Consider the following 144179-nt stretch of genomic DNA (forward strand, 5'->3'; position numbering starts at 1 on the left):
CCTTATTTACTTGAAAGGGTACGGATTTATGGACCAACACCATAACTCCCCTAGAGTGAGAAGAAAAACAAGAAGCCCAAACCTGGCCTGGCCATCTTCTTTGTATCTTTAGGAGCTCTTCTTTAAGCAGATGAGTCTCTTGAAGGAATACTATAGAGGATTCAAGCTGCTTAATCCTAAAAGTTCAAACAAACCAATATCCCGGAGTAATTCATGTACTCAAACAGTACACTGACTGAACTGCTGTGAAGTAGGGGCCTCATGTGCAGGAGGCCAAAAGGTATCACGTTGGACGGAGCTGCCATGAGCCCTAACAGTCTCTGAAACTGCTTGACAGTGAGTGACTGTCCAGTTTCTGTGGCCGCGACAGCCACCTTCCAGCCCGGAGCCTACCCTTTTTTCCCGACCTCCATGAAGAAATAGCGAGGTCGTGGAAACACCCCTATTCGACCCGTCTCTTCGGCCCCGACTCTTCTTTGTATCTTTAGGAGCTCTTCTTTAAGCAGATGAGTCTCTTGAAGGAATACTATAGAGGATTCAAGCTGCTTAATCCTCGTCATTACTTGCTTAAGTTTAACTGTTTTAATCATACCCCTTACATTCCAAGAAGTAAATTTAAGCTTCTCTATCTGGAACATTTTTATTTCACCTTAAGAAAATTATTCCGCATAACAGTAGTCTATATAGGAAATAGTCACTCGATGTGTAAGTTAACAAAAAGATAAAGATAATAAGGAGGTAGTATACAAAACATTAAAACAAATTAACAGCGCAACAGACTGCCCTGAACACCCCCCTTAGCTGTTATCCCGAACTGAACAGCCTGACAACCCCCCCTCCCTCTTTTATCACCTTGGGATATAGTTATGTACCCGCACCGTTCCAATGTAAACAAGGGAACGGTTAAACCAAACCAAGTGCTTATATAAAAAATAATAATAAAAGAAACCATAAAACAATCAAAAAATGTGTGAATCCCCTGGCTTTTCGTGCGTCTTTTTACTCAAAAAATATAAATATATAAATAATAAATTAGTAAATAGGTTAGCGATCTCTTCAGAAACATAAGAGTCCCCCATAATATGGCGTCGTTAGGAACACACCAAAACAATTAAATGGGGGATCAAATAAATAAAAAATAAAATCAAAACATCAGTGACGCCTCAACCACATACTAGAAATGCACTAGTAATAAAAGTGAGATCCGCCTACCCAGCTGAATTGTTGCACTAAAATTTAAGTATATAAATCTCAGTCACTTCTTGCTAGGACTCAAAGTCTGTCAAGAGACACTTTAGGTTTTCTCCACTTCACCTGAACTTTGTATTCCTTGTATAAACTTTTCAGCATCAACCGGGTCCTCGAATTCACGGGTCTGCCCATCAATTGTCAGGCGCAGCTTGGCTGGGTAGACAATTCCATAATTGACGCTCAGGGATCTCAGCCGTTGTTTAACCCCGTCAAAACGCCGCCTTTGACGATGAAGCTCCGCGGACAAATCAGGGAAGAATCTGACCTCGATATCTCCAAACATGATCTTGCCTTTAATCCTGGCGGCTCGCATCACTCTGACTTTATCTTGAAAATTCAAAAACTTCACTATAAGCACTCTTGGAAGAGATGATCGACCGGGTTGTGAACGACCCGGTAATCTGTGTGCTCTCTCGATGACCGGCGGAGTGGAGAAGGACTCTGGGCCCAACACCTCAGGTAGCCATCTCTCCAAGAAGGCGACCGCATCAGGATTTTCCACTTTTTCGTGAAGATTAACCAGTCTTAGGTTCGATCTCCGAGAGCGGTTTTCAAGGTCATCTAGCTTGTGAGAAAGAAACGCCAGACGCTTAACTACCTCCTCCATCTTGCCTCTCTCCGTATTAACTGTATCTTCCACGTTGCTAATACGTTCTTCGGCCATATCCATGCGCCCCGAGAAGTCCCTTACATCCTTTTTAACATCATGAATAGCGTTAAGAACGCCATCAATTTTTGTAGCAAAGTCACTTCTCATCATGTCCAACTTTTGAATCACATCTAAATTCTGGCCAGTGTTGGTACAGATTTCTTCAGTTAGGGGAGCGCTGCAAGCGTTACCTGTTGTGCTAGCCACACTCCTAGCATCCCACTCGTCATCTTGTTCCCTCAGTGGCAAAGAGTCCGATTTGTGCTTTATTTTCGATTTCTTCGACGGCATTTCGATTCTTAGCTCCCCTTAGAGAGTTAGTGAGATGAATTAAACTTGTACAAACAAAAAGACGGATAATGTAAAGGATTTTTAGCGAATAACGCCAGGAGCTCACAAAAAGACGTGCACTCAGCTCGAAGTCATAACCACGCCCCCAGCTGTTAACTTTTTTAATGTGGCTGACACTCCCTCTGAGTTCAAACAAACCAATATCCCGGAGTAATTCATGTACTCAAACAGTACACTGACTGAACTGCTGTGAAGTAGGGGCCTCATGTGCAGGAGGCCAAAAGGTATCACGTTGGACGGAGCTGCCATGAGCCCTAACAGTCTCTGAAACTGCTTGACAGTGAGTGACTGTCCAGTTTCTGTGGCCGCGACAGCCACCTTCCAGCCCGGAGCCTACCCTTTTTTCCCGACCTCCATGAAGAAATAGCGAGGTCGTGGAAACACCCCTATTCGACCCGTCTCTTCGGCCCCGACTCTCAGTATTACGGCAATGTCGCGGGGATTGATGAGCAGGGGTACAGAGCGATGCCCCAGGTTGAGCAGACGCTTGCGAGCTATCTGTCACCCGGTTCGGCGTCGTCTCTGAAGGTTCCGGCCTTGCCCACAAAACCGTTAAAGACAACATCTACGTTAATGGGCAAGGGCTATGTGGCAGCAGGTCAGGTGGGGGCGTGCCTTCACACTATGGCCATCCTCCAAGCATATCAGGCTGACCTGCTGAGAGATGTAGACGAGGGAGAGGGGATCAAGTCCGACGATATCGCAGAGCTTAGACGGACCGCTGATCTCTCCCTCCGCGCCACCAAAGAGACCACTCGCGCGATTGGGCAGTCTATGGCAGCCTTGGTGGCCGCGGAGAGGCATTTATGGCTGACCCTGTCTCAGATAAGAGAGCGTGACAGGGTCTGCCTACTGGACGCCCTGCTTCAAGCCTCGGGCCTGTTCGGCGGCACAGTCGATACCGTCGTCAACAGGTTCCAGGAGGCACGCAAACAGGCGGCGGCGTTCCAGAGTTTCCTCCCTCGTCACTCTCGTGGGTTATCTGGGCGGGAGATACCCACGCCACAAGCGAGCTCCTCATACCGCGAGGCTCAAAAGCAGAGCATCGCCACTCATGCTCCCCCACGCTCTGAGTCGGGGACTTCCAAAGCAAAATCAGATCTTCGTGAAATTATCGAAGCTAGAAAGTCCTCGACAAAGAGGTCCTGACGCCACAGGTGCAGTGACCATGAGGGTAGCCCCTACTGGGGTAGAGCGGTGTCCACCTCATTATACGGTGCCCGTCTCACCCCAGTGCCCTCTGGAGGCCGGTATGCCAACCCTACCAGTGTTTCAGGGCGCAGCGGTCTCCCGCGAGTCTGACTCCCAGTTATGTCTGCCCGCTAGCGTAGCGGAGCTGGAAAACTGGCCACCCCTTCCGGGGCCTCTTACAACAGAGATCAGTCTCGAGAGACTGATTCCCTTAGTACATTATTTAGCAGCGTGGAAACTGCCAAATGTATCTCAATGGGTCCTGCACACAGTAGAAAGAGGCTATTGTATTCAGTTCGGCCGTCCACCACTGAGGTTCAATGGGGTTACACCGACAGTCGTCGGCCCCCAGCAGGCTCTGGTGATGGAACAAGAAGTGAATACCCTATTAAGGAAGGAGGCCATCGAGGTGGTCCCTCCTCTAGACAGGGAATCAGGGTTTTACAGCTGGTATTTCATAGTTACAAAGAAGGATGGAGGGTTGCGTCCGATCTTAGACTTACGCCAATTAAACCTCTCAGTAATGTCACTGAAGTTCAAAATGCTCACTGTCAAACAGGTTGCAGCTCAAATCAGATCCGAGGACTGGTTTGCCACAATAGATCTCAAAGATTCATACTTCCACATATCCATCCTTCCACAACACAGGAAGTTTCTGAGGTTCGCTTTTGGGGGCAAAGCCTACCAATATTGAGTACTTCCCTTCGGCCTTGCACTCTCACCCCGCACGTTCACGAAATGTGTTGATGCAGCTCTGGTACCCCTCCGTATGCAGGGCATCCGCATTCTGAATTATATCGACGATTGGTTGATTTTAGCTCAGTCAGAGCAGATGGCGGTTCGACATCGAGGTGTCGTTCTCGCCCATATGGGGGAGCTGGGTTTGAGACTGAACGGCAAGAAGAGTGTGCTTTCTCCAGTTCAGAGAACCACCTATCTAGGCATAGTATGGGATTCGACCACGATGCAGGCACGTATGTCTCCTGCTCGGATCGAGTCAATCCTTTCCTCAGTCAAGAGAGTCAGAGACGGCCAGTCACTCACTGTCAAGCAGTTTCAGAGACTGTTAGGGCTCATGGCAGCTGCGTCCAACGTGATACCTTATGGCCTCCTGCACATAAGGCCCCTACAGTGGTGGCTCAAGACCAAGGGGTTTTCCCCGAGGGGAAATCCATTCCGAACTATCAAGGTCATGCGGCGATGCCTTCGTGCCTTAGACATATTGAAGAAACCTTGGTTCTTGAATCAGGGCCCGGTGCTGGGAGCTCTTGGTCGCAGTGTAATGCTAGAGACAGACGCGTCCCTCACTGGTTGGGGTGCGATCATGAGTGGCCACCCTGCCCGCAGTCTGTGGAGCGGTCGCCATCTGACATGGCACATCAATTGTCTAGAAATGCTAGCAATATATCGAGCATTGAGATATTTCCTCCCAGACCTGAGAGGCTGTCATGTGTTAGTGTGCACCGACAACACATTAGTGGTCTCTTATATCAATCACCAGGGAGGTCTGCGTTCACGCCCCTTATACAAGCTGGTACACCAGATCCTCCTGTGGTCCCAGGGCAAACTCCTCTCGTTAAGAGCAGTGTATATTCTTGGGAGATTGAATGTGGGAGCAGACATGCTGTCGAGACAGGGGCCGAGGCCCGGGGAATGGATGATATGGCAGATATTAAGCAAAGCTCAGGTGGACCTCTTCGCGACTCAAGAGACATCGCAATGTCCCCTCTGGTTCTCTCTAGTTCACCCAGCTCCACTGGGACTAGATGCCATGACACAGACTTGGCCGAGGCTTCGTCTGTACGCCTGTCCCCCCATCGCTCTGCTCCCGGGAGTTCTGGCGAGAGTACGCCGAGACGGGGTCCATCTGTTACTAGTAGCCCCGTTCTGGCCGGGCCGGGTATGGTTCGCAGATCTGATCTCTCTCCTCAACGGCTCTCCATGGGAGATTCCGATCAGGACAGATCTACTCTCTCAGGTGCAGGGCAAAATAATCCACCCTCGCCCGGAGCTGTGGAAGTTGTGGGTGTGGCCCCTGAGGGGACACAAGTCATAGCTTCCGGTCTCTCAACTGAGGTTGTTGGGACCCTCCTCCAATCCAGAGCTCCCTCTACGAGGAAACTGTACGCCCTGAGGTGGAAACTCCTCACCTCATGGTGCAGAGACCGCCAGCTTGACCCTGTTAACTGCCCGGTTGGTACAGTTCTGGAGTTTCTACAAGATAGGCTCTCTGCAGGGTTAACTCACTCCACCCTAAAGGTGTACGTGGCGGCCATAGCTGCTTACCACATCCCTTTCGCTGGTCAGTCAGTGGGTAGGCACCCCCTAGTTACACGTTTCCTCCGCGGTGCACTGAGGCTGAGACCTCCAGTACGGTCCCGTATTCCCCCGTGGGATTTGGTTGTGGTATTAGAGGCTCTCTGCAAAGCTCCATTCGAGCCAATTCAAGATATTTCAGATAGACATCTGACCCTTAAGACTGCCCTGTTACTGGCGATTACATCTCTAAAGAGAGTTGGAGACCTTCAGGCCCTCTCGGTGGCCCCTAACTACTTAGACTTTGCCCTGGTATGGCCAAAGCATTCTTATACCCTCGAGCGGGTTATGTTCCTAAAGTTCCCTCTGTTACACCACAACCTATCGTACTGCAGGCCTTCTGTCCTCCTCCCTTTCAGGAGCCAGACCAGGAGAAGCTAAATTGTATGTGTCCAGTGCGAGCACTGGACGCATATGTCCACAGAGCTGCCCTGTGGAGAAAATCTGACCAATTGCTTGTTTGCTACGGTCCTCCTAAAAAGGGTTCCCCTGCCTCTAAGCAGACCCTTAGCCGTTGGATAGTCGAGGCTATCAACGTCTCCTATGAGTCTTCTGGTCTTCCCCTTCCTTTGGGAGCCAAGGCTTACTCTACGCGGGGTATGGCTGCCTCTAAGGCCTTTCTAGCAGGTGTGTCCCTCTTGGACATCTGCAACGCTGCGGGATGGTCCATGCCCTCTACATTTGCCAGATTTTACAATCTTGATATGCGAGCCGCTCCTGGCTCTTCTGTCCTCTTGCCTTAGCTGTGCTCTTCGGATACACACTAGGCAGGGGTTTAGTAGTCTGGCAGCATTGGCACATCGTTCCCCAAAAGCACTCGACCCAGCTCGAGTTCCTGAAGAGGAACGTCCCTAGGTTACGAATGTAACCCTAGTTCCTCGAAGGAACGAGACGTGCGTCGCAGAGCCATACTCCCGGCACCCCTGCCGGCGCTTGCTTCCCTACTCAAAGCTGAAGCCAGCTGCGTGGCATGTGCTTTTATAGCTTCCTGGTCGCTACGTCACCCCGCCTGTGACATCACGCTCTTCCGTTGGACTGATTGCACACAATATTCAGAGTTGTTCTTGCCAAAGGCGTTCCCCAAAAGCGCTCGACGCAGCGTCTCGTTCCTTCGAGGAACTAGGGTTACATTCATAACCTAGGGACGTTTGTTCATAGCACTAAATGTAAGAAGAAGAAAAATACTGTTACATATGCCTTAAACAAGGAAACTGTGAATACAAATTAAACATGAATTTAAACAAAACTTAAAATAAAAAAAGCGATAGAAGACGCTACTGATTCTGTGACATTTAAATTGTTTTTTTGTTTTTTTAAGTGAAGCAAGTGAACATATAAAAACTACTGGATATGCATTTAAAAAAGGAAAGGGAAGGAACAGGGAGTACTGCAATGACGTATTTGTGTGTCTGTTAATTAACCAAGGGACCAATTAATGGTGTTCTCAGTTTGAAAATGTTCTCAAGAGACAAATGCTTCTTCTTGCGAAAGAGAGAGTGTGAATAACACAAAAGAGATAAACATGACATTTTAAATAAAATGTGCAATAATGTTTTTACATAAATTCTTGTAAAAAATATAATTTATTATAATAATAAATATTTAAATTTTTACAGAAACCAGTGTTTTTCATGTAATATCTCAGCTTCTGCTTTTGTATGTTTTTACAGGACAGGAAACATAGTGGTAGAGAAGTGGAGAGTAGAGGTCTGCCAAGGAGCCTGTGTGAAGGAGGAGACATTTCATGAGGCTGACTCATCACATTTCTCTGTGTTTGTTGTTTTTGGCTTTTTCCCCCTCAGAAATATAAACTGTGAGCTGCAATATGAATTAGAGAAAATTTGGTTTTATTAGGATGCATATATAAAAACAAAAAAAAATAAAAATAATAAATAAATCTTAAAAGTTAAGCGTGTCATTTTTTCACCATATAGCAGCATAAAAACAGAATTGAAAAATAATGATTATAAAAACTGGCACAAAGCCACAATCTCCTTAAGTCAATGAATACAGCAGTCATTGCATTGAAGTGGATTAGAAGAAAATAAATATTTTAACAGCAAAACAATTACACACTTCACATTTAAAATGTTCCATTGCTTCACCCTGTAAAAGATTATATGTTTTTTGCTGATGATTTGTTTTTTGTTTTATTCTGAAAAACATAAATATGTACAGTAGGAGTTCTTGGAGAGTCAATGGCATTATAAAGTCTGGAGTTTGTGAGCGTAGCGAGTGAGATCGATGTAGATATTCAGTGTTTGGCCCCACTACACTTGCAGTCCATTTAATGTCTCTGTTCCACCACCCTGCATTCGGCTGATAACACTTACCACACTCCGCTTGTTTCAGTACAAAACAACTTTAATTAAATCAGGCCATGGCCAAGGTTAGGTTCTCTCACATTTCTCAAAGATCCTATGGTTTGAAACACAATTCCTAATGGAGTCTACAGCAATATTACTCTGGAAGGAAGTGCAGCTCATTTCAAAGATATATGGTGTTATAACAACATATTACAGCATCATACAACATCATATGTCACAATATCTGATGTCTTTTATACCCAGTAGACTCGTTATATAAAATAAATAAATAAATTCTTAAGTCTCAAGGAAAATTGATGTTTTGACATGGGACACAGTGGTGTGTTTTAAGTCAAAGTTTATGTTAGTCGAAGAATGAATGAATTGCTTTTCAGTTTATTCTAAATAAAAGATACCACAAAGAGACAGTGCTACCTGACATGAGCAGCTAAACTCAGTGTAACTCGAGGCCAGAGAGATCATCCCCACATAGTATCACCAATGCTTTTATCGCACCCTGACAGCATCAGACTAAATATTGTCAATGTTGTGGGTTCATCCAATAAATCTACACTGACTGAGCCTTAGGGATCAGACTCTCTCTCTCTCTCTCTCTCTCTCTCTCTCTCTCTCTCTCTCTCTCTCTCTCTCTCTCTCTGTCTCTCTCTCTCTCTCTCTCTCTCTCACACACACACACACACACACACACACACACAAACACCTGCTGTTTTGAATCTCATCCTTACAGTTTTTTTGTGTGTGTGTGTGTGTGTGTGTATTTTTTTTATTTTAATTCATGGGCCCATACAAAGCAGAATGTGAAGGAGGTTTCTTAGCCAACAGAAAAATCTGCATGTTAAAAGTTATTAAATGATATCACACCCAAACATTTTTAATACATTAAGCCAGGGCAGTGAGAAACCACTTTGCTTTTCCAATTCACAGCATGCCACACAGTTTTGTTTAAATCCGGGATATACTACTGTACATATATTGCACTTTATATGCTGATGTACTATAAATTATGTACAGAATCACAAGATCTGCAGGATTATTCTGGCATCATTAGATATGGAAAGGGCTTTTACTTTTCTCCCTGTATCCTTTACTGACAAAATCAAAAAAAAAAAAAGAAAAAAGAAAAAAAAAAAATGCAAACAAAATGAACAGTAAGATATAATGGAATGTAAAATAAATACAGAAAAAGAAAAAAGAAATTAACAAAAATGAATTATTATAATTATCTATGATTTAATTGTATATGTTAATTAGTAAAAACTACAACTGTCCATTGTAATTTCATGTCAGATCAGGTCCATTTAATGATTTTAATACTATGGATTTTAATGATATATTAATAAAAGTTGAAATTAACATCAACCAAAATGAACAAATGCTTTAGAATTATTTTCAATTGTTATTTCATGTAGGTAAGTAATGTAGGTAACTACATCCTGTTTGCAAATGGAACAGTAAAATGTTACCAATTATTATTAAGATAACAAAGATGATTAAAGATAAAAATGACTTCCATTCAAAAATCTATTTATCAGATGTATTCATTGTATTTTCTGTTTTTATTGGCTTTGTCTCTGTTATATATGATATTAAATATTCAACAAGAAAGTGGGAGAAAAACAGCATATAACAATATTAAAAAACAGGATGTAACATTTTCATAAGTGTTCTCAGTGCTTTGAACCTCACTGTATTTAGTCTGTCTCCTTTAAAGTAGTATGCTATATTCCAACCCTACTGAAGGCATATGATAGTTTTGTTGAAAGAAAAGACTGGCCCCATCGATGTTTAGTCTTTGGTTAGTTCCACCTCATGCTCCTTTTTCTCAGATTAATGATGAAAATAATCTGTGTTATAACCATTTGGACAGATGTCACGCCAATAAGAGAATGACAGAGATGATCGTGATGACGTGACCATTGGTGACCACACTGACACTGGCAGTGATAAAGACATCAAGGACAATGTCTATGGGAATTTACCTCCAATCAATATGTATGAAGACAGATTTCAGAACTATTTCCTCCATAATAGACAATTGATCTTTCCCTGTCAAATTTAAATGAGTAATCGGACAATAAAGGAAAAAAGACATGTAAATCTATTGTAAAGTCCCAAGAAAGATGAAAGAAAAATACAAACGATGGGCAGATAGAAGAATGAATGAAGGCTAGTTAATTAAAGGATTGATAAAGAGGTCAATTATATTAGGTTAAGGCAACTTTATTGAGCAATGCAACAAAATACATGGTTTAAGTGTAAATGTAAAAAAAAAAAAAAAAAGCTCTGCCCATAATGTCAATCAGGCACTGAGCTTTTACTTAAGCCTGTGTCTGTGGGTCATTGCAGCTATACTAACCCTCGGCTTCACCCATCAGATGTGGCATATTCCACTTTGTCATGCATCACATGTCAGAGGAATAATTCGATCCATCTCCATCCTTCCACTTTCAGTCCTCCATTTCCTCCCTCACTACGATCCTCCATCCTGCACTGATTAATGTTAATTTCATCATAAGTCTTTTTCAGCTCAATAAACTCTCCCTCCCTTCCTAAATCAAATTGTTACTGATCATACTTGAATACTGAGCTACTATCCTGCTCTGTCTGTCATACACCACATGCATTGCTCTGATACCATGAGCTCTGATTTTATTAGACGTCATTATAAGCATTTCGTTTAATTGAACAAAAATTGGTCAATTTTAGCTTTAAAGGAACAGTTCACCCAAAAATTTACATTTGCTGAAAATATACTCATTCTCAGGCCATCCAATATGTAGATGAGTTTGTTTCATCATTGGAACAGATTTGGATATATTTAGCTATACAGCACTGTGGCGAGTGGGGCGGGGCAGAGAGCCGTGGGAACGGAGCGAGGCCGGTGGAGTGATTGGAAATGAGTGACACCTGCTCTACCCACCAGTCTCGAGTCCCACGGAGTAGATGGTTGGATATAAAACAGGAGAGACGACAGTGAAGGACGAGAGAGGACCAGGCCTGGGATTTATTTTGTGTTTTGATTTTGTTTGTGCGCGGCAGTCATCCGTGAGGGGCTGCCACGCTGTTTTGTGTTTATTTTATTATTAATGTATTTTGATCGTATTTTGAAGTGGGCCGCCATGGACGCTCGAGGCGGTGGGCTGGAGTGAGTTGCAGGGGACGGGCGAGCTCGCTGCCGGTGACAAAAAATTGTTGCTCCTGTGTTATATCCTTCGCCACCGTTCGCCAGGGGGCCGGAGCCTTCTGCCATCCCTGATGGAATCGGGAGGAGCAGGGAACTGCCCAAAACCGGAGGAGCCGTTGCCGTCGCCGTCCACCTGGCGGCGGAGGAGTGTCGTGCCATCCGCCAAGGGCCGTCCAGTGCCACCGCCAGGCACCGTGGAGGAGATCACCCAGTTGGTGGAGGGCCAAGCGGCAGTGCATCTGGGAACCTGAATTTTTTTTCTTCTTTTTTTCTCCTCTCTCCCCTCTCTGTCGCTCCTCATCCTTCCAGCTCCTTTTCTCTCGCCTCGTCTGTCCTACCCCCATGTTCCCGCAGGTCACCGTGAGCGGTCCCCTCAGAGGGGGGAGTAGAGCGCAGTCTCGGGAGTACCCCCCGGCCTGCGAGGGGCGATGGGGGTATGTGGCGAGTGGGGCGGGGCCGAGAGCCGTGGGAACTGGGTGAGGCTGGTGGAGTGATTGGAAATTAGCGACACCTGCTCAACCCACCGGTCTCGAGTCCCACGGAGGAGATGGAAGGATATAACACAGGAGCAACGACAGTGACGGACGAGAGAGGACCAGACTTGGGGTTTATTTTGTGTTTTGATTTTGTTTGTGTGCGGCAGTCGTCCGTGAGGGGCTGCCGCACTGTTTTGTGTTTATTTTATTATTCAAGTATTTTGATTGTCCACCGGTTCCCGCCTCCTTCTTCCCGTGATCATGGAGTTTTAATATTGTTACAAGCACTTACTCACCAAAGGATCCTCTGCAGTGAATGGGTGCCATCAAACTGAGAGTCCAAACAGCTGATAAAAGCATCACAATAATTTACAAGTAAACCATATTACTCCAGTCTATCAGTTAACATCTAGCAATGTGAAAAGCTGCATGTTTTTAAGAAACAAATCCATTAAGACGTTTTAACTTTGAATCGCCGCTTCTAGCTGAAATACCAGTCCATAATAACGCTTCCTCCAATGAAAAAGTCCAACCCCTGTAGTCCTTTCGCATCGAAAACCACTGACATATTTGTTTAGAAATTCTGGATAGAGGATAAACAATGGATATGGATATACAAATTCTGTCATTTTCTCACTCACATGTTACTCTAAACCCCGTTACCTTTCCTCTGTGGAACACAAAAGGAAAAGTATTTAAAAAGTTGGATTGGAGCTTTCAAAAAAACAAAGGAACTAAAAACACCACAAAAGCATCATGAAAGCAGTCCATGCAACTTGGTTCTATATTAAGTTTTTTTTCTTGCCACTTTCTCTTGCTTGCTCACTGAAAGGTGTGTATGCCACGTTACTTTATGGTTTAAAATGTATTCTGAAAAGCGCCACAAACGTAAATGGAATTGAATTAAATACTTTGTCATAGTTAAGTGAGTTAAGTGCAGTGGCTAATGAATTAACTGGCAGGAATTCTGATTAGTGTGAGTTTGATGGCAAGCAGGCTTAGAGGAGAATATCAAGCCAGACTAAATACTGGGAGACTAAAAAATACAATTTTGAAAATGTTATCTCAATGTTTTCTTTTAACATGATGCTGTTGGCCAAAGTCTAAATATGCTGACACTCTCATTCTATCTTTTTTTCTCTCATACACACACATACCACCATACACACACTCAAAGTGATGGGCTTGAGTACACAGCATTTATTGATTGAGCTACAAGCACTAATGGAAATGATGCAGAGAATAAAAGGCAGTTCATTAGAATTGCTGTTTGATTAAAGAATAGCTGATCAATGCTCTCTGTGTGTTTATGTGTGTGAGAAAAAATATAGCATGATGTTCAGCTTAGTATTTAAAAAAGTTGTGGTTCAAACTAAATAAAAATAGTTCTCCAAACAGTGTATATGAATATTTCTAGTATATTTCAAGTCTCCTGGAGCCATGCAATTGTTGAATGAAATTTGAGAGCAGTGGAAGTTTAAGAGTTGTAGTATATAACAACTTAAATGTGGATTCATTTTCATATAAATGGCTTTAGAGTAGGTGGAATGTTGTACACAAATTGTGTTATTTTAGTTAACTAAAACAAAAAAAAATTTTTTATTGATGGATCTATTCAAATAAATCTTTTCTAAATCTTAAAAAAAACAGTCAGAAACATTAGTAAATTTCACAAATAGAAACACAAGTAATAGACTGAATTACACAATTTTATTTTATTTACTTTGTAAGTAATTACAAGTTTTTTTTTTTTTTTGTGAACTATCCCTTTAAAGTGTCAGGTAAATGCACAGTTTGGGCAGTTGCTTCCACTCACACTGGAATGGTCACATTTCATGTCTTGGGTGGAAGGAAATTGGTATGTTTAGCAATATCTATTCATACCTCCATTCTAACCCTCGGTTTCCTTCTCTTTTGGCTATAGGGGCATTGGAAAATGCTTGACCACCAGGCTAAGCTGGCTGTCAGAATGGAAACTGCTTGGTGCAGCAAGTCAGTGACTCAGAAAACTTAACTAAGTTTCTCTCTTTCTCTGCCCCATCCCCCTCCTTCCACCCCCTCCATTCTCTATCTCTCTCCTCTCTCGCTCTCACACTGCCTCCTTTTCGTCTCCCTTGAAATTTCTTTGAGAAGATTATCCGCAGGTAAGCTTGTTACTGTGGCGATCCTGCGTCAGCAGCTCTTTCTCTCGCACTGACCACTCTGGAAGTGTGTATTTGTGTGTGTGTGGTAGGAAGAGCAGGTCAGTAAGGATTGGGGGACAGTGTGTGTGCGTGCGTGTATGAGATGAGATGAGGGGTGAAGCAGCTAGCCAGCCTCCACTAACACAGTGTGACGACATCATAAGACAGGGTAAATGACTGTCCGGGTGTTTGAGACAGGGGTTCGGGGAAGGAGTGAAGAAATAGATGGATGGAGGAATGAAGTGGTGGAGGAATAGAGGGATGGACGGGTGATACAAAGCTGTCCCCCAGAGCTCACAGTATGTGGCCCGCTTCATTGCAACCTTCACTGAATGCCTCCACAGCAAGTCTCTCTTACCACACACACACACACACACACACACACACACACACACAAACACACACACAGAGAGAGAGAGAGAGAGAGAGAGAGAGAGAGTGTGGATGAGCTCTAATTCACACAAACTCCTCTCAACAATAAATTAATGGAAGACAGTAAATAAAACAGGACCACTGGACTTTTACCCAGCTCACAGAGACAGATCTTTTTATCTCTTTAATTTACTTTATTTGGAGGTGTGGCGGAGGAAGAGACTAAGGCAGTGCAAAGATTTTGGAAGGGTTCATGTGCTGTATGTTCATGTAATGTTCATTATTATAAAATTAATGTAAAGTAAATCTTAATTTGAAAAAAAAAATCTATATGCTAGTGTTTTGTGATTTAATTTGTCTTAACCTATATTTTATTTAAGCTCATGCACTGAATATTTTGTAATTATTATTTTTTTTTATTACTTATACAATAATGGATGGGATGATTAATTTCAATCTTGGATGGATATAAAATATATATATATATATATATATATATATATATATATATATTAATAAAATAATAAATGTCCCTTCGTAAATAAAATAAAAAAAAATAAACAATGGCTTTGGATGGACAGAAGAGTATGAATGAACTATACACTGATTATCAATTGAAACTCTTTTTAAAATGATTGGTGGGGGTGGGTGGGGGGATCTAATAAAAAAGAATTATAATAATAATAATAATAAGTCAAAAAAAAATATTTCAATTTAGATGAAATAGGATTTCTTTCTTGAAAAATTTAAGATAGAGATAAGATAAAGTTTATTGATTCAGGAATTACCTAACATTGATTAATCTGTTAATTATATAATATAGATAAAACCCCGTTTGCAAGTACCATCGGTAATATATTTGCATGGTGTTTGTTGGTTTGTGTGTGTGTGTGTGTGTGTGTACACAACACACTGTATGTATGTCTTCAGATGCAGAGACTTATGGGTGGCTTTTTCACTTGGCACTCCGATTCAGCTTTGGGATTGCTGCTGCTCTTGGGAAGAGAAGAGAGAGATAAATGGACAGAGAGAAGGATGAAGGGGATCTATTCTTCCTGCGATGGAGGGGAATTCTGCACAAATCTTCCCTTGTTAGGGGGAGAGGGACAGAAAGAAAGAGACGGATAAGAGCTGAGCACTCCCAGGAGGACAAACAGCTTTCTCTTCCTGATCCTGACTACACCTGGATAGCCACAGTCTTTCCAAGCTTCCTGACTTGGTAAAGACAACAGTGAATAAATGATAGCTATGTACTGTACACTGACAGAGTAGTGAATGAAACTTTAAAAAATAAACCAGCGGGAGAGATAATTATTGAAAAGGAACTGGGGGAAAGGAAGGTTTTATAGATTTACACCATGGATAAACAGATGTACCAAGACCAATTTTATAGCAAACCCAAATAGCTTTCTAAATTAGCTATGCAATTAGCTCTCCCTGTAGTTCACCAGTGTTAATGAACAAAAGCCAGATATCTGCTCTTGTGAACCTGAGAGACCCAGGGGACTCACTGACACAGAGGTGAGAAAATAACAGCGGTGGGCTCCTCACTGTACTTGCAGAACAGGGAGTAAAGACACATGCACATGCTGGAACACAGGGGGAGCACAAAGACCACCACAGGGGAGTTAACCTGTGCACTCCACGAGGTGACAATGCCTCTTTCTTGTTTCAGAGATGAATATATTAACAGGTAGAGAAGAGCTGAGGAGTAATATTTGAATAGATAAGCAGATGAGATGCTCTGAAATAAACCGAACATCTGTGTCAGAGTGAACTCTTTTGTCTCCTGGCTAAACTAGGTGTCTCATCAAAGTTGACTTGCTCCACAGGATTTGGGTGTGTGAAATAGGGCGTGAGCGTTTGCTGTTATATTATGGAGATTTTAAGACTTTACATTTCTTTTGCATTATGTTATGCAAAAAGTGTTTTAAAATTTACATTTTATTGATGTTTAGATATGAATAATGCGTCACATTGTTATTGTTTCGTTAACATCTGTGGATAGGAATAGAGATTTATATGTGGCTGTGATAAGTTAGTTGTACTTGAAATAGAAAGTCCCCAGAAGTTAGATTTAAAGAAAACGAAAGGTTACTTTGGTGGCACCCCAAAAGGTAAAACTGATTCTTCTATAATATAAATATGCTTGTGAATAAATATAAAATATAGTATATAAACTACTGTGCCAAAGATTGGGGTCAGTAAGTAGTTTTTGAGAGAAATGAATAGTTTTATTCAGCAAAGACTGATAAAAAGTTATTTAAAAAGTAAAAAAATTAATAAGTACATTTTCAATACTTTGTAAAAAAACACTACACACATAGCTATAGCCTATTAATACAGCTATATACACTATAGCTATAGACCAGTGGTTTTCAACCTGTGGGTCGCGGTGGTATTGCAGGTGGGCCGCCAATTACTATTAAAATAAATAATAATGTCTAAGTCATAACATAGTAACATCATTTCATATGTATAATTAAATTTTAAACTGTACCTAAGTAATAAACCACCAATTTATATTTTTGCTGCATATGCTACAGAACAACAATTCAATGGCTGTCAACATGTTCCCTCCTGACTGCTTGCTCCGCTGACTGTCTTCCCACTGCCGAGCTCTGTCTGGATCTGGTTTTCCCGTTTTGCTGAGCGGTGCCAGCCCGAGATATTTTCTGTTCATTCTAGGGCTGTGCGATTAATAGAAATAGTCATAAAATCACGATTTGAGCGTGAGCGATTTCTAAATGGCTTTATAGCACGATTTTCCGCGGCCCTGACCTCCCGCAGTATGCTATCCGATCCAATCAGAATGCAAACACTTCATTCAAAACTATATAAAAAAAAAACTTACTTGCATAGTAACTGTACACACAAACATAAAATAATTAGCTACATACATGCCAAACTGCACACAGGGGTGAAAAATGTAAAACTCTTTTGTGTCTTTTGGTTGTTCAGATTCCAGTAGAGTGCACAGGAGTACAGTATGTACTGTACTTATACACACACACACACACACACACAATTTAAACAGAACTTCAAGGGTGTAAAAATAATTTATTTCTCAAAACACTGAGTTTTGATTTCTAGTTGAACAAATGATATATAACTGTTTTCACGCATGATCACTGGCTGTAGTTCATCTGTTAATGAGTGAGGCATTGAAATGCCAGTGTTTCCAAAATTAAACAAAACAGCTGTTAGTTTTGAATGATGGGAGTTTTGCAAAAAGTTTGTTTTACAATAGCAATTTAAAGCATGTAATGTGCTTGTAGTTTTGCAGACTTGGTCTAAAGATTATGTATTTGAGTGAATGGTTTCACTGAATAGGCTAAAAGTACCACTTTAGTGTCTTACACATTTTACTGATCCCAAATTTTTAAATGGTAGTGTAATGCACACATATATTATTGATCTGCAATTATGGTTTATTTTAAATAGATAGAAAGTAGAAGTCTGTTGTATTTACCATAGATATTCATATGGTAAATGTACCAGTGTGTGTATGTGTGTGAGCGATCCTCAGCCTTGTTTCTTTTCTTTTTTTATCATGAATGCAACCATGGTCTGAAAAAAAGACAGATGCATTTATGCTGACCGCTACAAATAGATTAATGAGCTAAAGATCTGGGGAATGTTAATTAATTTGATTATACACAGTGGGCCACAGGCCTGTGGTGAAGAGAGAGTGAGGAGGGCTAAAGGAGTGGAGGGATGGAGGGATATTATAATCTGGGATGGGAAGGAAGATGTAATGGAGTTTTGGCAGACTGACCACACCACACCTAATTTATAGCATGCACTGCCACATAGTCAATGCTGTTTTAATTCACCCCCCATACTGAAGCGTCCATCCACCCCATCATTATCCTCTCTCATTAATGGAAATCTAATCATCCACCGCCTATGAACACACACACACACACACACACACACACACACCAGTCCTCTCATTCAACAAAAGCCCATTCCTTAAAGTTTGATTGCATTGTGTGTGTGTGCGTGTGTGTGTGCGCGCATTGTTGTTGTTCTTCAAAGTGTGTTAATCCTAATATTAATGACATTATTTAGGGGTTGCAGTTCTGAACCTGTTTATGACCATAATAAATAAATGACCGTAATAATAAAAAAAAACTCTTTCCACTCCTCCTTTGTTCAATAAATAAAAAGAGATTAAATATTGTTACTTCTAACGTTGTTTTAAGTTTGATTACAGTCCTTTATTGCTCAAAGGGTTTTAGTCTCTTACTGATTACAAATTGCATAAGGAAAGCTACAAATAGTATCATAATCTATTAGATTACAGAAATGTAATCAACTACTTTTTGATTACGTTTAGATTTCTTCTGACCTACAGTAACTAGCTGATCACATATATTTATCTAATATTGATCTAAAATTACAAAGACAAAGAAAATTATTCTCTTCTTTGTTATTAACTACATGAAGTGCATTTAACATCACATTATGTCAGGGTTTCACAAAACGTGGGTTTGTGAAGGAACTGCAGAAGGTTTGAGTTGATAATTAAGCTAATAATTATAAGATTAAATTTAAATCATAAAAATGTACAAATAAAATGAATAATTTTAAAATGACTTGAACACTAAAAATATTTTATTTGTTTACCTGAATATCATGCGACCATTGAAGAACTGTGAGCATGCAAATATTTTGTTAAATTATTGAAATAATAACTTAAAATTGCAAAGTTCTTAAACTAATACTTTAGGTCAAAGGGGTCCAGCTGACAAAAATGTTTGGGAATCCCCAAACTTAATATGCAATGAAAGTCTTTCAGGTTTGAACTTTGGTGATTTATTGATTGATTGATTGATTGATTGATTGGCTATTTTTTTAGCATTCCTCAAAGTTTGAATGGAGTTCACTAGTGCAGTCTGTGTGTGTGTGTGTGTGTGTGTGTGTGTGTGTGGTTATGTTGCAGACAGTGACACACTAAAGGTAGACTGTAACCAAGGTGACAAGGCCAGGCAGGGGCAGCACAGCAACTGTCAGAGCCCTTGCATGTCCTGTAGTGGCAGCACCTAAAAAGCTACCAGTCAATGCACATCTCCAAACAACCTTTCCAACAGTCAGGGGAGATCCAGGTCTTGGTCAGGTGGAATAACAGAATAGGACAAGAGAAGATGATGCATAAAGGGGAAAGCCAGTAGTTTGGCTTTCAAGAGCAATTACATACAGTTCAGCATGGATTTCATTCCTTATATTCACCAAAAGGATCAAAATAAGCCTACTGCTTCTTCTGTTGTCTTTATCAGTCTTATTTACTGTAGTCATCCACTTGCCTGGTCTCATTTCTTCATGGTTTTTCTCCACATTTCTCATGAAGAATTCAATATGATACGCATAAAAACTTTGGAAAGCCTCAGTAAAGAACACTGCTGACAGCTAGTGAAACATTATTTATCTCCTGTCACATCTTAAATGCAGATAAAAGTCACTTTGGCTGAGAATAATAGCCTGTATTCATTGTCTCCTCCTTTTATTTTTCATTTCATTGTTTTTTTATTAAAATGAGACAAAGAGCTCCTTCGCTTCTCTTCAGTCACTTGAAAGGTTGGATTATAATCGTGGCTTTGACAGGAGATGCGTTCTAATGAAGAGACACTCTGGTGACGGACTCTAAATGTGTGAGTGAGGATGAGACGTGCTGTGTTCGTAGCCCTTCAAATACTGTCTCTCCATTTCCTCATGCCTCCATCTGGTGAGATTTAAGAGTCTGAGAGAATTGCCACTCAAGAAATGGCTCAGTATTAAAACGTAACACTTAAACTAACCCACTGAAAATGAAGCATCTCCCACATTTATCCACACCAAAAATGAAAATTCTGTCATTATTTACACGTATGATATTGTATTTATGTCAAACAAAAAAGCAGATGTTAGTCAGAATATCTGAGTTTCCATATTATAAAAGTGAAATACTAGTTCATATGACGGAAGATGTGCAATATAGAGCACAGGTCATGTGGAGCACTTTTATGGTGATAATGTGATAAACTGTGTTTGTTTATAAACAACAATAATTTAGAATTTAATGTTATTTTGTTTAATATTATTTCAAATATTCTTATTTTACATGATTTTAATTATATTTGATTTTATTATATTTAGGTGGTTAATCTTGTATCACATCTTGTGAATTATCAATATTCCATTTCTCAAGTTTGTGCACTACTCGGTGAGGACATGTCTTTGCCATGCTTTCTCGCCCTGTTTGAGCGCTGCACCATCTCTGCACAACTCACAGTAATCGCTCTGTAAGCACTTTATCATAAACGCTTGTTCTTTTGGTCTTTTTCTGCTTTCTTGTTGTTTTGTTGATCTGATCCCCCCCCCCTCCTCTCCCTGTAAAAAAAAAGAAAAATCCTGACACTCATTAAAAAAGAAAAAAAGGCAAAACATCAAGCGGAGAGAAGCAAGCACGTCTCTGCTCAACCTGCGGTCACAAAGCCGTCATCTAGAAGGAGACAAGCTTGTTAGCCACCGCCCCCCACCATCTACCTTTCTCTCACTTTCTTTATACTTTTTTATTCCTCGCATATCATCCCACATGAACATAATCAATTATGGATCAAATATAAGTCAGGCTTTAATTTAGTTCACCGTTACATCTTTCTTTAATTCTTACCCTCTTTAACAGGCTAAAGAACAAAAAGATCTGAAGGAAAAACACTGAGTAAAATTATATTTGTGATTACAAAAAAGGATGCAAGTTACATCTGAGGACATTGGATTTAAAGTCATTCATTCTAATAGCAGATCTAATAGCACACACATGGACACGAAAAAGGGATATATATCCATAGTTTTACCATATAAAATATGGATGTTGGGGCTATCATGAATAGTTGTTCTACAAGCACGACTAAGGTTTATAAATCCAAAATCACAGAGATCGTGTGAGTGTTGTGTATGGTACAATACTTATCTCCCTTTCAGTTCTCCAGCTGTTTTGGAATAGCCGGAGATAACACCATAACGTCAACCCATCTCATTCTCCTGCCATCCCTCCTCCCTCTTTTCATTCATCCTGCTATCCCCTCCATCAGTCTCTCATTCATAATTTATCAAGTAGGCTTTTTTTCTGCAGACACACTCAGAGTGTGGCAGTGCAAATATTCTCTCCTGTTACCCGTTAGCCTCTTCCTACACCAGCAGGAAACAACCATCAATACAGACAGGAAGTAAGAACAAGTACTGACCCTTAAATGACACCTTAGATTCTCTATCTGTCTTCCCTTCTTCTCTTTATTTTCGTTCTTCAAAAACGCACACTTACACAACAAGGTGAATCTGTCACTGAGGATTTTGTTTATTTTGGAAGCTAAAAACGCTCTCCTTCTCTCTGTCTCTCTCTTTACACCCTTCAGAAACACACACACACACACACAACCACAGGTGAGATTGTCCTAAGGTGTCACATATCCCTGAGCTGGATGGTTCTTTTGTACTGCATGTGCACTCGTGGTGTGGTATGATATTTCACATCTTAAAAAAATATATAAAAAATTGCAGGTAATGTAATATTAATGTAATATTACACAGAAGAGTTACTGTTATGTACAAGAGTAAATTTTTAAATATTATGATTTAATACTTTTTTGCTGAGCTTCAAAGAAGTACACGTATTTTCTTGTGCTGACTAAAATACTATAGTAGTATATGTAAAGTTACTGATTATAATTTTAACTGTAGTGTGTTATTTCATATTGCATTAAAAGTGAATATATTGTGAAATTTTCAACATTAAAGGAAGTGTAATATGTTTTTTAATATTATTTCTATTAAAACTGTATTGTATTTAAATATATTTTCTAAATACACATTTTAAATTACAATTTCGTATTTTGCAGACTATAAGTCACACTTTTTTTCATAGTTTGGCTGGTCCTGCGACTTAAAGTCAGGTGCGACTTATTTATCAATATTAATTTGACATTAACCAAGAGAAATGAACCAAGAGAAAACATTACCGTCTACAGCCACGAGAGGGCGCTCTATGCTGCACAGTGCTCCTGTAGTCTACCCCTGAAAAACTTAGGTGCGACTTATAGTCCGAAAAATATGGTAATGCGATTTTACTTTCAGTGTCCAAAAACGTCTCAGGTTATGTATGTAACCATGGTTGCCTGAGATGGGAACGAGACACCATAGACATGTATAGAAAGGCTAGATAGCTTACCGGCGCTGAGAGCCAATGGGACCCGACGACGTCACACGGCGGCCATCTTAGGACAGGACCGCTCATCCAGTTATAACATTAAAGTCTATTGTGCATGTAGTGCTGAAATAACTATATTTTGCTCAATTTTCAACCGATTTTCAAACGGCTTGGTGTGTCATAAACTTCAGGGATGCGGCTATTTAACTGCATACTTGTGAAAAATTATAGCCACGGAGTTTATTAAGAAAATAGTATATTAAGTAGACTAGACAGGTAAAGTACTAGGTATACCCATACACACACACAGTAATGATGTCAATATTTATAAGGTACATGAAACATGAAATAGTGCAATTTAGTTTATTACTAATATTTACATTATTAAATACATGTGTAAATTTATGTATAATATAAATCTGTCTCAAGTTGCCATTCTGTAAAATAAAGAGAAAAGAGATGGGTCTTTGTTTTTTGTTTTTTTACTTAGGTCTAAAGGCACACAATTAGAAAAAACTTACAAAAAAAATATACAAAATATACAAAAAAAAAAAAAAACATTAAGACACAATTGGACACAAAACTCTTTCCATCAATACAATATAATCAATACAGCTCCCTCCCTCTCCTCCTCTCATTTTCCACAAGCGTAATCAGAAGTTCTGTAAACAAAAAACCAACAAAGTAATCCAAATGTAAAGATGTTTTTAAGAAACCAAACCACTTGGAAATCATGTGTAACTCAAAGCTATGTTGAAACGAAAGACTAACCCTGCCTCTCCCACCAATTTACAATTGCTTTGTGACTCACTTACGACCTCTTCACTGCTAGCCAGCAAATAAATACAACCACATCCACAAAATGACATTTAGACAAAAGATTAGGTTGTCAAGAAACGTTGTTGGTCTCAGGAAACATGTTAATAATTGAAAATGTCGACTGTGGTATCACTTTAGAGTAGAGGGCAGGCACGAAACACACAGCTACGCTGCCATGTTAAGCGTTTCTCAAAACGTGAAGCTACAATTTTTACATCATAGCCACGTTAATAAGGTTTGTAATAAACCAAACCGTTTGTAAATCCGTCAAGAATTCAGCAAGTTACGAGCATTTTAGTTGGCGTATGTCACTCACCTTCCGTCCACAGCAGCAGGGAGCAGCAGCGCAGTCTCCTGACCTAAGATGGCCGCCAAGTGACGACACAGCTGACTCCGCCTTGAGCCATCTAGCCTTTCTATACATGTGTATGCGAGACACTGCATCCTCAAGGGACCTTGGCGTAACATGTGTCTGATGCATACATTCAAAACAACAACATGTTGGCCAGCGACAGCCTATGATGTAACTAGCGGACTGCAGAGTAGAGTTTAGGGTAGCAAAGTCACTCAATGCCTCAGCAAAGGAGGAGCTCCACTCAGTCACCAGAAGGAGGGACCCCTGGTCCTGGGATTGCAGAGCTGTACAGGGGACAGCATCCAGGAGGCATGAAGCCGAGAACAGGGCTATCATCCAGTTTGGATCCAGTATCGATAAATGAGGCCATCACCGTAATGAGTCCATAGCAAGGGTTCTGAGTCCAACAGATACACAACAGGCAAGTCTCAAAAACACTGCAAAGAAGGCTATAAGAAGGATTCACAAAACCACCAGCGAACAGATTTGAAATGGATCATACTCACACACCATGAAGTCAAAGTAAGTTAAGGGAAGTCGTGGCCTAATGGTTAGAGAGTCGGACTCCCAATCGAAAGGTTGTGAGTTCGAGTCCCGGGCCGGCAGGAATTGTGGGTGGGGGGAGTGCATGTACAGTGCTCTCTCCACCTTCAATACCACGACTTAGGTGCCCTTGAGCAAGGCATCGAACCCCCAACTGCTCCCCGGGCGCCGCAGCATAAATGGCTGCCCACTGCTCCGGGTGTGTGCTCACAGTGTGTGTGTGTGTTCACTGCTCTGTGTGTGTGCATTTCGGATGGGTAAAATGCAGAGCACAAATTCTGAGTATGGGTCACCATACTTGGCTGAATGTCACTTCACTAAGTAAGAAGAAGTCTCGGGTCTGGACCATCAGAAAGGTAGTTTATATGCTTAGACATAGAACCTAACCAAGAATACATTGTTCCACTAAGAGAGACTGTGATGCAAGCATATGAGGTTCCCACCTAACCATGTCAGGTTAATCGTGGTTACAGGGGAATTAGGAAGGGGAAGATGAGGGCAGATGTTAACCCCACCCACTCAACCCCAAAACCCCCTACCCCACCCCACCCACGAGGGAAGAGAGGATATGTTTCAAGTCTTACTCTGGTCCAGACGTGAGTGTTGAGAATGCCTCACCTGGATCACCTCCCTCAGATCTTGTTTACCTTCCTTTGACTCAGACCTGGACCTTCGTGGAATGAAGGTTCTGAAGGCCGCTGAGCATGCCTTCACCTCCCTAAACTTTTCAAACACCATTTCAACGGAGTTACTGAAAAGCTTTGAAGGCGAAACCAGAGCATCAAAGAGAAAGCCCTTCTTTTTCTTTCAGATATCTGCCAGGTTCACTCACAGATGTCTTTCCATTAAAACCATGGCCACCATCGAACTGCCCATAGCAGTGTGACCTGCTTAGTGGCATGGAGAGCAAGATCCGTGATGTGGTACAGCTCAGCTACCTCTTTAGGGGAAAGGCCCTGACCCTTATCCAGGTCTTTCAGCAGTTCAGCCTGGTACGCCTGAAGCACCGCGTTTGTGTGCAATGAAGCAACAGCCTGACCTGATGTTGCATATGCCCTGCCATTTAAGTGAGATGTAGAAGGGGCTTAGATGGCAAGGAGGGAGCCTTGAAAGAGGATGTCTAACCCACAGAGAGATAGCTAGTTAGCATCTCTTCTATAGGGGGCATCCTCTCATAGACACTTTCACGCATACCCTCAATTTTGGCATAACTCGTATACTGGAACCTATGGATGTGGGACGAAAACGGCCTCTTCCATACCTTCCCAAACTCCATATGGAAGACTCACTTGACCTGGGGGACTATGGTCAGAAAGAGAAAGCTTGTCGAGACGACCCTGCGGCACCACCTTCCTGACCCGCTTCCACTGCAAGTCGAGCCTTGCTATGGCGCGTTCCATGACCTCCAACAGCTGATCATATGCACGTCAGATTGAGAAGGCTCAGTCTCAACTTCTTTTCCCTCCTCATACATCTCCGCTCTTGCTGGGCAGAACCCAGCAGAGCACTAGCCACTGGATCAGATGATGTCAGGGAAATTGCATCATCATCATCCAGCGGCTCACCCTCGTCCGCGGCCGATGAGTGCAAGAGGTAAAAAAGCCCATCTTTAAACTCATTGGCCAGATCCACCTGCGATTCCCACCAGCTTATACTCCTCCATGCCTCGGCAGCAACGGGTCCTGAACCACAGGGAGCAGACGCTGCCCCTCCTTTCTCGAAAAGAGAGACAGATGAGTGGATTTTTTTCATGGAAAAACACTAGCAGTGGATGTAGATTGCCCCCTCTAGGACACTGTGTGCGTGCTTTTCGCCCCAAACAAACGACTCAAAGATTGTGTGTGTCATCAGGTGTCAAATAGTGAGGACACGGATCCACACACATCTTAAACATCTTGCTAGTGCTCACCATGACAAGGATGCAGGATCCATGCTTCAAACAAAAAAGTCACTGAAGTCGAAGAAGGGGATGACTTGTTCTTCCGGCGCCCTTTAATACAGTGGTTGCACCAGTAGTGATGTCATAGGCTTTCGCCGGCCAGCATGTTGTTGTTTTGAATGTATGGTTCAGACATGAGTCACATTAAGATTACTTACAACAGAACAGCAATGCATTTTATGGATGACCGTTTCGTGAACCTAGGAGAGGAGGTAATTCTGACTTTGCTGTGGCAATCTAGTGCTTCTCATCAGCTACTGGAAGTATGTTTTGTTATTAGTTTAAGTATTTGCTATTGAATGTTCAAATGCAGAGTTTTGCGCATCGCTTGTGTGTGTGGTGCACTCGTGCATGTGTGTGTGTGTGTGTGGGAGAGAGAAGGAGAGAGAGAGAGAGACATCACAGTGGAGTCAGCTGTCTTAACCATCCGTGGCTTGTATACTGCAAACACATACGAGCTTCACCACTGTGTCTGTCACGCCACCATGTTCCCCTTTCGGGCTTGAATTGATTGTAAATCTAAGGACACTATTAACTGTCTTTACATTTATTTTGAAAGATGAAGCTCGTGATTATGGAAAGGGGCATAACATTTCCGATGAGTGCTTGCGGTGTTCAGTCAATCACAATGCAGTGGGTCAGTTGGCCAATCAGAGCAGACTGCACTTGTCGGAAGGAGAGACTTTGTAGAAAACGATACGTTTGAGAGAGGCGGGGCATAGAAGACCTACAATGATGTACAGTATTTGAAAAATATAATGTGTTTTTGAACATTAAAGCATGTCAACATATTTTATTACACCAAATACACAAAATAATGATCTTTATAAAAGCATCATATGTTCCCTTTAAAGAATTTAGAATTGAAGATTGTATTTCAGTTTTGAAATAAATCAATTGTTTATCTTGTTGATCATGCTTACAATGTGACTATATTAAAACATAGCACAGCTTCTCATACCTAATTTCTTAGATGATGTACATTGTTTAAACCACAATGATTTTCAGACACATGTTCAAACACAAGGTAACAAACACAAGGCAATACATGTGTATTTATCACTCTGTGCTTCTGTGCTGTGTATCGACCTACTCATTGTCGAAATCATACTCTAGATTTAATACTGTCACATGGATTTGATGTTGATAGTGTTGAAATTATTCAGCCAAGTGATGATATCTCAGATCATTATTTAGTTCTGTGCAAACTTCATATAGCCAAAATTGTAAATTCTACTTCTTGTTACAAGTATGGAAGAACCATCACTTCTACCACAAAAGACTGCTTTTTAAGTTATCTTCCTGATGTATCCAAATTTCCAGCATTTCCAAAACAACTTGATGATGTAACAGAAACTATGGACTCTTTCTTTTCTAGCACTTTAAATGCAGTTGCTCCTTTACGCTTAAGGAAGGTTAAGGAAAACAGTTTGACACCATGGTATAATGAGCATACTCGCACCCTAAAGAGAGCAGCCCGAAAAAATGGAGCGCAGCTGGAGGAAAACAAAACTAGAGGTATTTCGTATTGCTTGGCGGGAAAGTAACCTATCCTACAGAAAAGCATTAAAAACTGGTAGATCCGATTACTTTTCTTCTCTTTTAGAATATACATATTCAATACAGTGGCTAAATTAATGAAAAATAAAGCCTCAACAAGTGTTGACATTTCCCAGCACCACAGCAGTAATGACTTTATGAACTACTTTACTTCTAAAATCGATGCTATTAGAGATAAAATTGCAACCATTCAGCCGTCAGCTACAGTATCACATCAGACAGTGCACTATAGACCCCCTGAGGAAGAGTTCCACTCATTCTCTACTATAGGAGAGGAAGAATTGTATAAACTTGTTAAATCATCTAAACCAACAACATGTATGTTAGACCCTATACCATCTAAGCTCCTAAAAGAGGTGCTTCCAGAAGTCATAGATCCTCTTCTGACTATTATTAATTCCTCATTGTCATTAGGATATGTCCCCAAAACCTTCAAACTGGCTGTTATTAAGCCTCTCATCAAAAAACCACAACTTGACCCCAAAGAACTAGTTAATTATAGACCAATCTCGAATCTCCCTTTTCTGTCCAAGATACTAGAAAAGGTGGTATCCTCACAATTATATTCCTTCTTAGAGAAAAATGGTATATGTGAGGATTTCCAGTCAGGATTTAGACCGTATCATAGTACTGAGACTGCTCTCCTTAGAGTTACAAATGATCTGCTCTTATCATCTGATCGTGGGTGTATCTCTCTATTAGTTTTATTGGATCTTAGTGCTGCGTTTGACACAATTGACCACAACATTCTTTTGCATAGACTTGAACACTTTGTTGGAAGTGCACATCAATGGAAGTGCATTAGCATGGTTTAAATCATACTTATATGACCGCCATCAGTTCGTAGCGTGAATGAAGATGTATCATATCGATCACAAGTGCAGTATGGAGTACCTCAAGGCTCAGTACCAAGGCCGCTACTCTTCACGCTTTATATGTTACCCTTGGGAGATATCATCAGGAAACATGGTGTTAGCTTTCACTGGTATGCTGATGATACTCAGCTCTATATTTCTTTGCGGCCCGGTGAAACACACCAATTTGAAAAACTAATGGAATGCATAGTCGATATAAAAAACTGGATGACGAGTAATTTCTTACTGCTAAATTCTGAAAAACAGACGTGTTAATTATAGGACCTAAAAACTCTGCTTGTAATAACCTAGAACACTGTCTAAGACTTGATGGTTGCTCTGTCAATTCTTCGTCATCAGTTAGGAACCTAGGTGTGCTATTTGATCTCAATCTTTCCTTAGAAAGCCACGTTTCTAGCATTTGTAAAACTGCATTTTTCCATCTCAAAAATATATCTAAATTATGGCCTATGCTCTCAATGTCAAATGCAGAAATGTTAATCCATGCATTTATGACCTCAAGGTTAGATTATTGTAATGCTTTATTGGGTGGTTGTTCTGCACGCTTAGTAAACAAACTACAGCTAGTCCAAAATGCAGCAGTAAGAGTTCTTACTAGAACCAGGAAGTATGACCATATTAGCCCGGTCCTGTCAACACTGCACTGGCTCCCTATCAAACATCGTATAGATTTTAAAATATTGCTTATTACTTATAAAGCCCTGAATGGTTTTTCACCTCAGTATTTGAATGAGCTCGTTTTACATTATAATCCTCTACGTCCGCTACGTTCTCAAAACTCAGGCAATTTGATAATACCTAGAATATCAAAATCAACTGCGGGCGGCATATTGGCACCTAAACTCTGGAATAACCTACCTAACATTGTTCAGGAGGCAGACACACTCTTGCAGTTTAAATCTACAACCCGAATTCCGGAAAAGTTGGGACGTTTTTTAAATTTTAATAAAATGAAAACTAAAGGAATTTCAAATCACATGAGCCAATATTTTATTCACAATAGAACATAGATAAAGTAGCAAATGTTTAAACTGAGAAATTTTACACTTTTATCCACTTAATTAGCTCATTTAAAATTTAATGCCTGCTACAGGTCTCAAAAAAGTTGGCACAGGGGCAACAAATGGCTAAAAAAGCAAGCAGTTTTGAAAAGATTCAGTTGGGAGAACATCTAGTGATTAATTAAGTTAATTGATATCAGGTCTGTAACATGATTAGCTATAAAAGCTTTGTCTTAGAGAAGCAGAGTCTCTCAGAAGTAAAGATGGGCAGAGGCTCTCCAATCTGTGAAAGACTGCGTAAAATTTTTTTTGAAAACTTTAAAAACAATGTTCCTCAACGTCAAATTGCAAAGGCTTTGCAAATCTCATCATCTACAGTGCATAACATCATCAAAAGATTCAGAGAAACTGGAGAAATCTCTGTGCGTAAGGGACAAGGCCGGAGACCTTTATTGGATGCCCGTGGTCTTCGGGCTCTCAGACGACACTGCATCACTCATCGGCATGATTGTGTCAATGACATTACTAAATGGGCCCAGGAATACTTTCAGAAACCACTGTCGGTAAACACAATCCGCCGTGCCATCAGCAGATGCCAACTAAAGCTCTATCATGCAAAAAGGAAGCCATATGTGAACATGGTCCAGAAGCGCCGTCGTGTCCTGTGGGCCAAGGCTCATTTAAAATGGACTATTTCAAAGTGGAATAGTGTTTTATGGTCAGACGAGTCCAAATTTGACATTCTTGTTGGAAATCACGGACGCCGTGTCCTCCGGGCTAAAGAGGAGGGAGACCTTCCAGCATGTTATCAGCGTTCAGTTCAAAAGCCAGCATCTCTGATGGTATGGGGGTGCATAAGTGCATACGGTATGGGCAGCTTGCATGTTTTGGAAGGCTCTGTGAATGCTGAAAGGTATATAAAGGTTTTAGAGCAACATATGCTTCCCTCCAAACAACGTCTATTTCAGGGAAGGCCTTGTTTATTTCAGCAGGACAATGCAAAACCACATACTGCAGCTATAACAACAGCATGGCTTCGTCGTAGAAGAGTCCGGGTGCTAACCTGGCCAGCTTGCAGTCCAGATCTTTCACCTATAGAGAACATTTGGCGCATCATTAAACGAAAAATACGTCAAAGACGACCACGAACTCTTCAGCAGCTGGAAATCTATATAAGGCAAGAATGGGACCAAATTCCAACAGCAAAACTCCAGCAACTCATAGCCTCAATGCCCAGACGTCTTCAAACTGTTTTGAAAAGAAAAGGAGATGCTACACCATGGTAAACATGCCCCGTCCCAACTATTTTGAGACCTGTAGCAGAAATCAAAATTGAAATGAGCTCATTTTGTGCATAAAATTGTAAACTTTCTCAGTTTAAACATTTGCTATGTTATCTATGTTCTATTGTGAATAAAATATTGGCTCATGTGATTTGAAAGTCTTTTAGTTTTCATTTTATTAAAATTTAAAAAACGTCCCAACTTTTCCGGAATTCGGGTTGTAGATTAAAGACCCATCTCTTTAACCTGGTTTACACATAACATACTAATATGCTTTTAATATCCAAATCCTTTAAAGAATTTTTAGGCTGCATTAATTAGGTTAACCGGAACCGGAAACACTTCCCATAACACCCTATGTACTTGCTACATCATTAGAAGAATGGCATCTATGCTAATATTTGTCTGTTTCTCTCTTATTCCGAGGTCACCGTAGCCACCAGATCCAGTCTGTATCCAGATCAGAGGGTCACTGCAGTCACCCGGATCCAGTACGTATCCAGACCAGATGGTGGATCAGCACCTAGAAAGGACCTCTACTGCCCTGAAAGACAGCCGAGACCAGGACAACTAGAGCCCCAGATACAGATCCCCTGTAAAGACCTTGTCTCAGAGGACCACAGGAAACAGATGATTCTTTTGCACAATCTGACTTAGCTGCAGCCTGGAATTGAACTACTGGTTTCGTCTGGTCAGAGGAGAACTGGCCCCCCAACTGAGCCTGGTTTCTCCCAAGGTTTTTTTCTCCATTCAGTCACCGATGGAGTTTGGGTTCCTTGCCGCTGTCGCCTCTGGCTTGCTTAGTTGGGGTCACTTCATCTACAGCGATATCGTTGACTTGATTGCAAATAAATGCACAGACACTATTTAACTGAACAGAGATGACATCACTGAATTCAATGATGAACTGCCTTTAACTATCATTTTGCATTATTGACACACTGTTTTCATAATGAATGTTGTTCAGTTGCTTTGACGCAATGTATTTTGTTTAAAGCGCTATATAAATAAAGGTGACTTGACTATCTGTGTTAGCTAGAGTTTTGTTTTAATTAAGTTTAGTAGCGTGACACACTAAGATTTTTAGTGTGTTACCACTTACGGTACAGCTGCGACAAATCCTATCTTATGCACAGTGGTTGCAACAGGCCCCTGTTCCCCACAGAAGCGGCTAACAGAGCATCATCCCTGTGGGGGTCGTTAAAGAACAATACCAAGAGCTAATGTGTGTGTGGGTCTACGATCTGTGGTGATTACTGCTTTCCGGTGGTTAAAGAGAGAGAGCAAGGGACTAATATTTATTTACCTTGCTCTCAGTCAGTACTGTCAGTACCAGGGGGGAAGGACAGAGGGAGGCTCATCAATTAGCCCTTATGTCCTCAGGGATGAGCGGTGACACAGAGGAGTTGCCATAAATATACATCAAGAGAGAATAATGTATGAATGCTGAGAATGTGTGGTACACAAATACATACACTCTACCGATCAAAGGATTGAGTTCAGTCCTTTTTTTTTTTTAAAGAAATTAATACTTATATTCAGCAATGACACATTGATCTCAAGTGACAGTAAATACATTTATTTTTCATCAAATAATGCAGAACATATATGTGATCAAAAATATTAATCAGCTCAAAAGGTTTCAACATTGATAATACTTGTGACCCTTCACCGCAAAACCAGTAATAAGGGTCAATTTTTTTTAAATTGAGATTTTTACATCTGAAAGTACACATACACACACACACACACACACACACACACACACACACACACACACACACACATATAAATATATATATATATAGAGAGAGAGAGAGAGAGAGAATATATACATACATTTCTTACAGACCCCAAAGTTTGTGTGTTAGTGTACATGTCGGTCTCTCTCCATTTCTTGATTTCTCTATTAAGTAATAAACTGTAATTTTTGTCTATAATTATTAACATTACTTTTAGAGTATTACATTAGATGTGTCATAAAAAATATTGTTTATAAAGTGGAGGCTCGCTCGGGTAAGTGCTGCAATTTGGCCACAGACTCTGGAAGAGTATCAGAATGAGGTTTTTTTAATAACGGAGGAAATCTGTTTTAGTGTAATGATTAACTTTAGGGCAAATCTAGTTCACCAGCTAAACAAGAGTTACAGAGGGTTTTCTCATTGGCAGTATCTCAATTTACTCTCTTTCTCTCTGTACTGTGAGTATCATCCTTTATCTATTTCCCTTTTCTGTCTCTCTGACCTCAACTTGCTGCGGCATCCCAGAGGAGCATTTTCTGGAAGCGAGTTGCATGTCTTTCACCCATAAACGAACGGCTACAAAGATGCTGTCTCAGCATGGGCTGCCCCACAGCAAAAATCTAAATATCAATAACCTCTTATAGCATTAAGGAAAATGCCTAAATCTTACGTTCTCTTTTTTCTCCTCTGTCTTTTTGCCAATATCACTCAACCACTTACACTTGGCATGAGCCCTGCTGGAGATTTTACGTACACATTAGACAGCCGCTCCTCTCTCTCTCTTCTTTTTATCTGTGCAGGTCCATTTATTTGTACATGAAGTGTGGCTGGATAGGCTCTGGTATTGTAGCTTTAGTCTTACAGAGAGAATGAAAACATACCTCTGCCTCTGACATGTTATTATCCCAGTTAATATTGTTTAAAAATCGAAATTGAACACATAAGCCTGGGTTTGATTTTTATAGTGACAATTTCAACTTAGTCCAACAATACAGGTTCAGTTGTACACATGCAAATAAATCATTCATTTAAATATACAGTATATATATATATTATATATATATATTACTCTCTGTATATACATGATTGAAACTGAAAAAGTGATATATATAGTATCATATGTTTTTTATGTTAAAGCCCCCATCCACATTTGAACAATTAATAGCTTACCTGGGTAAGGTGATTGTAAAGCAAACGATACTTCTCATAGTTGCTTCTTGCTGTTTCAGCTGATATTTCCTCCGCACTGGCGCCTGTCATTTCAGAGAATAGTGCAATGACAAATTTATAGAGCATTTGAGGTGTCGCATGCTGGACAGCATCTGTGATAAATGTTCAGTTGATTTATAAAGTGAAATAAAATACTTGCATTGTACAAATTAAAACATGACACATGTTATATTCAGGAATACTTAGGATACAGTACAGTACAATATAAAACACAACCGTGGGTGCTTGAATTTTATTAGATTTTCATAACATTTAATGTTACTACATGTTATTACATTGAAGTAAGATTGTTACCACATTTTGATTATTAATCCCAACATTTTTTTTATTATTATTATTCTAATAAAATGCAGTGATGAATCGCAAGCAATAAGACAGAAGCATGCATCAAGAAAGTAAATCAGGTCTGTTTAGATGTCATATTGAATTTAAGAGAGAGGACATATGTGATCTGATAAGAAAAACTCAGAAGAGATGTATGAGACTGATGAAGAGTAAGAGTAGGAGACCCAGGGTGAATGGTGGTAAAGCTGAATGATTGCTTGGTGTGAATTATTATTGATGATGCAGGCAATGTGAATTATTAACGAGAGAGGAAAAGCATCTCTGAATGTGTCTTTGACATTGGATACTGACAGAGATCGATGCCGGGGCCAGGAGAGAGAGTAGAGGAGAGGATGGACAGCGCAAAAGTGGTGGGTAAATCCTGAACCCTGACATGAGAGGCACAGAGAAAGAGATATCATGTTTTGTCAACCTCCTAAATATTGTTCTGACTCCTGAGCTTTAAAAGTATTTTAAATAAATAAAAAATAACACAGAATTCATTCAATTTATTAAGAAGTTTTAGGGCAGGTTCAGTTACATGGCGTGTGTGTGTGGTTTTTGAATGCAGATCAGCACATCTAAATCTGTTTGTACCAGAGATCTGCCTGTATTTATTTGAGAGCATGTGTGTCTTTGCGTGTATGTCTATGGTTTTGCTATCCAGGTGCACATCTGTCCTCAGGGTCAGAGGGTCAAAGCGAAGGGAAAGATCCTCTGGGACAGTCTGCCACTGCCATTCAGCTATCCTGCCTCTTCTTTCCACCCTTTCCCTCTCTTTTCTGTCCACTCCATCCCCCGCCTGAGGACTGCTGTCATCCGGCGTGACACTAAGAGGGGACAGGGATCGCTTCCAATCACCCTCCATCAGCTTTTATTGCCATGATGACAAGCAGACAGGTTGATGGCGGTAAGCTGTCACCTCAGATTATCTGCACACTGGAAACTGATGCTCTTCTAATGTCCAGAGAACATTAGAAATCCCAAATATATGTGTTCTCTCAATGTCCGTACAAGCCACTGACTAGACAGGAGTGATGTTGTGAAGTAGGACTTTTTCAGAAATAAGGATTTCACTGAAGGTTTTTTTTTTTTTTTTACTACACACACACGTTTGTTATACATATATATCCACTTTTATTGGAAACGAGCAGCTCAGGTATTCTGCTAAACATCTCCTTTTGATCTCCACAGAAGACAGGTCTTCAATTTTTTTTTTTCGAAGATGCAGATAAAATTGCTTTTTCAGTCTTTCTTCTTCAAAAATTTACTAGCTATTTCTGAGTGAAATTTGTTCCTACATTTAATTTTTTCAGTGTACGTATTTAGAACATTATGAGAGTGTTTAAATGTTGACACAATTGAAATTTCAGCTGTACTATCCCTTTAAGGGTCCATTCGCACTGTACAGGGGTGGGGGGGTGGGGTTTAAAAGCTGTCTTCATACAAGATATGATCCACTGAGTGGCCGTATGAAAACCATAAAAGAGCCTTTCTCTATTTGATGTGTCTTTACTGACATGCCCATAAAAATGACCTTATGACATGTTAGGGTTCGACATCCTCCAATAACATGCACTGACACACACACACCAATACACAAAACCCATTGCACAGTGTGTACGTGCAGGGCAGGAGGGTTAATAGTCTGTCTTTCTTTATAGCACATTACAGGCTGGACACTCTGTTAGCAGTGATGTGGAGGTCAATCGTACTTGTCCCCTCACATTACAGCCACAGGGTGACAGAAAGAGACAAACACACTCTCACACTATTAGAGTGGAAGAGTCTGCCCCGTGTCTCCTTCTGATGGGGGAATCACTCACAAGGGGAAACCCTCAACACCAGTTCAGTCACAGGCGTTAGATGTGTCTGTGCTGGATTAGGAGTTACACTGAGAGAGATTGAATTCACAAGACACAGAAAATACTGATGAGCAGCACTTTTTATTTGCTCCTGACATGTCATATTGTCTATGTATACAATAACAGAAAGATAGATTTGGACAATAACAAAAATATATATTTATTTGTATAGTGCTTTTCATAAAAGCAGCTTTATATACTACAGTGCCTTCTTACCCTCTAATGCACCCTCTAATAATATTTTTATATAGTATATCAAGCCTCATGATGTTTATGAAAAAAAATAAAAGAATAATAATAAAAAAAGTAAAAAAAAAAATGTAAACCTGCATGCAAAGCTTAAGCAAACACAAAACATAACAAAACAATTATGTGTGTGTGTGAGTGTGTGTGTGTGTGTGTGATAGAGAGAATGTGGCTGTGAACCTGCAAAAGATTTCAACAAATGACAAACAAAATTGAAGAAAGACCAGAATACATACATACATACATACATAGACAGACAGACAGACAAGTAGATAGATAGACAAACAAATTAACAAGCAAGCAGGAGTGGTTATCATAAACCTAACCTGCAAAAAGATTACCATGAACCAGAAATCACAAAATTAGAGAAGACCAGAAAAAAAAAGTTTGCCCCCTGACAAACTTTTAAGTGTCATTCCAGAACAGCGTTTAGTGTGTCCTAAATAGAGGTTTGCCTCTGTCAATCTGTACACCCAAGAGACTATGAGCATCAAATAGAGTGAGAGAGTTTGACAGTGTGGGGGACAGTTTGACTTCATTCTGTTCAATGATCCCAACATAAGTGACATTGTCAGGCAACGTAACAACTCTTTTCTTACAGAATGTCTGTCTGTAACCATTTGTTTACATACATCATACAGGCAAAGTGACTTTGTATGAGAGAGACAATGAAAAAATTAAAAAATGAGTAATAGAATGTAATCTTCTGATACATCTCATCCTCATGTCATTGGCCTCATCCATAGTGACCTCTGTTTGATTAGAAATCCCTCGCTAAGACCCTGATGGATTGTTCTTAGTTTAGAGGCACTTTGCATATGCACCATTTCCCATGTTTATGATGCATAAAGGCGGAGCCTTCCTTCACTCCCTCCCTTAAGTCAGCCATCAAGCCCCGCCCTCAACCATAAAGCCAAGCTTAATCCCTATCCCCCTTCTCCCGCCTGGCTGCCTCCATCCATAACCATGGAAATCTTACCGTGGCAATGGACTGCTCTATTACATTTGACATGGGGAGTGGGATGCTTGGGAACCATCGCGCCATTGTCTTCCAAAGCCCCCATAAAGAGCATTTAAGGAGCCTGGGCAACACATCTCTCAGTATGAGTTATCCAGCAATGACTAGAAATGCACATGGAGCTACACAGGTGCATGTTCATGGATTTATAGTGGTAACTATCAGATTGACAGGTTTAAATTAAAAGATTTGTTACAATAATCTTGTGATATTGTTTTTTTTTTTTTTTTTGAAAAAATGATTTATTTATTTATTGATTGATTTGAAAACATTTCAGTTCAGAACAAAAGATCTATGATTTTTCAAACAGAAAATAACATCTATAATTTTTACATGACATTTTGCAAACAGGAAAGAGGCACTGAAAATAATCATATTTGTTTGTTTGTCTTTTAAGTATATTATCAAGTAATAACATCAAAATAATATCAATGTAATAGTGTTCCTGTAGCTCAATTAGTAGAGCGTTGCGCTATCAAGCACAAGGTTGGGGGTTTGATTCCTTTGGAACACATGATAGGTAAAAACTGATAGCCTGAAAGCACTGTAAGTCGCTTTGGATAAAAGCGTCTGCTAAATGCATTAATTTATCAAGAATCTTTTAAAGGACATTTTCAAATATGAAAAAAAAAAAAAATTGAAAAGAAATGTCATTAATATTGCTCTTTTATTATTGTTTTATTTATTTATATACTTTTTTATATATACTAGGTGCATCCATAATTAGATTTTCTTATTTAATTATTTTTATTCTTTTTTTTACATAAGAACATATAGAACATAAGGTCTATGATTTTTTTAAATAGAGTAAATGACATCAAGAATTTTTACATGACATTTTGTTTTACAAACAATAAAAAAACTATTCAGTCAACAGTATATATATATAACAAGAATTTTAAAACAAAAATTAAACATACAATGTGCAAATGATTACTAAATTCATGTGGACAATAATCTTCATAAATTATATCTCCTTTTTTAATCTCTACATGAAATATCACAAGTGGAGAACAATTAAGGTTGCAATTAAACTTTTATAGGCAACACGTGAGAATGAAATTAGGGAAGAAGTTGTCCCATTACAATATTTTTTTAGTGTGAATTATTTTTAAATCACTATGCAGTTCACAGGTAAAGCTATAGTTGTCCTAAGGCAAAACTGAGCATATCTGATCAAGGGAAATCTGATGTAATCTATCAAATAAGAAAACAGAAAATAACTGCATCTGATAACTCACTGATATTGATCAATAATAAGGCAGAGAGACAAGGTACGTTACATTCTTGCTTTTATCTCTTTGGCAAGATTCAGAAACTTTTTCTCTTCTTCCATGTCACCTATCCTCTTCATCTCTTTTCTTTTTTTATGCTCTCCCTCTCTCTACCTCTGTATCGACTAGCCATCAAATCTCCCATCCTCACAGCAGGCCATTTCTCCTTGTCTCAGCATTCTACACCTCCCCCTCCATTACAGCTCATAATCTCATCTGAAAAGGCAAATGACCCTATGAGAGAGAGAGTGAGATGGTTGTGACAGGAAGCATGTATGAAAAATAGAGCACATAGCGTGGAGGTACAAAAGGGGAGTAAAGGGGAGCAGATCTTGAATATGCCTGGCTGTGGAGAGGTGAGCAGATGCGAAAAAAGAGTGAAGAATTAGGATGGGGCAGGGAAATTGACCATGATATTATGTAGTAAATGCATTATTTTTGGAAACCACACATTACACTGTTTTATGCACTGAGGAATGAGCAAATATGTGACTTAAAATAACCCTATTTCATGACTATTTGACCTCTTATTGACTCTGATTGCCACTTGGTCACTCTTATGCTAATCTGACATATAGGTATTAGGAGAACTGTGTGAAGAGTTTTGCAAAAGTGACCTAAGTATTGAGAAATGTGTCCTAGCGTCTGTAAAAAACTGTAATTAAAACATTCATTTTCAGATACCAGCCAATTATTTTAATTGGCCTATTTATTTATTCACCTATTTATTTTCCTTTTTTTATTTATTTATTTATTTATGTATTGGAGAATATATAGGACAAGTATTGGTGTCAAAAATGGTGAATATTTTCTGTTGAATTTCTGAATATGTTGTTTAGCTGTTTCAGAATAAGTGGTTAATATAGTGAATCCTGGCTCAATTAATACTTTCATAAAGGCCCCTTAAAAATTTCATTTTGTCCATAGAAAAAAGTAGCTAAATGTAGTTAGCAAGCTAATGTCAGCTAGCAAGCAAAGTTTTTCCTTCTGTCCTGTAATAATATTCAGTGAGCAATGTCTGATAGTATATATTTTAGTAAATACCTGTACTAACTGAGCACCTAAACAGGGTTTTTTTTTTGTTTTTTTTGTTTTTTTAGTTGGAAGGAACCATGGACAAATTAAAGGGTTAGTTCACCCAAAAATGGAAATTCTGTAATTAATTATTCACTCTCATGTCTTTTTCACAGCCGTAAGACCTTCGTTCATCTTCAGAACACAAATTGAGATATTTTAGATTGAATCTGAGAGCTGTCTGTCCCTCCATGGGTAGCAATGCAACTTACAAGTTAAAAACCAAGATAGGTAGAAAATACTATTATGACTTGATGTTAACTTCAGTTTTAAAAAGTCACCTTTATGTGCTTTGTTTGCATAGAAAAAAAAAACTTAATTTATGAAAATATTGATCTGCATTGTGTGTTCACCAGAACATCACAACACATTTGTTGCATGACTGAGCGTAGAGGGACAGAAAGCTCTCGTATTTCATCAAAAATATCTCAATTTGTGTTCTGAAGATGAACACTTTCTTTCAAGAAATGGAACGACGTGAGTAATTAACAACAGAATTTCCATTTTTGGGTGAACTATCCCTTTAAAACTCCACTTATGGATCCAACATGTCATATGATTCAATTGCATCTAGCCAAAAACTGTTAGGCTGTAGTTGGCAGTATTACAGTAAGAAGGATATCGTATTATCTGAGAACAAAATTACCTACTTGATTAAGCATTTTAAGTATTTCAAATACAAAATACTGTCTCTCAAAGTACTTATTTACAAATTACATTTATTTTTTTATTTTTTTGTCCAGCAAAATACAAATAACAAAATTCTTAAAATTAACAAGTTAAATACATATTTTAAATACATTTAATTAAAATACTGCCCATCTCTGAACACACATAAGATGCTGCCTAAGTAGTCAGCTTACTATGGAGAGCACCTGAACTTGTGTGAGCAGCTGAGAGGGAAAAGGAAAGGGGATAGGAACATTACACAGATATTACCTACTCCTTAGCCTCTTGTCCCTTCGTCCCCTGACAGTGAGATCAGCCTGATGTTTGACAGCCCACCAGAGATCACACTGCTCCAATAACAGCGTAATTAATCCTGATGCTCCAACACACACATCCCTGCCTACTACGTGACAGTCCACTTGAGATTACACAGCTTGAATAACAGAGTAATTAATTTTGACCCAAAACACACACACACACACACACACACACACAGGAACATGCACGCAGACGTCCATGCAAAGCACTTGCTCGCTGTTTGGCAGCCCACTTGAGATCCCACGGTTCAATATCATAGTAATTAATCCATCGACCGGAGACACAGTGGGGTGATCAACTGGAATCAAAGATTGTCTTAACCTTTGATCCCCGCGCTTCAGACGCCATCGATAGGGAGGTGGGTGTGCCTGCAGTCCGACCTTCCTCCTTCATCTCCCGCTCTCTTCATCTCTCTCCTGCTCTTACTGCCTGTGACACTCTGATCAATTCCCCATCAAATCTTAATGCAGCGGTTTAACTCAAGTGTGGCATCTTAATTAGGATGCCACACGATAACTGCGCACTGTCAGGGTCATTGACTCTGCCTGCCACCGACCAATGACTCTCATCGACAGGCTGCTAGCCCACCGAACGAGAGCGAGGGAGAGACAGGGCCAGGAATGATGAGACAAGGAGACAAAGAAGTATAAAGCATAGACAGGGATTCAGGATCCAAGAGACAGCCTAATGGAAAGAAGAAAATTGTAGATATCATGCTGGAAGTATATATATATATAAAAAAAAAAAAAAAAAGATGGCTTTGTAGGTCAAAATGTCAACTAAAAATGATAAACCAAGTTGTTCATACTTTGACCAAAAAAAACCGAATGCATTTGCTGATCACATACACCCATATGACTTTCTCTATTCTTGAGAACACAAAAGAAGAAATTTTAAAGAATGTTTTGATTGCAGTTACAATGAATGGAAACAGATGCTTTCAAACTTCAAAAATAATGCAGACTCCCTACAATAGAATTACTAAATATCATAAAAGTTGTCAATATGACTTGTATGGTATATGTTTCCATGCTTCTGAAGCCATGACAGTTTTGTGTGAAGAAATGTACACAAACAATCAGGGTCAGTAAGATTTTTAAATGTTTTTGAAAGTTTCTTATAGCCACTAAGGCAGCATTTATTTAATAAAAAAATACAGAAAATATATAAAAACAAAATCAGGTTAAAATATTATTACAGTTTAAAATAGCTGTTATAGATAGATAGATAGATAGATAGATAGATAGATAGATAGATAGATAGATAGATAGATAGATAGATAGATAGATAGATAGATAGATAGATAGATAGATAGATAGATAGATAGATAGATAGATAGATAGAACGCACATAAATAAGCAAATAAGACAGGAATAAGACAAAAGCCAGAAGGAACCTCAGGGAGATACAAGGATCAATAAAGGAGACACAGTGTGTGGTAAAGAGGACAAAGTGAAGCGTTTGATTTGAAATCTATCTTGCTGTCCACCCCAATGGATCATGAGAGGAATTCTCTTTTCCAGATCAAGCAGTGATTTGCTTACTGCTGGTTTGTGTTGGTGAGCTGGCAGAGAGAGAGAGAGAGAGAGAGAGAGAGAGAGAGAGAGAGAGAGAGAGAGAGTGAAGGATGGATGGATGGATGGAGTGGGAGAGTTTTCTTCTTTTTTATGTGACAAATAAAGAAATCAATAAATCATTGCTGGCTTTGACAAGTGGTGGCAAGGCAGGCCATTTATCATTGAGTATTTATGAAGTTGTTGCCAGTACCCCTGCCCTCCTCCTCCCTCTGAAATATTTAAACATGTGCAGGACAGCACCGGTCTACTGGGCTGCAGCGAGAGGAGCGATAGAGAGAGAAAGAGAGAGTGAAAGAGAGAGAGGTGGTAGATATTCAGGCACGTTAAACAGCCTGCAGCTTTTTCCTCCAGGGCTCCCTAACGCACATTACACACTTCACACACACATGGGCCACTGCCGTCTGAATGCCCCCTTGAGTAGTGCTCAGGTCTTTAAAGGCTGTGGAACGTATTGCTGTGATCCCTCGCTCTCTATTTGACCCCAGGGAAGAAGAGAATAACCACATAGTCAAGAGTGTCAAGCTGAATACCTGGAGGGATGTGTGAGTCTGGTCATCCCTCACTGAAGCCTCTCTCTGAGGTGGAGGGCTTCTAAAAAAATAACTGTATCAGTTAAAGTAGGAGGATAATTCAGAAAGGCCACATATACACACAGAGTTTATTTATTCACTAAGGTGACATACAAAAGTAAAGAACCAAAATAAAAAAGCAGTTGTTACCATGTACCAGGATGCCACTCTTTAGACAGTGACAACCTGGCTGAAGTATCAAACGATAAAATCACAGAAATAAAATAATTTATGTCTTAATTTTGCAGAATTTGATATGCATCTAGTGTGGAGAAAACCCATGTTTAAAGTTCACAACCACAAAATATTAAAATGTTTTATCACTATGCCAATAGGAGTGAAAAGTTTGGGGTTGGTAGGATTTTTATAAATGTTTTTGAAAGGAGCCTTTTATGCTCATCAAGGCTGCATTTATTTGACTAATACAAAACAGTATTGTGAAATATTTTTGCAATTGAACTGTTTTCTATTTTAACATATTTGAAAATATAATTTATACCATGATGGAATTGCTGAATTTTCACCAGTCATTAGTCCAGTCTTAGGTGCAACATTAAATTATTAATGGTGTTCTTTCTTTCTTTCTTTCTTTCTTTCTTTCTTTCTTTCTTTCTTTCTTTCTTTCTTTCTTTCTTTCTTTCAAAAAAACCTTACATAAAACTTTTGAATATGCATATAGCGATAAGTCAACATATTTATTTTTATTTAAGTTAATGCAGAGAAAATACAAACATAGAGCATTCTCTTTTCATAAACATTATTTTTCATTTCCCATTAAACTAACCTCCATGCTGAAGAGAACATATTTAACATAACATTGTTCCATTATCAGAATATATATTTAATCCTATAATATTTGTGTTAAATATATTCTCTGTAGCATGAAGGATTACATAAAATCAGTTTAATAGGAAGTGAAAAAAGGAAAATGTTTATGAATTTCACTCTAAGCATCATTTCTAATGTTGCTGATACTAAGGCGTTGCTGCAGATATTGACCTATTTATGAAATATGAAAACAATTCACAATATAATTAATATTCCTGGGGAAATGAAATTGGGGTTAAATGACCTACTATTAAGGATGAGACTATCTATCGTTGCTCAAAAATGATGTAAATCAATGAGTGACCAAAAGTTAAACACTGAAAGGTAAACTCCAATTAAGAATTATGAATTACCATGTGATGGTGCAGTGTGTTAAATAAGTTCAGTTAAAAGCATCATAATGATCTGTATTTGAAACACTGGTAGATTGCTGATAGTTAATCTTTTATTCATATTCAGGAAATAATTTACTAATTAGTTGTTATCAAAGATAGAGGGTTACCATAGGAACATTTCAAACCATTCAGTTTAGTTGTAGTTAATCCTTATTATCCTTGGTTTATTCAGATTATGGTGTGTAACCAGTTTAGTGTGTGTGTGTGTGTGTGTGTGTGTGTGTGTGTGTGTGTGTGTGTGTGTGTGTGTGTGTGTGTTTATTAATTCAATATTTATTTGCTTGCTTGCTTGCAGTTATTTTTCAGTTATGACCATAATGTCATTGTCATGATGTTTAAAGTGCCCCTGTTATGCAATTTCCAATACTGCCTTTCATGCAGTGTGCAGCTGTATATGAATGTAAACAATCTGCAAAGTTGTAAATCCGAAAATGCACGAGTTATTGTCTCCCAAATAAAGAATCGATTCTGAACATCTTAAATGAGTCATTAGTCATTCGAATCCCACTTCCGTGACAGCTACACGTCACTGGGTAACACATTTGCATAATTCTCAGCTATGTTCTACATTGGCCGGCTGTAAAAACAACTTGACCCCGACCACAAACACATAATTTTACTGATGACTGCATGCTTCTCTATAATCTTAAGAAGTTCAACGCAGATTCACAAAACACTTGATCTAGAAGGATGGCTCAGTACCTTGGACAGCTGGCTCCACTGAATCACAACCTGTAAGTATGATAAATAATAATAAATAATAGATGTTTATATTTTCTATTGAGCGTTCAAAATATGGAACTATGGCAATGGGTGTATCATTCATGACAGGCACTGTACGAGGTAGACCAATCACAATAGACTGGGCCATCTGACCAATCAGAGCAGAGTAGGTTCACAGAAAGGAGGGTTTTAGAGAGACTGAATCTTAGAACTGCTTCAAATGAATTGTTTGAGAATCGTTGGAAAATATATGGTGATATTAAATGGATATTCTGAGAAAACTAAAGTGTTTTTTGACCTTGCATGCATGTAATCCTACTGTAGGAGACTCTAAAACACTATTAGGAACTAAAAATGGCATAATAGGGGCACTTTAAATGTATGTTTAAATAGCTTTAGGAATCATTTAGGAATTATTAACTTAATGTGATCTTGTGATATTAAATACATTTTAAATAGATTTTACATTCACCCTCAAGATTTGTTCAACATGTCAAACTTTCAGCATGTAGCTGCAGTGTTCCAGTGGTATGTCATACAAGGACTAGAGGGCATTTAGAAGCCTCAGATGTTGTTTAAAGGTGAAATAAAGAAATAAAAATAGCAAAAGAGAAATAGAATATAATGAGACCAAAAAAAAGTGCAGCAATGAGGTAAAAATCTCTTTCTATAATCTGTGAGCATATGGAAAATGTTAGCCAAGGGCCTAAATAAAAGCCCTTAAAAGAGCAGAAGCAAAGAGTTCATGGGTGGTGCTGCAGGGGCCCTGGAACGAGCAAGGTGATGTGCAGGATGGGTGGTGATAAAAGATCACATAAGAACAAAAAAGAACAGAAGATGGTGTGAAAAACAAAGACATAAGAGAAGCAGGAAAACAAACTAGGTAAGAGGATGAAATAAAAAGAGTGAGAGCTGGAGGCAATGCTGAGATTTAAACCCATTCTGTCTGAGACTCCATCGGATAACAAGCTGACTAAGCAGAGAGAGAGAGAGAGAGAGAGAGAGAGAGAGAGAGAGAGAGAGAGAGAGAGAGAGAGAGAGAGAGAGAGAGAGAAAGAGAGAGAGAGAGCACTTGCTGTTGCAGATAGAAGAGTAAATTTATATTTGGTTCCATTAACGTTCAGTTAATTTTTTCAGTTAATTTCTTTTTATTTTCTTTATTCGTCGTAGGGATCAACTGCATCCCTAATTTTGTTTTCCTTTGTCTGGTGTTTTTCTGATTCCTCAAGTTGCTTGTATCATTTTCCCAGTCCTGTGTTCCCTTCCCTCAGCGCTGTTGGCCCCTGACCCCTTTTATATCCGGGCCCTTATCTTACCACTTCCATCCTGCCCCAGCTGCCAGCCCCTTGACTCGTTAAGTACTACTTTCACTTTCTCTGTATATACATAAATCATGTGGAAAACTGTAAAATATCATTATATGAATTCCATGAATAGGAAGTTATCAATCATTTCTACTGGGTTGACACCAGGGTCAGAAATTAATCAAGACTTGAGGCAAATACCACATAAAGTGACTCTATAGTCAGTTTCTGTGTTATAAATGGGTACTGTTATGTGTTTAAAAACACCCTCATAAAAGAAAGAAAGAAAGAGCTTCTGAAAATCAACTGTATAGATGAAATAGTTTCATTAATAAAAAAAACAACAACATTAATTTCTTACAGTGGTAGATCTTGACAACAACACAACTCTCAACATGCATTTATGTATGCATGTGTGCATTATGTGTGTGCGTTTGGCGCGCGCACGTGCGTGTGTGGCACAAAAACAGTTCACACGACAGAATGAGATTCAGTTACCAATTATCATGGCAAAAAAAGTTCGTTACTCTGTGCTAATGAAAGACCAACAGTTGATAAAAAAAATGTGTTGTATGTAGACTTCTCTAAGCTGCCAGCTCGCCGTCAGGTAGGCTACTTGTACTTTTTTTAAGAGCAGGAGCCAGAAACTGTATCGTTTCATCTTAGGTCAGAACATCAGCATTATCACGAGCCCCAGTGACGATTTTCAGCGCGCACCGCGTGCGTCCTTGGCGCAAGGCCAGAGCGTTTGAGACATAGCCTATGCGGAAGTTATTTGAATGAGTACCTTGGCGTTTTTCAAATTCACATCTACTAGCCTACGTTTAACCTGTTAACCTGACCCCCCATTATGGGACTCACAGCTGAAAGTGCTCTAACTAACATATAATTGTAATAGTTTCCTACAAAAGATTGCTAATTGTTGATTAAATTAATTAATTAAGTCTATTAGATATTTGGCCTATAAATGTTGCCTATAAAATCACTATGGCGACCATAATTTCTAATTGCTATTGTGTACTACTATTAAAAAAAATAAACCTAAAAAATAGGATCTCTTCAAACAGAGTTTGAAAGATGCTTTCATTATCTTTCAATAATTTCTCTCATTGTTTATTTAGTTTTTCTTGTCTTGATTATAGTCTTTTTATATACTATATTATATACTTATTATAACAACTTTCAATAGTATCACTACTTTTACGACATTTTAACAGCAGGTGAAGGGCTGTTCTTAACCTTTTTATTTGTCAACCATGATTGATTCCGTGTCCTTATTTTTGAAAGCCTGTAAAATAATACAGGGAATGGTTAAGATATACTTCAAATTTAAATAAATAAATAAACAATAAAAAAAAAAAAATAAATAAATAAAAACTCCTGTTTAACTCATGGTTTTGTTTGGGAACAGCGCCCTCATCAGGCCAAGAGTTGGTAATGGAGACAGGGCGGTGTTACCAGTTAACGTACTATAATGAGAACCTGTACAACCAAATCACATTCCCTACACTTTAATAGCAGGAATCTTTAAACAATATATATATTGTGTGTGTGTGTGTGTGTGTGTGTGTGTGTGTGTGTGTGTGTGTGTGTGTGTGTGTGTGTGTGTGTGTGTGTGTGAGAGAGAGATAGAGAGAGCGAGAGAGAGAGGGAGAGCGAGGGAGAGAGAGAGAGAGAGAAGATGTAATAATTAATGCATCAGGGCATTAAGATGCAATATACTTCACTTATACGCTTATTTTTATTTTATTATATTTTATTTTATACATTTTTTTTCTGGCCATCCTGTTGCTGAAACCTTTCTGCTTCCTAGTCATCCTAACCTTTGAGTACTTACACACACACACACATACACACACCCAACATACCTTCCGCCTTGGTTCGTTCTCATTCATGTGATGACAGATAGCCAAATGACTTAGTGTCTACAGATTCCCATCATGAATAAATAAGAGAGAATACACACACAATCTAAATGCATCCTCACTATCAGAAGGAGGGAGATACTTGGTGTCTTGATTCTTTGACACTCACTTTCATGTACATTTTATGGGACTGCTGTGTAAAAACCTGGGATATCCTCTGTGCATTGATATAGTGAGCATAACTGTCTGTCTTCGGAATAAACAAGTTTGGCTTGCTTCGTCTCCTTTGCCTCCACTAACCACAAAGGTCCAGGTAGGCCTACATCTGAGTCTGTTATTGGAGTCGTATATACTGTTGATTATTTCTATGTGATTCATGTACATATATGGAAATGTTATCAAAATTAATCCTGTATAATTTCCCTATTATAATTCTACATTTTTGGAATTACTCATTTCATTGTGCATACCGATTGTATCACGCCATGCTTTATATCTGTGCACCTGTTCATGCATTACTAATGTATTCATGTGTTTATATTTGTGCTCAGGAGACTGTGTGTGTGTGTGTGTGTGTGTGTGTGTGTACTGATTTTTCTGTTTTGTTTGTTTGTATGTTTATTTGTTATTTACTTATTCTTGGGTCTGGACAGCATGACCTCTAAATTATGAAGCAGGCCCCATTCTTTCTCTCAGTGAAAAATAACATCTGTCCTGCAAATGGAGAGCTTAGTGTGTCTGTATGATTTATGGTAAAAGCCTCCAGAGTATGGCATAAAATATGTATATTGAGAAGTCCTAAAACAAAAAATAATAATAAAAAAAATAAAGCAAGACACTGGGGCATGAAAGAAATGAAAGAGCTAGAGTGGCTTGAGATAATATTTAGTTAAAGGCAGGGTAGGTAATACATGTATAAACAACTTTCTTCCAAATTTGTTTAAACTTTCTATATATATCAATGCATAATTAAAATGTAAGTACTCTGATAAAAAGAGTATAAAAATCGAGTGACTCTAGACCGTTTAATCTGTATTAAACACAGCTCATTATTTCCATTTTGGGACGAAACATAGGATTGGCTTAGGCGACTGTCACTCTCTCGCAACCATGGCAACCACCCTTTTGCCACACATGACCTGCCCACTTGCGCGTGCACATTTGATTTGAGGAATTCAACAGGCACGGATCCTAGGAATACCAAAACAATGGCAGAGAAACAGCAAGCAAAATTCACAGTACCGGCCTATGCAGTTAGTGAAGGCAAACCAGGCAAAAAAAAAAGGAAGACAGTAACAGTACAAGAAAAGGCAATGAACAAAAAGTCTTTGGATAAACAAAGAAATAAAACGCGAGTTAATATCGGCGTGGCTTTCCAGCGATGGCGAGAACTGAGGGAACTCAAGGGGCTGAAAAGTGACTCCTTGATGGCTTTATTTCTGCTGGACAGGTAAATCTTTCTTTTTGTATTTTGATCATACATATTTTTTTCATGAAGCATGTGTCATTAGCACACGTAGCTGCGTAATATAGCTAACATAACATTACTTAGCGAGCCGTAGTAGAGGCTTTGGAAGGAGCCCAGAAGGGAGGGGTGGAGTGAATGGAAATAATGAGCTGTCTTTAAAATCATTATAAAAAAGAGAAAGTTTAAACAAATTTGGAAAAAAAGTTTTGTATACATTTTTTTACCTACCCTGCCTTTAACTCCATGCTCTTTAGTAAAGATGTGTTAATGAGAGTTTGATCAATAAGGCAAAATGTGTGGCTTTTCTTGCCCACAATATTTATTTTCAGATTTAAGAAGTTTATTATCCACATTTTTAAAAAGCTTTTTTGAAGCTATTTGTCAAGCTATTTTAAAGTTTTTAACCAGAACATAATTATGCAATTTCCTAATTGTCTTTTAAAATCAGAAGGATAAATTTAGCTTCAGTATATTTAATCTACTTTTTTCCCCATAGCCACATCCTTGTTTATTATTCTTCCTTGTTATATCCCACAACAGGAAAAACTACAACATTTTAACTTCAACTTACTAGAAAATGATTTGAAAAATGAAGAATTGAAGTGATACAGTATGTCACTACTCTAACTGTTCAGCACTTGACTGACAGACCTGAGAACCTGAGACATGAGGTCACTGGCATAAACAAGACTGTGACTTAAGAACTAGCTTGACTAAGCAGTATTTAACCAAGAGGTGACCAATCTTATTTTTTGGATGCAAATTAGACCAATCTTAATTTTTACATAAAGAATTAAAAAAAAAAAAAGTAAAGACTAACTTTTAAGACTAGTCTAAGCAGTTTATGCAACCTGCCACTGATCTTGACTTCACAACAAAATTCTAATCTCTGCCAAACTTTTTTTCCTTGCTGTTTAAAGCATTTTATATAATTGAAGAATACAAAGAATACCACAAACATGTTTTATAATTTAAGTGACTTTTAAATAAACAGTTTACATAACATTTCCCTTTTCATTAGCAAATAATAATCACTAAATTCCAAACTATTCATATTCTTACACTACCATTCAAAAGTTTGGGATTGGTAATTGCGGTTTAATATTTTTGAAGGAAGTTTCATATTCTCACCAAAGCTGAATTTATTTAATCGAAAATACTATAACAAACTGTTACTGTAACAGTGTCAAATATTATTACAATTTAAAACAACTGTTAGCTCTTTTAAATATATATATATATTTGAAATATAATTTATGTAATCCTGTAATGGCAAAGTTACATTTTTTAGCATTACATATTCAATGTAATCAATGTTAAAAAAGGATGATCTGCTTATTTTTTGTAGAAACTGTGATGCATTTAGAAAAGTTAGATATAAATTAGATACAAGGCTACGTTTCTGTGATATTTTGGGGATATCTAAGCTATCCTACACCAACAGTAACAAGACTCAGAAGTGGGAGACTGAAGGCTGATAAAAAATCTTGAGATACAACCAGTTAAATATTTTAATATTTCCAGATGTTATAAATTATTTTTTTTCTCAAAACACCCTTTTTTCAACTGTATTTATTACTGAGTAGATATTCTGATATAGACTCATCTGACTCACCTGTCAGACACTTTTAAAATTATCAGCAAATATGCCATTAAGAAGGTCCAAACACTGGTCTTTTCTGATTACTTTTTATTATTATTATTATTATTATTATTTTCTGAACGTTTTCTCTTACCATCCAAATAATTATTGTTACATCCATCAGTTTTGCAGCAGGAAAAGTTTGAAGACACACTAGTCTGGCCAACAGCAACTGAAGCAATACATTTTCTGTGCCATTTGAATTCAGCAGCGCACAAACTGCATCCAATAGGTAAATCTTCTCCACTACTGAAAAATTTAAACCTAATCCAGAGAGATATGAGTTAATAAACAAATTTAAGAGGACAGCATTTTCAACATATAGCCTATATGCAATCATTATATACATTAAGGAAATGTGTATAAAATAAAAAAAGAAGTTGAAGAAGAGGAAAAGAGGTGGAAACTGTAAACATTAAATAAAGAAGGAAAATCTGATGTCCAAAACTAACCTAAAAAAGTTCCATCCGTTTTTAAGGTTGCACAATATTGATTTGCAGTGTCTTACACAAAAGACAGCAGCATGTGAACTGTCATCAAAAACAAAAATAAATCGGAGTATCATTTAATCAGGAAATACTGTATTAATTAAAACAAAACTTTAAATGATTGAATAATAATTGAACAGACTGTACTCCTGTTACTGTAGCATACCTAAGTGGAGGAACAAAAAGGTGAGAAAAAGTCCTAAGAACAATTTCATATTGAAAGAACTGTGAGTAGAGTAAATGTCCAGCTAGTGTAGTAACTCCAGCTCTTATAAAGTTGAGATGAAGGGGATGTGGGGGGGTTTTAAGAAAGGTTTTGATGGAGTACAGAAAAATAGAAGTTTATAGAATAAGGTTTAAGGTTTATTGTCAGGGGAAGTCTTTTAAGTTTAAATCATGATTGTTTGGTTTATAGCATTACATAAATATATCATTCTCCATAATCATTTATATACATTTATATATCAATATTCATTTATGTTGTACATTTCTGACAGAAAGAGGACATCTAAAATATGTTCTTAATGCATAAACTTTAATATGCATAACAAGCATTGTGTTTAGCCCGTGATTTTGAACTACTGTATGGAGTTTTAAATAATTATTAGATTAACAGTTTAATCTGTGTGTCTGCAAATTATCATTATGTATACTTGAAACAATTCAAAGAAGTAGGCAAAAAATGTGTTTTCAACCTGTAAAACCAGTAAAAGTGTGATGTCCTATATGAACTTAATATCCTTTCAGCTTATTGTTTACTCTGTGTTCTACCTTTCAAATCAAATCTACACTTTTCTACCATAATTAACAATTTGGGTGAGAAAAAAGTTTTTTTTTTACATTCTTTATAAAATTTATATTTAAATATGAGAAAAAAAATTAGTGTTATGTGATGGTTGTCATTTCACCAAAGACAGGGCATCATGAGACAACCTCGAAATTTGATATGATACAGTTATAATGAGTACGTTTTTTTCATGGGGTAAAACATTTTATGCTGTATATGTTTGTACACTGTGTAGGTTAATAAACTGAATAATTAATAAACAATACACTGAATATGCCACATTGCTATTATTGTTAATCACATTTAAACCAATTTACTGTATCATATCACAATGTTTTGTGATCAAATGAACAAATAAGCAAATGTTTAAGTATTAAATATTAAAGTGTTTAAGTATTTCAGGTTCTTCAATGAAAACTTTAACTTAGTTCAGATATCACAAAACTGAAAAATTCTGTCGGTATTTTTAACTAACATGTTGTTGCAAACTTATATGGGTTTCTTTCTTCTGTGAAAAAAAAGAAGATGTTTTGAAAGTTTCTGTTGTTTATTAAAATCAATGAGATGCAAAACTTTCAAGTTCCAAAGAAGATATTAGAACTTTTTTTTCCAAGTCCCCTGAAGTTCCCCGAATACTGACATTTCATAATTTACCATCACATTCCAAACCTGACATTTTCTCACAAAGAGAAATGCTGAAGAATGCACTGGCGTTTCTCATATAAATGATATGAGAGTTGGACTCTGCCAATGCTAAATGGGAATGCAAGATTGTTATAATACAAAAATTGTGCATTATTTATTATATACACAATAAGATTCAAGTATACAGATTTTATGCATTTTAGAACATTCCAGAATACTGTAATAATAACTGAAATTACAGGGAAAAAAGCAATAATAAAGACCATCAAAAGACTTATTGATGGCTGGGTAACCTAAATTGCTAATGCAGTTGAACTTGGTGATGGATTGAAGGTCCACAAAGATTTCTTTAAACTCAACCCTTGAGTCCAGCATGTTGAAGGGAAGGGAAAAAATTGTCTGAATGAGGAATATTGCATTACCTGTTGGAACTAAAATATTTGAAAGACATTTTAATCTTTATATATAAATGTTTTCAAAAGGCACATCTAATTAAATAATAAATAATAATAATAAATTGTAAATAAAATAAACAATAATACAGAAAATATTAATAGTAATACTTAATAATGAAGTTGTAGTATTAGCAGTTATTAAAAGGTAATGAAAAATCAGTGTTATTAGTACAAAAAATTCATGTTTATAAATAATGGAGAAAAAATTATTTAAAAAAAAAAATTGCACAAGAACTGATCCTTGTGGAACACCATAGAGTATGTATTGTTTTCATACTGTAAAATCATATGCTCTGAAGAAAGATAACTTGTAAAGCATTTTAAAACACTGACTGAAAGGTCAATAAGCTTACGTGATAAGTTGTCCACATAATTCACAAGTGATCTAACCATAAAAAACAGCAGTTAAATAGGAAAACAGTAGTTTAAGACAATACACCTGTACCGTAATGTCAGATGTCCTGAACTCCCCCACCGACCACTTTACATTCTTTATCTGTCATGCTGTTGCAAGAGACACATTTTTATCCATTTGGGGCATTGTTGGGCTCTAAAAAGTAATAGTGTATTTTTTCTGTTATATGTAATCAAATAAATGTATTAAATAAATGTGATATGACAATGATCTATCATAATATGAATAAAATCATAAAAGCATTACTCACGAGGCAGATTGGCATTGTTACAGGCATTAGTGGAGCAGCAGAAAATACTGGCAGCTACATTTACAAAGCCTAAACCAATTGATGCAATGGCTGGTAAACTATCCGCCTTCTGCCCCAAACAATATGCTTTGGTCAAAAAGGTCTTTATGATACAAAAAGGTATACAGACACACACACACACACACACACAAAGAAATGGCCACAATAAACATAATGGCTAATGTAATGCATTTGAAATAATACAAGATATTGTTTTCCCCCCAGATAAACTGAAAAATGTGCCGCCCAAATGCAAAGAAAGAAAGCATGGTTTCAGTAACTGTAGTTAGTGCTGAAGCAGCCATGTCAGGGAGATGCTGTGTGTATTAGGCAAAAGCACTTTTAGACTTCTACGCTGTAGGGCATACATAAATATATTTTTTAATTATATTATTAATTGTCTTATTTTGCATTACCTGAGTGAATGAGTGAAGAGGTGAGTCCTAATACATAAAGAGAAATAGGAAGAAAAAATATGGTAGCAGCCACAATGAGATAGTCTAACTGCATATACAGTAGTCTACAAAATAAAAATGAAGTATAGGGTGGGAGCGCTGAAAGCTTATCAAACAAAAATTTTTTTTTACTTATTTACATACGTCATAGCTTCTCTGTGCTTTATGATCTTTCAAATATACCGCTCTGTATGTTTTATGTAAATTACTAATTTACATTAGTACCTAGACTTTGCTGTTGATGCTTTCGACTTCCAGTAAACTGAAAATAACTCTCATGAAAAAATGACAAATACTCTACCATTCAAATGTTTGGGGTCTGTAAGTTTTTTAATGTGAAATAAGCTTCTTTTATTTAGCCAGAAATCTAGTTACATTGCATGTGTGTGTATGTGTGTATATATATATATATATATATATATATATATATATTATTTTATTTTTTTTTCAGGGCAAAGCAGTAGTACTATTTTAAGTAAACATTAGTCTTTATGGTCACATGATCCTTCAGAAATACTTCTAATATGCTTATGTGGCACTCAAGAAACTTAGCTTTTCATTGGCAATGAAAAAAATGGTTGTGCTGCCATTTTGAAACCATTTTATTCAGGATTATTTGATAAATATAAAGTTTAAAATAACAGCGTTTATTTAAAATATAAATATTTTGGAAACAACACTTAGATTTCATTAGATTCACTGTACTGTATATCCGGTTCTAGATATTCTAACACTTTCTAGGACTTGCATGCTACATCTTACCCTTCAAAAACTGTATTAGGTAGTAAATGTTATTTATTATCACACAGAAAAAAAACTAAACAAACAAATACAAAATGCATGTTTTTATTAGGTCAATATTTGATCCATGCATACTGTATGCTTGTATATACTCAAAAATATAGAATTGGAAATAAATAGTGATTACATTTCTGGGTAATAATTCACAGCACCTCCTACAAGATACTGTTGCACAGTAAACATATATAGGTTTATACTTTGTCCAGCGACTTATTGATTTGTCATTAAACATCTCTTCATAACATCTGTTGAAGTGTTTATTTTAAGCAGGCACAATGTACAGATAATGCAACTACAGTCCAGTCCATTATCATGTGCTGCTTAATTCTGTCGGAAGGGAAACTTGAAAACTCTAAATTTTTGTTTAATATACAATTTGCAGGATTAGAAATTGTAAAGAGGTTAATATTGCAGCAGGCTAGAGTATATGGTAAACTTTGACAGTGAATAAATTATAAAGGACAACATAGGCCTGATTGCTATAATATTTTGTCACTGAATTTATGAAATATTCCACACCCCCTTTTTCATTGAGTGAAGAGAACAATAAGACAGAAAACCATTTTAAACCATTCAGATATGGTATTTTACAAAAAAATAATTAAAAGAATATTTCAGCCAAAAATAAACATTTGTTGAAAATATGCTCATCATTCATGTAGGTGAATTTGTTTCTTCATCAGAACAGGTTTGGAAAAATTTAGCATTACATTACTTCCTCACCAATGGATCTTCTGTAGTGAATGGGTGCCGTCAGAATGAGAGTCCAAACAGCTGATTGAAATAAAAAAAGAAAATGTCCATCATTTAATGTCTTGTGAAGCAAAAAGCTGCATGAAACAAATCCATCAAGACATTTTAACTTTAAAACATTGCTTCTGGCCAAATACAAGTCCATTATACACAATAAAGCCATAATACACAATTCTTCTAGTGAAAAAGTCCATCCGCTGTTGTCCTCTCACATCAGACATATTTGTTTAGAACTGTTTTGCATTGCTGTTGCTTGTATACAGTGGGCATATTTCTCTCCTGATTCAGATGAAACTTATTCACTGGTTTGAAGTTAAAAACATCTTTATGAAAGATGTGTTTATTACAAACACACATCATTAATCAATAGTTAACTGATGGACTGGAGTTGTGTGGATTATTTGAACTCTCATTCTGATGGCACCCATTCACTGCAGAAGTGAAGTGAGCAAGTAATGTACAGTGTAATGCTAAATTTCTCTAAATCCGTTCCATTGAAGAAAATACTGATCTACTTATTGGATGAGTACATTGACAGTATATTTTCATTTTTGGGTGAACTACTTCTTAAAGTAATTAAATTATTAAAGCAAGCTTCTACTGTAAATCGCAATTCAAGTTCTTTCCTTTTTCTTTTCTTTTTCAGTGCTTGGCTCTTTCTTGGGGTTTAAAGATACTACGGGAGACATACTGGCATCACAACTGTGTGACTGTAAAACCCCTTTCACTGTTCCACCTGTAAAGACAAGGAATGGTTCAGTACTGGGCCTGGCCCATAAACCCTCAAATAGGAAGACACATCAGGTTATAATAAGACAGACCTTGGATACATCTCAGGGGAAATATTACAGAAAAGTGCAATCAAAAATAAACATTGTGTGTATCTGATAACTTCTTTAATAACATTCGTAGATTACACTTTATCGCCTAACAAAAATATAGTCACATTACCTGAAAATAGAAGGCCAAAACATGTAACAATGTACCATGTCTGTTAAATAGCTACAGTAGCTGTTCTTCAGGACAAATGGGGACCTTCTGGGGACTTTAGAGAAGCCCACACTCCATGGCATCTTTGATTGGCATACCGAAGTACATTTCCCATTTCTCAAACAGAGAATCTGCAAATTACTGATAAGTGCTGTCTCTCTATTGTTGACTGCTGGCTTGGTCAACGAGTCAGGTTGAGGCAGTAGAAAGATGAATCTGGCAGAACCAGTTGGACATGAAGACAAGGCCTTTGGGCTCAGAGTGGAGCTGTAGGATCTGTGACCGTGGCTGGATCAACACGAGCTTTCAGAAGTTCAACAATCTCAGAGTGGGAAGCCTTCATGGCTACTGACAGAGCTGTGTGTGCATCCTATAAGTGATAGAGGGAAAGAAATGAAATGTAAATGATGCTGAAAGACATAATTTGTGTAGATCCTATTGTGATTGTAAATGGACACATAGACTTCGGTGTGAAAAACGTGTAAGTTTGATGTTTTTTCTCTTATATGCATATTTATAGTTCTTTGTGCCCCTTTACAAACAGACCTTTGACTAATTTTTGGCTCACAGTCCAGCTGCAATAAACACACCCAGTTTGATTAAATGATGAACGATGCATTGTTATGACTTCAGCCTGTTGGATGAATAACACTTTTGAGAAACTGATAGATAAAAAACTGACATGAACAGTTAATGGTGCATTAAAGTGTGAAATAGTCAAGATTCAGATATTTTTGCAAATTAGGCAAAACACATCTGAATATTGATAATAAAATATACACTACTGTTTGAAGGTTTGGGGTGAGTAAAATTATTCTTATTTTTATTTTTATCATTTTATTCAGCAAATTACAATGTTATAAACAATATATACTTTTTTTTAAAAATGATTCTCTTTTGTACTTTTTATTCATCAAGGAATCCTGAAAGAAAAAAAATTAATGGTTTCCACAAAAATATTAAGTAGCACAACTGTTTTCAACATTGATAATAATAAGAGATGTTTCTTTAGGCCAAATCAGCAAAATAAAAAGATTCCTAAAGTATTCTACTAAAGTCTGGATTAAAAATGCAGTTTTGCAGTCCCAGGAATAAATTACATTTTGAAATATTTTAAAATAGAAAACAGTTATTTTAAATAGTAATAATATTTCACTGTATTCATGTTTTGTTTTTTTTATTAACTACATTATTAAATGTAGCCTTTTTGAGCATAAGAGAAAAGTTTCAAAAACTTACCAAACCCAAATTGAACAGTAGTGTATATATTTTATTAGGAAAGATAGTTTAGCATACATGCAGTTATGTTAAAATATTTTTCTTAATAATGATATAAGAATACATTTTTCCTAATAATAATAATACAATCCAGACCAGTGATTAGTAAATAACTAACTAATAAGTAAACAACCATTAAAAGAAAAAAACTGAAGTAACTACATTTACCACAGAGTGGCAGTGTTGCATTTTCTTGAAATAAAGTAAGGCCTAAACTAATGGCTTGCCAGCTTGATCTGGCACTTTTGTGAAAGCACTGAGGCTTTCTAGATCAGTGGTCCGAACTTATTTTATGCGTTGCACTTTAAACTGTCACACAGTGTAAAAAGCAACTACACCGTAAAGTATTCCTATCTACTTCAGTTTAAAAACATTGGTTACTATGTCATTTTTACAATGTATTTTTTTAAAACGCATAAAAAAAAAAAAAAAAAAAAATGACTAGTAGGCCTATCAAATTTCTAGTGTGGATTAAAAATGCTAATTTCTTATTTTCATAAATAGTATGGGAATTAAGGGACCTCAAAGTAAAAGTGGTGTTTTTAAATGGCTGGCTCTCGTTTGTCAAGGTTAGGCGTCACCGGTATAAGGTTTAATATATCAGTGTCTCTCTCACCTTATCTGTGAGTGATATGTCACACTCTGGTCTGTCCAGTAGTATTTTGACTATTTCAGTATGGCCATGCTCACAGGCACACATCAGAGCAGTGGATCCATCCGGGTGCTGTATGTTCACATCAGCTCCGCAGTCCAGAAGAACCTGGACCATCATTGTCCGGCCATGACTAACTGCAAGCATCAGTGCTGTTTGCCCTGACTAGTGGGGAGTAATGAAAAAAAAAAAAGTCTTATTTATATAAAATAATCTTTATCATACCATATAATCAAATAAATGGTGTTCTAAATAACAGCTCGCTGCTGCACCAATAAAGAATTTGGGTTGCATTTTATTTTACAGTACGTGTACTTACATGTACTTATAGTGTACTTACAGTGTATTTATCTAAGAAAGTTCTGGTAATACAAGGTAACTATATGGGGTAGGGTTAAGTTTAAGGGTAGGTTCAGGGTTAGTACCTAGTTATTACATAGTTATTGTAATTACTGTAATAAGTACATAGTATGTACATGAGGAACAGGACTGTAAAATAAAGTGCTACCAGAACTTTTATAACAAATATCAGTAGGCCTACATGAGTAACAAAATTGTGTTTTTTATTGTGGTGTCCCGCTGTGTGTACCTGGCTGGCTCGAGCATTGATTTTGCCCATTCTCAGTAGCTGCTGAGCCACCTCCATGTCCTCAGGACTCTCTGCCGCAGTAAGAGCTGCCAACATTATAGCAGTGTAGCCGGCCTTGTTCTGGTGATCCACCTCACACAGTCCTGATGAATATAAAATTAAAGAGAATTGGTATATCCAATGAGAAACAGAAGTTGAGATTTAAACACCTGTTTCCATTCTGTAAATAATAATAATAATAATATGTGTGTGTGTGTGTGTGTGTGTGTGTGTGTGTGTGTAACGTCACTTCCCCAAGCCCCACTCCCGGCATTATTTATAAGACGAAAACAAACAAAGTTAAGTCTGACACAGAAAGGGACCAATGTGTGTATTTCTAAAATGTTTGGTTGGTAAAATATATGTAAATTCAAATCAGAGCATCTTCCGTGTCTGGAATGGATGCATTCTTGAGTCTATAAGGTAATAATAATATAATAAGATTACCTTGTTTGAAATGGGTTTTGCTAAAAGAAAATTTTGGTTTCGTCTATACTACTAGGTACTTATACTATACTGACTGGGTTAAATAGAATTGCATTACTAAAAAGAGGCTAAAATAAAATTTTCACTGACTAAATGTCATCAGTTTTCGTCGACTAAAACTAGATGAAAATAGTCATGAATAATTCTGACTAAAATAAGACTAAAATGCTCAGACTTTTAGTTGACTGAAACTTGAGTAGAATAAAAAGAGTATGAACATGACTAAAACTAAATATAAACTAAAATGACAGCTTAACACAAAAACGAAAATTTAAAAAGGCCGCCAAAAACAACACTACTTGCAGCTCTCTAGATTTTGGCAACTGTCTATCAATAAACCCATATTGCCTGACCCCTACTTTAAATACTAATGAAAATTGTAATGAAAAATACTGATAATTCTCCGATTTATCTTGTCTCAGGTATGAACATGCAGGACTCTCACCTGTGTCTAGTAACAGCTTTACCACAGAGAAGTTGGAGTGGGACACACTGTAGTGCAGGGCCATGTTTCCATTACCATCAGCCAGGTTTACTATATAGCGCAGCAGGGTGGGTGTGTGGTAGCCCACCTCCCTCAGGTACAGCGTGACTGTCTCTGCCTGAGAGTCCTTCTGACTGGACACGCGGAACCACTCCTGATATAACACCATCAGAACCTGCCTCTGAGATTCAAAAGTCAAGATCTAGCTCACTAAAGAAGACAGGTTATAAAGTTAGATCTATAATTAAATTGTATTTATTGTCATGTTGCGTAGAAAGGACAGAAAAATTACTTTTTCCTTCTATGTTGATAGTATATGTTGAACGTAATCAATCAAATTCAGTGAATCGACATGAACTGCTTACCATGTCTTTATTTGGGGCAGCAACCTCAGCCATGCGATCCTTCAGGAAATGACAAGCAGCCATGAAGTTCTTATCAACTAACTCACTGCAACAACACAGATTTAGCTGTAATTTAAATCACAGGGATGCATTAAACTCATTAATAATTAGACAGGACATTATTCCAGAGCAATTAGTCCTCTAATTATTAAGAAACTTTCGAACTGTTTACAAAAATAGACATACAGTAAGATATTAAATCATGCATCAGTCTTCCATGTGCATCCGCATTATATAAAATCATTGTCAAATACAGTTTGGCTGCATACATAAGCCTCAAAAGAAAATCTGTATTTGATACATATGAAATACAATGCATTTGTGCAAATGTGTGGAAAATTTCCATAGTCCCGGGTTTCCCATATGGCCAAGTAACTTTAAATGGTTCAGCCTTTTGTTGTTAAGCAGTGCTTTAAGTGGACCAGAAACTGGGCATATTAAACTTGTCACTCAGTATTTGTACTTTCCTGCCAGACGATGGGCAGAACAAAAGGCAGGATTGTGTCTGATTCATAACAGAGGCTCCTGCTTTGGGAAACATGCATGAAGGTTCACTGCACTCTTTTATGTGTTAAGCCAGCTCATATAATGAACTCATGAGCTTTCCACACCAAGCTGAAAAGGTAAAGGGGACCAGCACAAAATAAAAGTCCTGTGGATCTTCCTTAAATACTCTTTGAAGTTTACTTGCCATTGAATTTAACACATATATAACTCCCATCAATTGACCACTTAAGCCATAGTGTCTTAGAAAAAAAACGTGTTACTTTTTAGCAATAAGAATGTCAAGTCTCTTCAGTCTCCTCTTTTCACCCCGGCCCTCCATCTCACCTGGCAGGCTGATCCTCCTGGGGTCTCGTGGTGGACTGCGCAGCATCAGGCTCTTTAGGGCCCTCTGCCACCTCTGCCTGAAGCAGAGTAGCAGCAGCCTCCTCCTCTGCCGTTTCAATCTCCTCTCCCTGCTCCACCTCAGGCTCCGAGCTATCCACCTCCTCAACCTCGTCCTGATCCTCCTCCCCAGTGGAGTCCTCACTGGAGGTGGTCTCATAGCTGGACACACAGGCAACTTGTGTCAAGAGGGTTATTTTGATAGTACTCCATTTTGCATTAGCAAACTTTTATATGCGTTTAGTTACGACTAATATTACCTGACCATATGTGACCCTGTCTGTGAAATCCAGGCTGAAGTCTCAAAATCTAATTATGAGATAACAAGCATCAAAGTTTGATTTCAACCATTAATTTCACTATGGTTTCAATTTTTGACATGACCTTACTCAGTCAATATTAAAGATATAAAGGTTATATTTTCACAGGATGTTCTACATCTTTACGAAGAAGGATTTTATGTAGAAAACAGTAAATCTCAAAAAGACTTTAGCTGGGTTTTCACAGGCAGGGTCACATATGTGCTTCAAAATATATGATTACTGCTAATAATTTTGATGTTATGTTTATATTAATAAGATAGAAGGGCATTTTAAACAATATTCTACACAGTCCTATACTGCTAAAGCCAAAAAAATATAATTTGTCAGTTGTAAATGGACATGAAAAATGATTGTGTTTATACAAGCTGTTCAAATGAGGAGGACCTGTGTGGGGTCCAAGGGGTTCTTATGTTTGGTGAACCTGTCTGAAGAATGCCACTCTTCATGGTTGTTTTCAGATAGGCAAGAGGAATGGCATCCCCATAATTCCTCAGGGACATGGGTGAATGTAGGCCTACAGGTGACTACACATTTGTTAGGGTGTTGAGTATAAGTGCCTCTTTTGAGTACTTCAGATCAGAGACAAGGAGGCCATGCATTGGTTGTGTATTATGCTCTTCTGCTATCGTCTTAGTAATCAAGATTTTCAAATGTGATTAGTTAATAGCTTATAATACGGCTTATAAATAAGAGAATTGGACAGATAATGAATATGCTGGACAGCCAAAGGGGGCGATTCAGCGTTTTGATACTGCTATTTGTGCTTGGCTGACTGTGACAGCACTAAATAACAGAATGAAATTATATTATGGTGGTTTAGGTCAAAACTGTGCGCAAATTCAGAAATCACCAGCTGTCATCGAACAACAGCAGTGCAGGGCCTTTCTCAAGGTAATCACAGTCTATCAGACTATCAAAACAAATCTGCCAACACTCCCACGCAGTCTTTTCAAACAATATTTCAAAACAGCAGTATAAATAAAAGGTCGTACATGTATGTCACTTGATATTATTCATGATATAGATATTCCAGCATGGTTTGGCATTCTGATAAGATTAGGTCCTAACGTGTGTTTTGTTTTGCATATTAATTATCCTTCCTGCTCAAGGAATCAGCATATTGATCTATTTATTGTTATTATTATATATTTTTTTGTATAATGCATAAATGCATTTAAAAAAAATATATATATAGATATATATGTATATACTGTATATACACACACACACACTCACACACACACAAATATGTAACATCTGAAGAAAAACTTTGTAAACAAATCATTCACCCCACACAGTGAAACAGCAAGAGCGAGGGACAGAATGAGGACTTGTTCTTCGTGTCATCTCTCTAGGCCTCACTCATCATGCAACAACTCTCACAGAAAACATTTCTATTTGTTTCTATTCCCATTTCTAACAGAGCACTGTTATGAACAATGAAACCGATTAAGGGATACAAAGAGGCAGGCCGGACATCTGATGTCATGGATGTTGATGAAATAGACTCATCCTTCAACACTTTACATGAAAACACCTGCAAATGTGATTCTGGGGCAACTGCTAAATGCAAGGCATAATGTTCATCTAGGTCCCCCATTAGACTTTTACCCCCGGTTTCACAGACAAGGCTTAAGCCTAGTCCTAGACTAAAATGCAAGTCTGAGTTGTTTCAAATGAAAGAAACTTGTACTGATTGATCTTAAAATATATCAGTGCCTTCGTTTTGTCTCAAGATGCACACCAGTAATGTTTTTTCTAAGGCATGTTTATAAAAATTACTTAAATGTCTTAATTGAACTATGGCCTAATCCTGGTTTAGGCTAAGCCCTGTCTATGAAACCAGGCCTTAGTGTCTTAAATTATTTTTAATCACTTAAAACATTATTTTATAACTTCTACACAGATAGCAGGTAATTTTATGAAAAGCATTACCATCCATATAAACTATTTGCTATAAAAAAAATAAAAAATAAACACTTACCCTCCGTTTACACCAACAAACTTCAAGTTCTTCTTCGCTCCACCATTTCCCTGCTTGTCAGGACGGTCATTCTTCTTCATGATAGATTTGAGGCCTTGTATGTGGGAGATAAAAAGTAAAATGTAAGCCAGGTCTGCACTGGTTCATCATCCCTAGCACTGACTTAACTCACACAGTCCATTCTGTCCATCCAGAAAACAAAGAAGTCTAGCAAATATTACTTTATCAAAATCAATATGAACAACAAAATGCTTAACTGTACGCTTGCTGTGCTCAACAGAGTGGGTAAGTCAGATGTACTCCTTCAAAATGTAGCACACCAAACTGTCAAAACAACTGTTACAGTCACAGAGGTACTTATATTTTAAAAGAAACAAAAAAGAGACCACTATTGTTACCTACCACAATCTCATCAGTCATGCGATCGTAAAAGAGAAAGAACAGTACAGAGCATTTACAGAGATTTGTTCCCTAGTGTTTGTCTGAAACTGTTGCTGAACTGTGTAACAACCAAAGGAGCCAGCGGATGCAATTACAACAAAACACAACACATCAATCAACAGAGTTTGAAAAGCTTCTGGGGATTATGAAAAAAGCTCAAAATATCCCATGACACTGTATGAATTATCCTGCACACAACGAGATCAAAATTAGCCAGGAAACTTTACATTTTAGTATAAAAGGGTTGCTTTTAAGTGACCATAATTTAGTAAAATATTCAATGAAATTGCAGAAGAACATAATTAGAACAAAAAAAAACATGATTAACTGTGGTTGCACACATAACAATGGATGCCATTATTTATGAGACCGCATCATTTTGCAAGAACAGTAATGTGAGCCAGATGCTTTTAAACTGTCAACGCACATCTCCTAAATGATCTTGGCATACGGAAAGCAACTTCAATATGAATGCCTAATGGGTCTCTGCATTGCAACAGACGGGTTTCTGTGTCACACATGCATACATAATCAGACAAAAATATGCATATTTGAACTTATTATTTCAAGTTGACTTTAACATTTGTTTCAGCTCTTTAGATTGTCATCTCTAGCTCCCAAAACCTTCCCTTCAAACTCAATAAGGCCTGTTTCACACAGCTTGTAAGCAGTGTGTATTCAGATGTATGGGTCAACTTCCTATGTAGAATAGAATAAACTAAAATGTTTGCTAGTTGTTAATAGACAACATCATGTCAATAGTTTTTGTATTATAAGGTATTTGTAAGTAAAGTGTATTTAGTGTGTAGTAAATGCATTTTGTGTATGATTCGACAGACACTGAAACATACAATATTAATGAACTGACAGTTTCTAGAATGTAAACCTTTTTACACTAGAACATACATTTTTTTGTAATTGTAACATGGTTGATGCTAAATACCATAGCTCTGCTTACAAGCTGCACATGCAAGCTTTGTGAAACAGACCTAATACAAGAAATATCTAATACCCAAGAATTATCTAACCATCTAAGTCAAAGAGACAATCACATCAGTCATCATTGTCTATTTAATGAGCTTACTAAGAAGGCACATGACTATATGAAATAAGACCTCATCTTACCTGATTGTTGTGCAGCCCCTCCTTTCTGAACAGGTGAGTAAAAGGCAGACAGGGCACTAAGGGACCCTCTCAAATGGCTTTGAATTGAGCTTATTTTGGAAGAATGAGGTTTCTGAGAGCTCTCTCCTTTTGCGTCTTGGCCCCCACTTCCCAGACTGGCCCACTGCTCATTAAGAAGGCCCTGTATACGATTAACAACCTGACCGATTGCAGCAGGAGAAGTTGTGGCTTCAGACGCCCTTTGAGACTGAAGGTTGGGTTCCTGTCCTTGTGTTTCTATTGGTTCTTGCTGTGATTGCAAACCTGAACTTCTTTCTTCTTTTGCTTTGTCTGTTTCTGTGCTTTCAACAACTGGACTCTCCTGAGATTCAGTCTCTAGGACTGTGGGCTTAGTGACTTCCTTTTCAAATCCCATAGTCTCAACCATGGCACTTTCTACCATGACATATTCTTCAGTGTCACTCTCTGTAACAACAATTTCACTGACTTTGGTATCTATAATCTGACTTAACACATTATCTTTGATATCACTCACTTGTTCTTTGTCTTTTACAGAATCTGTCTTCTCTAACATTTCAGAGATTTCCTGATAACTGTTACCTTCTTTATCCTGGAGTACAGTCTCCAATGCCTGGTCACACATGACAATCTCTACCCCTACAATTTTGTCTGCTGTAGTGACTTGTGCTAATACTTCAATGTCTCGAGCTTCCACTATATATGTCTGAGTGCTCGAGCATTTAGAGTCTGTTTCTTTGGGACCCTCAGCTGGTTGAGGTTCTGTTGAGATTCCTTTCTCCTGAACACTTTTGCTGTCTGTACTGACCGATACATCACATGTGACAACTGGTTCAGATAGCAGCTCTGTCTCGATAGGACCTTGAAGGTTCTGCTCTTTCACTTGATCAATCAGTTCCTGTATTCTCTCATCCTTTTGTCTATTCTCATCCATCTGCTCTCTCAGTAAGGCATTTGTCTTTTCCAGTTCACAACTGGCCTTGCTTAGACTCTCTTCCAGATTTTTCAGTTTTGCTTCCAGCTCAAGGTTAGTGAGAAGATTCTGTTCAGAAGGTTGGGCTGTTGTATTTTCTTTAGTTGTAATTATACTTGTTCCCTCAACAGTTGCATTATCTTCTTGGGTGGATGTAAATATAGATGTAGCAACTGATTCCTCTGATTTTGAAATCCCTTGTAGCTGTGTTGACTTTTTATCTTCTAATAATGTCTCTGATGATCTATCCTGCTTTTCTGCTTGCTCTGAAAGACTCTTTGATACTTCTTCTTGAAGTGTAGACTCCTGCAATAATCCCTCTTCTTCATCTGGATCAGTTGGAGTTTCTGCTTTCTCTATGAGTATTACTGGAACAGACACTGGAGCTGGTACTTGTTCCTTCTCTGACTCTGTATCAGTCACTGATTTATTGGTTTCTACAATATCCTGCACCACAAGATTTTGATCCTCTGACTGTTGTTCTGTGTTTTTGTTGGACTGTACTACTTGAACAATTTCCTGATCAGCTGCAGTATCCTTGTAAATGGAAGGAGCTTCTTTCTTTTCACTTACAACTGGAAGAACTTGCGCATCGGTTTGAGGAACCTCACTCTTCTGCTTGGACTTGTGTTCTCGAATTCTTTGAAGCATTTCCTCTCTCTCTGTTCTAAGAGAGCATATTTGAGACCTCAACTCAGGAATGGTCCTGACTTGCTCTTCTAACTCACGCACCCTTTTCAGCGCAGCTGTGATTTGTTGATGCAAGCTGGCCCTGTCCTGGGGAACACTGCCTCTCCTGTCAACTCCATCCATTGGTTGAAAAAGCCTCTCAGCTGAGCTGTTCTGGGATTGGGAACTCTGCTCATCAGTTGAATCTGATCCTTTCCTACGTGGGACATTAATGGGCATGCTGGAGGCTCTTAACAGGTGAGGCCTAACATTAAGGCTCATGGGCTGTTCATTCTCAGATGAGGTCTGTTCTCGAGACTGCGCAGCTGCCTTTGGTGAGGGGAGGTAACTACTCCCAGGCATCTTTGACTGGCTGGCAGGGGAGCTTCCACTGGTGCTACTGCTTCCACTAGTGGCATCACTGGCTCGGAACTCAAAAAGCTGCTGGACTTCAGTAACACGTGACTTGGGTTTGGACCCTAAAGTGGAAGTATTGGCCCATGTGTCTTTGGCTAGAGGTCGAGCGCCATGCCCAGGAAGGCTGAAGTTGCGTGGCAGGGTGCTATACTTTGGGCCCCTGTTCTTACGCTGGATGTGCACCCTCTTGATTGTGTTACCTTTCTCTATGTCATCTACATACTTGAGGAAGTCCAGATCCAGGTGAAACCCATAGGGCGTCTCTACAAAATATGGCAGCTGTTTACGCTGTACTCCACTATCTGTGGCCTTGGAAAGAAAGCCATTTGCTGAAAAACAAGTTACATATTAACCATTTTGCTTTCTGTCATAATAATTCCAATTCAAGCAGCCACTGTATTATTGAGCATATGGAGCATAATTAGTCAACACAACAAAACGTTTATGGTGTTATCATTGTGCAAGGACTTGGAAGACATGAAATGCAAACACTTTTTTGCTTTCAACTCTTGTATGAAGACAGATGGAAGGAATATTTGCACATTTAAAACTGGAAATGACTACAAATAGTCTGGAGCTCTTACCACTTTTCTTGTCCATTATTTCTGATTTTGCAGTATCATGGGTGAAATCTGTTGTAAACACTGAAAACCTGTAGACAGATAAAAATAAAGATTTAAAGATCTAACATTATTTTTTTATTAATCTTCTAATGTCAGTCTCTAGTGTCAAACTCAATTCCTGAAGGGCTGGAGCCTTTCAGAGTTTAGCTTCAACCCTAATTAAACACATCTGATTCGACTAATCAAGTCCTTCAGGTTTATTTAAAAACTACATAGTAGGTGTGTTGGAGCAGGGTTGAAACAAAACTCTGGACAGGAATTGAGTTTGACACCCCTGATCTAATGGATCTGTGCAACAATAATACCATTATGCATATACTGTAGGACATGTTGATTTATCAGTAAAATATAATACTAACTTCCCATGTAACATGGTTTACATTATTTGTTTGTGTCATTTTAAAACACCACACCACTATTAATACCACAGTGATTTAGTTAATTCTGTTAAATCTACACCAGATGCTTCATAGTTTATGTGGGGTTGATTTAGGCAATGGAAAACAATTTTGCCATTTTAGATTTAAGATTCTTCAGGGGCTTACGTAATTCTGATGATCAAAATACATAATGTTAATACAAACTGAACACACCCTCAGGTTACAGGTCTGGAGATCTACTTGCTGAATGTTCCCATTGTGTCCTATCTTAAAATCATCTTAATTTAAATAAATGTGAAAAGAAAACTTACTGCAGGCAAAAGACAATCTCTCGTGACAGTGGTAGAAAAGTTACTGCTGTCTTTGATTTAGCATGGGAACAAACCATTTTCAGCAGTCACTAAGCAGTCACTACACTCAGATTTTTGTAATTCTGAAGCAGCACCATACTATAGGTTTACCTTTGAGCTTTCCAACAATGATATAATCTATTGTTTATGATTACTATGCCATTTATAAATGAACACACTGTATATAGCACTGAAATGGTGTTGGATGCATTAGTGTCCTTGATATGTGAATATACAGTTAAATTATACATGAAATGTGAATCTTTTTCTGGTAAAGATGATCCTTTTAAAACCTTTTACTTTAATGGGACCATAGTCAAACCCCTCAGGGTGTGCTTGCAGATCTTAACTATGTACTGAACTTATGGGAGAAAGATTACTCAAAGATGTGTCATCTGGCTCTGATTTTAATGTTGTAATCTGAGCCAAAAGCTTGGAATTTGGACAGTTTGGAAAAGTATATTCTTCAAAGGAACTATTCGACTATGTTTCATGAAATCTGGATCATTGTGTGGCTGCTGGATGTCCAGACCTGGAAAGACTGGTATAGAATAAAATAGAATAGATGCTAACATTTGTTTTGCTAAACAAAACACAAAAACTTTTGACCTCTTGAAGTTACAACAAAATGTTCACTATGCACCATCAAGAACAGAGCCTATGAACAGATTAAGTTGTTTCTACCTGTTGGAGATATGCATTTCACAAGCAAGGATAGAAATATGCCTCGGTTGCTTTTTAGAACTGGGCTCTGAGCCACGGTTTGGTTGAGAAGTCAAATGTTAAGCATTCTGAAGCACAGTGGTATAACAAAGTGCCAATACAGCATTTGGGGATCAGACTATCAATCAGCTAGCTCCCATGATTTCTGTTCACAACACATTTACTTTAGAATATACAGTTTTAAAATCGATGCTACTGTCAAAAAAAAAAAAAAATAGAGTGGTGTGGCATAGGTGATAAAGCTCTAGGGATGTAATCAGAAGTTTGCTGCTTTGGTCACCACAAAGACCAAACCATGAGCAATCACTGTTGTGGCCTTGACCAAGGCATTTAACCCCCCATTGATCCAGGGCGACTGACCTTTTAGTAAGTGTACTGTAAAGTCTGTTTGGAAAAGAGTGTCACTGCCATCTAAATCAGTGGTTCTCAACTGGTTTCACATCAGGACAAAGGTTTTATACTGGACATCACGAGAAAACACAACATTGTAGGGAACTACTTAACACAAATCCAATACTGTTATTTTATTTTTTTTATTTTTATATTATTCAAATTAATTAAATTAATAAATAATATTTTTGATGGAAGCAGAAATAAAATACAAATATATGAAAACCTCAAAACTTAAGAAAATCAGAAATGTTGTAACTGAAACTAAGTTAAAGTAGATTGCACTGGCATCTGCCTAGTCTGACAGATTTAGAAACTGAAATACTGAGTTTGACTTGACCGTTATTAAGAAAAACCAGATGTCATAATGCTAAAGTGTTAAAGTGTTGTTGTTACAATGGTAATTAAGGAAATATTGAGCATCTTAATTAGACCCCTCAGTGTACAAACAGCCTATCCCCAGGATTCAAGGCAAAACCCCATGATAGTGTGAGTTTGAGCTTGACTGACAGCTGAATCCCCAGAATCCGACACACTGCAGCAAGCATGGAAAATGTACAGCTTCTTAAGTCCTCCTGGAGAAGAAGGGACAAGGCAGGGACGGCAGGGGATAAGCGACATCTCCAACCTAAGAAATGTTTAATGTGATTCAAAATATACTGTCTGTCGTTGAGTCTTAATTAGCCAGAGCTGGAATACAGCTTGTAATTGCGGAGTCATTTATCCACATGGAACCGAAGAACACAACACTGCCTATTTAATTAGATACTGAAAGAGAGAGGGAGAGAGAGAGAGAGAGAGAGAGAGAGAGAGAGAGAGAATAAGTGAAGAAGCAAGTGGGAGAGAGAGAGAGAGAGAGAGAGAGAGAAAGAGAAAGAGAGAGAGAGAATAAGTGAAGAAGCAAGTGGGAGAGAGAGAGAGAGAGAGAGAGAGAGAGAGAGAGAGAGAGAGAGAGAGAGAGATTGCAAATTATGGCCACTGGAGAGAAATTACTTTAATAAGAAGACTTTCATGCAATCCTCTGTTGGCCTCATTTACAGGAATCCGTTTTAATTTATTAGTGGTGAAATTAGGCCATTTGAGTGAGTACATTTCAAGACTTCATGTTTCTAGTTTGTTTCGAGATCGCCTTTCTTTTGAAAGATAGTTTGTTGTGAACCAAATGTTTAGAATCAGCTGTTTGCATTGCATCCGAAAAAAATATTCAATTTGATTGCAATACCCCATGCATTATATACATTTAAATGGTTGACCTTTTTATCCTGCTATAGTTTACGGATAACCCAACGAACCATGTATTGGTGAGCTATAATGGAAAGTCACTGTTTATTTAGCTATTCACAGCAGATTTAATTCAATATAACTAATCAAATTGAAGTGAAGGAGTGGAAGTGAGGGAAGAAAATCAATCTCATTTGCTGTCTTTGTAACCGTGTAGGGGCAAAATGCACACAAATAAGTACACATACACACACACACACACACACACACACACACAGACACACATAATCCACCTGCAACTCTACAAGCTCAGCATCTAATGCTGATTAGGAGTCCTGAAGCCTTGAAAAGAAATCGAACCAAACAGAGCCAAAGGCAGCGCAAACCGCCTGAACATCCAACAAAACAACATCTGTGGGCATTCTCAAGGCATGCCAGCTGGACAAGCAGGAAAAGACTGTCAATATTCCACATGCCTGTTATTTGTGATCCTCGCCATAACCCTGAGATTTCAGGTCTGAGAATGCACACACACTCACCCAATTCACAGATTCAATATTTTTACACAAAAACATAAGACAACTTAAGGAATTTAAGAGCTAACCAACTGCTTTACATTAATTCCTTGCCAGGACAGGCATTTTAACCAAGATGTTCCTTTGATCATTATAGGCACAGCTGCATGTGAGACACTAGCTATCTTCACAAAGCATGTGGGCAAATTTACGCATGAGCATCTGAAAGTCGATAGCAGAGCCCCACATATGACAGGCTGGAGGAAAAAGATATTGTGGTCAATTGAAAATGTATTCCTACAACTTATAAATTTTTTCCTTCATTTCAGTTAAATCACGACGATTTACTTATACATTTCCTTGTTAAACTAAATTAAAATGAGTGAACAATTTATTACAAATTAGCCAATATATATATGAGAATGTATTAAAAAAATGTGGCTATAAATAAACAAGTCATGGGAACTAATACTTAATTTGTGTCTACAATATTTCTTTCTACTTGTCATGTGCATGCAGGTTAAGTCTAAGTTAAGTCTGTATAATATTTCTGACTTATCTATTACTTTAATATAATTGTCATTGGCATAACTGAATCAATGTTTACTATTGTCCTCTTGCATTATCGACACACTTATCCAGTTTAACACTGTAAAGCTGCTTTGACAAAATCTGTATTGCATAAAGTGCTATATAAATGAAGGTGACTTAAATCTTTTTTTTTCTACAATTAGTGTTTAAATTTGATTGATTTTGATTAACTTTTTGGTTGAATGATGCTAACAACACTTGGACTTTTTGCTGGTTTTGTTTGTGCATTCACCACAGATGGTCAAGCTACAGGATACTCCAGTAGGTGGCGAAAAGTAACTTACTGCATCCGAATGTCTATTTTCATACTAAACAGAGAGTGAAAAACAGTATGCCAAAAGAGTAGTAAGCCTGAAATCGTAGTAATCAGAAGATGAAAGTATGAGAAAAGTTCCTATAGTACTTCCGCAGAGATTCGTCAGTTCGCATTAAATAGACACTTTACAATCCCATGAAGCCACTGGAGAGGAATTGCGAATACCAGTGAAGCAACACAACTGACACTGGTAGGTCACATGACATGGCAAATGTAGTATGTCTGAATTTCATTACCCATATTCATACTATATATAACATACTTTTTTTAATGGTTGCAAAGTATGTTTCAAAACACATGTAGCAATTTGGTATCCAGGTACTGTCATCAAAAGTCAGTGAATCAACAAATCAATGATTTGTTCAGAATGTTGATTCATTCAGCAAATAAACACCACTGGGGAGTGTTTATTCTGAGATGCACTGCAGATGATTCTACTTTGACCTCATTCGGAACTATTTTCGAGCAGCAACTAGAAATACTAAATTGTAAGTCACTCAATATTAACTTCTTTTTTACTGAACTATTGTATAAAATCAATATCACACTAGCAATCATTTATGATTATGCCAAAAATTTGCTCTGATTTCCTCTCTAATGGTCACAATCATCTCCCACACTTCTCTTTCTTAACAGCTCGTCTCTGTTCCAAGCTTTACTGCTCCCATCTAATGACAATAAACTGATAGCGAGTGGGCTGTCTGACAGGAAGCAAAAGCTTGCTGCACTTCCCCTCATGATTGAAGGTTCTAGATCTACACAAAGGGCTATGCAAAGCTTCATACATCTGGAGGAGGCAGAGAACACACAACATCTGTCCTGCTGAGATAAGAGGAAGCCTGGAGAGAACAGCACTGGAAGGAAGGTTAGACCACCAGTGAGGAAATGTGTCTGTATTACTTTCCTATTCAATATAAACTTACCAATAATTAGCGGCATAGACACTCTCATACATATGGAAACAGATGCTCATATTTTAATTATGGAAGTCAATCAATTAACAATGAATTTGAATGAGTTACCTGATAAGCTAATTATTTTTTTCTAATTTATCTCAACTGCTGGAAATCTGTAGGAAAATATCCATAATATATGTACAAGTCAGGTGGTATGATCAAATGTTTTAATTTTGAATGTGTTGTTTTTCGATCACTAATTTAAAGTTACATTTTTACATTATTTTACATTTACGCATTTGGCAGACACATTTATCCAAAGCAAATTTGACATATTATATTGTATAGTATTGTATTATTAACACTTTAGTTTAGGGACCAATTCTCCCTAAGAACTAGTTGCTTGTTAGCATGCACACTATTACAATATTGGCTGTTTATTAGTACTTAAAGCACAAATTAATGCCTTATTCTGCATGACCATATTTTAGATCCCTTAATATACCATACCATACCTTAACTTAACAACTACCTTACAAACTATTAAATCAGGAGTTAATAATATAATATAATATAATATAATATAATATAATATAATATAATATAATATAATATAATATAATATAATATAATATAATATAATATAATATAATATAATATAATATAATTTTTTATTATTATTATTACAAAAATAAGACAATGTAAGAATTTCATTTATATCATTCAAAATCATTTATATTATTTTATTTTATTTTATATTATATTATAAATTATTTTACTTATATTTATATATTTATATGTACTTATTTTTGGTTATTATTATAAAAATAAGATATCATGTTATAATTAATATTGATTTTATTTTTTATATTATATATTATTTTATAATATATTATTATTTGTACTAATTATCTTGTTAACCTCACTATTTTTAATAAAAAAAAATGTATATTGATGAAGATGTACACATTTAAATGATTTACTTCCAGTTTCAAAGGACAGAAAACAATGGCCTTAATTTATCCCTCAACCGTAACAGCATTTGGTTAGGTGAATGAGTGAAAGCAAATAACAGGAAGAGAATGTGCGAGAGAAAGAGAGCTTTAAGAGCCATTAAGGACGTGAGGCAAATGTCTATAAATTATTCAGTCATACCCTGTTTGTAATGCTACAAGCAGACCAGTCTGAGATTACAGAGTGAGAAAGCAAGCTGAGAGGAAGAAATAGAGACAGAAAATGTCTTACCATTCAGAAACACAATGTATTTCGAAGGGGTTTTCACAGAGGTGCACACAGAGAACACTGAAGTGAAGGGGGAAGGGATGGATGGATCCAGGGAGATGACAGAGAGTGGCTGGTGGTGACAGAGAGGAGGGAGTTATCGAGCTCCAGCAAGTGACAGCCAGGTGCTAGCTCTGTCTTTATGGATCATTCACATCCCACAGGATCCACAACAGCAGACACATACAGATGGCCAGATTCCAACAGAGATCAAACCGATGCCCCATATTGATAATCATTTACAAATGCCAAACAAGTTCTAAGCTGTGAGAGTCCAACACATGGTGGGAGCCAAGCTAATCTACATACATTTTATACAAATATTAAACACCTAGTGGCTCTCCACATATGCACACACGCACACTCACACTCACACACACCCACACACACACACACACACACACACACACACACACACACACACACACACACACACACACACACACACACACACACACACACACACACACACACACACACACACACATATATCATAACATTAGATGCTGCTTTCCTTTCGTCTTCCAGGAGGCTCCAGAAAATAAAAAAACAGCCCTTCTTCAATGCGTCAGAAAGCTCTCATCACTATGTTCTCAAAGAATTATATTAAGCAAGGTCTTATGCACACATTCATACACACAAACAAATAATGGAGAGGAGAAGAGTTGGCTATATGCCTAAGAGGAAAAAGGAGCCCAACAGTTATTCCTGCACTGCAGTAATAGCAGCATCAGAGCCATTTAAAAACCCAGAGACACAGTACAAGCAGACATGTATGGCACGGATGCATATACATAGAGAAAATAAGACATAGAGGGCTATGACAAGCTGAGATTCTCACCTGAACTAACGTGCTACATGGCTCCCAGGCGTATGAGAGTGTGTGCATCATCGCAATAGATGGAAAACGATAGAGGGACAGAAAAAGGGAAGGAAGACAGATAGGGAAAGGGAGAAACACAGATAGCCCCAGAGTGATAGAGAGAGAAGGGGGAGGAAAGGAATTCATCTTACCTCTCATGTGCTGTGAATGCTGCTCCCCTCCAGTCTACCAAAAACATGCAACCCTCCCTTCCTTTCTTTGAACTTCAACCTGATAACGCAAGAGGGAAAAAAGGGGGGAGATGGATTTGAATGCTATGGTAAAAAGAGAGAGAGAGAGAGAGAGAAATGACAAAAATACACTGAAAAAAAATACCATTCCAAAGTTAGGGTTTGTAATATTTTTTTAATATTTTCGAAGTACTTTGTTCACCAAGACTGCATTTATTTGATAAAAAAATAAAGTAAAATATAAAAAATACTGAGAAAGATTTGTAACATTTGAAATTACTGTTTTCTATTCGAATATGTTTTAAAATGTAATTACTCCTGTAATGTGTACCCAAAAGTTCAAAAGGACAGCGTTTACTGTATTTGAAATACATGTATTTTTTTACATTGTAAATGTCTTTGCTGTCAGTTTGATCAAATTAATGCATCCTTGCTGAAAGGTTTTAAGTATTCTCTGAAGTCTTACTGACCCCAAACTTTATTTTAACTTTATTTTCATTTAAAAATAAAAAAGGTTTGTCTTCTAGTAAAATATCTAAACATTCTCTAAACAAGAATAATTTGATTCATCAGAAATAAGAAAGGTAATAATAATTTTCAAAGAATATATTGAATTAAGTGCATTGTCTATGTGTTCTACTGAAAGCATTTTTTTTTTAAATAATCAAAATTCAAAACCTATTCTCTGCATAATCAAATAAGAAATGAATAGTACCTTGTTAGAGATGTTCAGATATTTTCCTGGAAAACAAGACAATGGAAACTAAAAGTGAATTATAATTCTATTCATATAATACTGATTAAGGAAATGAGTTTTACAACGCATAGTGAGAAAACAGTCCTCATACTCTTTTGAATGTGCAGTCCACTGCTGCAGTAATTCTCCATGCCCTCCTTTTGACACAGAGAGAATTGAACTGAGAATTGAACTGAAGAAGTCCAGCTCCTCCGATGAAATGACCCATGCAGGGGAGGTCTCTTACTTTCTCACCCTTTTCCTCTTGTGTAATTTTTCCCCTGCACTCTCGCTCCCCTTCAATAACTTTTTCTCCCTCAATAACTTCGTAATAACACTGTTTTTTATTGCTGAAGTTAACATCCTCACTTTCTCCCTATGGCCCCAGGAATATGTCAGAATTGTGGGGGGATCCAACCATGAGCAGTGTAATCATTAGTACTGGGTGGAGGTTAGCCATTAACAATGATCTTCACCACAACTTTTCTTCTCACAACACATGTGCAGCCAGTGCAGCTGCTCAGTTGTCGAGGTGCATGCTATATTAACATTCAGGGCTTAACAAAAATACGCTAGCCACTATTTTCAGTGTAATTAAATTTATTGAAGCCTGGGGCTCCACTATGACAAACATTCACAGAAAAAATACATAAGAGTGGTTTCTATGAATTATGTGTTATCGTCCAGTTCTTTTGAAGCCCTGTGATTTTGTGTGAGAGCAGACTGAAATTTAAGCTGTTATTGACTGCAAAATTATGACATCTGACCTAGTTCTCTTCGGCATGTTCATGACAACACAGTCTCACTCCCTACTCGTCAAATGTTTGACGCATGGTCAAGGGATCTGGCGTCACTTTTTTGACGCACTGGGTATACCTTTGGCGTTATTTTTCAACGTGCAGGTTAGTCCGATAGACTTCTATAGAACTCAGCAGCGTTTAAATTTGACGTCTTGGGTCAGCACACCGCAACGAGACTAAATAAATTGAAAAAAAAAAGAATAGGCTACAAAAAATTATATATGACAGAGATAATTTTATCTGGCCCTCCAACTTGTTTTTGAGGTTTAAAAATCCTCGCAACCTGATATCAAAGTGCTCTCTGTGCAAAGGCTTAGCGCGTTCATCAGTGGTGAGTTTAACAACACTCAACTGCAGGTAAAACAGCATTCAGCTGTGAGTTTAACAACACTCAACTCCAGGTAAAACAGCATTCAGCTGTGAGTTTAACAACACTCAACTGCAGGTAAAACAGCATTCAGCAGTGAGTTTAACAACACTCAACTCCAGGTAAAACAGCATTCAGCGGTGAGTTTAACAACACTCAACTCCAGGTAAAACAGCATTCAGCAGTGAGTTTAACAACACTCAACTCCAGGTAAAACAGCATTCAGCGGTGAGTTTAACAACACTCAACTCCAGGTAAAACAGCATTCAGCAGTGAGTTTAACAACACTCAACTCCAGGTAAAACAGCATTCAGCGGTGAGTTTAACAACACTCAACTCCAGGTAAAACAGCATTCAGCAGTGAGTTTAACAACACTCAACTCCAGGTAAAACAGCATTCAGCGGTGAGTTTAACAACACTCAACTCCAGGTAAAACAGCATTCAGCGGTGAGTTTGACCAAAGCAACACTCCACTGCACCCAAAAAGGGCATTAAAAGGCGAGTTTAACAACGCTCCAAGACGCGTGCAGGTAAGCAGTTTAACCGTTTTCTTACAACCCATTCTCACTTATCGCTTATTCATAGTTTATCACAATGAAATCACGTTCAAGAAGTCTCATTCAGCACACATCGCGATACTTGCCATCAGTTTACATGTGCCAGAGTAGATGTAAATACGCTCTTTTAATGCCTGTTATAAAATCTATTCTGTCTTCTTTATTAATCAGATTAGCGCCGTATTGTTTACTCGCTGTATTATATCAGTCATCCGAGGCTGTCTTTGAGTTTCATTGCGTTTAATGAACACACCTGCTAACTAGTGTGATTAAACTCTGTCGGTCACGTGACGTGCCATAGACTTTCAATATATTCATTTCAGGTTCAAAGATGTAAATTTGTAGTAAAATCATGGTAACCACGACACGTACAATAGTAACAAATTAAATTTGTCTAAAATTTAGACAGTTGAAGTTAAAACCCAGGCATTTACCATGTTTTTACCACAGTAACTGTAGTTTTACTATAGTATATTAATAATCAATACAACAATACAATAATCATCAAACTAACTATGGTTGTACAACTGTAATGGTCGTTTTTTGATGTGCTTTTATATGACAGATATCACAGTAATCACATTTACTGTACCATGCTTTTGATACCTTTTTATGTAAATCCAAAAAAAGTAAATAAATAAAAGGACACATTTTCCCCTCTTGCAGTTCATTCATATCAGTTTATATTTTAAATATTTTGCTCACAAAACATTATTAAAATTCTGTTTATAATTATATTTTATTCTACCCACCCCCCCACCCCCCTTTCTTATTTTTATTATTATTATTTTTTTTTTAGCTGAAAAGATGTAAAGGAAGCAGTCATCCCTGTGGTGTTTCTGGAGAGGTATTCCTTCAGAAATGGAGAAGACAGAAAGCTGCGGAGGCAGACATTTGCAGCAGTAAGTCTGTGTTAGTTTTACCCTTTTTTAATCAAACTGCTGTTATAAATTGCACAGCATTTGTTGTTTCTTAAACGTTTGCACTGTCCAAATACCCAGACTTGCCATCTTTGCACTTGACCACTTGATTATTTATTTGATGTATTTCCTGTGTTTAGCCCAAGTGTTCGACTGAGCATGGTGACCACAAGTGTGTGTCGAACTTTTCATGACCTGATGACTGTGGTTCCCAATCCTGGTCCTGGAGAGCCCCAACACTGCATGGTTTTGGTGTCTCTCTTATCTGACAAACACACTTTTGAGGTCTTGAAGTCTACACTGATGAGCTGATGAGTTGAATCAGGTGTGTTTGATCAGCGAGACATCTCAAATGTGCAGTGTTGGGGTTCTCCAGGACCAGGATTGGGAGCCACTGCCTTATGGGACACACTTAAGTGTTTACAGAGATTTTTAGTTTTTTTTATTTATTATTATTATTATTCAACTTTGCATTTTAAAATAAATTCTAAATCTCTTTTCATCAGTCCCTATTACAGAGGACAATTTAATTTTTGGTGCTTCTAATTAAGTGAAAAAAATATTATTATTATTAATATTTCACATACATTGGAAAGGTTTCCGTTCCCCTCGTGAGATCTCGGCAAAAAGTCTCACAATTTATTCCAAAACATGATGCATGATGGGATACACTAAGCCTGGTATAGAGCTCTGGAGCGGTATTGGAGATAGTATTTAGTGTGTGTTGAAGGCACTGCCCTTTGGCATTATTAAGACTTGCGCACTACTGATAACAGACCTGTTAGCTTGCAGAGGTGGGTAGTAACGAGTTACATTTACTTCGTTACATTTACTTGAGTAATTTTTTGGGGTAACGAATACTTTTCGGAGTAAATTTAAAGATGGGTACTTTATACTCTTACTTGAGTAAATTTTTGGGGAAAAGTCTGTACTTTTACTTCGTTACTTCAAACGCGCCGTCTACTTTTCTCTGGGCAATGAGCGATGCCCATTCGCGAATGATTCATTCTTTTGAGTCAATTCTGTTCAAAGGCTTGATCAAACCAATTGGCAAACGAGTGAATTGGTTCATGAATCAGTTTGAATGAGTCGTTCAGTTCCCTGCCGCACGCGCTGAGCGTCTGAAGTGGTTCACTCGGAGTTGTAACGTTTAAGAACAGAAAGAGCGTTGAAAACGTGGCTGGAACTGCACTGAATTGAAATCTGCAAAGGTTATTGTTTGCTAGCGATGGAGATCCTTATTAGATGAACACCGCATGTGCTGTCTACTGTTTAACAGGTAATAACTTGGGCTACATTCGATTACAGTACATACCACTGTGACATTAAGATTTTATTAATTTTAATACAATCACACTGGTGCAAGTACGTTCAGCGAGTCATATTATCAGCTGCTAAATTCAGATCTGTGATTGCTTGCTGGCGCTTAGCCAGAGATAGATGCGTTTATACAGCGCTGCGTATTATAACAAATCACACTTGATTCTTTTGAGCTTATTAAAGCATTGGCCAATCAGAGGCTTTCAGATGAGTCATCGCTAAAATGCTGGTGCTTCCTTCACTCGCTCACTGACTGGATACCTCTTTCTGGCGAATTCTCTCGCAGGAACAACAAAGTGCAGATGTGTGTACGAATTTTTAATTAAGATATTGATTTCACAGTGTTAACAGTTTCAGTGATTTTAATGGGAGTTTCTGAGAGTGATTGAAATCTAGACTGTCAGTGAAAATTATCTTTAATAATGTAAATGTTATTTGCTCTCTTTCTGAACAATGAAAGATTGATTAGTAGCAATATTTATATCACATTAACTTTCAATGTTAAATTCACATTTAATATAAAGTCAGTCGTATTAAAAATATGTTATGGCATGACACCTATATCTGTTACTTAAGTAAACAGACAGGGTTTTATAATAAATTACATAAATTGGAGTAAAGGCTGATGAAATATATACATTTATACACGCACACATACATTACATACATTTTATCTATATATCTAAATAAAAATAGGCTCAGTACAGTATATATGACCCAAAGTAACTAGTAACTAACTACTTGAGTAGATTTTTTATCCGATACTCTTTTACTCTTACTCAAGTAACTATTCAAGACTAGTACTTTTACTTTTACTTGAGTAAATATTTCTAGAAGTACTTTTACTTTTACTTGAGTACAGTTTTTGGGTACTCTACCCACCTCTGCTTGTAATAATTTTTTAAATAATTAATATGAATATAACTTGTTATTAATGACTTGCTTTTATTAATGGATGCATTTAACATTTAATTATACAGCATCTTTACAGAGGCTGTATAATTACACACACACATACACACAGTAATGTATAAGTTGCATGTAATGTAATAATATTTCCTTTCTTTCTGTCTTACAGGATTGTTTGCAGATAATGCTGTTCTTCTTTTTCAGAAGTTTTTGGTGAGCCAACCCTCACAAATCTTCCTAAAAACTAAAAGAGCTATTACTGAGTCTCAGCGAATCTAGCCATGATCACCTCTTCCCAGGTACATTTGTTTAGAATATTTTTAATCAACATTTACTCATCAAATGCTCTGGTCTGAATCTTACTTTAAATTAACTTAATTACATGTTTAATGAGCAATATTAATTGCACACAGAGTAAGTAGAGATTATCTTCTTTCAGAAGATAAGGAAGACCAAGGAAATTATTTGCTCAGGATGAGGAATGAAGACGGCCATCTTGTGCTCAAACAAAGACAGAAGTCCACTGGTATGTGTGTATTAAAGCAATGATATCAACCACAAACTGTTTCCAGACACGAGAGAAGAAGATTATGATGGAGATGAAACCAGTTTAGATGTGATGATAAGGAATCATTATTTTCTGGAACAGTATCACATGTCTTATAAGTATCACATGATCTGTATCACAGTTGACTGGATGGAATCTTTTTACTTTTAAGGACATTTCATCACTCATCTGTGTGAACTGATTAATTTATGATATTAATGAATTTTTGATCCATTATTATTTTCCTTAAATCGTGTTTGTCTTGATGCTACTTTATCAACTTCATAGTCTATGCTTCAATAAAATTAATATGGTGAATATTGTGTGTTGAAAATTCTTGGTAAATTCATAATTTTACTAGGTAGGCTCATATGTGTTTATTCTACACTTAAAAAACCACATGTTATTAATTACCTGGATTATTTTTAATTTAAGACATAATTTTTTTTTCATCAGATTAATGAAATCTGGAACAACAATACACCAGAAAGTTATTATTGTATATATTTAATCACAAATATGCCTTTTTTAAATATATTTATACACTGTTAATTATTTCACTGTAAATTTACAATAAATTGCAGGTTAATAATTGCATGACTTTCACAGCAAGTTACCGTATCATTTTTACAGTAAATAATTGTGAAATGACAGCTGTTTACTGTGACTTCACAATAACTATGCCGTCATATTACTGTGCTTTAGCAGTAAGCTGCTGTATAATTACAGTATTTTACTGTGCAATTATAGTTAGTCTATCATATTACTGTAATTTAACAGTAAGCTGCTGTAGAATTAATGTATTTAACCCTATCTATACTGTGATTTTGCATAAATGATGGACTAAACAAAACTGATAAAAACAATGGTTTAACTTTTATTTTTTTAGAAGAAAAATACATTTTAATAACAGGAATAAACACTGTGTAACATGAATGAACACTGGGTAACATGAATGTCTGTCAATATGTGTGTGAATGTGTTTACTGTGTTTACCATTATGTGATAATGGTACTTGAAAAATACAATTTAATAACAGGAATAAACACTGGGTAACAGGAATGTGTGTCTATGTGTGTGCACTGTGCATGTGTTTACTATGTGATAATGGTACTTCACAACATAGGAGCTGAAAAGAGAAAGAAGGAGAGAGAGAAGAGAGAGTGAGAGAGGGAAGAAAAGACAAAAAGGTGGGAAAAGAGAGGGTTGCAGGTGTCTCACTCCTTCCCTTGCAGCAGGCACCTGCATAGTATGGGTTCTGTCCACTATCTACAAAAGATAAGAAAGACAAAAAGTTTAAGTTACTTTGTGGTGGAAGTACCTGCAAGTATGGTACCCGCATTGTAAAACTAATCCTAAAATGTGTACAATTTAAGAAATTACAATTGTAAAACTCATGATAAATCAGATAAATCATGTGAATAGTACTATATCAATTAATATTAAATCAACAAACCAGAGGACTCTGAAAGTAACATGATTGAGGTTAAGCAAAAATGACATGACATGCGTACATAGTAATGCAACTCAGTAAGCCAGTAATGTGATGTAAATTTACACTTAAAACTATTGTAAAGTACGTCTGTAAATTTGACGTTTTTATTCTAACATATCAATAACCTATAACATTGAAAAGGTTTAATTAAAATAAACATAAGAACAATGAATTTTACACATTTTGCAGCCTGTCTAAACTCGTAGAACAAATTAAAGGGATAGTTTACCCAAAAACCCACCCTCATTCCAAACACGTTAGCCCTTCGTTCATCTTTGGAACACAAATTAAGACATTTTCTGACTCCTCCATGGACAGCAATTTTATTACCACTTTCAAGGCCCGGAAAGGTAGTGAAGATTGTTAAAATAGTCCAAGTGACTACAGTGGTTCAACCTTAATGTTATGAAGCGATGCAAAAATACTTAATAGTGCGGAACGCACAAAAAGTATTCTCGTCGCATCATAGCAATAAGGTTGAACCACTGTAGTCACGTGGACTATTTTAACAATGTTTTTACTACCTTTCTGGGGCTTGAAAGCGGTTATAACATTGCAGTCTATAAGCAGAATCAGAAAGCTCTCGGACTTCTTAAAATTATCCTAATTTGTGTTGAACAAAATTGTTTGGAAAATCATGAGGGAGTGTAATTAATGAGAGACTTTACATTTTTTAGTGAACTAACCCTTTAATAGCTTAAGTAAACATCTTACTGCATAACTAATTCTAGCTTAAAACAAAGACAGTGTTTCGTTAGTCTGTTCTGAAGTTGGAACACAACTGACATCCATTCAAAGTCAATGAGCTTCCTGATCAGTGTACAGACTTGCTGGTTTATGTGTCCTCTCTGCCTCTTTGATTTTGTACCTGTCTCTGGGTTGATGCCCAAGAAGCACATATAAACAAAAAGACAGAGAAGAAAGATGTTAGTTTAATTCAAGTGGGATTAAAAAGGTTTCAGTTCCCAGTCATCACCTTCAGTGGGTCACTGCTGTTACAGTACTGAGCAAAACTAAAGTTAGCTCAGTTTTAACAAGGTGACATTACTTGGATTCAATTAAACAGCAACCATTTAAATAACTTAACAGCAACTGAAAAACATTTACATCACAAACACACAGTGAAGAATAGTCCTGGAACAAAGTAAGTTAGATGTGTGTGATTTACCCAGGCAATGCATTTGCACACAACAATTTACATCATTTACACGTACTGTTTGCAGAGGATGGAGGAAGAGCCTGTTGCCAGTCCATCTCCATGTGGCTGTTTCTGCTTGCACTCTTCCTCCTAGAATTATTACCCGTTCACAGACAAAATTGCTCCTAATATCTCCAGATGTCGACCTGTTTTACTTTAGAATAGCACAGCTAACGAAGCTCCACTAATTCAGTGATAAACACATTTATTTTCCTATATCTTTTTTTTATAATAAAATGCACTTTATTTTTTCTGTTGACGAGACAGACAACGGCTGCTCCGTTTCACACACACGGCAGAAAAATATGGACGACGCCCAGCTAACGTTAGCTAACATTACTAATTTGAGATTAATTTATTCCACATTTGCACAAATCCACAACACTATAATGTATCTAGTTGATCATAACTGTCATAATACACACATTAAGGCCACAGCTTACCTTATAACTTTATTTCCCGGTGGTAGAAAAATGCTGTGGGAAAAGAGAGAGCGCTTTTAGAGTAACGAACGTTAACTAAGAAAAGCATTAAGCAAAGCTAAAGTTCAATTTTGACGGTGTAGTTAAGGTGAAGCCTCACAGTTAATAACTTAATATGGTACTACTAGCTATACACTTATTAACACAACCAACGTCTGATCATTCAAATTTGTGTGCTCAAACTTAGACGCGAGTCTGCTCCAGCTAAGTTACAAAAACATGAAACAGAACTTAACTAACGCTAATTTGGTTCATACTTTTAAATAACATGAAATTTCATATTAAAAACAGTCATCAAATTGACAAAGTTTGAAATTAAACACTTACCACACTTACCGTAATGAATCCGTCGAGTGAGTTCATGGAGGAGATCAGGCCAGGGAGCTCCGGGGGAGCTCAGATGACGCAGTTGCAGCGCGAAAATGACGGAATTCACAGTAGTTTCTTGTAAAAGCCCCGCGCCTGCATTATTTTCACAGTAAAAGTCTAAATACGGTGAAATATCACAGTTAAAGCCTGTGAAGTGGTAATAATGTAATTACCTGTGAAATATTACAGTTATATATTGTGAAATCCTGGAAATATTTTACAGTGTATATAAAGGGAGTTACTAGATGAATTATTTTGAAAAGCCATTTGCTTTATTGTTACAAACACTTGAGGGATAACTGAGAATGTAGCAGGAATGATCAACGTGGATCTTGTACTCCATTAAAACCAAGAGCATCCACATTACTGATGTCCAGCACCTGAGGAGCAAGATAAGGGGGTGAGGAGGATATTTTTACACTGATTGTTGCTAATTAGTTTATATATAAAGTATTCTTAATGTGTATGCATTGTCCTTGATTACTGCTTAACAGTGGGGAATAGATAATGGCAAGTTGTTGCAGGTTTATCCATTCTATATATTACTGTTAACTTCAAAAATAAAAGAAATAATCTATTATTTTTATTATTAAATTATTTCTTTCTAATTTTTCCATGTTTCATTAGATGGCCTCACCATGTCCTGTCAAAAGCTTTACTAGCCATGATGTTAAGATTAGAAAAGTGTGGACTGTGAAAACTGTCAGATATAAATGTGACTCAGCTCAGTTTGTTGTCCATGATGAGGAGAATACATATATGTTGGTTTTACTGCCCTTCTACCCCCAGGGGCCCAGTAGCACCCCCCGAAAGAGCCAAAAACTGTACATTTCAAATGGCTGTAAATCAGAGTCCAATTAACGAATCAAAGAGAAAACCGGAAGGATTATTACTTATGCTATGCTGATAAAATAATGTTGGGCACAGTTTTCAGAAATGAATGGAAATGTGTCATAAAGGCATTTTAAATATTGCTCACTCTAAAATACCAAATTTCACTCTGTCTTTCAATTATATCATAGAGGTTTACACAATGAAAATATTTAGATGAAACTCAAAGACAGCCTCGGATGACTGATATAATACAGCGAGTAAACAATACGGCGCTAATCTGATTAATAAAGAAGACAGAATAGATTTTATAACAGGCATTAAAAGAGCGTATTTACATCTACTCACTGAACCTGTGGCACATGTAAACTGATGGCAAGTATCGCGATGTGTGCTGAATGAGACTTCTTGAACGTGATTTCATAGTGATAAACTATGAATAAGCGATAAGAGAGAATGGGTTGTAAGAAAATGGTTACTGCTTACTTGCACGCGCCTTGGAGCGTTGTTAAACTCACCTTTTAATGCCGTTTTTCCTGCAGTGGAGTGTTGCTTTGGTCAAACTCACCGCTGAATGCTGTTTTACCTGGAGTTGAGTGTTGTTAAACTCACCGCTGAATGCTGTTTTACCTGGAGTTGAGTGTTGTTAAACTCACTGCTGAATGCTGTTTTACCTGGAGTTGAGTGTTGTTAAATCATATATAAGTCATAAGTCATATATAATTTTTTTGTAGCCTATTCTTTTTTTTTATTATTATTTATTTAGTCTCGACCCATACAAGGCAGTCAACGAGTTGCGGTGTGCTGACCCAAGACGTCAAATTTAAATGCTGTTGAGTTCTATAGAAGTCTATCGGACTAACCTGCATGTTGAAAAATGAAAAACGCCAAAGGTATACCCAGTGCGTCAAAAAAGTGACGCCAAATCCCTTGACCATGCGTCAGACATTTGACGAGTAGGGAGTGAGACTGTGTTGTTCATGAGAGTTCAAGAGATAAATAGCAAAGTCCAGTACTTGAATGAAACATTTATTTGAGTCAGATGTTTTGGGTCTCAAAAACGTTGATTGAATCACTATACGACTGATTTGGTTCTCGGCTTCAACTTGCAGAAACAATGATTGGTAACACTTAATTTTAAGGTGTCCTTAAGGTGTTACATGTTACATGTACCATACTTACTATTATAATAATAATGAATTATGCATAATTGCAAGTAACCCTTCGCCAAACCCTAATCTTAACACTAACCATATAGTAAGTACATGTAGTTCATTAATATTACTCAGTACTTAGATGTATAATTACACTGTAACAGGGACACCTTAAAATAAAGTGCAACCCAATGGTCCAGTTGCAACAATGAAAAGTTCACAGGACGTAAAGAATTACAACAGTTAAAGGAATAGTTCACCCAAAAATAAAAAGATTGTCATCAATTACTCACCTTCACACCTTTCCAAACCCCTAAGACTTTCTGCCTAAGAATTTTTTTGTATTTTTTTTCTGAAGATGAACAAAAATGTTATGAGTTTAGAATGACACAAGGAGACGGAAGTTCTAAATTGCCATGCATTATAATTTTTTTTCTTCTTGTTTTCTCATTATAACGTTATAAGAAAACGACTTTCGTTATGTCGAGATAACGAGAAAATTAAGTCGTTATAATGAGAAAACAACTTTCATTATGTCGAGATAATGAGAAAATTAAGTCGTTATAATGAGAAAACAAGAAGTAAAGAAATTATAATGCATGGCCGCTTAGAACTTCCGTACAAGGATGAGTAAAGGTTGACAGAATTTATTTGGGTGAATAACCCTTTAAGTTTAATTTTGGCCTGTCACACAATGTCATGAATATGACCTATAAAAAATAAATAAAATAAAAAACTCATATAAACCACTTTCTTTTTTTCATTTTTACTTTTCTTTCTCATTGAACTATTCCTGTAAGCACCAGAAAGAAACATCTAATGCTGTCAAAATATTTTATAGCTATTATTACTGAATTATGCTTTTTGATATCTATAAATTTTAACACGCATTTTTTATTTTATTTTTTTAATGGAAAAAAGTACTATTGTTTCGCTGCCCCATGATGATTCCATTTCTGTTAGCCTTGAGTTTAGTATGTGTATGTGAAAAATAAAACAGAAAAAAGACATTATTACACTAAAAGGACATAAGAAATATGTCCACTTCCATTTTTATGTTTTACATTGGACAATCAAGTCAATAGCACGTGACCAAATGCAGTGATGTTACCATTGAAGACGTCTAAAAAACCAAGGTATTTCTTTGTATACGTGCTTGAGATGTTCCTACAAATAATCCGGCTTGTATTCTCGTCACTGTAATGATGAGCCAGAGACGTTCGGATCCAAATGCAGCGCTTTATTAAAGAATGGTCAAACAGGCAGAAATCAGGAATGGCGTCAGGTGTGTCAGGGATAACCAGAGTCGAAACCAGAAACAAGCAGAGATCGGGGCAGGCAGCAGAGAATCAGAGTCGGAATAATCAGTCCGAAGATCAAACACGGGAATGACAAAACACAGGGAGAAACGCTCGGAAATGTTAGACAGGCTAGACAAGACTTCGCATTGAGTGAGAGTGAGTGTGCTGCTTTTATGTGTGTGTGTAAATGAGGTGCAGGTGTGGCAAGGAAATTGGCTGATGAATGAGGTGCAGGTGTGGCAGGGTGATTGTGATGCAGTGACTCATGGGTAATGTAGTTCGGGTGTGGTGCAACAGTATGAGAGGTGCTAGTGTCCAAGTGACATCTGGTGGTTGATGGGTGGAATGGTCCTGAGTGGAGTGCCCTCTAATGAAGTTCATGGGCACTCCATCTAATAATCGTGACATAGCCCACCCCCAAAGGATCGGCTTCCAGACGCTCAAAACAATCTAGGAGGGCGGTGGAGCGGAGGCGGAACAGGGGGAGGGATGGAGGGCCAGGTCCATGAGGAAGTGCAGTGGACTGGGGCAGAGCAGGTGGAACTGGAGCCCTTTCTGGGCCTAACTCAGGAAAACAGGAGCCCCTCCTGGGCCTGGCATAGGAAACAGGGGCCCGCCATGGGCTTAACTCGGGAATGGGAGCCCGCCATGGGCCTAACTCTGGAACAAGGGTCCACCAAGGCAGAGCAGGTGGCGTGGCAGCCCACCAGAGTGGAGCAGGTGGAGCTGGAGCCCACCAGGGAGGAGTAGAGGACCACCACAGCTGAGAAGATGGGACAGAAGCCCACCAGGGCGGAGCAGAGGACCACCACAGCTGAGAAGACGGGACAGAAGCCAACCAGGGCGGTGCAGAGGACCACCACAGCCGAGCAGACGGGACAGAAGCCCACCAGGGCGGTGCAGAGGACCACCACAGCCGAGCAGACGGGACAGAAGCCCACCAGGGCGGAGCAGAGGACCACCACAGCCGAGCAGACAGGACAGAAGCCCACCAGGGCGGAGCAGAGGACCACCACAGCCGAGCAGACGGGACAGAAGCCCACCAGGGCGGAGCAGAGGACCACCACAGCCGAGCAGACGGGACAGAAGCCCACCAGGGCGAAGCAGAGGACCACCACAGTGGAGTCGATGGCACCGGACCGCAAGTCTGGTGGGACTGAAACAGAGAACATTGACAGGTTAATAGCGGCCTCCGTGGCCGTGATGAGATGGTAGCTGGCCTCCTTGGCCATTACAGGGCAGGCGGTTAGTTCATGGAGGACCTCCGTGGCCATGACAGGACAGACAGAGAGTTGGTGGATGGTCTCCGTAGCCCAGACCGGAATGAATGAGAGCTCATTGACGGCCTCCCTGGCCGTGACAGGATAGGACGAGAGCTCTGAGATGTGACGAGGCTCTGGGAGTTCGGCTGAGATGTGACGAGGCTCTGGTAGATCTTTGGTGATTTGATTGGGTTCATGAAGATCATTGATGACTTGACTTTGCTCATGAAGATCGTTGGTGACTTGACTTTGCTCATGAAGATCGTTGGTGACTTGACTTTGCTCATGAAGATCGTTGGTGACTTGACTTTGCTCATGAAGATCGTTGGTGACTTGACTTTGCTCATGAAGATCGTTGGTGACTTGACTTTGCTCATGAAGATCGTTGGTGACTTGACTTTGCTCATGAAGATCATTGATGACTTGACTTAGTTCACGGAGGTTAATGGTGACTTGACTTTGCTCATGAAGATCGTTGATGACTTGATTTTGCTCATGAAGATCGTTGGTGACTTGACTTAGTACACGGAGGTTAATGGTGACTTGACTTTGCTCATGAAGGTTAATGGTGACTTTACTTTGCTCATGAAGGTTAATGGTGACTTGACTTTGCTCATGAAGATCATTGGTGACTTGACTTTGCTCATGAAAATCGTTGGTGACTTGACTTGGTTCCTGAGGATCAACTGTGACTTGACTTAGTTCACGGAGGTTAATGGTGACTTGACTTTGCTCATGAAGATCATTGATGACTTGACTTTGCTCATGAAGATCGTTGATGACTTGACTTTGCTCATGAAGATCGTTGGTGACTTGACTTTGCTCATGAAGATCGTTGGTGACTTGACTTTGCTCATGAAGATCGTTGGTTACTTGACTTTGCTCATGAAGATCGTTGGTGACTTGACTTTGCTCATGAAGATCATTGATGACTTGACTTAGTTAACGGAGGTTAATGGTGACTTGACTTTGCTCATGAAGATCGTTGATGACTTGACTTTGCTCATGAAGATCATTGATGACTTGACTTTGCTCATGAAGATCATTGATGACTTGACTTTGCTCACGAAGATCGTTGGTGACTTGACTTTGCTCATGAAGATCGTTGGTGACTTGACTTTGCTCATGAAGATCGTTGGTGACTTGACTTTGCTCATGAAGATCGTTGGTGACTTGACTTTGCTCATGAAGATCGTTGGTGACTTGACTTTGCTCATGAAGATCATTGATGACTTGACTTAGTTAACGGAGGTTAATGGTGACTTGACTTTGCTCATGAAGATCGTTGATGACTTGATTTTGCTCATGAAGATCGTTGGTGACTTGACTTAGTACACGGAGGTTAATGGTGACTTGACTTTGCTCATGAAGGTTAATGGTGACTTGACTTTGCTCATGAAAATCATTGATGACTTGACTTTGCTCATGAAGATCATTGATGACTTGACTTAGTTCACGGAGGTTAATGGTGACTTGACTTTGCTCATGAAGATCATTGATGACTTGACTTTGCTCATGAAGATCATTGATGACTTGACTTTGCTCATGAAGATCGTTGGTGACTTGACTTTGCTCATGAAGATCGTTGGTGACTTGACTTTGCTCATGAAGATCGTTGGTGACTTGACTTTGCTCATGAAGATCGTTGGTGACTTGACTTTGCTCATGAAGATCATTGATGACTTGACTTAGTTCACGGAGGTTAATGGTGACTTGACTTTGCTCATGAAGATCGTTGATGACTTGATTTTGCTCATGAAGATCGTTGGTGACTTGACTTAGTACACGGAGGTTAATGGTGACTTGACTTTGCTCATGAAGGTTAATGGTGACTTGACTTTGCTCATGAAGGTTAATGGTGACTTGACTTTGCTCATGAAGATCATTGGTGACTTGACTTTGCTCATGAAAATCGTTGGTGACTTGACTTGGTTCCTGAGGATCAACTGTGACTTGACTTAGTTCACGGAGGTTAATGGTGACTTGACTTTGCTCATGAAGATCATTGATGACTTGACTTTGCTCATGAAGATCGTTGATGACTTGACTTTGCTCATGAAGATCGTTGGTGACTTGACTTTGCTCATGAAGATCGTTGGTGACTTGACTTTGCTCATGAAGATCGTTGGTGACTTGACTTTGCTCACGAAGATCATTGATGACTTGACTTTGCTCACGAAGATCATTGATGACTTGACTTAGTTCACGGAGGTTAATGGTGACTTGACTTTGCTCATGAAGATCATTGATGACTTGACTCGGTCTATGAAGAACACCAGTGACTAGCCTTGGCTCTGGAGAGTCCATGGTGACTAGCCTTGACTCTGGAGAGTCCATGGTGACTAGCCCTGACTCTGGAGAGTCCATGGTGACTAGCCCTGACTCTGGAGAGTCCATGGTGACTAGCCCTGACTCTGGAGAGTCCATGGTGACTAGCCCTGACTCTGGAGAGCCCATGGTGACTAGCCCTGACTCTGGAGAGCCCATGGTGACTAGCCCTGACTCTGGAGAGTCCATGGTGACTAGCCCTGACTCTGGAGAGTCCATGGCGACTAGCCCTGACTCTGGAGAGTCCATGGCGACTAGCCCTGACTCTGGAGAGTCCATGGCGACTAGCCCTGACTCTGGAGAGTCCATGGCGACTAGCCCTGACTCTGGAGAGTCCATGGCGACTAGCCCTGACTCTGGAGAGTCCATGGCGACTAGCCCTGACTCTGGAGAGTTCACTGGAACCTGACTCGACTCTGGAGAGTTCACTGGAACCTGACTCGACTCTGGAGAGTTCACTGGAACCTGACTCGACTCTGGGGAGTTCACTGGAACCTGACTCGACTCTGGGGAGTTCACTGGAACCTGACTCGACTCTGGGGAGTTCACTGGAACCTGACTCGACTCTGGGGAGTTCACTGGAACCTGACTCGACTCTGGGGAGTTCACTGGAACCTGACTCGACTCTGGAGAGTTCACTGGAACCTGACTCGACTCTGGAGAGTTCACTGGAACCTGACTCGACTCTGGAGAGTTCACTGGAACCTGACTCGACTCTGGAGAGTTCACTGGAACCTGACTCGGCTCTGGAGAGTTCACTGGAACCTGACTCGGCTCTGGAGAGTTCACTGGAACCTGACTCGGCTCTGGAGAGTTCACTGGAACCTGACTCGGCTCTGGAGAGTTCACTGGAACCTGACTCGGCTCTGGAGAGTTCACTGGAACCTCACTCGGCTCTGGAGAGTTCACTTGAACCTGACTCGACTCATGAAATTTCACTGTTGTTTTACTTGACTTTTGGGTGTTAGTAGTGACTTGACCTGACTCTGGAAAGTCGACGGGGCTGGCGGCCATCTTGTGCAGTGTCGCTGGGCTGGTGGCCATCTTGTGCAGTGGCGCTGGGCTGGCGGCCATGACGTGAGTGAGTCCAGGGTCGTGTGCCTCTGCGACACCCACAGTGAATGTTGAGCCAACAATCAGCAGTGCATAGTCCATAAACTGACTAAGAGATGAGCGGGGACCCTCACTGATTACTCGTGACCTTAGTGGTTCATTTAGCCCATCACAAAAAAAGTCAATCAGCACAAAATCCGGCAGATCAGAGAAAAAGGTGAGGCCTAAGTACTCTTGTACATAGTCCTCGAGTGATCCAGTGCCCTGCTTGAGGGCTAATAGGCTTGCCATCTCCATACCTGACCAGTGTCCACACAAAAAGCTGCTGGATCCTGAGTGGCGAAGTCTTCTGTAATGATGAGCCAGAGACGTTCGGATCCAAATGCAGCGCTTTATTAAAGAATGGTCAAACAGGCAGAAATCAGGAATGGCGTCAGGTGTGTCAGGGATAACCAGAGTCGAAACCAGAAACAAGCAGAGATCGGGGCAGGCAGCAGAGAATCAGAGTCGGAGTAATCAGTCCGAAGATCAAACACGGGAATGACAAAACACAGGGAGAAACGCTCGGAAATGTTAGACAGGCTAGACAAGACTTCGCATTGAGTGAGAGTGAGTGTGCTGCTTTTATGTGTGTGTGTAAATGAGGTGCAGGTGTGGCAAGGAAATTGGCTGATGAATGAGGTGCAGGTGTGGCAGGGTGATTGTGATGCAGTGACTCATGGGTAATGTAGTTCGGGTGTGGTGCAACAGTATGAGAGGTGCTAGTGTCCAAGTGACATCTGGTGGTTGATGGGTGGAATGGTCCTGAGTGGAGTGCCCTCTAATGAAGTTCATGGGCACTCCATCTAATAATCGTGACAGTCACAGATCTTGCTATGGAGTATTCCTTTAGGCTTTTTCATTTGAAACCAAACAAATTCAAGTGGCCCCTTAAGGAGGAAGCTATTCAACACTGCAATGTGCTTGAGAGGTCTGTCTAATCACGGAATTGAGATTGCCTTGCCATGACCATATTTCACCTGGGTCAAGAGAAAGTCAACGGCCAGTATCAGAGCCTAGATTACAAGCAGACTTGAAGAGAGGTGGAGGTATTGAGTGCTCAGCATATCTAGTGTACACTGCCAGTGGAATGCATCCTGTAGTCATAAAGTGGTCTATCTACTTCAGTCCACAGTAGTCTTGTAGACACTTATAAAAGCGAGCATTCAAACATGCATACAAAACACTCACCCACGTATTTTCACTCTCTCTGATATAAATACAGACAGAAAAACTCATGTTGATGCTACTACATGCATGCTGGGAAAAAAAAAATTAGATCAACTGAGAGGCCATTTGGTGAGCATCTTTGGCATTTATTTGGTATTCTGAGTTTCGGCTGATCTTTTAGGCAGTTTAATGAAAGTCTGAATCTTTACTCCTGCTGTTCATTTGACTGTCTCCTGGCTAAATTAGAGGGAAACGTGTGTTAACACACACGGTTGTGGGTCTAAAGGAAAGGGGAGTGAGAGTGAGCATATAAGCAATCTATATCAGTAATGTTCATAAAATGGGTCACATAAATACACCACGGCAAAACACAGCCATCTTTATCAGCCTTAAAAGCCGACAACTTTACACAGCGCAGGGCTGTGTACACACACTTGAGAAACGTAAGGCTCTATTATTTCAAGGTGCAGGATATCATATTGGCCCTAACATATGTCAGAGTGACATATTTGCACTTTTTACAGCATATTTTTCCATGACATAGTGTTAACAGTCTTAGCCAGACAGCATGCCCAAGGACCGCCCAGAAGCTCTTCATTCACTGAGTTATGTCTGCAAAATACTCTAGACTTTATTTATGATCTAGACAGAATTTATGATCACATTCTCTGCAGGCTTTTTCAGTGTTTAATTTTTTTTTCTCCATGACGGTTTGCTATTTTAGTATTATCTGTTATGAAAAAAATAAATAAAAAGTCAGAACTGTCCTTTTTGGGTGAACTATCCCATTAACACTGCATAATAGCTGCTATATCGATGTATTTAGTTCTGCAAAATTTTGTATGAAAATAAAAGATAATAATTTAACAATATCCAGTGTAAACTGGTGAAATCAGAGACATACTGTAAAATGAAGGCAAAACATTCACCACTGGTGCAAATAATATTAATAAAAAGCAACAGTAAGCAAAAACGAATTGTGATCTAAGCCAAGACAAACATTTTTCTCTTACAGAAAGAGCAGCCTCTTGCAAAGAAAATTGAAGTAGATTGTACATGTTATAAAAAAAAAATACAAGTTCAGTAAACACTATGTAAACTGCTCTAACAATTGCAGCAGTGAAGAAGCTTTTCAATACCATATACAGAATGGGTGTAGAATACTTGGGGGACTCTTAATAACATGTAAATTTGTCCATTATATATATATATATATATATATATATAAAGAAAAATACTATAGAATTCAAATTATTGGTTACTGTTCAGAAGTGTATTTGATTTCTTACCCTAGTTGAAATCTACCACAATATAGTGGATAGTGGTATAATCAATACATAATTAAAATTATTCAGATAAATCAAGTAACCAAAATGATTAAATGACTCAACTTTCTGTAGAAAATGAAAAATGTATTAACTACAGTGACAACACACTGAGCAGTGAAAGCCCTCCGCTGGCTTTAACCACAATCCTGTATCAAATTCTGCTCTCTCCTTAAGGCTTCACTGCACACTGGCATCACCATGTGGCTCTGTCAAAGAGGAACTGATGTTGAAGTGAAGTAAGGTATTTGAGCATAATTGTAGATTATATTGCAAATTATATGGCATCATCATCATCTGCTCTAAACCTCAAACCCCTGGGTGGGGTAAGGGTGATCAAACTCTTTAACAGATCAAATGCTTCCACGTCAAAAATGGCATCAAATGTGTTTCTATTTACTGAGACTGGAATATATTAGGATTGGAAGGAAATAAAATTATCTTTTATCTAAAAAAAAAAAAAAAAAAATCTAAAAGAACAAATTTTCATATTAGTTTTATAGCATAAAGTTTCAATGTTTTAAAATATTTCATACAAAAAAGTGTAATATAAAGGTGACACACTGCTTACAAACTCTAGGTGACACAAGGGTGAAGCCATAAGATTGCAGAAAAGATGGAATCTTAGCTAACAAGGAACGTTCACGCAAATTTATAAACAGACATTCATATCTTACAGTAATATTAATAGAACGTGCGTTCAGAGTTATTTTTTTTTAAAGCTGCCAGCCAGCGCCAACATTTTGACAAAAATGTCATGCCCCTGAGAATATTTTATTGAATGAAAACAAAACAAAAAAACAGACATATGCTTTAAAAAAAAAACAAGTATTCTAGCTCCATACATTCTTTTTTATCAACAAATTTGAACAAGTTTCATAAAACAAAACCAAAATAATGTGTTTTTGTCAAAACCTATGTCTAGTTCAGATTCAAAATGATGATCAAAACATAGAAGAAGTAGATCACTTCCCTCAACAAACCCAAAGCTTGCGCAGTCCTTGTAGCACTCTACATTTCATTTGGTAACGTTAGGTACTTGTGATTTATATGCCGTTTAATGTTTTATGATTGCTTTATTATACATATGCATCTGCTTACATATGCGATCAGTTGTTTCATGCTTCTTCACTGTGTTTTGATCCAGAGACTAAGTACTCTTTCAGAAGATGTGTAATGGCTTCCTTCCACATAACCGTGAAAACATGGGAATCAAGAAAATGCCATCAATGACGGGGAAGCGTTGTCTCATAAATTATGAAAAATTCCATTAATCACAGTGAAAGAGTTATCAATAAACTTATCACTTTTAGCATAAAAATTTTATTTAGCTACATCATTTTTGAAACAATTTAGTAAGACCTTAGTCTAATGGTTTCTTAATGTTAGTACTTGTTTCAGATAGATCAGAGAACATTCAAAAGAGATGTTCCTATAATGTTTGCAAAATGATACAATTATAAACTTTAATATTCACACCATAACAATTTTATAACTTGAAGCAAAACATTCTTAGAACATATTTTTTGTTAGATGGGATGTCCCATTAAAGGAGAGCAATAATCTCAAGACCCTCAAGGAGAGGGAGAAAAGAAAGGAATGACTAACTAACACAGAATAACACACACACACACACACACACAAACGGGCAGAAAAATATAAAACTGGGATAACCATGAACAACTCAGAGATTAAGAGAGCTACTGAGAGAGGAGAGAGACAGACATTACCTCTGGTGAAATGGATTTAGATAGATAAAGTCAGCTAAAATGTGTTTAATTTTTAGGAAACATCTCAAATAAAGGGGAGGGGAGAAGGCAAGAAGGGAAAAAGTGTGCTTGTGGGAATGGCTGGAGCGGAGGGAGGAGTGGAGAGCTGAGCGTGTGATAAAGAGAGTTTTGAACGGGTTTTCTGGGGAAGAGAGCAGTGTGAGGAAGACTGATAAGAACCTCAGGCTGTTTGTGTTAAAACTGCCATGTCTGGACCAGACCAGAATACAGACTAATGGAAACATCTGAGAAAGAGAAAGAGAGACCACAACAATAAAACTGTGTGGCCCTGTTAAGAGTATCTCGCATAGATTTAGTCATAAGTAATTGGCATGGAAAAGAGGCAGGCAGGCAGTTACACAGAAATGTGGGTTGTTTTACGATGGTATTTCCATTTTTACTGCAAAGGTAATTATATGTTGTTAAAATATGTTATTGATACAATAATTGGTCAGTCAAACAGATAGAGCCCCTTCAAATTCATGCCACTGGATAAGCCAGTGTTACTGTGTTGGGCTGGTCGAGACCTGTTTTGATAGTCCCAGAGACTTTACTCTTCAGGGAAATCAACCATACTAAATTTGCATGATCTCTGAAACTCATACAAAAATTTCCATACTTGGGAAGACAAAAGGGCTGGGAATTAGAATCCAATCTGGGCCACCATGGGCATAGGAGGCACATTAAGGCAGGGGTATTGATTTTCTCCCAAAAAGTGAGAGAGCAAAGCTCTCCAACATACCCCTCCCCACCCCTTTAATAGAGGTGATGCCATTCTGTAGCATATTATATATATTACATATTTCACCATAAGTCCACAAGCCGATGATACAACAGTAAGAATACAGCAAGAATACACTGAGGGGTGAATGACTCAAAATAAACTGTCCACTGACAGCAATGTTTATTTCCATGCACTGTCTGGCTTGTTTTCGCACCTAATTCACTAAAGCAATTATGCAAATTAAGTAACAGCAAAATCACTGCCAAAAAAATGCACTGTATACAATTTGAATGGCAGGATTCTAAAAACTGCAGTCTTGATCGGAGTACTGTATAAGTTTATTACAATCGTATAGAAAATAATTTAAAATATTCATAGCACACCAACATATAAATAAAAGGGGTTCATAAATTTGCATTTACTGCTGGTCTGCAAAATTTCATAGACAAAATCTAGGAATCTGCAGAATCAAGAGGTTCGTGTGAGGGCAAAAAAGTTCCTCGCACAGATTTTTCTTGTGTTCAAGATGTTGACCAACAGAAAGTTGCTTAGTTTGAAAGTGACTTTTGTGTGATCTGTGCTTCATGCAACACTATTAACTTGAAAAACGGTGTGTATTGATGTCTTTCCGTGGTTGAAACAAGATACATTCTGATGATTCATTCATGTTTATTTTGTTCTACTGCTAGTAAAGAGGAAGATATTATTGGTTCGTTTTGAACTAAGGCACTACAGTGATCCGTCAAGACACATTAAAGAGCCACAAAATGGAATCTATTGTTTACATTTCTAAGAAATGACAGAATTTGAAAGATGAGACTTTGTTTATACCAAAAGTAACCTGCTCTGTCTTGTCTGTTGGCACATTTTCAGCGTCCTCTTTGCTCTGCGATGTATTTTTCACTGTGTGAAAACATGTGTGGCGTTAAAGTGTCATGGCTTTTTGGACATAGAAGCATTATCTAAGGGGAGCAGGTCTTTGTGAAGTGTCAATTGCAGAGGCCATTCGTGGCACCTCACTTCAAGTTCAAGTTTTTAAGACGCAGATTTCTGCACAAATGTTGTGCAATTGTGTATTAAATACACCTCTGTGTGTTTGACTGAAGAAGAGAGAAGACAGAAAGAAAACGGGCTCTTTCGTCACCTCCTGTTTTGTGTGTGCAAGGAACATTCTGGAACTCTACAGAACTGCTGCTGGGGGCTGTTTATGCTCTGCTGCTGAGAATGTTGCCAAATTGCTCCCACTATCAATAATCATGAGTTTCCCAGCCAGGCATGTGTGTGGGGCTCTTAGCCTCAGAATATGTTCAGTGGATTAACCCTATTTTTACTCCCTTGTTTCCTTTTCTCAATGAATTTCTTATTCTTCAATTCTCTACATGTACTTATAATTTTTCTTTTGGTGAAGTTTTTTATACTGTACAACCTGAAATCCGGAAAAGTTGGGACGTTTTTTAAATTTTAATAAAATGAAAACTAAAAGACTTTCAAATCACATGAGCCAATATTTTATTCACAATAGAACATAGATAACATAGCAAATGTTTAAACTGAGAACGTTTACAATTTTATGCACAAAATGAGCTCATTTCAATTTTGATTTTTGCTACAGGTCACAAAATAGTTGGGACGGGGCATGTTTACCATGGTGTAGCATCTCCTTTTCTTTTCAAAACAGTTTGAAGACATCTGGGCATTGAGGCTATGAGTTGCTGGAGTTTTGCTGTTGGAATTTGGTCCCATTCTTGCCTTATATAGATTTCCAGCTGCTGAAGAGTTCGTGGTCGTCTTTGACGTATTTTTCGTTTAATGATGCGCCAAATGTTCTCTATAGGTGAAAGATCTGGACTGCAGGCAGGCCAGGTTAGCACCCGGACTCTTCTACGACGAAGCCATGCTGTTGTTATAGCTGCAGTATGTGGTTTTGCATTGTCCTGCTGAAATAAACAAGGCCTTCCCTGAAATAGACGTTGTTTGGAGGGAAGCATATGTTGCTCTAAAACCTTTATATACCTTTCAGCATTCACAGAGCCTTCCAAAACATGCAAGCTGCCCATACCGTATGCACTTATGCACCCCCATACCATCAGAGATGCTGGTTTTTGAACTGAACGCTGATAACATGCTGGAAGGTCTCCCTCCTCTTTAGCCCGGAGGACACGGCGTCCGTGATTTCCAACAAGAATGTCAAATTTGGACTCGTCTGACCATAAAACACTATTCCACTTTGAAATAGTCCATTTTAAATGAGCCTTGGCCCACAGGACACGACTGCGCTTCTGGACCATGTTCACATATGGGTTCCTTTTCCACAATTTTTTTTTCCAAAGTTTTCCACAATTTTTTACGCAGTCTTTCACAGATTGGAGAGCCTCTGCCCATCTTTACTTCTGAGAGACTCTGCTTCTCTAAGACAAAGCTTTTATAGCTAATCATGTTACAGACCTGATATCAATTAACTTAATTAATCACTAGATGTTCTCCCAGCTGAATCTTTTCAAAACTGCTTGCTTTTTTAGCCATTTGTTGCCCCCGTGCCAACTTTTTTGAGACCTGTAGCAGGCATTAAATTTTAAATGAGCTAATTAAGTGGATAAAAGTGTAAAATCTCTCAGTTTAAACATTTGCTACGTTATCTATGTTCTATTGTGAATAAAATATTGGCTCATGTGATTTTAAATTCCTTTAGTTTTCATTTTATTAAAATTTAAAAAACGTCCCAACTTTTCCGGAATTCGGGTTGTACATTTTCATGTATAATATGTATAATAGAAATCTCAAATTCCAATTCAAATGTTCCAGGCAAAAAGCATATTGCAGTATTTAAATAACAGCTTAAAGTTATTCTTGGCATTGTTTTTATTCGTGATAAAGGAGTAAATTCACACCATTTTGGTTAATGGAGGCTGTCAGGCTGAGCACAAATAGGTTCCACTTATTTTAGTGTGAACGAGATTCAATATCTATCAAATCATTCTTTTAATTAGAATAAGACCCTTTTTTTTTATAAAATAAAAAAGATGTTGTGTTAAGGAGTGTAGTAAAAAAACGAAACCGCCAAACAGATTTGCACTTATCCATCCTTTGGGAATTCCTTTTGTTTATGCTTTTTTTTTTTATTGAAAAAAAAGAGCACTGAAAGAATTAATCTAGAAAAGTAAACAAAAATTTTATTTAGATCATAGCTATTTAATGGATCCCACACGAGTAAACAAAAAAAATGTAAATAAAAGTGTTTTACTGTATTTCTTTATTCATACAGACAGACAAAAAAAAAAAATATATATTTATATTTTTATATATATATATATACACACACACACAGGTTAATGGGTTGCAGATAGCTCACCATGAACAGAGATCATCCAGTCCTCTAATCATGTCTTAGAAAGACAGACAGACAGACAGACAAGCAAATAGACAGAATGATGAAAGGTCATGAGCAAGCCTCAAAATGTATTCAAAAACAAATTTATAAACATACTGTATGACCAGATAAAACTTTCTTTTCTTACAGAATGGATGGGCAGCAGCAGTCTATGCAGAACTTACTCTACATGCCATGTCTGTCCCCCATTGATTTTCATTTGTGTCATCTATGAGAACATGACTTTTTTTTCCTCGCAATTTAGAATTTATATCTCACAATTCTGTCTTTTTTCATAATTGCAAAATATATAGAATTATGAGATATAAAAGAATTGCTCTTTTTTTATGAACTACCCTTTAATAAGTAGAAGACATGTAGCTATGTATATATGTTAGGCAAGTTGTCCATAGAAACAGTAACTTGAACTACTGTACAAATCAAAAAAATATAATTTGATTTTGTCATTCTTTTTTGTAGAAGTAATAATCTTAGTAGAAGCATTAATCAATCTGTAAGCTAATAAATTAAAATAAAATAACTTTAAATAATACTTCATGTTCATGTATTCATCAATGTAAACGTGGGATAAGCTGGATAATGACAAGTCAGTGGTCATTATTGTAAAGTAAACATTATAATGCGATATTGACTGTCAGCCTGTATACAGTATCATCCTTCATACCAAAATATGGCAGGTAGATTTGTATTAGTCTGCAAGTCACCATGGAGAGATGCTTTGGGCTGCACACACAGGGGCGAGGGTGGGATAATGAATGTGTGTGAGCAATGGGGCTGTCACTCTGTTGAGATAAAGATGCTCTCAGGAAATGCGACCTGATGTCAACAGATGAAGAGAGGTGTATGTGTGTGAGGGCAAACACATATGTTGTTTGGCCCATTTTTCCATCCCTCTCGCTTGATTTACTTCTTGACATGATACTGCTGTTTTCCAGGCCATACCACGATAACTTACTGTCACTCTTTCCCTCATTCTCAAGATGTGTATCCCTGTGCTCTGTCTGCTCCTCTCAAACCCTCACAGTCTGTCCATTACTAACATTCACAATGGGAATACTAAATGAAATTAAAAGTTAAAGGGACAGTTCACTCAAGAATTTTAATTCTGCTGCCATCTTTTACTCGCATCCATGTAATTAAAGGGATAGTCTCAGTATTTATTTATTTATTTTATTTTTTCTGAGTTTGGTTCCTAACATTCTTTAAAATATCTTTTGAAGGAAATATATATTTGTACAGGAAAGAAATATAGGTTGGGTTTGTAAATTATGACAGTATTTTTATTTTTGGGTGAACAGACCCTTTAATAATAGCCACTTTTTAAAATATAATGAAAGTAAATTTGCTGAAAAAAAGCACCATAATGCACCATAACCAATGCTAAATTATTTATGAATTCCAAAGTTACTTTCAAATAATTGCTGTTCTTTTGAACTTTCTATTCATCAAAGAATCCTGAAGAGAGGTATCTTGGTTTCCATGAAAATATTAAGCATAATAATAAGAAATGTTTCTTGGGGACCAAATAAGCATATTAAAATGATTTCAGAAATGATCATGTGACACTATTGACTGAAATAATGGCTGCAGAAAATTCAGGTTTGTTATGAAAGAAATACATTACATAATATTAAAATAGAAAGTTGTTATTTTACATTGTAATAGTATTTCATACTATTACTGTTTTTACTGTATTTTTTATAAAATAATGCAGTCTTGGTGAACATGTATTTTAAATATCTTACAAACAGGGATGTGCACAGACATTTTGAGGGGCAGGGGCTCAAGTGAAATAAAGGGCACTTCTCATAATTAGTTTTTTTTTTTTTTTTTTTTTTTTTTTTTTTTACAAAATAGTATATATATATATATATATATATATATATATATATATATATATATATATATTAACGCAACTCTGACTTCCTTTAAAAAAAATTATTTAAAAAGTTAATTAATTTTATCTTCCTCTAACTCACGCAATTGTTTCATTTTCAAAAGATGTCTAAATAATCAGTTCACAGAAACCATGGTCTCCTTAGTATTCAAAGGAAACCATTCCACAATGTGCATGTTTTGAAAACATTTTCTATGCTACTAGTTTCAAGTATATATGAAGAGTTCAGATGCAAAAGCCTCTAAGTGCCATCTGAAATTTTCTTATGAGCTTTTTTTTTTTCAAGCTCGTATTTAAGTTCAGTAATTTAACTTAAATGACAATTAATAGGTAATGTTCATTGCCAGTAATGTGAAATAAGTGAACATAAACATACAAGCTTGATAAAAACGATCATTATTGATGGAAATTTCAGATGGCACTTAGAGGATTTTTCATCTGAACTCTTCATATTTAGAATAACCTAAATAACTGCATCAAACAGAGGGGCGTGTTTTACTAATAATTTGTTTATTTTTGCACAAGGCACTACATCGTTTTAATTATTTTGGAGTTATCAGAATACATAACACTTTAAAATTAAACTTACCAAAATAATTGAGTAGAAATTCAATAAAAGCCAATGTCATGTATGTATTTGTGGTGGTATGGAATACTATTTTATAAAGGTTGAGGAAATAAAAAAAGTTAAATTACTTAAATAGTTAATTTATAAATATTGTTATTTTTAAAGTTTAATGTTAACTTATTTCTACTCAGTTTTATTTATTAATGTACCAGATGCAGTTACTCAGATTTACTACATTTTTTAGTGTATCCTCCATCTGTTTGCATCTGTAGATTTCTTCTAAATTCACCAATTTAGATTTCTAAATTTCAGGGGGAAAGACTCTTGATGTAAGTCAATAACTGGGGACGTTCTGTATGCAAATTAGGCGTCAACTAGTTAAAATGCGCACTTTTGCATCTAATTGACAGGGAAATGCAGGTAAATAGGATAAACAAAATAACTAAAGCATATCACCTGGTGGTGATATATGCTTATTTTATTAACTTATTTTATTACATGGCTTGGTTGAATTCCAATGTAGAATGCGGTCTGTTATAACCAACAGACCGCTGTGCGGAGTATAACAGACCGTTGCCATGAAAAACAGAGCGTTGCTATGGACTCACAGGATTCTAACCGTAGAGACGGAGCGGACTATTTTCTTTAGCGGAAGCAATACAATCGGGTTTAACAATCGGGGGAGAGGGAGCGCTTCAGAACTCCTGACCTGATATTTAGATACTATATTTCAATAAATATATTTGTTTGACAGGGAAGCTGTGTGCAAACAGAAATATATATTATTTTTCAAAAATAAAAAAAAGCATCCCAGAAAAAAGGGCACTTTCTCTCCAGGAATAAAAAGGGCAGGTGCTCATGCCCCCTTTCATGTCTATGTGTGCACGTGCCTGCTTACAAACACTATAGTATATACACTAATTTCTTTAATGCATACAAATACAGTATAAATCACTGGTTAAACACATGCATATTCTTTAAAAAAACACTGATAGCTTAAGATAGACTGCTGCTCATTTGATGTGGCGCAAGAAGTGTGAGAGTAGAGAATGGCCCCTGAACTGCTGTCATTGCATCATCCTACCTTTCACCAACAGAAACACACACAACCACACAAACACACAAACAAGCAGCTGCAAACAACCATGAATGCTCATATAAAAATGCGATGACAGACAAGCAAAGTCCAGGTAGTTCACATGAGCTGTATCAACATATGTCTAAGTCCTGGGCACTAAGAAAAAGGCCACAATACAAATATACAAACAGACTGACTTTAGCAAAAATACTGAAAGATAGGGCTGCATAAAAAAATAAAAAAATAAATATTTATGACAGAAGTGTGATAATGTGTTTTTGAAATGCTTCAGCACTTTGATGGCAGTTTGAAAAATACGACAGCCAAAAATATGCCTACAGGAGGCAAAACAATGATTCGGTTAAAAGCCCTTTTAAAAGCCCTAAACTTTTTATATGACTAACTACTTGCTACTTTTCAGACTTGCAAATTTGCTGTCAACAGAATCAATCTCAAAACACTGCATGCTCTTTTGTGTGCTTCTCGCAATTACGAGAGAGAAAGAGTGAAAGAGAAAGTAAATTGATTTTCCACTCTTAGCAAGTGGGAGTCATTTATCTCGTTTTGGTACCTCTTGGCTGTCAGCGGACATTTGCACAGCTAGTGGCGCAGAATGTATAGGATCGAACTGCCTGAAAAAAGCTTGCATACGAGTTCTCAATTTTAACTCCTACCAGAGCTACTTAAACTACAGTACAACACAAATAATTAAATTCCTAACGAAACATGCATTAGACGTGAATGTTTTAATTCTCAAAATGTTTTTGATGTCTTGTTGCTCAGATTAGATACAGTGGTGGGGGTGGTCACAGCTTTTTACCTTCTAGCATTGTGGGAAATAAGAACCTGGCTACATTTCAATGGGCAGTACACAAGACCGCTCGGAGGGAACTAAAATGTTGTGATGCAAGAGCTCCTGCCTGATGTTCTCTTCTTTTGCAAAGAGAATTTTCTAATAAACTGGAGAAGTTTTTCTTGCCTGCAGAGATTGGTTTTCAGGTTAATTAAAGCATGTAGCACCTCCAATACACAAATTGCTCACAAGTTATTGGGAAAGTACAAATGGATATTAATATATTAATATGCTTTAGAAATATTTCAACGTTACTTCTTAAAAAATGAAGCTTGGATTTTCTACAAATTTCTAGTTGCAACCATAACTTTCCCTCCTTGACCCACAGCTCACAGACTTTGGCTTCCTTCTCCTCCATCAGACAAGCAGCATTGTGTTGTTCTTTGATCTGCCTACTTCATCTTTCTCCTTTTTTTCCCATCTTGGCTATCCTTATTTTTCCAAAGGCTGGAAGATTCCAGAAGTGAATTATTCAGATCGGAGGCATGAGAATGTTTAAGAAGTAAGATCCAGATCCAGTTTTTAAAGGAATCTTCTCTCACACCTGGCACCATTCCACTAACAACCTGAACTTGAAGTGCTCTCTGTTATCTGTAAATGGCATTTGCGGTATATCTGGAAATGTGATAACATACTTGCTGGAAAAGAGTCTGGATGATTCCTGCTTTGGACACATCTGAGGAAAATATTTGATATCTTAACAGTTGACATGGAAGGGCCATTGAATCTCTTGCTTTAATAAATCACATAGTGCTACTGATTCTGCTTATGGATCAGTCGGCTAGCTGTCTGCATAGTGTAACATATGCCAGATATTATGGTATCTAAAGAAGCCGTTTTCAAAGCAATCACTACAGCTATTTAGATTAGCATTTAAAGAAAAACACCGTCCATCCTCTCATAACTCCTGGGGATAGATAAAAAAGAAAGTAGGAGGAAGAAGGGGAAAACAAAAAGAAAAGGCCATTTGAAATGCAAAATGTCTCTAGCTTAAGAGGAAATAATACAGTACAGAGTTCCCAAATTCACATTCGTGTAGGCCAGCCCGTCTCTAAGGAACTGTGTTCAAGGCTTCTGTTCCATTTCTGCTGATGGTGATACGTCTGATCATTACGTCTCCGATGGACAAAATAAGAACCACTGAAGACAATCCCATCTAAGCCAACACTAAACTATGTTTTAGAGGACTATAACAAAGCAGCTGCACAGCAGATATGTACAAGTGCATATGCAGTGAACATTCAAGTACTCTGAGAAATCGAAAAGGAATAAAAAAATGTTTAAATAATTTCTAAATGTCCCCGAATATATATTTTAAATCACAGAAAATCAAAAACAATGATTGAGATCTAAGGTCTTCCAATAGCAGAAATATGACTGTGGTTCTGATAATTCATAGCAATAAAATCTTTAAGGGATCGTTTTGTTCAAATTAAGAGTTGCTACTCTTTCTTAGCCACAGAGGAAAGACTAGATAAATTCTTCATGTACTGGCATTGTCAGCAGGTTTCTTGACACTGTTTTAACCAGCAGATTCAAGCCACGGGAAGCTGCTTGTTTCTAATTTCTAATTTCTATCATCATGTTCCTAAACTGTAGGCGTAACACTGTCCTTTTCCTGAACTTAAAGGAAAAATTCAAGAGTCCTAAGGAGGTCAGAGGTCTGAAGTATATATACTTTATAGTACTGATTTGACCTTATAGCTTGTGCACAATAAGTGATCTGGCTATTCAGGATAAGATATTTTAAAACGTGAAATACATAAACATTACTAAATTATCATGATGACTTACTGAATCAGCAATACATTTAATAATAATTGATACATTTGTCCTCTTTTAGTACACTGGTCCAGCTAATGCACAAACAAAGAGGAGATGGCTCTTTTTTCAATTAATAGCTGCCATTTTACAATTTCTCCCATTCATTTCTTACTCTTATTATCTCTTATATAAACATAACTATCACCAAATGAATTCATTAATTAGCCTAGAACACAAAAGTGGTTGGGAGTGTATTCTGTCAATTTGTTCTCACACACAGGCATAAACACATTTACTATTTGTGGTCTGGGGTTTAGTTAGCGGTCATCTGCAACAGGAAGCATCTGGCACCCTGAGGATCTTCCATACTGAAAAGTCTGATACATTTTTAAAAAGGCCAAAGCAGAGCTAGAGGCAGTGCAGCATGCTGCATCTATATCTTTTCCTCCTCACTCTGTCTTTCTCTTGCTCTCAAATCCAGTGATGCCATCTTATTCTTATCAGAGCTGCTCTCTGAAGCAATTTCAGTTTCCCACTCATGTTGCTATCTGTTTTCTTACTGTTCTTTCCCTCTGTGTCAAATCCATCCCGAACCGTCTCAGACTGCTGTTCTAGATAGTACAGGTTAGATGAAGGTTTTATTTCAGAGAGGAAAGATGTGTTATCTAAAGGCAAATGGATGGTTAGAACAGCAAGAGCGGTCAAAAGCAGGTGGCCACATACTTTCTCTGTGGTGGTGACCGTAACTCTGAATGGAAAACAGATTTGTTGACCTAAATTATAGCTCGAATTCCTTTTCTACAAGGTTTTTCTGTTAGTTCGTGGGAAAGGGCACGTATTAAACCAAAAGCATTTTGCAGTGTAGACTTCCCTACTTTCTCTCTTAAGAGTTTTGGTCAGAAATATATATATATATATATATATACACACACATTTACATTTAGTCATTTAGCAGACGCTTTTATCCAAATCGACTTACAAATGAGGACAATGGAAGCAATCAAAATCAACAAAAGAGTAATGATATACAAGTGCCATAACAAGTCTCAGTTAGCTTAATGCAGTACACATAGCAAGGGCTTTTAAATAATATAATAAATAAAAAGAAAACATAGAATAGAAAAAGAATAGAGCAAGCTAGTGTTAGAGGTATTTTTTTTTTTTTTTGCTTTTGTTAATAGTATAATACATGGAAAGAAAACAGACAGAATACAAAAAGATTAGAAAGCTATTTAGAGACTATATATAAGAATAGAATTAGAATAGTGAGTGCTAAAGTTAGAGGGTCAAATAAAGATGGAATATAGATGTGTTTGTAGCCGATTCTTGAAGATGGAAGATTCCTATATATATATATATATATATATTCCTTCCTACTGGATTTCAGAGGACACTGGACACTTGTTATTACTTCAACTATTGGCACTCAGAAACATTTCTCAAGGTTAAAACCTCATTTTTAGACTGGATATGGTCAGGTATTTTGTTTATTTTCACTTCACCAATTAAAAGTGTTCTGGAAAAAATTAAACCTGGATCAACTGTTGCCAGTCGCCACATCATCTCACAGACTGACAGTACTATTGTTAGTGTTAACTAATACTAAAATGATTAAAAATACATAATGATAAAAAAAATAATAATGACAAAAGCAATATTCAAAATATTAATAAATACTATAATAGTGTATAAATAATACTAAAATAACTAACATTCCGTCTAGAATGCTGTGAACACAGACAAACAGGATAAGAGAAAGGGTGAAATGTTCCAATGATGTATATATATATATATATATATATATATATATATATATATATATATATATATATATCTTGGAATGGCGCTGGTCCAATAAAATTAAAGGACCAAACCTAAGTGTTCCCGTTCAAATATACAGAAGCACAGTGTTCTAAGTTAAATAAGCATAAAGGAATAACTGATTTTTTAACAATATTCATGTTGTTTTAGAAAACAATATCAGTCTCGAAATGAAAAAAATGCTTTAGAGGATAATGTTTAATAGATGTGAGGACAGTAACATGATCAGTGGTGGAAGTGTTGGTTCCATGTGCGCAGCTGTTAATGTGTATGCCTGTCCATTAGGATTAGTATCCAATCAGTTTCATTGCAGCTTTCCTCTGCATTAATCTAGGATGAGACCACTCTCAGTCAAGCTTTCTGCTTTGCAGAGCAATTTACGTCTCTTCATCACAGCACTATCAATGATACATTTCAAGCCGCAGAAACACTGAGGTTTTTCAAGTACTGTTCAGTGGGTGATGTCACTCATTAAACAACTATAGAGATATGAGGTAGTGTTTAAATAATGTCATCGGACATACAGAAAGGCCAATGATACAGTGTTTAAAAAAAAATGTGGAAAAAATGGCTGCTGTGGAAAAATAAAATGGCTCTTGTTTTATCTCCTGCACTGCACAGCAAAGACCTTGTTGCTGTCTTGGTACGAGGAATGGTCTTTGACTCATATACAGTAGAAGGTTTTCTCAAATTAAAAGAAACCACTTTTGCTGCCTTTTTCTCCCTTTAGCATGAAACATATATTTCAGGTGTGACATATTTCAGACCATCATTGGAAGTTACTCCAGGGTGCAATAATAATTACAAGACTGAAAAAAATGAGGAAAGGCTGAGTCTGCTATGCTAAATTAAAGATAATGAAGAAACAGCTGTCAAAGTGTTTGGTCTGTGTTTCCCAGGGTGTCCACTAGTAGTCTCACTTCCCCATAGTCACCCCACTGCAGGCACTACATTTCCCACAAGCCTTTGTCCCATTCATCACTGTTAATTGCACACCTGTTAATTGCACTCAGCTGTCTCAACTTTCATCGTTTGCACCTGTCCATATAAACCAGCCTGTCTCCACCTGTTTGATGGAGTCCTTGTTTTCCGTCACCCGGCTTTCTTGTGTTCATGTTTCTTGTTTTTTGGACTGCTTTCATTGTTTTTGACCTCCTGCCTGTTTTGGATTTTGATTTTGGATTTCCCATTAAACACTGCTATTGGATCTCTCGTTTCCTGTGTGCATTCGTAACAACAACAGGATATGAAGTGTAACCTTTAAGATATTTTGACTAGTTCAAAGGTCAACATGGCAATTTCTCTCAACAATCTTAAAATTTTGTCAATAGCCCAAAGGTATGAATCACACATCATCAAACAAGCTTTTAGTTTATACCTTGGATTATATAATGCATGTTAAAAGCAGATCAATTGATTTTACGGTTACTAAGCCTCAGATTACTTTGCAGTGCAGCCAGGAGCAAACTCTAATTACATCAAATGGTAAATCATCCAAATTATTGAATTTGTATTGATATTTACATTTTAAGGCCTATACTCAATCATAGCACAATTAAATCACTGTAAAGAGAAAAAAAAAAAGAAATCACCAGAAATCACCACAAAAAATACAGTGACAATATTTAAGATGCAAACATATATGTGATATTCACTCACCTAAAGGATTATTAGGAGCACCTGTTCAATTTCTCATTAATGCAATTATCTAATCAACCAATCACATGGCAGTTGCTTCAATGCATTTAGGAGTGTGGTCCTGGTCAAGACAATCTTCTGAACTCCAAACTGAATGTCAGAATGGGAAAGAAAGGTGATTTAAGCAATTTTGAGTGTGGCATGGTTGTTGGTGCCAGACGGACCGGTCTGAGTATTTCACAATCTGCTCAGTTACTGGGATTTTCACTCACAACCATTTCTAGGTTTTACAAAGAATGGTGTGAAAAGGGAAAAACATCCAGTATGCGGCAGTCCTGTGGGCGAAAATGCCTTGTTGATGCTAGAGGTCAGAGGAGAATGGGCCGACTGATTCAAACTGATAGAAAAGCAACTTTGACTGAAATAACCACTCGTTACAACCGAGGTATGCAGCAAAGCATTTGTGAAGCCACAACACGCACAACCTTGAGGCGGATGGGCTACAACAGCAGAAGACCCCACCGGGTACCACTCATCTCCACTACAAATAGGAAAAAGAGGCTACTATTTGCACAAGCTCACCAAAATTGGACAGTTGAAGACTGGAAAAATGTTGCCTGGTCTGATGAGTCTCGATTTCTGTTGAGACATTCAGATGGTAGAGTCAGAATTTGGTGTAAACAGAATGAGAACATGGATCCATCATGCCTTGTTACCACTGTGCAGGCTGGTGGTGGTGGTGTAATGGTGTGGGGGATGTTTTCTTGGCACATTTTAGGCCCCTTAGTGCCAATTGGGCATCGTTTAAATGCCACGGCCTACCTGAGCATTGTTTCTGACCATGTCCATCCCTTTATGACCACCATGTACCCATCCTCTGATGGCTACTTCCAGCAGGATAATGCACCATGTCACAAAGCTCGAATCATTTCAAATTGGTTTCTTGAACATGACAATGAGTTCACTGTACTAAAATGGCCCCCACAGTCACCAGATCTCAACCCAATAGAGCATCTTTGGGATGTGGTGGAACGGGAGCTTTGTGCTCTGGATGTGCATCCCACAAATCTCCATCAACTGCAAGATGCTATTCTATCAATATGGGCCAACATTTCTAAAGAATGCTTTCAGCACCTTGTTGAATCAATGCCACGTAGAATTAAGGCAGTTCTGAAGGTGAAAGGGGGTCAAACACAGTATTAGTATGGTGTTCCTAATAATCCTTTAGGTGAGTGTACGTATAATGCTAGCTATTTGAACCTTTTCTTTTCTTTTAAATGTACTGATAATCACCAATATAATACAGGTGTCACAATAGAAAGCCACATGATGAATCAGAGCTGCCAGTGAACAAAATAAAAGTTAACAAGATTAAAGAAAATGTAGTACAAAAAAAAAACCTTGTACATTACCGATAACAAAAGTAAAAAGAAACAAAACTGTATATATTGAGAGAGACTTCTGAGAATGAACTTTTACGGTTTTTCATTGTAAATTGTATAGTAATTATCTGCTTTTTACTTCCAAAAAAGTATAAACATTTCTTATACCATAAAAGAGACTAAAACTGGTGTGACAGTTTTCATGAACAGTCTGGAAAACTGCTGACAAGTCAACTACACAGCACCTCAAACAAAACTTTCAATATCTTTTTGTTGTTGTTGTTGTTCTTTAACATTTGAATACTGAGCAGTAAATATAATGTGTAAAGTGTTGTCAACATCAGTTTTCCATGCCCATAACTCATTCCCCCATCATAAATACAAGCAGCAGGTGTAGACATCAAAGACAAACTAAATAAGAAACAGCTGTAATACACAACATAGCAACACAGCAACAGATGCACATAGTTCATATTAATGTTCAACACCTCATGACTGACAAATCTACTATGTTAGCAAGTGGCAAATTGTCTGACAAGAAGCTTTAAACATCTGACAAAACTAAACCTCATAACATAGTTAATTTCTGGTTTTGTTGCCAGCATGCCAGCATTTTACTAGGTTATGCAATATTCTCATAACAAAGACACATACAGAGAAATTTGGTGCCAGACAGGGCATTAATTAAAAGGGATCATTTAAAAACATATTTACATATGACCTACATCTCTGACACTAATACCCCCCCAACAATCTGGATACATTATTGGAGTCCACAGAGAAATAGTACAGGACTGTTTCCACACAGCATCAGAATGTGCATACTAAAAACTCAGCATTTATAACAGTACATTCTTTTCTCTGCACTTCTGCTGATTGCTGCATCAAATCTCTCATGGAGACTCATGCTGATGTCACTGCATTTAAGAGTGCAAGAAAGGCAACAGACAAAACCCCTGTCCTCTGAAAATTCCACAGTACGTGACAGATCATATCAATAAAGACCTCTATATACAGCCCAAGCTGTGCAGAGGTGAACATGAAAGAATGATTTGGTAAAACTCATGTAGCACTAATTGTGTATTTCTAGTCTGGAGTGTAAATCTTTCTGACTTCCCTACATAAATGTCACTGTTGTCATGGAATGATAATGAAATATGTAGAAAGATTATAGAAAGGAGTCACTTGCGCTTCAGCCTGGTTGGTGCTCACAGAACAGGACACAAAATTAAAGAGAGAAAAACCAAGGTCTAGCTCGGACCAAGGAAACAGAACCGGAGCACACAGCGTTTAATAATTTATTAATAAAAACTGACTAACGTTTCGACGCTCATGCGTCTTCTTCAGAGTCAAACAATGAATGGCAACATACAGATTTTATAGCACTGAAGTTCAAATCATTGGCCACAAGCCTAGATGGGTGTGGTACATCAATTAATTAATCATAATTAGGCACTCAGGTGTAAACCAGTGTGAATTACAAAAAGCATGAGAGACCCAGTTCCTCATTCAGACCATTAGGTTCCACTGTGTTGAAAATACACACAAAAAAGAGTGAAAATCCAGAATGCCTGGATTCACACAACCATGAGCCCTTCACTTAAATCTACGTGGTTGCCAGTTCCTCCTGTGGGTTTTTATAGATGTGGACATTGTACCCATTGCTCTAATTCAAATGATACTAAGCAATTTTTCCATCCTCAGTCAGGTAAAAAATACAAGATTAACTCCTTTATTAATTGTAATACCACCCATGTGATTTATATGTTGAAATGTCCATGTGGTTTAGTGTATGTAGGTCAGACGAAACGCCCCCTTAAATTACGCATTGCAGAACATAAAGCAGCAATTCGGAACCGTAATATGGACTATGCAATTGCGAGACATTATGTACAAGCTAATCACAGCTCTAATGCGTCCTTAAAATTTTTGGGGATTGAAAGAATTCTACCCTCCCAACGAAGCGGCGATATAGTCAAGTACCTACTACAAAGAGAGGCGTTCTGGATTTTCACTCTTAACACAGTGGAACCTAATGGTCTGAATGAGGAACTGGGTCTCTCATGCTTTTTGTAATTCACACTGGTTTACACCTGAGTGCCTAATTATGATTAATTAATTGATGTACCACACCCATCTAGGCTTGTGGCCAATGATTTGAACTTCAGTGCTATAAAATCTGTATGTTGCCATTCATTGTTTGACTCTGAAGAAGACGCATGAGCGTCGAAACGTTAGTCAGTTTTTATTAATAAATTATTAAACGCTGTGTGCTCCGGTTCTGTTTCCTTGGTCCGATGTAGAAAGACTATGTTTTGAAAGTTGCACAAGTGTCTTTTTATCGCATAAAAAAAGAAAAGAATTCAGAAAAAAAAGAAAGAAAAAAAGGCCAAAAGCAGACGCAAAAAAAGGGTTTAAACTCCTCCATTAAGCATTTGTGTAGACCTCTTTTATAAGCTATTCTAAAGCTTGAATCTGCAGCTTTATTATAAGGAAATAAAGCTGAAATAAAATAAAACATAAATATTAGTTAAAAAAAAAAAATCTTAAGGCCTGTTCTCACAAACGACAGACAATTTAAAAAACTGTTTAGAACTCTTTTCCAAGCTTCTTTATGGACTGAAGAAAGGAGGATTGGGGCAGAAGAATGTGTAAATATTCTGTATTCATTATCAGTATTTATTATACAGAAGGCAAACAATACCCAGATGACACACTGCATCTGTTGAGATTCTGAAGTGTGCAACCAGCAGGCCATCTACTATCCCATGAGTCTATAAAAGCTGCAGAGCTTCAAATTTGGAAAAAATGATATAAAAAAACCGTGTTATGGGAATTTGGATGAAACCAGAGTACCCATGTGGCTTTTACTGGTCCAGGACACAATGTGAAGACATTATATGCCTGGATGGATCCCATCAATTGAACTGAACATTTGTTCAAAAGATCAACCACAAGAACATGCTTACAACCCAGCAGTGTCCTTACATTTGCATGCATATACACAAGCCAGCACACATAAAGAAGTGCTTGTTTGTGAAAGAAGTGCAAGACTGCATTTATTTGATTAAAAATACAGTTAAAACAGTAATATTGTAAAATGTAATTGCTGTGATGGCAAAGGTGAATTTTCAGCAGCCATTACTCCAGTCTTCAGTGTCACAAGATCCCTCAGAAAATCATTCTAATATGCTGATTAGGTGCTCCAGAAACATTCCTGTTATATCTGTTGAAAACTGTTGTGCTGCTTAATATTTTTGTGGAAAATGTGATACTTTCTTTGAAAAGTTTGAAATAGACATTTAAGTTAATGAAGTTAATGATGCATTAATTAACAATGAGTTAATAATAAAATGAAGAATACATTTAAGAATTCTTATCATTGAATACATTTATCCTTTCTGGATAAATGTATGAATTTCTTTAAAAAAAAAAAAATAAAAATAAATCTTACTGACAAACATTCTTGCTCTCTTCCATGCAATGAATGTACATGGGGAACAGAAATTGATGGTCCGCAAAAGTCATATGTACTGTGAATAAATCATCATTCTTTGAAAATCTTGCTTGACAGTTGTGGTCATCGTTCACTTTCATTGTACACTCTTAAAAATAATGGTTCTTTATTGGCTTCTGGTTCCATAAAGAACCTATAACATTCATGGAAATTTCTTTGAGGAACCCAAAATGTTCTTATATATCAGAGAAAAGAGAAAGTCTTGTGGCCAAGATAAACTGTTGCTACATCTACTTGGTCACATCCATTGGACCCTCAGGGATTTCCTCACATGAAAACACAATAACATTCAAAGTCCGGTCAACTTTTGTGATTCTGATACAAATCTAAGTTTCAGTTTATGAAAACAGGAGATCCAGGGAAAAGCCAATATACAACTACAATTTGCTTGTCAGATGACTTTCCTTTGAGCAGTTCTTTTTTTCCACATTTGAGGAATACATCTAAAGGGCAGGAGCAGGCTGCAAATGTTATCAGCCATTGTTTCCATCTCCGTTCTGTGAGAAATGTCCTTCAGCAGAAAACAATGGACAAGGACTCGCCCCCACAGAACCTCAAATGTGAACCCCCAAGAGACCTCACTATGCCAAATTCCATAACCTCCACAACGAGCTCTCTCATGCCCACCACTTCAGACATCCAAGAAACTAAGAAACATACAATACAATAGTCAAGAGACTATCTGGTGGATTCAAAGTACCTCAATATGTCTTTCTAGAGATTGTTTCCACTAAGGGCCTGTTTCAGAGCTCTACCAGATCATGGAATTACAGTCACTGGTGCAAAAAAGCCCACATGATTGATCACAAGAGCAAAAACATGACCATTTATCTCTCCAGTAAATGTCTCCTCGGTTTACTAGATGCTACTTCAATGGTCCACAGATGGGAATAATCAAATAAATAAATGAACACATAAATAAACATACATAAAATATACATAATATACAAATGTATAACTTAAAGCAACAAATGAATAAATAAATTGGCCTTCATCAAAATAAATGATGTGATGGCTTCTGGCCAGCTGTTATGGATAAAAAACAAAAACAAAACATTTTTTTTAAAAGGGTTTGACCTTAAACAACACAGGACCAGCAAAATCACATAGAAAGGCTTGATATTAAGCATGTTGATGTGCGCGGTCTCGCTCTCCTCTGGTCAACATTTGTGCGGGCACGCTTTTCCAAGAGAAATGCTCGTATGGGGAGTTCCACAATCGTATACGTCTTTAGATCCACGATCAAAAAAAACTTGTACCAACCCGGAAGTAAGATTTTCAGCACAAAAATTCTCTGTCATTCGTCCAAATTATTATTACTTTTTTAACTTTGGCCATAGTTAGCATGAGACTCCATCTCTTTAACACTGTGAACAACTCTGCATACACGAAACACCATTGTAGCCCCCGTTTAAAAAGTGATTTCTGTTAAATAAAACATCTCCTTTTGAAGTGGACTTTGAGCTTTGTAACTTGCAGATCTTTTTTATGCTCAACCAACAACATTACAGACTAACTAAAGTTGAAAAAGTGAAAAAAAGAAAGAAAAAAAACATAATAAGACCCCTTTAAGAGAGAGTGATTTCCTTTACAGGTCGGTCCCCACTTTTGACACCTGTGTGTTTTATCAAACCCTAATTATCAGTGAAGAATCAATATGGACTTTACAGTTAAAAAATAAATAATAATAATAATTATTATTATATAATTTATCTTTATGTAAACGTTTGAAAAACCTGTTAAAACTTATTTATGCTTGTTTTGATAGAGAGGATTTACTAAAATCCCCAAACCATGGGGTAGGCCTACATGCCTTAATTAAGGGAATATGACACCCCCCCCCCCCCCCCCCCACATATGCTCAATAATCTGCACACTGGAGGAACTGACCGTCTATAATGATATCTTTTTTTTGTTCTTCTTCTTTTTTTGTCAGGTGAACAGGTGAATAATATTTGGACTCTCCAATGCATATCCGTTTTATTTCTGTAGAAACTGATTGAACAGTAAGCAATTCGTGTTGCTACAGTCAATTTACAGTTAAGAAAATGCATTGTTAAATTAATCAACCTAAATGTGTTAAGTATAAATGCATGCGCAGTGACCGTAGCATTTGATTCTGTTGCGCCTGAAACAAGCAGGAAAGCGCGCTGCATGCGAATTAAAGAGGAGCCTTTCTACATGGCAGCTGGAATATCACAGAGATCTCGACCAGCTGAGCTCACCGTTTCTGGGTCGCTGCAAATGAGCCAGACAGCATCGCGAAATAGCCGAGCCTGAGCTACTGAGCAGCACTGCGGACGCGCAAGCTCTAGCAGCCCAGCGTCACGAGCGCAGTGCTGCACTACGGCACGGGTAAACGAATCGCTCCCTCCTCGCGGGTCTCTGCCAGATTGACACGCTGCTTGACATTACGACAACCCAGCGGGGAGGTAAACTGAAACTGCACAGCCAAGCGCGAGATGAGATGATTTGTGCTACGAGACATGGGCTGCCCGCCTAGACAGCATTTAGGTGTCTATGATGGCCAGAAATGCTGTCAAGATGGCAAGACCTACTATAAAAACAACCAAGGTCTGCAATCAAAGATGTAGTCCAATCTTATAATATTGTATTATTACTAGAAAAACAGCACATAATACCAAGAACTGCCTCAAATGCTCAACAAGAAATGAAAAGGGTGGTTTTAAGGGATGGTGGGTGGGATTTATAGAGGTGTGCTGCATTTTCCAAAGGTAAACAAGAGAAAAGTTGAATAATGGAGCTGACATACATGGAATGTATCATCTCACATCACTTACCTCAGTCTCTGGGGGGCACTGCAGAGGTGAGGCAGACCTTCAAGGAAATCCAGCACAAGGAGGAAGCCGCAACCAGCTGCAACGGCGGTAGAGGCACTCCTCACTCCCCTACAAACACATACACACACACAGACTCTGCCTCGGAGGCTGGGATATGGTTGTTACTGAGGTTTGTGGAAGGGGACGGCAGAATGCTCTCATAACAAGCGCTATATTGTGAGTCTGAACACACCCCCTACCGCAGAGCTCATCCAATGACAGTCAGAGGGTCAGACACAAAAACACACACAGCAGCAGCCAACACCCCCCATCTAGCTTCTCCATCACATTCAAATGCTTGAGGATTAAAGTAGAACAGCTGGCTGATAAAAGATTAAACTGGTGTTTAAGCACTTTGCCTATATGTGTTCTACTTGAGCTCTGCCTCAAGTGCTGACATCTTCTGTGTGTGAGCCTGGAGTGTATCGCATGTCACTGACACTGAGGTAGGCTTGGAGTGGTAAAGTGATTTAAAAAACAGAACACAGCTCAGCTCAGTTGGAGCTGAAAAGAGTGCAGGACATGCCTCTCATTCTTTGAGCTCACTGGTCTATTTCTCAGCATTTCCAGATTTAAAATATCCTTCCCATGGCTGATTTTCCTCCGACAGTGACTGCACGGATTCACGGTTAACACTGTAGGGGGATGAAAAGAGGTGCATTTCCTCTACATTCACAGATACAAGTACACAGTTATACAATAGTTTATATTTAGCTTATAGGGGGAGACCAGGCTTGTCACAATCCAGTGAATATTTATTATATTTTATTAATGCATAATACATATGCACTATATTAATGCATAAATATTATTGTAGTTTCTGTCTGTAAATTTAAATGCAAAAACAATGAAAAAAAATTAAAGACACAAAAATGCCAAGCCATTGTTTTGGCCATCCGAATATTGTAAATACAAATAATTTAGTTATATAAAAGTAATATTAAAAATAAAATAAATAAATAATTTATGCCATTTAATAAATTGCACAGAAATAAGGTATTAAAATGAATGCATTCTACTGTGGTTACTGATGTATAACCTTTTTGACAACTACCCGGAGTCTGTTCTACATAAAGGTGCATTCACACACACAAACACACACTCACAAAGAAATAATGTTCTAAGTAAGTAGATCCAAATGATCAGCAGATGCTGATTTGATCTTACTTGCAAGCACATCTGTAGATTAGATGCCTCGGTACAATATGTGTATGGGCAGGACAAATGAGATTCCACTGCAATGACAGCTGTGTCCAGTTGTGTAATCTGCTTCACTCCATACAGTTCTATTCTACACATGATTTTCTTTCATCATTGTTATGCATACAGTCAGGGGCGTCATGCATTCATGATTTTTGAGGGGGCACATTTTTTTGGGGGGGGGGGGGGTCGGGGGTATAAGTCATTCTACGAAAGCACTGTATAACTGATATAGGCTTATTTTTTTATTATTTTTTTCCTTTTTATTCAAAACAATTCCAAACATGCTTAATAAATCAGGTAATATCTCGTTTCTCAAATATGTGTAGGTAAATGCGTTTTGCACCTTTATAGATTGCTATTAGATCAATATATGGAAATGTAGTGTAATCTATTAACTACACATAAAAACCTGACTTTTTACTTAAGTGCCATATAATCCCATAAAATATTTTTAATACGACTGAATTTGCATTTAATGTAAATTTTAATAACAATATTGTAAGATACTTATTTTAACACTTTCATTTTACAGAGAGTAAAGAACATTTACATGATCAAAAAACATTTTCATTCAGTCTAGCCAGAGTTCAGGCACTCTCAAAAACTCCCATTAAAATCACTGAAGCACTTTACATTATGAAACGAATATCTTACATTCGTACGCACATCTGCACTTTTTGTTGTTTCTGATGAGAGAATTCGCTAAATAATTCAGTCAGCGAGCAAGTGAACAAAACAGAGTCAGTGATGACTCTTCTGGACGTCTCTGATTGGCCATTGCATCCATAAGCGCAACAGAATAGTTTCTGATTGGTTATCATGAAGCGTTGTACGAACGCGTCTGTCTCTGGCTCAGCGCCAGCCAGCGAACGCAGATTTGAATTTAGCAGCTGATGCTGTGCACTGAACGATCTAATCACACCGCTGTGATTGTATCAAATATATAAAAAATATTATTCTGCAATTTTTTTTTTTTTTTTCGTTTGGAAGCTGCATTTAAAATCCACTTGGCTCAGAAATCTGAGGGGGCACGTGCCCCCTCACTTCGAATGGGCACGACGCCTCTGCATACAGTAGTATGACCTCTTATATTAACCTCAATTATTAATTTGTTACACTTTCGATTGTAATTCATACACATTTTAAAATACAATCTCAATATTGGGGGGAAAAGTTGAGTGGGGAAAATGTGTGAATTATTTGTAAATATGTATCTCACATAGAACTAGGCCTATTTCGAATATGAGAATATCAGAATCAGAATGAGCTTTATTGCCAGGTATGTTTACTCATACGAGGAATTTGTTTTCGTGACAGAAGCTCCGCAGTACAACAGAATGACAGCGACAGAACATAAAACACATAATAAAAGAATATAAAAATACAAAAAATACAAATAAGTAGATAAGGAATAACAATATACAAATTGACAATTGTAGGCAGGTATATTACAAAAATGCAGTTATGTATGTACATGTATATTATGTGCAAAATGTAAGTGTATACTAAGTATGTGTGTTAGATAAATTAAGTGTATGTGTATATAAATATAAAGTGTAGTGTGTTCAGTGTGTATCAGCTGTTCATAAGATGGATTGCCTGAGGGAAGAAACTATTCCTGTGTCTGGTCGTTCTGGTGCTCAGTGCTCTGTAGCGTCGACCAGATGGCAACAGTTCAAAGAGGGAGTGTGCTGGATGTGAGGGGTCCAGAGTGATTTTAACAGCCCTTTTGCTCACTCTGGATCAGAGGTGGGTAGTAACGAGTTACATTTACTTCGTTACATTTACTTGAGTAATTTTTTGGGGTAACGAATACTTTTCGGAGTATATTTAAAGATGGGTACTTTATACTCTTACTTGAGTAAATTTTTGGGGAAAAATCTGTACTTTTACTTCGTTACTGTGGGCGACGCTCCTCTCGTTACTTTATCTTAATACAATAAATGCATCAGTTTATTCCAAACGCGCCGTCTACTTTTCTCTGGGCAATGAGCGATGCCCATTCGCGAATGATTCATTCTTTTGAGTCAATTCTGTTCAAAGGCTTGATCAAACCAATTGGCAAACGAGTGAATTGGTTCATGAATCAGTTTGAATGAGTCGTTCAGTTCCCTGCCGCACGCGCTGAGCGTCTGAAGTGGTTCACTCGGAGTTGTAACATTTAAGAACAGAAAGAGCGTTGAAAACGTGGCTGGAACTGCACTGAATTGAAATCTGCAAAGGTTATTATTTGCTAGCGATTGAGATCCTTATTAGATGAACACCGCGTGTGCTGTCTACTGTTTAACAGGTAATAACTTGGGCTACATTCGATTAACGTACACGATACAACTGTGAAATTAGTTTGTTGTACGTGTGTGGCTTATAACAGAGGGGAGTCAAGTTGAATGCAGCTTCCAAAAGACAAAAAATAGCCGATTAAGATTTTATTAATTTTAATACAATCACACTGGTGCAAGTACGTTCAGCGAGTCATATTATCAGCTGCTAAATTCAGATCTGTGATTGCTTGCTGGCGCTTAGCCAGAGATAGATGCGTTTATACAGCTCTGCGTATTATAACAAATCACACATGATTCTTTTGAGCTTATTAAAGCATTGGCCAATCAGAGGCTTTCAGATGAGTCATCGCTAAAATGCCGGTGCTTCCTTCACTCGCTCTTTCTGGCGAATTCTCTCGCAGGAACAACAAAGTGCAGATGTGTGTACGAATTTTTAATTAAGATATTGATTTCACAGTGTTAACAGTTTCAGTGATTTTAATGGGAGTTTCTGAGAGTGATTGAAATCTAGACTGTCAGTGAAAATTATCTTTAATAATGTAAATGTTATTTGCTCTCTTTCTGAACAATGAAAGATTAGTAGCAATATTTATATCACATTAACTTTCAATGTTAAACTCACATTTAATATAAAGTCAGTCGTATTAAAAATATGTTATGGCATGACACCTATATCTGTTACTTAAGTAAACAGACAGGGTTTTATAATAAATTACATAAATTGGAGTAAAGGCTGATGAAATATATACATTTATACACGCACACATACATTACATACATTTTATCTATATATCTAAATAAAAATAGGCTCAGTATATATGACCCAAAGTAACTAGTAACTAACTACTTGAGTAGATTTTTTATCCGATACTCTTTTACTCTTACTCAAGTAACTATTCAAGACTAGTACTTTTACTTTTACTTGAGTAAATATTTCTAGAAGTACTTTTACTTTTACTTGAGTACAGTTTTTGGGCACTCTACCCACCTCTGCTCTGGATAAGTACAGTTCTTGAATAGATGGGAGAGTTGAACCGATGATTCGCTCAGCAGTCCGGACTACCCTCTGTAGTCTTCTGAGGTCAGATTTAGAAGCTGAGCTGAACCAGACAGTTACTGAAGTGAGAACCCTGCAGGACAGGGGCATGACCAGGTTGTGCCAGTGCCTTTCCCATCATCTCCTCTTACTTGTGAGGAGCATGAAAGCCTGTACCCTTTGTTGGGCTTAACAATTTGGGGAACACCTGCTATCTGAACAGCATCCTTCAGGTATACTGTTCAACTTATTGTTCATGTATTGTTTATGACACTGTTCTTAAGGCAGGACACCGCAAGTGAATAGGGAAAAATTTTAACCAATATATAAAATCATAATGAATTAATCAGTTATTTAGCATTACAGGTTTTCTGAAATGTTATGTACAAATATGTAAATTGTCCAATATCTGATTAAATATGCACTCATTTGTACTTTAAAATAAATAAAGTAGTTATAGATCAGAGTTGTTCAAACTCGTTCCTTGAGGGCCAGTGTCCTGCAGAGTTTAGCTCCAACTTGTCTCAGTACACCTGCCTAAAAGTTTCTAGTATGCCTAGACCTTGATTAGCTGGTATAGGTGTGTTTAAGAGTGTTTGGAACTGAACCCTGCAGGACAGGTGCACTCCAGGAGCATGACTATGTGGACCCCCCATACACTGTTCATGATGTCCATCTGCTGGTGAACTATGAGAAATACTTCTTGTACATTTAATAATAAATAAATACATCTCTATGAAACTATTTTCATTTTTATTTTTTTATTTTGATATTATTTTAGAGGGAAAAAAAGCAAACGGGAATTCAATGTTTATTATTATTATTGTGTTTATTTTTTATGTTTTAGCTGAGAATTATGTTGTAGTTTCTGGCATGCAAGTTTTTAAATTTGACATCACTAATAACAGTGTAGCATTATATCTAGCCTATATGATTTCTCTATTATAGATCAGTAGTCCTAAACAACATAAAATAAACATATTTCTCGTTCTCGGTCTGCGTCATTTTTTAATCAGTATTTTGAGACAATTTTAAAGACATGTATTTAGGATGAATTAAAAATATATATATATATATATATATATATATATATATATATATATATATATATATATATATATATATGTAATCTGCACTTTAAAATATTTTAACAAAATAATCGATTTATTTATAAGAAAATGACCATCTACGCTTCCACTAGATCCGTTGTCCAAACAATACTGTTTCCTGTGAAGCTCCTTATATTACGCTGATCCAGATTCAGCCTTCCATTCACAAACCCAAACCGCAAGGAGTTTACAAGCCCACACTTTACTGATCTCAGATCGGTTTAAAATGGCAGTCTCCACGTATATCAGGGGGCGTAGTTGTCCAAAATGATGCCAACATTAATATATTGATTTTTATTCATAGTTTTGAAAAAAAACTATATTTTCTTAAACTAAAAAATACGTATTTAATCATACTGTCCATGGCGGTTCTCCTTCTTTAATTTCACAGTTCATTCTACCACGTCCTTTTGTTCAGGCAGTAGCGGAGGAATCTCAGTCGGGGAAAAAGCGCCAAGTTCTACAGTAGGCGCGGTTGTCAAGTTTGTGTGTATTTAAACCGAAACTGCGTACTTGGGATTGTATTTTTCGAAAATGTGACGCGTGCATAATAAGACTAGTCAGGTAAGACCATTAAATGTAGCTTTTTTTTTTAATTTCGTGACTCTGAAGTACTCTTGATGAAATAAACGCGCGTGTTGTGTGGGCTGGGCGGCTAACGTTACTCAGTTAGCTACGCTGCTATATATGTGCCTTCATGCATATGAATAAAATAAATGTTCAAACTAAGAGTCTCGAGATCATATGACGCGAGTATTCATCACTAAGCGATTATATATAAATAAAAGGTTGGTAGTTAAAGGTATATTCGTAGCAGAACACGCTTCTGTTATTTTCTAGGGCAAATTGAGTTCAAGGCTTTCACGCGGTATGTGGCTGATCGTAAATGTTTTGATTGAGTTTGTTTCGTTTTCCGACGTTTGCTTTGGTTTCTCTTTCATCTTCTATAGTGAATAGTCAAAATGCCCGTGCTGCACAGTGAAGGTGGAGTGGTGGCTGCAGTTGGCAGTCCTGTGAAGAAGAGCAAACTCTCTCTGAGATTCTTCCAGAAGAAGGACACCAAACGAGCCCTGGACTTCTCAGAGGCCCCTACAGAAGACACCAGTACCGCAGAACCAGAAGAGACTACTAAGTATGGAATGTTGTTGTTGGGCTATCAAATACAGCTTGTATTTCAAAACACCATATTATTTTTTTCCCTAATTATTCTCACTTGTCCCCCTTAAGTCATGACCAGGTTGTGCCAGTGCCTTGCCCATCATCTCCTCTTACTTGTGAGAAGCGTGAAAGCCTGGTACCCTTCGTTGGGCTTAACAATTTGGGGAACACCTGCTATCTGAACAGCATCCTTCAGGTATACTGTTTAACTTACTGTTCATGTATTGTTTATGACACTATTTTCAAGGCAGGACACCGCAAGTGAATAGAGTGAAATTTTAACCAATATATAAAATCATAATGCATGAATCAGTTATTTTGCATTACAGGTTTTCTGAAATGTTATCTAAAAATATGTAAATTGTCCAATATCTGATTAAATATGCACTCATGTGCATTCATATCCAGAACATAAATCTGTTAAAATTGTTCAATTTAATTTTGTTTACATAAAGGATTTTATAGAGGGTATTTTGGATGTCTTTTTAATTTTTTTAAAAAATCTATAATCCATAAAAATACTAGAAATCAAACAGCATATATATATATATATATATTTAATGTATATGTGTATGTACATACACAAAAAAACACTACAGTAGTTTGGATCCTATTAAATTTTTTAGTAGGTTTAAATGTTTTACCCTTCTTACATTTGCAGGTTTTATATTATTGTCCTGGTTTTAAAGAGGCCATCAAATCTTTGTGTCTGTTGGCTAAGATGAAAGACAAGCAGCAAGAAGATGGTGCCAAAAATGAGGTTGGAAAATTTAATCTTTTAAGAAGTGTTTTCCTTTACATTGCTTATGCATGTAAAAATATATATATTAGTACTAATTTGTTTGAGCTTTTGTCTTCAGGTAAAAGATTTAGGATATATATATATATATATATATATATATATATATATATATATATATAAATGGGGGGGGGGGGGGGGGGGGTTAATGACAGGCAGTGAAATTCTTAAATGAAAGATAGGAAATATAATGCCCCTCCTTTATGTGAGCAGGTCTCATGCAGTATTAGTATTTCTTGATCATTGATGAAACAAGTCAGACATTTTTTCCTTTATTATAATTGATTACATGTTTTTATGTTATCAGGGGGACACTGGTGAGAACACACTACATGTTCCAATGGAGCTGCTGGGTAGTTTCCACAGCCTCATCTCTTCTTTGGAACAGTTGCAATCCAGCTTCCTGCTTAACCCGGAAAAATACAGTGATGGAGAACTTGCCACACCACCTCGCAAGCTGCTTAACACACTCAGGTAATGCTGTGGGCCAGAGCATCATTCAGGGACATTGAAAAGACATTTAAACCTCTCAGGAAGTTAAGAATTTTTTTTATGAGTTTCCAAACAAATCTGTATGATCTCTCCATTGCAGGCAGCTTAATCCAATGTATGAGGGTTACTTGCAGCATGATGCACAGGAGGTGCTGCAGTGCATCCTTGCTAACATCCAGGAGGCCTGTGACAATATCAAAAAAGAGCAAACAGACAACACAATAAGCAATGGAATGGGGGATTCCACCCATGAGGATGATGGGAGCTCTGATGGCCAGTTGAGCGGAAAGAGAAAGAGTGACACGGAAGCAGGCAATGCTAAGAAAAAGCCAAAATCTCAAAGTAAATCAAAGAAAAATGAGGAGAACGTGCCTATGACCCGCTCAAAACGAAAGTCCTCCAGTGACATAACCACAGAGAGTTCTGACCAGAGGAATGGAACAGAAGAGCAAGAAAAAGAGCAAGAGAAGGACAGGGGGAGCACCACAGAGGAGGAGAAGAATGACAGTCCCCCAAAAGAGGTGGGCAAGAGGACAAGGAGAGGGAAGCTGGGCTGGTTGAAGCCATCTGGGAAGCAGCCTAGCATCTTCTCGAAGTTCCGCAGCATGGGACGAATTACTTCACATGTGGGAGGAAAAGGGGAGACCAAGGAGAAATCAGAGTGTAGTGTCCAAGAGAAGCAGGAGAAGGATACCACTGTGAATGAGAGCAGAACTCAAGAAGATAAACAGAGTCTGGAAAAGAATAAAGGTATATATCTTACACAATCAAAATTGGGACCAATTTCCTAGCTGCTTTTTTTATTTTTTAAGTAAGTATTGGCAAATGGGATAGCAAATAAATAAACATTTAAATATTTGACTAATTATTTTGCAATATAATGTGTTCTATTAACTGGACAAATTGATTGTATGTATATTTTGGAACTGAGATTGTAAATTATTGTAAATATATGGTGGTAAGGTGTAAACTGAGAATTTACAAAAGTTAACTGCAACGAACCAATGAGCATCAATTAAACATCTAGCTTTTCAAATGTTATTTACTTTTGTAATTTGATTGGAGCCCCAGACATGAGGACAAAAATATATTTTTTTGTGGCTACAAATGAAGGATTTCCCCTAGTTTTAATTAAATCGTGGCCACAAACAGAATTTGTTCCCACAACCTAATTTATTCCCTTGATAGTAAATCGCAGCCACACTGTACTAACTTGTTCTCTTGTTTTAATTAAAAATGATGGAACAAATTAGTACAATGTAGCCACAATTTACTAAAACGAGGGAGCAAATTCTTAATTTGGGACCATGTATGTATGTATATATATATATATCCATGTTATGTTTGGGGCTCTACATTTGTGATCAATAACTTCCATAACTAAAGAATTTGCCAACGTTGTGTAATTAGATCAGTCAGGACTGGATGTGCTGAAGTGGATGTTCCAGGGTCAGCTGGTGCTGCGGACACGCTGCCTGGAATGTGAGTGTTTCACAGAGCGGAGAGAGGACTTTCAAGACATCAGTGTACCTGTGCAAGAGGACGAGAACAGCTCCTCTGACTCCAGTTCTGAGAGTGAGTGTTTGAATCCATCTGTGTTTGTCTATCAGTCAACACTTTAGGATGCTGGTTAGATAATTTAGGACTGTATCCTCCTTTTTCAGTTTCTCCAGATCCCAAGCCTGAGCTGAAAACTCTAAAGTGGGCCATATCTCAATTTGCGTCTGTGGAGCGGATTGTGGGTCAAGATAAATATTTCTGTGAGACCTGTCATCACTACACAGAAGCTGAGAGAAGTCTTCTGTTTGACAAAACACCAGAAGTCATCACAATCCACCTGAAATGCTTTGCTGCCAATGGCTCTGAGTATGTATCTTCTGATTTTAATGCTTGTTTCCGATCTTGGAACTATGGAAGTCCTGTAGGACACAGTAAATTGAGTCTTTTTCCATTGTTTATTACAGCAGAAAAAAGAAAGAAAGAAAGAAAACATTAAGATTCAGAGTGTTGATTCATTAGACACTCTGATTCATTAAGAATCAGGGTGAAAATGTTTAGGAATTAGCATGTCTTGGGGGAAAAAAAAACCTTGAAAAGATGACAAATAGCCCAGTCTTTTTAAAGTTAACAATATGTGCATTAAGAAGTTGGTAAAATCATCTTCACTGTTTAGGATGGACCCTTATGCTGGCCTTTCCAAGGTGAATACTCCTCTGCAGACCCCACTCAAACTTTCCCTGCATGAGTGGTGCACTCAGCCGGATTCTCCAGACCAGAGCCATCACTATGAGCTCTTTGCCGTGGTCATGCACAGCGGAGTAACCATCAGCAGTGGTCACTACACCACTTACATCCGCATGATGGATCTCCATCGTACCACTCTCAGGCTTCAGTCTCAGGATGACGAGCAAAACCGAGACCAAGAGGAAATCATGAAACCGAAGAAAGAAGAGGGACCTCAAACAGAATATGATGACGGTGAGGTGTCTTTCAGCTTGTCTGGCAGAGGGCAAAATGTGGCTAGAGCCAGCGCAACAACAAGCATGTCCAGCAAATCAGGAAGCAAGAGGTGCTCTGAGGGTGTTGGGCTTTTAGGAGGACAGAGGAGCGTCACCAGTTATGAGCTCAGCAACAGCAGTCAAACCAATCCTGAGAAGGCTTCCAGCTTAGCCAGTCGTGCCGCAGGTTCTCTGCTTCAGAACGCAGTGAAGAAAGAGGAAGAGGAAGTTGAAGCTATGGGCGATGGGACCCAGGTGAATTTTGACCTTGCTCTGCGAAACCTTTTGGACTTTGAGGGAAAGTGGATGCTGTTTGATGACTCTGAAGTGAGACTCTTTGAAGAAGAGGACTTCCTCAGAGCCTGTTCCCCTGAGACTTGCTCCACATCTACACCCTACCTGCTCTTCTACAAGAGAGTCTCTTAGTAAAAACAGCCAATTGGATATGGACACTCCACTCAATTACTAATTTTTACTGGTAAGACATGGACTCTGAAAGTATGTTTGCAGGTAACTGGAAAAGCAAGTCAAATGTGTTTGTGTAACAAGTGTCAGTCAGTGAAAAGCCGATGGGAATCTTTCAAGGCTATGACATTTGTCTTTTTTTTTTTTTTTTTTTTTAGTCTTACTGTTTTTGTACTTTACTTTCTTCGTGTTCAGTGAGTTCATGTCATCTGCTTTTCAGTGACACTTATGCAAATGCAACTTGGCACTTATTATAGTGCATATTACAGTTTTCCTATACTTTCAAGCATTCCATAGAAACTCGAAGATGATTTCTTGTGCACTGAAATTTTCTATATATTTTTAAAATCGTTTGGGTTTTGTCTCAAATATAAATTCACATTTTTGATGTCCCTGTTTTGGAAGGTGTTATTAATTGCTTACAAACCCAGAGTAGATTTCACAATGACCTCTTAATTTTTTTTTTTTTATATATACTAAAAGGCACAGGCAATGTGTTCTGTTCCCCCACTGCAGACCATTTGCACACAGATAATCAAATTTTGTTTGAAAGGTGGTCAACCTCACAAGTGTATTAATTGTCTATAAATGACCACAGGGATAAAGTGACCTATTTTTCTAGATTAAAGTTTATCAGCCATACCTCGGTCCAGTCTAATAAGCTTTTCTTTCCCATCTTGTGAGAAGGCCCTGCCATTACAGTGTGAACTCTGAGCAATAAATAAGTCAATTCAAAATAATCTCTTATGTTCTGTTGTATATTTGGGGCAGGGAAAATGTAAATATTTTTCTATTACCTGGTAATATAGATTCTTACCACATTAAAACATCAACATAGAAAAAAGTATTTTGGTGCAGTTTCTTTAACAACACAGTGGAATGGTTAAGAGTATTTATTTAGTAAAATATTTAAAGTAAACAAAAGGTACATAATGCTGAAAAAAAGTTTTTCACCTTTTTTGCGTTTTCTGTAAGGATTAAATAAACTCTTAAGTTGTACCGTAAATATTGAAAATGCACTGGGATGAAGTAAAAAATAATACATTTAAATTAAAAAAAAGTGCACACAGTAATTGAATACAGGTTTGACACATTGTATGCTAAATTCATCATCAGTACTTAGGATCATGTAACAGGCCTTTTTCGTAAGCTAATACAAAATTGGAATGATGTACCAAATGTCTTAACACTTAACTTTTTTTTTTCTATGGCAGAAACACTGATTTTGTGAGGATGTATTTTTGATATATACAAATAAATAATTGCATTTGTTCTTTTTATTTCTTCAGTCTTCACATGTCTAGCTTGCGAAGGCTCATTCTGCTAAAAGAGTCTCTGAAATAAAAAGAAAAAAAAATGTTATAAAAGGAGTATTAGATATTCCTGAGGAAACAAAACTTTAATGGTCAACAACTTTTATTTATTTTTATAAATATGCTCGCCAACAACTTGACTACCTTCTCAAGCTGTCCTTTTGCTGCTTGTTAAAATGGAAAAAAAGAAATTAAGTAAATTTAAAACACCTTTTTGGAAAATTATGTAATACGAAGAAGTATATCCAAGTGTCATCCAATATGAGCAACCAATATTGTCGTTGATGTATTTCACAAAATAGACCAGGCTATGAAGGCCCATTTCCTGACTTTAAGTTTTAATTCACAAGGCCTCAATTCAATTTGATTTAATGATGGAATTTCTATTCATTCTGCAATATTTGCATTACAACTTAAATGACAGTGTTGCTTTAATATTAAAGAAACTTAACAAATGTTGTGTGCTTTACAGTGAACCATTTGATGATGTATTACTAAAATATTAATGGCCCATTGATTTAAATATTAAGATTTGAGGGGGCAGCTCCCACCATTATTCATTCATTCAAACGTTAGTTTGGTAAACCAAGTTCCTGCAAAATAAGCTAGTTTATCGGTATATAGGACATTCTTAACAGCTTTTGACATCATTTTAATTGTCTGACCTATGTGAGTTGACCTGTACCACAGGTTTGTAGAGTTGTGGGATCTTCCTGTTAATGAGAGGCTGCAGAGCTTCTTTCAATCGGTGGTAGTTCCTCTCCAGTTCCCTCTGATACTCTTTCTGGTCTGGACCAATCAGACTCTTATTTTTGCGAAGGGCATCTTCACATCTAGGGGGGTTATTGAAGGTTACAGGGTTTAATTCAAGCCTCCTGAAGGGAAGTCAGTTCACCCTATTGGAAATGTAACATGGCATTTTTCCATGTAGGCAATTCCAAGATCTGATTGTATTACTGAATGTTGCTGGTTTTGCACGGTTGTATGACAAGTTATTTTAATTGTTAAGTGGTAATAATACCCACTGTATTATTACCACTTAACAATTAAAATAACTTGTCATACAACCGTGCAAAACCAGCAACATTCACATGGACTGCAATAAAGCAATTGTTTTTGGGAGAATAGTTGACCTGTATACATAATGTAATATTTTATGATTAATGTGATGTTAGTAGTTGGACTACTGGAGTCAATGTCAATGTAGTGTGAGAGCATCTGGAATCAAACCTCTTTGTGAAGTCTTTGAAGCACAGTCTTAGTTTATTATGGTGTCTGTAGAGTTTAGGATCGCTTGGGATCTCAGACAGAAACACCTGGGCCACCTCGAGAGGGCCCTGTAGAGAAGTATAATACATACATTGGTTAGAATCATTCAAATTATTTACTCATTTTACCACTGACTCTTTCATCACGCAATTTGCACTGATATTTGGCTGTTCAGTAATGCCAAAATGGACAAGCAACTGGTTAAAAAATTATGTGTGAGTGTTTTAATTATTTAAGTAACTACATTATTCAAGTAATGGGCAGTAGGCCTACTACATGGCAATGAAATAATACACTTTCTGGGGGTTGAATTTACAGATAATAAGTTATGTACCATTACTGTGTCATTAAAATTCAAAATTAATCCAGGAGGTAAAAACGGTGATGCTTCATATGTACAGTCGTGGCCAAAGGTTTTGAGAATTACATAAATATTAGTTTTCAAAAAGTTTGCTGCTAAACTGCCTTTAGATCTTTGTTTCAGTTGTTTCTGTGATGTATTGAAATATAATTACAAGCACTTCATACGTTTCAAAGGCTTTTATCGACAATTACATTTATGCAAAGAGTCAGTATTTGCAGTGTTGGCCCTTCTTTTTCAGGACCTCTGCAATTCGACTGGGCATGCTCTCAATCAACTTCTGGGCCAAATCCTGACTGATAGCAACCCATTCTTTCATAATCACTTCTTGGAGTTTGTCAGAATTAGTGGGTTTTTGTTTGTCCACCCGCCTCTTGAGGATTGTCCACAAGTTCTCAATGGGATTAAGATCTGGGGAGTTTCCAGGCCATGGACCCAAAATTTCAACATTCTGCTCCCCGAGCCACTTAGTTATCACTTTTGCCTTATGGCACGGTGCTCCATCGTGCTGGAAAATGCATTGTTCTTCACCAAACTGTTGTTGGATTGTTGGAAGAAGTTGCTGTTGGAGGGTGTTTTGGTACCATTCTTTATTCATGGCTGTGTTTTTGGGCAGAATTGTGAGTGAGCCCACTCCCTTGGATGAGAAGCAACCCCACACATGAATGGTGTCTGGATGCTTTACTGTTGGCATGACACAGGACTGATGGTAGCGCTCACCTTTTCTTCTCCGGACAAGCCTTTTTCCAGATGCCCCAAACAATCGGAAAGGGGCTTCATCGGAGAACATGACTTTGCCGGAGTCCTCAGCAGTCCATTCACTATACTTTCTGCAGAAGATCAATCTGTCCCTGATGTTTTTTTTGGAGAGAAGTGGCTTCTTTGCTGCCCTTCTTGACACCAGGCCATCTTCCAAAAGTCTTGGCCTCACTGTGCGTGCAGATGCGCTCACACCTGCCTGCTGCCATTCCTGAGCAAGCTCTGCACTGGTGGCACTCCGATCCCGCAGCTGAATCCTCTTTAGGAGACGATCCTGGCGCTTGCTGGACTTTCTTGGACGCCCTGAAGCCTTCTTTACAAGAATTGAACCTCTTTCCTTGAAGTTCTTGATGATCCTCTAAATTGTTGATTTAGGTGCAATCTTAGTAGCCACAATATCCTTGCCTGTGAAGCCATTTTTATGCAACACAATGATGGCTGCAGGCGTTTCTTTGCAGGTCACCATGGTTAACAATGGAAGAACAATGATTTCAAGCATCACCCTCCTTTTAACATGTCAAGTCTGCCATTCTAACCCAATCAGCCTGACATAATGATCTCCAGCCTTGTGCTCGTCAACATTCTCACCTGAGTTAACAAGACGATTACTGAAATGATCTCAGCAGGTCCTTTAATGACAGCAATGAAATGCAGTGGAAAGGTTCTTTTGGGATTGTTAATTTTCATGGCAAAAAAGGACAATGCAATTCATCTGATCACTCTTCATAACATTCTGGAGTATATGCAAATTGCTATTATAAAAACTTAAGCAGCAACTTTTCCAATTTCCAATATTTATGTAATTCTCAAAACTTTTGGCCACGACTGTATTATTAAGTGCACAGGCTCAACTAGTCACCTGGTTAACAGTGGTGCCAACAGACCCCTGCAGAACCATCTGTAACATTTTGGCATCGGATGGGTCCTGATGTGTTGCAAAAGCCAGCTCCTGTGTCTTCTTCTGCATATCCTCAATGGCTACTTCAATTGGCGTGGAGATGATCTGAAAAACAAATAATAATATATTAATATCTTCCCTTAACCTTACAAAAACACTGCGGCATTCAGTCTTATTAAAATTGAAATAAAGCTGAAGTCAAACTATATATATATAAATATTTTCTGAAATATTTAAAAATAATATATTTTTATAAATGAAATTAATATTTTACAAACTGAAATACTAAAATTGAAATGAAAATAAATCTAAATAGAAATATATAATCGAGAACGAGTCAATCTTTCGTTCGTTATCTGGCTTGACTCGGTGTTCATCTTCAGTTCTCTCTTCACAGCAGTTCAGTCAGTGTACTGTTTGAGTAAATGAATTACTCCGGGATATTGGTTTGTTTTAACTCAGAGGGATTGTCAGCCACATTAAAAAAAGTTAACAGCTGAAGTCATTTGTGGATTAATGCGTATTGGAAACGCGAACCGTTTCAAACAATTCAGTTCGATTTGGTGAACTGGTTCAAGAAGATCCGGTTACATCGAATGATTCGTTCGCGAACCGGATATCACAAACTGCAGTGCTTTGAACTCGCTCACAACAGACACGGAAGAGAAGACAATGCTGAATAAAGTCGTAGTTTTTGCTATTTTTGCACCAAAATGTATTTTCGATGCTTCAAAAAATTCTAACTGACCCTCTGATGTCACATGGACTACTTTGATGATGTTTTTCTTACCTTTCTGGACATGGACAGTAGACCGTACACACAGTTTCAATGGAGGGACTGAGAGCTCTCGGACTAAATCTAAAATATCTTAAACTGTGTTTCGAAGATGAACGGATTTCTTACGGGTTTGGAACGACATGAGGGTGAGTCATGACATAATTTTCCTTTAATACTAAAATAACACTGGGCATTCATTTGGTATACCATGGTACTAAATGAACAAGTACTACATTTATATTCCATTGACTTTTTAAAGGCTCTTGATACTTGTCATGCAATTTCCATCTAGCATGAATACCCATAGAAGCTTTCACAAAGCATGTGTGTTTGAGTTACCTCCTCTTTGTGGATGATGTTGATGCGGGTTTTGATGTAGGGGAAAGCGTGGGAGGTAGTGAGAATGGTCTTTCGTTTGAACTGTTCATGCAGGTCACCGTGAGCTCTTCCATCGAGTGTGAACGGCGTGCAGTAGACGAAGCGGCGCAGGTTGTAATTCTTGTCGAAGTACGTGATGCGGTCCTTCATTTCATAAGTGTCAAAATATGGTTCAACATATGTGATCTGAATGAAGGCCTATATTGGGGGGGTAATGATCTGTTATTCTCTGTGCAAAGCATTTCAATTTAATTTTCACAATTTTTTATGTTCAGAAAGCACAATTTTTCAATGCACCTTGTTTGGGTCCAATTTACACTTGTCGACTGGATTGGAATCTTTAATGACTTCCACTTGGTCCTCACCAAACCTTTCACCATAGAAACCCTGGAATTAAGAAAAAATAAGACATTTAGAGAGGTTATGCATGTGTGCTAAAAAAAAAAAAAAAAAATTGCTTTCATCAGAGAATAAAATCAGAGAAAAATGCACCCATGCAAACAATTTAAACGCAAACGGTCTTGTACCTCAAGCCGATGTGAGATTTCTGCCAGTTTGGTGATAGCTGGCTCCTTGTAGACAAACTCCTGCTCATCCAAGTCACCAAATTTAGAACCGTAAAATCCAACTCTGAAATAGGTGCCAAACATCCGCTTTCCATCCTAAAACAAACAAATGTGTTAATTACTAATGTGCTTTGAAGTAAAGCTGCCATTTAAAAACACCAGATAAACATGCGAAAATACATCCTGTTGGTACTCAAACTTTACACTTTAAAACACTTTCTCAAAGAAAGGTAAAGTGCAACGAGGCAAACACATTTATTTTTCTTGGCAGCAAGTTATCAAGTGACAGCAGCAATGTAAACACTGTCTGGTACATGTTTACATAAATAACCTGCATTCAACACACTGGCATTTAAACAGTGATGCAATCAAATAACAGTGAAATACAGGAAAACAGACACTAATACAGTAGCATTATCATAGTAAAAACACCTACCATTTGAGGATATTTTCCACAGCAAAACTTTTTTTATTATTATTACTCCAAACTTCTATATAGTTTCTCAATGTTACACAACCGTTCAAAGGTTTTCTTTGAAATAAATAAACTATTCATCTATGCATCAAATTAATCAGAAGGTACAGTAAAGCCATTGTCATGTTATAAAAGACCGATATATTAAAATAGAAAAGAGTAATCTTAAATTGTAGTATTTTAAAATGTTACTTTTTACACTATATTTTATTAAAGAAATGCAGGCTTTCAGAGCATAAGAGACTTCTTTCAAAAACAACTATTTTACAATGGTGTATATTATTATTATCTGTCATAAGAAGAAACAGCACAGAAAGTGAGCATCTCCACATCAGACACAAAATCTGAATTCAAAGAGTTTGAGCCAAGCGTGAGGACAGTGATGCAAGAAGCAGTTCTAAAACAAAGTGGGGACTTTCTCTGTAAACTGTATTAGCAAAGAATAACATAACAGGAAGACGACCTGAGACAACCTGATGTCCTTAAAGAGGAAGTGAACAACTGTACTCCAAAGAAGAGAAAAAGAATGGAACACAAGTAGAAAGCTCCTCGTGAGAAAGCAAACGTGCTGCTGTAGCCTTATACAGAACGTCAAACTGAAACACTTATGCCAATAGAAATAGAATGTCAGATAGAATTAGCATGTGCTGGAGAAACAGGTTTGGCCATAGTAGCATAGTAAGAAAAACGAGTGGTGGGTATAAGTACAGAGCTGGGAACATGTCAACGTGTGCTCTTCACACAGGAAGTGAAGTATTAATCAGGTGCAGATACAGGCTGAACCAAAGCAGACCAACCTTAATGCTAATATAACAATAAAACAAACAGCCTCAATGTAGACTTTGGTCAGTGTCGTAACAAGATATATATAAAAAAAAGTCCATGATAATTTTCTAACTTGTGTAATATATCACATGTATTGTAAGCAATTAAAGAATAACAAGTTAAAAATAATACCATGACTATGTAATGTTGGTCAGATTGTAAAGAGCTGGGTGTAGACACAAATGATCAGTAATCCTAAATGGAAAATTTGTTAAACCGAGCTAGAGTAAGCAAACTCAAATTAGTCAAAATGTATAAATAATCAGTAAGGAGTAAAAGATGTGTAAAAGTGTGTGAATGCTGGACATTTCAAGAAAATCTGCAGAGTTCGGATTGCGCATGGACCTGGTTAGCAGGTGTCTGAGATGGTTCAGCCCTTCTCCGGTTCACTGTGATGTTTTTTTTCAGTCATAAAAGCTGCAGAAATAAACCCTCGAACTATGAACTTACCACAAGAAACAATAATTAAAGTGGGAAGAGGAGGGGTCAGCAACCAGGGAAATAAAAAAGGAGAGAACAGAACATTTTAATCAGGAAACCAGGAAACTCTTTTACACAAAACAAACAGCAATACTACTTTAAATCAATACTATACAAAGAAAACAAACACAAAAAGACTATAACTCAACAACAAACATGCAATCAGGAAGAAGCAGGCAGAGAAAAGTGCACTTAAGTATCTTTATTAAATGGACAGTTAAAAGACAGTCCACTCCTGCTGTGATGCTGCGATACGTGTCAAATACAAAGGTTTTGTTGAGTCATTGCCATGCAATAAATTAATAAAGTGAAATTAATACTAGTATACAAATTGGTGTAAATGAGAACTCAGGGGTCGATTTAGTTGGCAATGAAATCAAAGCTCATATAGAGGGAAGGTCACTTGGACGTCACTTTGAATGTGAATGTTTCGAACTGATGATCAACATGACATCCCTTTAGAGGAAAAACAAGCATAGTTTACAAATATGCATCTGGCCCTTCTTTCAGTCGTCAGCTGATTTTCTAAATAGTTAACAAAATTAATAATTCTGTCATTGTTTACTCACACTCATGTCATTCCAAACCTGTATGATGTTCTTTCTTCCGAGGAATGCAAGATATATTTTTGAAGACTATCCTCATTGCTATTTATTATTATTTATTTTTTTTGTGTATGTGTGTGAATATCAACCAAATAAAAAAAATGGAGAAATATAAATTTATTAAATTAAAGTTGTTAATTTAAGAAACAAAAGTTTGTTGCAAAATATGCACATACAGTACAGACCAAAAGTTTGGACACACCTTCTCATTCAAAGAGTTGTCTTTATTTTCATGACTATGAAAATTGTAGAGTCACACTGAAGGCATCAAAACTATGAATTAACACGTGGAATTATATATGGAATTATATACATAACAAAAAAAGTGTGAAACAACTGAAAATATGTCATATTCTAGGTTCTTCAAAGTAACCACCTTTTGCTTTGATTACTGCTTTGCACACTCTTGGCATTCTCTTGATGAGCTTCAAGAGGTAGTCACCTGAAATGGTCTTCCAACAGTCTTGAAGGAGTTCCCAGAGAGATGCTTAGCACTTGTTGGCCCTTTTGTCTTCTGTCTGCGGTCCAGCTCAACCCTAAACCATCTCGATTGGGTTCAGGTCCGGTGACTGTGGAGGCCAGGTCATCTGGCGCAGCACCCCATCACTCTTCTTCTTGGTCAAATAGCCCTTGATGCCTTCAGTGTGACTCTACAATTTTCATAGTCATGAAAATAAAGAAAACTCTTTGAATGAGAAGGTGTGTCCAAACTTTTGGTCTGTACTGTATATATACACACATTATAAATATTTTATTATTTTGAGAGCATAGGGAGGCTTACCCCATTGCATCATTCTCATTGCTTAATTTTTTCTTTTTTTTTTTACCAGAAATTCAGCTGTTAAAAAAATGTTGAAAATGTGAACTAATGACTTTAACAAAAGCATATGCCATCCATTAGAAACCTCTGAGCTCGCAGTAAGTTATCTTTAAAACTCGATTCTCCTATGGTGAAAATCATTGGGATTGTACTTCCAGAAGCTGTTGACACTCTATAATGAAAATAAATGAGGACTGTTGGTGTCAAGCTGTCAAAAAACAAAACAAGGGAAAACAAAGTGACAGAAAAATGATAAGTGTCAAACTGTTATTTTGAGGCTGATCTTTGCAATGACTTAGCTGATCCAGTTCACATAATATACATGACTTATTAATGAATTGGACTCATTAACTTTTCAAGTTAAACTGAGTCAAGGATCCAGTCATTAATATTTAAAATATCTTCGTATATGATCCATTCTGATTCAGATTATATTATATATTATATGATTCCATAGAACAAAGAAAGTCCTACACATTTGGAACAATGCAAGGGTGAGTAAAATATGATCAGACTTTCATTTTTTTGACAAACCAGTACTCCAAGGTTATTCACGTCTCGCATAAATCGAACCCTGTGCTTTTGAGACATGATAAGAAGACAAAGATGGCAGTACTGATGAAACCGAGTGAGAGAGAAGGATGAGGGAGTGAAATGAGGCATTCATTAATAAATCTGTCATTAGTGCAACAGTGGCTCCCATGCATGGCCTGTCAAAAATGACAATGTTAACATTGTTTCTCCTCTAGAAAGAGAAGAGAAAGAGAGGAAGATGAGAAGAGGGAGAGGGACGCTGCTGCCCACACACCACTGCCAGCAGTCCCACAGAAATAGAAAAGGAGGGATGGACGAAGAAATGAAAACGTCCATTAAAAAGGTTAATGGGTCAAATTCACAGCAAAGAGAGTCATGATAAAGCCCACAGCTTGCACATATGGGCCAAGCATTAACCATGAAGTTCAGCACCTACCTCCCAGCCTGTGCTCTGTATAACAGAGAGAATACAGCACAAATCAACATACACAGGTCACAATCACCCCCTTCAGAAGCCCAGACTCACTGCAAAACATTACAGGAAACACTGGTCTAACTTAATTAGACTGTATTTTCCATGCACGACCCTTCATCCCTGAATACCGCATGCAATAATATAAAATAGCTATATTTTACATTTTTTTTTAAGAAAAAGAAATAACGTTCTTGCTTGTTGAAAGGTGCTAAGGTTTTCTGGGTTGTTGCCAGGAAGTTTCTATACAGTTGCTATGGTGTTAGTTTCATTTTTTAGCATGTTGCAACACAGTTGCTAGGGTGTCCTGTGTGTCTGCTTGTTAGCCCAGGTCAAAAGGGTCACCCCTATGTCTCTGAGATTCTGGATACCTCCTTCAATGTATGGAAACTTCAATTATGACTGCTCTCAAAAATTATAACACACTTCTCCTCAATTAGTCACACAATTTCAGGCATCAATCATATCAATAACCTAAATGGAGCAAGACTAGTTGTTCAGTGCTATACATGAGAAATATATAAGGCCCATTCCCACAAAGGACCTTAACTTTTTAATAACCAGTCTAATCCAAAAAGAATAGTAGAGTCCACATCACAACAAATATATATATATATATATATACATATATATATACACACACACACACACACATATATATATATATATATATATATATATATAAATTATTTCTCTTTTGTATGTTTGATTGTTTCTATTTTCCTAATTTCTAATTGCTTTGGATAAAAGCGTCTGCTATGTGACTGAATGTAATAAATAAAAAATAAAAATTATAAAATATAACGTATTTAATGTTACCAAAATGATAACTTACATTTCTATACTATAAAAAGCCAATCAGAATCCATCAGACTGTAAAGAGCTTCAGCATTTACAGTGGCAGATGGCTTAATTATTATAAACAGACTATGTGTCAGTGTGGACTCTAATATAGTTATCGTTATAGATATTTTTCTCAGTGTGAACAGTATTCATAACGCCCAGGAAATCTCACTAAATGAAGCCCACATTCACAGCACCACACAGTCACTCTGATGTAAAAGAGATAATCAGTCATGCAGTTTTGGTAATGCAAAGTCTCTTTCACGTGTCACACGTAAATCACGTTGATGTGTATACACAACCAAAATGTTGCCAAGTTAGATATCTGGCAGGTTGTTGCTTTCTATTACTCGGGCAATAATACAAAGTCCTGTTCTCTTATACTGCTTTACAGCATAAGGAGGCTAAACGGAGCATTTATTTTAGGATCCAAAACATTAAAAACTACCCTTTTAATAAAAGCATTTACCTGGTGTACAATTTTGCCAAAGGCTTCCTGAAGTTTACCATGAATAGTGGCTAGTTTCTTGGCATCCCTGTTGGCCTCGTGAATAGGAATGAGCACTTTGTAGACTTCGTTCACTGCTTCATACATACCAGCCTGGAGACAAATAATGAAACACTGCTTTAACAAGCCAAATATCATAAAAGCAAACAAATAAATTAATAGTAATAATTCACGCAAAAAAAAAGAAATCCAAAAAATTGATGAAAATGTATACACCCTCAGGCCTTCCAAGATTTAGATGAGTTTGTTTCTTCCTTGGAACAGATTTGGAGAAATTTAGCTTCACGTGCTCACCAATGGATCATCTGCAGTGAATGGGTGCCATCAGAATGAAGAGTCCAAACAGCTGATAAAAACATTGCAATAATCTACAATTGATCGTCACAACTCCAGTCCTTCAATCAATGCTTCCTCCATTGAAAAAGACCATTCTCTGTTGTCATCAAATCCACCAACATATTTGTTTGTTTAGAACTGTTTTGGACTGTTTTCACTTGTAAATGTAGCGTGATCTGTGCACATATCTTTTTTGACAACTTTTTTCAGTGGAGAAAGCAATATAATGGATAGAGGACTTTTAATTTTAACGCAACGAGTTGAAGTTAAAAAGGTCTTAATAAATTTATTTATAACAAACATGTAGCTTTTCACTTCACAAGACATTAATTGATGGACTGGATTCATGAATAATTGTGATGTTGTTATCAGTCTAAACTCTCATTCTGACGGCACCCATTCAATTCAGAGGTTCCTTTGGTGAGCAAGTGAAGCGAAATTTCTCCAAATCTGTAACGATGAAGAACCAATTTCAAATACATCTTGAATGGCCTAAAGTGGAGTAAATTATCAAAAAAAAAAAATTATATTGCCGTGAACTATTCCTTTAAAACAGACAGAATTTAGTCAAAGTAAATAACACACCATAGAAAAGGAGGCTGCAGCCTGTTCCAGTAACCCAACTAATCCTGCCTCCGTGAAGTACTTCCCAGAGCAGATGCCCTCCTCGTCTGGGGACACCACATCATCGGACACAGCAGATTCTTCCAGCACATTAGAGGAAATGTTCTGTGGTGTGACAAACATCTCATATAACACATATAACAATTAAAAGAGTAACCGACTGCTCTTTATTCTCTGTGTCACAGGGTGCGGCAGGAACCTGAAAGGTGACACAGCCCACAGGAAGGTACTTGCGGTCCTCCAGCATGCTGAGGTACTCAGCCACCAGGGCGGCGCTGTGTACTAAGCACTGGGCTGCCTCTGCATGATTATTCCTCTCGGAGTGCTTCCCGGACATATTTTGAAGCCAGGTCAGTCGTAGATCTGGGGATGTCTGGTAGCCCTTAGCAATCCTACATAACAGAAAGAATACTTTATTTTGTCTTGATAAATACTTAAGCTCACCAGGTCTGCATTCATTTGACAAAAGTACAGTGGAAATAGTAAAGTTAAATAGTAAAAATAGTAACAGTTTTCAATTTGATATATTTAAAAATAAAAATTGTTCCTGAGAAGCTGAATTTTCTTAATTACGCTGGTCTTCAGTTTCACATGATCATTCAGAAATCATACTAATTTGCTGATTTGGTGCTTAAGAAATTAAGATATTTGTGGAAAGTACAATTCATTTTCTTTAAAGATTATGAAGTTCAGAAGAAAAGCATTTATT

General features: G+C 37.6%; 3 protein-coding genes across 16 annotated transcripts in view; 1 reads left to right on the top strand and 2 right to left on the bottom strand.

Moving 5' to 3' along the window:
• Positions 1-55358: 55358 nt before the first annotated feature.
• Positions 55359-119711, bottom strand: LOC132151833 (KN motif and ankyrin repeat domain-containing protein 4-like). 4 transcript variants are annotated; one of them, XM_059560240.1, is made up of 11 exons: positions 119546-119711; positions 76143-76221; positions 68427-68494; positions 65766-68171; positions 64200-64293; positions 61836-62054; positions 60966-61050; positions 60562-60781; positions 59592-59734; positions 58967-59167; positions 55359-57442 (listed from the first exon to the last, which is right to left on the bottom strand). In XM_059560240.1, the coding sequence occupies exons 2-11, from the start codon at positions 76187-76189 to the stop codon at positions 57329-57331; spliced, it is 3597 nt and encodes a 1198-aa protein (XP_059416223.1). In that variant the 5' UTR covers positions 76190-76221; positions 119546-119711; the 3' UTR covers positions 55359-57328. The 4 variants fall into 4 exon arrangements, with proteins under 4 accessions (XP_059416223.1, XP_059416224.1, XP_059416227.1 ...); XM_059560241.1 differs by lacking the exon at positions 119546-119711 and adding an exon at positions 118970-119123; XM_059560244.1 differs by lacking the exon at positions 76143-76221.
• A 5908-nt stretch (positions 119712-125619) lies between these two features.
• On the top strand, positions 125620-131387 carry LOC132151842 (ubiquitin carboxyl-terminal hydrolase 1-like). 2 transcript variants are annotated; one of them, XM_059560267.1, is made up of 9 exons: positions 125620-125778; positions 126165-126346; positions 126442-126568; positions 127034-127132; positions 127479-127645; positions 127764-128413; positions 129074-129238; positions 129328-129529; positions 129837-131387. In XM_059560267.1, the coding sequence occupies exons 2-9, from the start codon at positions 126177-126179 to the stop codon at positions 130585-130587; spliced, it is 2331 nt and encodes a 776-aa protein (XP_059416250.1). In that variant the 5' UTR covers positions 125620-125778; positions 126165-126176; the 3' UTR covers positions 130588-131387. The 2 variants fall into 2 exon arrangements, with proteins under 2 accessions (XP_059416250.1, XP_059416251.1); XM_059560268.1 differs by lacking the exon at positions 125620-125778 and adding an exon at positions 125868-126082.
• Positions 131388-131504: 117 nt separating this feature from the next.
• The window catches only part of LOC132151840 (dedicator of cytokinesis protein 7), a 48538-nt gene continuing 35863 nt past the window's right edge, over positions 131505-144179 (bottom strand). For 6 of the 10 annotated variants that reach the window (XM_059560264.1, XM_059560263.1, XM_059560261.1 and 3 more), the window contains 11 exons: positions 143670-143862; positions 143432-143575; positions 142472-142603; positions 141124-141138; positions 136910-137035; positions 136680-136769; positions 136344-136580; positions 135188-135331; positions 133170-133276; positions 132605-132772; positions 131505-131961 (listed from right to left, as the gene is read on the bottom strand). In XM_059560264.1, coding sequence (XP_059416247.1) covers positions 131919-131961; positions 132605-132772; positions 133170-133276; positions 135188-135331; positions 136344-136580; positions 136680-136769; positions 136910-137035; positions 141124-141138; positions 142472-142603; positions 143432-143575; positions 143670-143862 — 1399 coding nt within the window. In that variant the 3' untranslated portion in view covers positions 131505-131918. Of the gene's footprint in view, positions 131962-132604; positions 132773-133169; positions 133277-135187; positions 135332-136343; positions 136581-136679; positions 136770-136909; positions 137045-141123; positions 141139-142471; positions 142604-143431; positions 143576-143669; positions 143863-144179 lie in introns of all 10 variants that reach the window. The other 4 variants (XM_059560265.1, XM_059560262.1, XM_059560259.1 and 1 more) reach the window with 1 other exon arrangement.

The sequence above is a fragment of the Carassius carassius genome, chromosome 10 (genome assembly GCF_963082965.1).
Source record: "Carassius carassius chromosome 10, fCarCar2.1, whole genome shotgun sequence".
Taxonomy (NCBI): Eukaryota; Metazoa; Chordata; class Actinopteri; order Cypriniformes; family Cyprinidae; genus Carassius; species Carassius carassius.

Coding starts and splice junctions, on each gene's coding strand:
- LOC132151833 (XM_059560240.1), bottom strand. CDS start 76,189: ATGTTTTTGGTAGACTGGAGGGGAGCAGCATTCACAGCACATGAGAG. Junction 68,495..76,142: donor GCATTCACAGCACATGAGAG/GTAAGATGAATT, acceptor ATCTGTCTACAG/GTTTTCAGTGTTTACAACAG. Junction 68,172..68,426: donor AATAATGGACAAGAAAAGTG/GTAAGAGCTCCA, acceptor CTTGTTTTTCAG/CAAATGGCTTTCTTTCCAAG.
- LOC132151842 (XM_059560267.1), top strand. CDS start 126,177: ATGCCCGTGCTGCACAGTGAAGGTGGAGTGGTGGCTGCAGTTGGCAGT. Junction 128,414..129,073: donor GAGTCTGGAAAAGAATAAAG/GTATATATCTTA, acceptor TTGTGTAATTAG/ATCAGTCAGGACTGGATGTG. Junction 129,530..129,836: donor TTTGCTGCCAATGGCTCTGA/GTATGTATCTTC, acceptor TTCACTGTTTAG/GATGGACCCTTATGCTGGCC.